Source organism: Excalfactoria chinensis, chromosome 21 (genome assembly GCF_039878825.1).
Source record: "Excalfactoria chinensis isolate bCotChi1 chromosome 21, bCotChi1.hap2, whole genome shotgun sequence".
Lineage (NCBI taxonomy): Eukaryota > Metazoa > Chordata > Aves > Galliformes > Phasianidae > Excalfactoria > Excalfactoria chinensis.
The window spans coordinates 782,793-903,947 of NC_092845.1; the positions used below are offsets into that span (position 1 = coordinate 782,793).

The 121,155-nt window shown below is 55.3% G+C and overlaps 7 protein-coding genes across 24 annotated transcripts; 5 read left to right on the plus strand and 2 right to left on the minus strand.

The window, feature by feature from the left end:
• The first annotated feature begins 13,408 nt into the window (after nt 1-13,408).
• On the plus strand, nt 13,409-36,138 carry PHLDB1 (pleckstrin homology like domain family B member 1). Of its 13 annotated transcripts, none has more exons than XM_072354923.1 (26): nt 13,409-13,541; nt 15,387-15,485; nt 16,237-16,360; nt 16,517-16,687; nt 19,387-19,512; nt 21,183-22,426; nt 24,070-24,303; nt 24,372-24,509; nt 24,594-24,731; nt 27,019-27,147; nt 28,463-28,618; nt 28,749-28,859; nt 29,121-29,210; nt 29,753-29,875; nt 30,601-30,738; nt 31,325-31,480; nt 31,902-32,066; nt 32,403-32,519; nt 32,626-32,728; nt 33,038-33,082; nt 34,121-34,412; nt 34,951-35,041; nt 35,146-35,292; nt 35,427-35,646; nt 35,738-35,823; nt 35,904-36,138. In XM_072354923.1, the coding sequence occupies exons 2-26, from the start codon at nt 15,426-15,428 to the stop codon at nt 36,042-36,044; spliced, it is 4,545 nt and encodes a 1,514-aa protein (XP_072211024.1). In that variant the 5' UTR covers nt 13,409-13,541; nt 15,387-15,425; the 3' UTR covers nt 36,045-36,138. The 13 variants fall into 13 exon arrangements, with proteins under 13 accessions (XP_072211024.1, XP_072211019.1, XP_072211021.1 ...); XM_072354918.1 differs by lacking the exon at nt 13,409-13,541 and adding an exon at nt 13,904-14,060; XM_072354920.1 differs by lacking the exons at nt 13,409-13,541; nt 33,038-33,082 and adding an exon at nt 13,904-14,060.
• A 374-nt stretch (nt 36,139-36,512) lies between these two features.
• On the plus strand, nt 36,513-50,174 carry HYOU1 (hypoxia up-regulated 1). The gene is made up of 24 exons (XM_072354894.1): nt 36,513-36,632; nt 36,813-36,906; nt 38,116-38,194; nt 38,330-38,484; nt 38,580-38,656; nt 38,780-38,961; nt 39,557-39,672; nt 40,447-40,630; nt 40,850-40,984; nt 41,888-41,970; nt 42,070-42,202; nt 42,531-42,718; nt 42,919-43,057; nt 43,152-43,212; nt 43,950-44,032; nt 44,658-44,852; nt 45,258-45,454; nt 46,042-46,129; nt 46,690-46,812; nt 47,138-47,271; nt 47,636-47,720; nt 48,131-48,383; nt 49,042-49,125; nt 49,571-50,174. The coding sequence occupies exons 1-24, from the start codon at nt 36,533-36,535 to the stop codon at nt 49,630-49,632; spliced, it is 3,030 nt and encodes a 1,009-aa protein (XP_072210995.1). The 5' UTR covers nt 36,513-36,532; the 3' UTR covers nt 49,633-50,174.
• A 477-nt stretch (nt 50,175-50,651) lies between these two features.
• SLC37A4 (solute carrier family 37 member 4) lies at nt 50,652-58,174 on the plus strand. Of its 2 annotated transcripts, XM_072354801.1 has the most exons (9): nt 50,652-50,922; nt 50,999-51,231; nt 52,082-52,325; nt 53,297-53,455; nt 53,790-53,875; nt 54,596-54,709; nt 55,255-55,320; nt 56,316-56,454; nt 56,719-58,174. In XM_072354801.1, the coding sequence occupies exons 1-9, from the start codon at nt 50,781-50,783 to the stop codon at nt 56,883-56,885; spliced, it is 1,350 nt and encodes a 449-aa protein (XP_072210902.1). In that variant the 5' UTR covers nt 50,652-50,780; the 3' UTR covers nt 56,886-58,174. The 2 variants fall into 2 exon arrangements, with proteins under 2 accessions (XP_072210902.1, XP_072210903.1); XM_072354802.1 differs by lacking the exon at nt 55,255-55,320.
• A 113-nt stretch (nt 58,175-58,287) lies between these two features.
• Nucleotides 58,288-60,036, minus strand: TRAPPC4 (trafficking protein particle complex subunit 4). Of its 2 annotated transcripts, XM_072354804.1 has the most exons (5): nt 59,844-60,036; nt 59,602-59,776; nt 59,421-59,524; nt 59,219-59,345; nt 58,288-58,747 (listed from the first exon to the last, which is right to left on the minus strand). In XM_072354804.1, the coding sequence occupies exons 1-5, from the start codon at nt 60,016-60,018 to the stop codon at nt 58,669-58,671; spliced, it is 660 nt and encodes a 219-aa protein (XP_072210905.1). In that variant the 5' UTR covers nt 60,019-60,036; the 3' UTR covers nt 58,288-58,668. The 2 variants fall into 2 exon arrangements, with proteins under 2 accessions (XP_072210905.1, XP_072210904.1); XM_072354803.1 differs by having other exon boundaries at nt 58,528-58,747; nt 59,219-59,524.
• A 32-nt stretch (nt 60,037-60,068) lies between these two features.
• On the plus strand, nt 60,069-61,707 carry RPS25 (ribosomal protein S25). Of its 2 annotated transcripts, none has more exons than XM_072354807.1 (5): nt 60,069-60,156; nt 60,245-60,340; nt 60,547-60,730; nt 61,166-61,264; nt 61,424-61,707. In XM_072354807.1, exons 1-4 carry the CDS (start codon nt 60,154-60,156, stop codon nt 61,258-61,260), a joined length of 378 nt encoding a protein of 125 aa, XP_072210908.1. In that variant the 5' UTR covers nt 60,069-60,153; the 3' UTR covers nt 61,261-61,264; nt 61,424-61,707. The 2 variants fall into 2 exon arrangements, with proteins under 2 accessions (XP_072210908.1, XP_072210907.1); XM_072354806.1 differs by having other exon boundaries at nt 61,642-61,707.
• Nucleotides 61,708-61,828: 121 nt separating this feature from the next.
• Nucleotides 61,829-65,668, minus strand: CENATAC (centrosomal AT-AC splicing factor). Its single transcript, XM_072354805.1, has 9 exons — nt 65,354-65,668; nt 65,106-65,271; nt 64,959-65,021; nt 64,762-64,826; nt 64,082-64,187; nt 63,843-63,873; nt 63,357-63,446; nt 63,126-63,258; nt 61,829-62,511 (listed from the first exon to the last, which is right to left on the minus strand). Exons 1-9 carry the CDS (start codon nt 65,635-65,637, stop codon nt 62,466-62,468), a joined length of 984 nt encoding a protein of 327 aa, XP_072210906.1. The 5' UTR covers nt 65,638-65,668; the 3' UTR covers nt 61,829-62,465.
• A 7,680-nt stretch (nt 65,669-73,348) lies between these two features.
• BCL9L (BCL9 like) lies at nt 73,349-116,877 on the plus strand. 3 transcript variants are annotated; one of them, XM_072354825.1, is made up of 8 exons: nt 73,349-73,458; nt 104,793-105,156; nt 107,126-107,248; nt 108,522-108,732; nt 109,233-109,317; nt 109,722-112,110; nt 112,933-113,199; nt 114,244-116,877. In XM_072354825.1, exons 2-8 carry the CDS (start codon nt 104,856-104,858, stop codon nt 115,401-115,403), a joined length of 4,536 nt encoding a protein of 1,511 aa, XP_072210926.1. In that variant the 5' UTR covers nt 73,349-73,458; nt 104,793-104,855; the 3' UTR covers nt 115,404-116,877. The 3 variants fall into 3 exon arrangements, with proteins under 3 accessions (XP_072210926.1, XP_072210924.1, XP_072210925.1); XM_072354823.1 differs by lacking the exon at nt 73,349-73,458 and adding an exon at nt 77,471-77,567; XM_072354824.1 differs by lacking the exon at nt 73,349-73,458 and adding an exon at nt 77,576-78,335.
• Nucleotides 116,878-121,155: the final 4,278 nt, after the last annotated feature.

Here is a 121,155-nt window from a genome sequence, read left to right on the forward strand (position 1 = left end):
GCATGTATTGGTGCTGCAATCAGAATGCTTACATCAAGAAAGAAGAGAGAGATTTAGCTGCTAATTGGACAGAAAAGCTCATTACCAAGAATGGTGTTTCTGATTAGAGAACAGATCTGATCCAGTCTGAAAGCTGGCTCTGGTGCTTCACTTCCCATGCATTCTCAGGAAAGTCAGTTCCTCCATAGGTTCCCCTTTGCATCCCACAGTGCTCAGGTATGTTTTCTCTGTCAGGAGGGCTGTGTGGGAACAGAGTGCTATGGGAACAGCTGGGAAAGCATTGAGGATTGATGCAAATCACTTCAGCACTGCCACTATTTGTTAGGAGATGGGATGTGCTGGTGCCATTTTCCAGGTGTCCCTTGCATTAGGTTTTGCCCATACGTTATGAATCCCAGTAACATTAAGCAGTACATGTACCAAACTATGTGCATTTGCCACTACCCATAATTAGGAAGGTGCCTTCCTCCCACATTAGGACTCTAAACTGGGGACTTCCATTAACCCCAGGGCAGCCCATTTCTGCTCAGCCATCAGCGAAAAAAAAATATCCGCTCGTTAAACCCACAATGGAACAGTTCTAATTATAACTGTTGAAGTGTGAAGCCATCCTGCAGCACCGCACACGTTGTTAGGATGATTTAAGGTTATTACTGAGTGCTTGGGGCACTTTTTCTGCAGATGTGAGCTAAAGGATGGGGAAAGCAAGGAGTCAGCCTTGGAAGTGCTGCTTAGCAGGTGGAAGCGCTCTCAGCCGCTGAGCACAGCACTGTGGATTGCTGCAGGCTGACACTCAGCTCGCTGGCCTGGCCAGCTGACACTTGTGACAATAAAGCAGGGAAGTTGTCAGATTTCCCCATGAAAAAATAACAATGTTGAATGTAATTATGTGGAAATCTTCCTACAGGTCCAGTTGTTTGAGGAAGGCACACAGTCCTCTGCCATGACAGTGTTACTTAAGCAGGGAAAGTTTATCCTTGACCTTGTGGAAGACTGACGTGTGCTGAAGCAGAGAGGCTGTTAACCCTTCTGAAGCAAACAGTTGTTGAACCTGTGTTCAGAGTAAGAAATCAGAGAATCACTAAGGTTGGAAAAGGCCACTGAATAGCCTAGCTCGACCATCAACCCATCACCACCTCACCTTCCAAGCCATGTAAAGCACCAGCAAAAAACTCTGACTTTCTTGGGTGTATTTGGTATATGGAGCCCATCTGTACATCCCAGAGCTTTGGCAGTCCCAGCCCTCCACTTGCTCTACTCATCCTAGACCTGTGTTTGCTCATAACAGTCACTGGCTGGTTCTTTTTCTACAGTTGGTTTTTGGCACGAGGGGAAAACAAAAACCTACAGCAGGATGGAAAGCAAACCATTCACTAACAAGATCTAATGATCAGGAGATTCTCACGGAGAGAACCTCTCTGGGTAATTGCCACTTGTTTTTCAGCTGTGAATAGAAGAAAAAAAAAAAATAGATTTAAGAAGCTTAATCAAGTCCTCTCAAAATCCTGCCAGCATCCAGTAGCTGAACCCTACTTGACCAGGGCTTGAGTGGGAAGAGTGAGAAGAAGCCATTGAGAAAGCATTCTTGAAAATCTCACTGAGCAGCTAATTAATCAGAATTCATAGAATCATAGAATGGTTCAAGTTGGAAAGGGCCCCTATGGGCTGCACAGGGACACCCACAGCCCCAGCAATGCCCAGAGCCCCATCCAGCCTGACCTTGGCTGTCAATGAGGATGGGGCATCCACTGCCTTTCTGCACAACAATTTCCAATGGCAGCTCTTCCAAGACCTACTTTCTTGTCCTTCTGTGAACATTCAAACCCCAACTGAGCACTTCCAAGTGGTTGTGCTTTGTTTGGGGTGATTGGGGAGGACCCCTCCGGGCATGGATTGCCCTTGCAAGAAGCTTCAGGGCTGCACTCGAGGTGCAGAGCAGCCCCCAGCCCCAGCCCACTGAGCTCAGTGCTGGGAGCAGAGCGCTCGGCTGCGTCACAATAAATGTATGCATTGCTCCTCCAGCAGAAGGGCTGTACAGCTGTGCACACAGCTCGGAGCTGGCTGCTGTCCGCTCTGACCCCAGGTCTCGAGGATCCGATCGAGTTGGTTTGCCTCTTGCACAGAGGCTATTTTTTGAGATGCCAAGTAAGAGCTACTGCAGGATTTGCTTCCAGCACCTTCTGCCCTCTGTTCTCATCGTGCAGGTGCCGGACTCTGCTGCCCATCAGTGTCCTGGTTCTGCAGCACAGATGCATTTTCTTTTAAAATGCCATAATTGGATTTGAATTAGTACCAGGGATGCTCCTGTGCTAGCAAGGACAGCCCTCAAACTGCCAGATGATGGAGCTTTCAGTGTCTGGCACAACAGAGCCACTGCCAGTATCCAAGCCATCCATGTCTGACGGCTGAGATAACAAGATACCCCAACCCAAACCCTAACCTTAACCCAAACACCAACCCTAAGCCTAACCCACCTAGGGTCTTTCCATTTGCTCCCTGCAGAGCAAACCCAGCAGTGTTAGAGCTGCAAAAGGCATGTGCTCCTGCAGCTCATGACTCTCACCCTGCGAGCAGCTTGTTCTGCTGGCACGATAAACACATGCTGCAGAGGAACGGCACTAATTATGACCCTGTCACCTTCATCAGCTCCCCACTAATTGTTTTGGCTTTTTTTAATCTCACTGCTCAGAGATGAAACATGATGTTTGGTTCTGAAAAGGAGCTGAAAAGAAAAGAGAAGAAAGAATCACATTTTAAAATAGCAGCATCAGGTCGATCTTTCAGTTGGATTTGAAATTCAAATGACAGAAATTATAACTATTTGATGTGTTACTGGAATCAGGCATGGCAAGTTCTTGGAGGACTTTCTAGAGCTGCCCATCCCAACCTGCTGTGTGTTGGGTTCTCTCAGTGCTCCCAGCCCATAAGAAGGGCTCTCTGTGTCACGCCGTAATGAAATTTCCCTAACATCTCCAGGCATTATTAGCTCAGAGACCTCATAAGTAGTAACTTTCTTCCTAGGTTTTGAGGATGAAGAGTGAGATCTCTGACTTTTTACACAGTTTGATAGTGATAGAACAGCGGGGAATGGTTTTAAACTACAAAAGGGAAGATGTGAGTTAGATGTGAGGAAGCAATCCTTTCCTCAGAGGGCAAAAAGGCGCTGGCACTGCTGCCCAGAGAGCTGTGGGTGCCCCATCCCTGCAGGCACTCAAGGCCAGGTGGGATGGGGTCCTGGGCAGCCTGAGCTGGTGGGGGCAGCCCTGCCCATGGCCGGGGGTGGCACTGGGTGGGCTCTGAGGTCCGGTCCAACCTCCAGGTCCCTGTGGAAGGAACAGGGTGGAACATCACCTCTACTCCACAGAGCCCTGTGCTCTGAAGGTACCTTTCAGGGCTCTTTGCTGACAGCTTCGTGTCCTTGCAGCATGTAGACAGTGAGCAGTGCTCCCATGGGTGGTGTGCGTCCAGTGAGTGGGTTTTTATGTGCAAAATCAGCAAAGCAGATATATCAGAGGAAGGCAGAGCTTTCTCCACGCTCATGAGATTTGCTGTGGCAAATGACTTAATGGCTTAATCAGCATGTTCATGGCCTTGCTACAAGCACTTACATGGAAAAAGTGCTACAATAGCCACAAAGGAATGAAGCCAGCTATATTGATAATAATGAAAGGCATAAGTGTAATCCTCCCACATCCAATCATTCTGGTGCCTGATTTCCCTTGGCTGCCTCAAATAATTTCCATGAGCTTTTGCTTCAGCAGCCTATGAAATAAAATTATCTTGGTAAGCACACCCAGTGTTCCTCAACTACACGAGTTTCCATTTTTCCCCACCTTTCTAACCAAGAGGAAACAGTTGGGCTTACTGAATGTTGCTTTGGATGTGTGCGGGTCCATCCCAGAAAGCAGTAGAATCATGGAATCATAGAATAGCTTGGGTTGGAAGGGACCTCAAGAACCATCAAGCCCCAACACCCCTGCTGCATGCAGGGCCACCAGCCTCCACACTTAATACTAGACCAGGCTGCCCAGGGCCCCATCCAACCTGGCCTTGAACGCCTCCAGGGATGGACAGGGCATCCACAGCCTCTCTGGGCAGCTGTTCCAGCGCCTCACCGCTCTCAGAGTAAAGAACTTCTGCCTGATATCCAAGCTAAATCTTCCCTCCTTCAACTTAAAACTATTTCCCCTTGTCCTGTTGAGGATCAGCTTCATGTGATGGGATGGTTTACAGGCAGCCATGCAGATCCACGATGTGCTCTTCCACTGACACGCAGCAATCAAGAACAAACTCATTAATATTTTAAAATGCAGACTTTAATTGCAAGCCCACATTTCTCTGCGTGTGTGGGCAGAAGGGAGAACTCTTCACCCAGCTGCATTGGGATGTTGGCTGTTTGGGGGGATGAAATGTTGCAAGCTGGCTCCATCCAGTGCCAGAGCTCTCTTTGCACAGGGCTCTGTGCACAGCAGTGCTGGCCTGGTGTTGCTGCTGTGCCTCACACCTGGCTCCTGTCAGGCCGTGTTCTCAGCAGAGCTGAGCAGTAATTGAGAGCAATCGGCCGGCTGCTGCAGTGCAGTTCTGTGCTCTGCACTGGAGGGTTCAGCCTCTTGTTAAAAAGCACCACAGCAAAGCTGTTGCTGATGGCTTCTGTTCATTTCCCATTCTAAATAGGTAAGTAACAGACACAGGGTTGGGAAGAGGAAGGAGCTGGTCACATTTCAGCATCACAAGCAAAGCCCCGGTGAGAGGTCGTGTTCCCGTGCAGTGGGACTGGCTGCACACACCTCCAGCCATTGAGAACAAGGGCTTCTGCTGCGCATCGCCATTGGTGGCATCGATCCTCCTCCTCCATCAGAGCAATCGAACTGGGATGGGAGATGCTCTGAGTCTCTTTTGCTCAGATTAATTCCACTCACCTGCCTCCCTATGGAACCTGGCGGCATAATTTTATTCATATGGAAAACAATGCCTGGTAAAGCCATACATGGTTACGTAACACCACGAGCTTGTGCAGTGGAAGCTAATTTCATACTTCCTATAACATCCTTTTCATTGCCTTTGGCGGCCAAACAGCAAAACAAACTGTCCCAGATTGATTTTCTAAGAATAAAACCATGGCTGTGCCTCTGACAGAGCCCCGCTCAGCACCAGCAGCAGCCCATGAGAGGGAGGTTCCTGCACACAACTGACCACCCCACTGTGCACTGTGGGTGTGCACCCACCAGAGCCCCATTGCTGCAAGCAGCCCCTAGCCAGGCCACTTGTTTAGTGTGGGGTCATCCCATCTGGGCTTTGCTGGTTGCACACTCACCGTGACCCCACAGCCAGCACCTGCAGCAGAGCAAAGCACAACCACAGCAAACGGATGCGAATCCACTCAGTGCCACGGACAAGACATAGGGAAGATTAATTGAAGACTTCATTTCTTCTATTTTAATTTGTTTGGTTAAGTGAAAGAGGCACGAGTCCCTGCGCTCATGGAGGCTCGGTGTCGGCCATGAATCACAGCTCCCAGCTGCCGTCCTCCGGCTGCACGTCAGGTTAATTATGATGCTGTAGTAAATATTCTCACTGGCAGAGCCCATCCATTAGAGCCCTCTACACGGGAGCTGCACAGCTCTGCTTTCCATCACTCGCCCCAGACAGGACAAGGATGACGAAAAGCAGCTCATGGTGGAGGGGGACAGACAGCTCAGAATTTCTCTTTGCCAGTGCTGCTCACAGGTTTGTTGAGCTGCTGTTGGCTTAAGCCTGACACATCCTATGGACTGACCCCTGTCCCACACCATCACAGTATCAGCTCTGCTCCACTGAGAAGCCTGGTCCAGCCCCAGGCAAGTATACATCGTTCACAGCATGTACACATCAGTGTCAGATGGGCACTGTGTGGACTGAGACCAGGGCATGAGGTTTGGGCAGCACAGATATTTGTGAACAACCATGTCCAAGGATGAAGAGAAACATTGCATCCAACATCTCTGACCAACACCATGAGACCTCACTGAGAGCTGCAGCCACTGCCACCGAACCACAGTGATGTGTTATTCACAACCACAGGGTCACAGACCCCAATAGATCTACAGTTTTGCTGCTGTTTTTTTGTTGTTTTAATTTTTAAAAATATTTTGAAATAAAGTAACTTTGGTTACTTCCGCATGTGAACTTTATCTATTTTTTAATGGCTGCTCCAAAAGTAATGCCTCCTGTTTTACGGTGTCAGCCCACTGCATTGGAGGCGGGTGGTGGTGGCACAGCAGTAGAGGTGGAACCTCCCCACCAATATCCCATTCCATGTTGTTGCTGTGTGACAGATGGCAGCAGAGGGGAAGTCTGACACAGCGCTGTCTGACATGGAAGTGCAGAGGAAGCAAAGGGGTGGAACTGAATTCCTCCATGCAGAAAAAATGTCACCCACTGACAGTCATTGATGTTTGGTGAACGTTTTTGGACTGAGCACAGTGAGGGGTGGGGGGTGCATTTCAGCAGTGGCAGCAGTGACAGTGGGTCACCTCCATTGGTGCACATTTTGACAAGTGCATCATGCACCTCTTGCTCATTCCTGGCAAAAATGCACAGCTAGTGGTGGTGACTACACTGAAAAATCGTGTTTTCTACCTAAGAGTGTTCTCTATTCAGTAGCGTTATTGTGCTCATTGTATGTGCTGTAGTTTCCATGGAAGGAAATAGAAGCCATGACTTTTGGAGCAACCTACATAAATGCAGCCCAAGACAATTCCCCTTCACTCAAGGCAGCAGGGCAAGCCAAAAGGTTGGACACCCATGACCTAAATGTTACTCACATGGAACATTTGCTAGAGCAGTGTACAGCAGAAGGCTTCAGAACATGGCAGCATGAACCCACCAGCCCTTACACACCCCACCATGCCACAGGACAGCCCTTCTCTCTGTTAGCGAGGCTATGTTGATTTCTTTCTGGCTTTCATTCTTCTTATCTTAGCCTTAGAGTCCAAAACATCACACAAAGTACTCACTGGTATTTGCTTTGAGACAGATGGAGGGGTAAAGAGAAGATGCAATGAGAAGATACCATCCGCTTCCCTTTCATTATTAATCTTGCAATGAAATCAATTAGTCATCAGCACTTTGCTAGCATTTGAACATGAACACATCCTGCGAAACAGCTTTATTTCAGTTTGCATATCAAGAGCCCCATCCTGAGCCATTTTGCCTTGGGAACTCCCCACTGCCTTCTCACTCCCACCTTGTTCACTTTGCCCCTCTCTTCCCAGCACTGCAGAGCTCTGCAACCCATGAGGGCAGAATAGGATTCAGGATGGGAGTGAGATGAGAACTGGGATGAGAAATGGGATGGGAGATGGGCTGGGAGCTTAGATGGGAGCTGGGAGCCTTAACTCTGATGACGAGGCAGAGACTCCAGCTGGCAGAGAAATCCAGGCTGAGAACTGCCTAAGGCTTTCCTGGAGATTTGGAGTAATTACAGGGAGCACAAAAATCATACTTTAAAATGTCAAGCAGTGTTTATCTGAAACTCTTCCCAGCTAAGAGGAAATGAAAGAAGACACCGCAATAAAGGAAAGGAACACCAAATCCGCTGGCCTGCCTGCCAGCCTGACCCTGGGGGCCCAGATCCATGGGGCCCTACAAACCTGTCCCACTCTGGGTGCAGGGAGCCCCTGTTCATCCACAAATGGCTGTCAGCAAAGGAACAGAGTGTTCAGCTTCACCTCGGGCCGGTGCACTGGAGGCATCCCACTTCTATTTCCTTTTGTATGAGTAATCGGAGTACCTATTGATTACATTTGCATACACAGGCGGGTTGTGCTTTCAGCAGTATATTTGCATATGCAGTTGAACTAATGTGCTGCTGTAAGTGCAGCGATTACCACACGAACCTGGCAGCTCTTGGGTTCTGACTACAGGAATTTCAGGCTCCCCGTCTTGCTGAACAGTGGCTGCTGCGGTTCGTATGGAAGCTGTAACCAGATAGTAATGATTTCCCTCAAAGTCTGATTAAATATTGATACACATAATTGGCACTCATAAATCTTCATGTCTTTGACCTTTCTCGAGTCAGAGTGATACAAAAGCAGATCTGTTTAAATAAAATATCAGCAGATAGACTGGGAGAAACGGCATTGCATTTACAACAACCTGTCATTACTGATGCTATTGACTAGCAAGCTTAGAGCAGAACATTAATGACCCCAATAACAAACAAATCAGCCTATAAAGCCATTCACCACACTTGCTGTTTGCAGGTTTTATTAGCAGCTGTGCTCCTGGCTCTGAGCTGGGTGACACATGGAGCCTCCAGGTAAATCCAGGGCCATGTGGATTGGGGTGGGCTCTTTGCCGCCTCCTCTGCCCACCCTGGGATTCCCTACAGGGTCTCCTCTCTTCCACTTCCAAACCTTCACACAAGAATGGATGTGGTGTCTCTGCCTGCTTTGCCTGTTGCCAAGTGAGAAAAAATAAACACATTGAAAACAGATCGCCAAGAGGAGCCCAGTGGAGGTGCTAAGTTTCATAAAGACAAACCTAATGAGCTGGAAGCCAGCAGAAAGGCGAGGCTTCACCAAATTGCAGCCAAAATCATTTCTAATAAACAAGTTGTCTGTGTACAGAGATAGAAGTCCCATGCAGAGAGAGGAGCTGCATCATTCTGTTTCACAGCGGGAACTTGAGAAGGAATCACAGAACCATAGGATAGCTTATGTTGGAGAGGAACTTAAAGATCACCCCCTCCCTCTCCTCTCCCTGCTGCCACCCCTCTGTTGCTGCAGCCCAGGGCACTGTCGGCCTTCCGGGCTGCAAGCGCACACTGCTGCCTCATGTCCCGCTTCTGCCCATCAGGACCCCCAAGTCCTTCTCCGCAGGGCTGCTCTCCACCAGTTCTTCTCCACTCTGTGCTCATGACTGGGACTGCCCCGACCCAAGTGCAGCACCTTGCACCTGGCCTTGCTGAACCTCATCACCCTCCCACCTCATCCCTCTTGCCACTGACCCCAGCAGAGCAGGGAACTCCCAGCATTGCTTCACACCACTCTGGGAGGGCCGTTTGTCCTTGAGTGCTCATAATTCCTCCTGTGCAGCAGCAGCATCAGTCATTATTAGCAGCAACTTCAGGCTCTAAGCATAAAGCTGTTATTTATGTTTAATCCAAACCACACTAAATATCAATCTGAAGCTTAGTCTCCCCAGTAGCCGGCAATATTGCTCTATTATTATCGTACGTTGTTATTATTTACGTGCCATGGTGAAAAATGGAGCAGTGAAGTAATCCAACCCCCCGTTATTTACACTTGTGTGCATCTCTTGCCACCCTGGACCAGGCAGTGCAGTGCACTGGGAGCATCCCACACCCCCAGAGCAGTGCAGGTCCTGGGTATGAGCAAAGCCTTTGGGAAGGTCCTAGCAGGAGGGCTAGCAGCACTGCAGGGTGCAGCTCTGGCTCCCACATCCCCGCTATGCTTTTCTCTCTCTCTTTCTGAATCCAACAGCTTGAGCTGAACTGTGATTTAATGCCTGTGATCATGGTTTGCATGTAAACATCACTGCAGAACAAAAGGGCCCAAAGCGAACCTGTGAGGCTTTCAAACAAGAAGCAGCAGTTCATCAAACACTGCAGATTTCCCCAGCAGAGTGTCAGAAACACCTCACGGAACGGCATTATTAACAGGCAATTATCTGCTGGGATCAATGGAGCGATTTTACAAATGAGACTTAAGAACCCCTTACTAACAGGTGAGGGAGCTGCTTTCAACCCCGTGGGCTATGTGAAATGCTGTGATTTGCCCATAAATGAGAGAGTGAAACCTCTTTGTGAAGTGATGAAGCTCTGGAGATGGGGGTTGGTTTTCTGCCCCTCTTTCAGAAGTGAAAACACACCAAAGGCTGCTGCAGGACAGACCTACTTTAGGCTGAGTGCATTTGCAGCTATATTCACTATAGGCAGACACCAGAGCAATACCTGCACCATGGAAAGCGTTTGCTCCTCCTGCAGCCAGGAATGAGAACGCAGCATTTCCTACCTCATTTCATTCGCTGTGCAGAAAAACAGGAATTCTGTGAGCCTCAGGCTGTGTTGTATGCAATGCATGGATTGCTCTTCTGTGGCTTCATAGGGAATTTCTTAACCTGGGAAGAAGAAAATCATCCCCATTCCCAGCAACGTCTCAAATTTGAGTGTGAAACTTTGAATGCTTAACCTCCTTCCTCCCGCAGTGCCTTTCTGTTTGTGTACACTTGGTTTATTGTTGCTTTTTTTTGCATTCCCTCATTTCACTGTCAATTTAAGCTTAATGTTATTAAAATTGCTCTGGTTTGCTCTACTTAAAATTCTCCAATTAGAAGGCATTTTTTTTTTCCTTTGGCAGGAACTGCTAAGTCAATTACTTTCTCCTATTTTGTATTTCTCTCTAATGACTCATTAGATAAGCACCTTTGCAATTGCCTGCAGGAAGCAATCAGTTCGCTATCAGCAAACGCCTCGCTGAAATCAGTGGCAGAAAGCTTTGCAGGGTGAGGGCTGAGCATCAGACCAGGGCCAAGACAGCAATCTCTTCCCAAGGCCTAAGCACCCCCCAGGGATTTACACAGAGCATCGCTGCTCTCCCAGCACAGCGCTGTGGATGCAGGAGCAGCAGGTTGGGGCTTGGTGGAAACTTCCTCAGCAGTCTGAAGTCACCTCCGGTAACATCTCCATGTGCTTCATCTCTCTACCTTCCACGGCCCTCCTCCATGCACTGTGCTGAGCAGCAGGGGAGCCTCACCATTTGCTGTTCAGCTATTAAATGCTTGAAATCTAATTAATGGCATCGCTCTACCTTTAGTCTGCTCACAAAGCTTTGTTATCAAACTATGCCTAGTGAAACAAATGTGCTAATTAGCCACATTGGAAATAGGATGGAAGTAACAGCCCATTATTCTAAAACTGTGCTATTTATGCCCAACAATAACCATCCTTTGCAGGGAGAAACGCTGAGTGAGTTTTACTGTCTAGATGGGGGCTTAATGTTGTGGGGATGGGAAGAGACGTTCATGGCACAAACAGGGATTCACAGTGATGCAGAATGACAGGGCAGGGAGGTTTCCTTCCCTCAGGGGTGTCTGTTAGCAGGGAGGGGAAGACAGCTCAGTGCTTATCCAGGGCTGTGGTTCATTGCTAATATCGACCATTAGCAACCTGACTGTTAGATGTAGCAGTTAACAGCACGTGTTCCAAGAGCAAGGTCTGCACCTGGGTCATGGCAGCAGCCACTGTCAGGACAAGCTGGGGGACGTAAGGACAGAGCACAGCCCTGCCGAAAAGGGCCGGGGGTACTGGTGGGTGGCAGCTGGACATGAGGCAGCAGTGTGCCCTCGCAGCACAGAAAGCCAAGCGGAGCCCGGGCTGCACCCAGAGCAGTGCGGGCAGCAGGGCAGGGAGGTGCTCCTGCCCCTCTGCTGTGCTGTGACAGCTCACCTGGAGCACTGCGTCCACAGGGGGATCCTCAGGGCAGGAGAGACGTGGAGCTGTTGGAGGGACACAGAAATGGGGCCAGGGATGGAAGCCCTTCCTGTGAGGACAGGCTGAGAGCTGGGGCTGTGCAGCATGGAGAGGAGGGGGCTGCAGGGAGAGCTGAGAGAGGCCTGTGAGTATCTAAAGGGGCTGTGAAAAGGAAAGGGACCGACTGTAATGGGGTCTGTGTGATGGGAGAAGGGGAAATGGCTTCAGACTACAAGAGGGAAAGTTGAGACTGGAGATAAGGAAGAAGGTTTGGCACTGAGGGCGGTGAGGCACTGGCACAGGTTGCCCAGAGAGGCGGTGGTGCCCCATCCCTGCACACAGCCAAGGTCAGGCTGGACGGGGCTGTGAGCACTGCTGGAGCTGTGGGTGTCCCTGTGCACTGCAGGGATGGCACCGGGCGGCCTTTCAGGGTCCCTTCCAGCTCAAACCATCCGATGATTCTACAATGGGACAGACGGGCGAAGGCTGCAGGACTCTCCGCTGTGCTGCAGAGCCCGAGCTGCCCACGAGGAGGCAGAGGTGCTGTTCCCCACCGGGCTGAGCCGAGCTCACGTCTCTCAGCCCCTCGTTTGCTGCGGAGCTCCTTCGGGGCAGCGTTCTCCCCTCGCATTGCCGTACCGAGGCGCTGAGCTCCGCCCGCCCTCCCTGCAGCGGTGACGGAGGGGCTCGGTGAGGAGCTCGGGCCGACCCTCCCGGCGCTGCAAACCTTCGGCCAACGCGCAGCGGCGGTGCAGGAGCGCTCCCTGCAGCGCTGAGCTCAGCGGGCGCGGCCGGGATTCCTCGGCTCCCGCAGGAGATGTCTTTGCGGCTGATTTATGTCGATGTTATTGCCGGGTGCGTTGCGTTACCCCAGCAACCGCGATGCGGCCTCCGCCGCCCCCTCGGGGTGGGACGGGAGGCGGGGGAGGGGGCTGCCCCACGCAGGGTCCGTCGGGGCACCTCGCTGCCCGGAGCTGGCGGCTTTCCCCTCTCGCACCTCCGCCAGATGAGCCCGCCCTGAACCCCGGCGTCGAGGGGCAGCTCCGGGCTGAAAGCGGCCCCCTCCCCGCCCCTGCGGCCCCGAATGCCCCCTACCCCCCTCCCGCCCCGCTTCCGCCCTCTCCAGCTGCGGAAGGCCGCCGGTTGCGTGTTTGCAGGGGCAGAGGGTGTGGGAAGGGGTGAGAGCTCTCTGAGCGCGTTAGCAGCTGCGTTGGGAGCAGGCAGCCAAGTTGGACGGAGGCTGTGGATGCTGCGCGGTTTCCGCCCTTGACTCATCCGAGCGGCCGGGCGGAACGTCGAGCACCGGGCCCAGCTGCTGGAGGGGCTGCTCCGGGCTCCCCCAGGGTGGGGCAGAGCTGCCAGGTGCCCGTCCCCACGCGCAGAGCCCTCGGGCACCGCAGGACGGACCCGTGGGGTCGGTGCTGCGTGCACGGGGAGAGCGCGGTGTCCCCCTCTGTGTCCCACCCCGCAGCGCTCCGCTGCTCCGCACGCGGCCGTCGGACCCCCGACGGCTGGCACCCCTCTGTGGCCGAACCCTGGGTGCTCCCGGCCCCGTTTTCATGCAGGCAGGGCTCGGCTCTGCTGTGTCTCCCCCCGCGCAGCCGTGGGCCGAGCTCCCCTGTAAGCAGCTGCGGTAGTGGGGTCGCCCCGCAGCCCGCTGGGTGGGGACGGGTTGGAGGGGCCTCGGCGTCCTCCCAGGTGAGGCCTCGGCCCTGCACGGGGAAGAAAGGGACTTTTGTCTTCGTGCCGGGAGCCGGCGGCCCGAGGGCAGCCCCTGCACGCAGGGGGCACGGGGACTGCTTGCTATTTGACGGTAACTGAGCCCGACCCTTTGGCATTTGCTGCCTCTGCCTCTTCCCACGGCGGGAACAAGCGGCGTGTTTAGCAGGCTGCGGCGGGAGAAGAAAGGCCGCCTTGTCCGCGCCAGAGGTGGGGCGCCGGTCGGGGCGGCCGCACTCCCGCCCCGCATTCCTCCGCCTGAGGCTGCGTGTGCGGGGCTGCGCGGGACGGGGGGCTGCGCTGCAGGCGGAGGGTCGGGGGCCGGCGGGCATCTCCTCTACGGGAACTGGTGAGGAGCGGGCAGGGCGCTTCTGGGGGGATGGAGCCGTCCTAAGCAGGGTGGGCTGCGGGGAGAGCTGGAGCCCGTGCTGGGGTCCGACAGGGGTGACGGAGTGGAGGGCAGCAGGTCGAGTAGGGTCGTGCAGCAGGTGGTGGGCGGGAGTGGGGGCATATCCCAACAGGGGCGGCGAGGCCGGGGCTGCCCCGGTCCGTCTCCCCCCCGCGGAGCCGCACGCCGGTGCGGCGGAGCTCTCCGTGCTGGGAAGGGGTTAACACCCGCACAGGATCCCACCCTGGCTCCGCTCCCTTCCTATGCCGGAGCCCAGCCCCTCGCTGGCTTTTCCTCCGGACATCGTACCGAGGCCTCGGCGCTGGCGAAGGTGCTGGCGGGCTGTGGGATCTCACGATGTTGGGGAGCGTGGCTCCCCTGCGCACTGGCAGCTGCAGGCAGCCCCGGCAGCATGTCGGGGCCGTGGGGACTTTGCCGCAGAGGCTCCCGCTCAGCGCCCGCACCAGGACCGGGTGGCAGGTAAGGGAAAGCTGAGGCCCATTGTCTGCATTCGATGGGGACCGTGGAGCTGCTCCCGGGTACCCAGGGGCTGTGCCCGTGCTCTGCCCGTCAGCTGGAACAGCCCTCCTGCACGGTGCTGTTGCAGCCCCGCTGAGCCCTCGCGTCGAGTAGAGCATTCTGGGCTCCGTCCCAGCCCTGAATCTGACGCCTGCTGTTTTCCAACATTTCATTTTTTCCGTGGTGTGTAATAGCTGCCCGCTCGCCCCCGCAGCTGCGCTCAGGGCCAGCCGGGTTGGGAGTGCTGTCCCTCTCCTCGTGGGACACTGTGAGCGATGCTGGTGTGGGGCTGCTGCGGGGAGCTGAGCCCAGGGCTCACACTGCACCCCACGTGCCCCAGCTGCTCTGCACAGGCTGTGGGGCTGGGAGGGAGAGGACCCCTGTCACCATGAGCAGCAGCTGGCCCAGGGTCCCTAGCAGGGTGAGCCCACTCCCGTGGCAGGACCAGCCTGCCCAGGAAGGGTTAAGCTGCACGCAGCCAGGCTTGGGCGGAAGGGAGGGATGCGAGGAGCAGACGGTAAATTTAGTAACCCCAGAGCGTCCCGGCACAACAAGCGGCGAGAGCACCAGGAGAGGGAAATCACCGCTCATGGGCCGGGTTCCTCCCCGAGCAGAGGAAGGCTGTGGGTGGCTGCTGGCCTCGTGCCGTGTCTGTGCGTCATGTGGGCCAGTCCTGCTGCTGGGGGCTGCTCTTGAGGGTTAGGAATAGGGTGGGAAGCAGAGTGCACAGCTGGAGAGCCCTGGGCTGCACGAAGGGGTGAACAGTGGCAGCCGTGGCTCTGCTGCCCCACTGGCTCTGGGTACTGACAGTGGGAGGGGATGCAGCACTGAGCTTGTGCACCCCAAATCTGGATGCTGCCAGTCTGTGCAGAGATGGGGACGAAGGCACATCTGGGTGCTGGAGTCAGGTGTGTGTGGGTGTGCTGGGCTGCACTGCGAGCTGCTGCGCACAAGGCAGATGTTGCTGCAAACAGCTGGATGCTGCTCTGCTGTGTCTGTCTGTGGCCATAAGGACCCAGCTGCCAACCACTCCCAGTGTGTAGTGGGGTCTGTTTTCTTCAGCATATGTGGAGTTGTGCCAATGTGGTGGCTGCTACCTATGATTAACATGCATACGAGTGTTCCAAGGTGCTGGAGCCTGTGCTTGCTGGGCAGGGACAGACATCAGCTTTGGGCAGCTGCTGCAGGGCTGGAGACAGGAGCTGAGTGTGTGTTCTGCAGCACAGCCAGAGCTCTGTGTGCTTGTGCCCACACGGGCACTCATATCAACACCTCTGTCTCTCCCAGCCCGTGCCCAACATCGCCAGGCGCCTCCGTGCAAACACAATGGAGGCTCCCAGCAGGACGACGACCAGCCCGACCCGCAGGGTGCAGACCATCATCCAGGTGAGGCACAGGGCTGTGGCAGGCAGGGCTCACCAGCTCTGCCCCAGCATGTGGCAGGGTCCTGCCTCAGTGGCACAGGGTGCAGGGAGGGGAAGAGAGTCCTGGCTGTGACGGCAGTACTGAAGCCCTGCTGGAGCATAGGAATGCAGCAAGGAGCCCTTCCCCTCTGCACCAGCCCTGCTGCGATGCTCTCCTCACCCACTCCTCACCCCAATCCTATTACAGGATCGGCAGTAAAGCCAATTGAGCTAAGTGGCTGCTGCCTCGGATCCTCTTAGAAGCAGCCCAAGCCTCAGGGATCTTCCCTGTGGGACCTGACCTGGGCACACTCCTGGTGCAGATCTCCGGGGTTGGCAGCATGGGAGGGGAGGGAAGGAGCCCTGGGCTGTCTGCATCCTCCTGTCTGTCCTGCCTGTCCTCCACCCCTCTGTCTGCATGGCCATACATACACAGGTGTGTTAGGGGGCACATGGGTGCTGGCAGGAGAGGTGCTGCAGAGAGCGGCAGAGCAGGCAGCACAGAGGAGCAGGCTGTTGCCACAGGTTCTATGTGCACCCCTCCCTTCTCATCCTGTGCCGTGGAAAGATAAGGAGCCCGTAAATATTTATGACCTGTTACTGTGGTGCACAGCAGGAACAGAGGCGGCTTCTGTCTCTACTTGCTTCACGAGGGGCCGAGCAGGACACGTGTGAGGGCTGCCCCTTCTCACTGCGCCGCACAGCTCTGACCCATCCTGCTCTGACCCTTGCAGAACAGCCCCCTGGACCTGATAGACACAGGCAAAGGGCTGAAGGTGCAGACAGAAAAGCCGCACTTGGTGAGCCTGGGCAGCGGCCGCCTCAGCACGGCTATCACACTGCTGCCGCTGGAGGAAGGTGAGTGCTGACTGCTGGAGCATCCCCACTTTGGGTGCACCCCAACCCAGGTAGCTGCTTGCTGCCTGCGGCGGCTCCTCAGGGACCCCATGGACATGGCTGGGAGCTCATCTCACCGCGGGACAGCGGGGATGCTCAGCTTCCCTCTCTCTTTAGGGAGGACTATGATTGGCACGGCTGCGAAGGACATCGTCCTGCAGGGCCCGGGGCTGGCGCCTGAGCACTGCTACATCGAGAACGTGCGAGGGACGCTCACCCTGCACCCCTGCGGCAACGCCTGCACCATCGACGGTGTGACGATCCAGCGGCCCACGCGCCTCACCCAAGGTAGGGCTGTGGATAATCGCTGTTAGCAGCTCCTGGGCAGGATCCGGCCGTTCTGGGCACGGCTGTGCCATCGGATAGCACACACATCTCCGGAGCCGTCCTGCCACCGCCTGTGCAGCACCCGCAGCTCCTGGCTGGAGATGAGGCACATTTTAGGGGTTGTCTTCGCTCCAGAAGAAAACCGCCTCAAGACCTGTTGCTGATGTGTGCGAGGAGCAGAGGGCCCGGGTACTCAGACGGCCCTGTGTGGCTGGAGGGGCTGAACACGCAGGCTCGCCACAGCCCCTCTGTGAGCGCGGGGGAAGCTCAGGGCGGTCCCCGGGAGAGGATCGGGGACCCCAAGCGGCCACGACCGCGGGCAGCGCCGAGTGGCGGAGCTCGGCGGGTGGCTTCCTCACGGCCGCTCTCACATTTTCCGTGCCTGCCCATTCTGCCCGTGAATCACTCTTTCTGCTCCCGGGGTCCCCACGCTGCCGCGCCGGGAGCGCCGTCCGTGCCCAGCGGAGCCGCCCCGCCCGCGCGGCCCCTCCCCGGGGCGGTCCGGTGTGCGGCTCCCGCTGCCCGGGCGGCGGCGGCGGCGGCGGCGGCGGCCAGCGGGCGGCTCGGGCTCGGTGAGTGCGGCGCGGCGGTGGGGGGGATGGTCACGCGTGTCCGTGCCCGGAGGCTCGGGGAGTGCAACGGGGAGGGCGCTGGGAGGGGCTGGAGGGCACCGCGCCGGTTCTGGGCTTTGTTTGGCGGCCCCCGGCTGCCGGCGCCCCGCGGAGCTGCCGCCTGTCGCCTCGCCGCCAGCGCCGTCTCGCTCGTTTATCGTCCTCCGTCGGTATCCGTCTGTCGGGAGCGGGCCGTGGGGCGATGCCGAGCTGTCGCCGGGTCGGGCTTCGGGCACCGCGCCTCCGTGGGCAGCCGGGGCGGGGGGCTCCGGGCGGGGGGTCGGCTCCGGGCAGCCCGGCCCTTCCGACAGCGGTGGCTGCTTTGAGCCTTTCTCCATCCGCCATTTCATTCATCGCCCGCGGTGTCGGGTTGCGCCGGAGTTAGAAATCCGGATCCTGCGCTCCTTTGACAGCCTCTCATTAGCGACGGTGATTTATCCGAGGCGCTCCCGGGGCGGGGAAGCCGCACAAAGGGCCGGGAGCCGCGGGCCGGGGGGCTCCCGCACCGCCGGGCGGGGAGGGGCTGCTGGCCGCGGAGCTCGGCCGATGCGCAGCCCCCCCAGAGCCGGGCCGGGGGCCGTTCGGTCCCTCTGCTGCTGCAGAGAGGTGTTCCTCGCACCTTCCGTCGCTCCCCCCGCAGGAGGCGGCTGGGTGCTTCGGGAGGGCAGGGTCTTGCAGCGGGTCGCCCCCCCCGGCGGATAATGGAAGCCACACGGGCGGAGGAGAAAAGGACCCGATGAGCGATGGGTGCAGGCACTGTTGACATCCCCGTGTCCGCAATGTCTGGGCGTCACACACGGCTCCTTCGGGATGGCCATGGGAGGGCGTGGGGAAGGAGGTTGGTGACCACCGCTCTGGAGAGAGCAGCTTCTGGGAAAGCATGGCAGAGTCGGGCCCATCTGCACGGGGACACATCGGAGTGCTGCGTAGCTCTGCCGGCTGAACCCAACACGTGCAGGGCTTCTCTTAACCTGGTGCAATCTGTGTTGCCTGGAGCTGATCCGCGTGTTGGTGTCACAGAGGGCACCGGGCTGCCCTCTGCCAGTTCCCTGGTGGGACCTGGGGTCGGCGTGTGCTCTCCTGTTATTTCTGCTCCCCCATACCTGGCATAGGGTGATCCTTGGATGTGTTCCGCACTCCCCTTCCCACCTCCTGCCTGGGGATTTCCCGGCCCAGCTCCTTCCATCTGGACCCACCTGCTCTGTTGGGGCTGAGGCTGGGGCTGCACTTTGGCTGCGCGCTGCCAGTTCAGCTGCTCCAAAAAATGCATCCCCTCCAGCAAGGGATTTTCAGCTGCGGCTGACAGCGAGGAGCGAGCCTCTCCCTGAGGCCCTGGAGGAGCTTCAAAGTGGGGTGTGTCAGCAGCACGGCTGCCAGACAGGAGCCTCACACCACCAGCATGGTGCTGGCTGGCGGCTGTGCCATGGGGAAGGCTGTGTGCCGCCCGCTCCCAGCACCCTGCGCTTGGTGCACGTGTGGGACTTTGGCACCGTGGCTTCCGGATGCTTTTGTCTTCACACACCGGTGCGTGCCTCTGAGTCGCCTTTTACAGCCCTTGCAGGGTGGGTGTGGGCAGCACTTCCCGCTGCTGCACGTTGAGCAGCATGCAGGTGGTGGCAGAGCAGTGAATGCAGCTCTCGATGGGGCTCCTGCCCTCCCTGTGCCACCCTGCCCTACTGCCCTGCCTGTCCCCCCGGCGATGCGCAGTGTCTGAGCTCCTGCACTCAGCAGGGACCATCTGCAGCCTCTGCTGCTGTTCCCTGGGGCTGGCGCAGCCTGGCTCCCATCCCTGCATTCCTCCCCGATGGCGAATCGGCAGCCTTCCCTGCGAAGGCTCCGGGTTTGGGCCAAGAAGCAGCATTCTCCTACAGCGGACAGGAGCTGTCTTGTCTGCAGCTGGCGGCGGCACTGGAGTGCTGCCAGCCCTGCTCTGTGCGTGGCCCCAGCTGTGCCTGTATGCGGGATGCACCCGGCTGTGGGGATGGTGGGCAGTGACCTGGATTCCAGCCGTGCCCCCCCAGCCTGGAGCTGAACCCCCTCTCTCCCCAGGGTGCACCATCTGCCTGGGCCAGGCGACCTTCCTCCGCTTCAACCACCCCGCTGAGGCCAAGTGGATGAAGAGCATGATCCCAGCAGGAGGCAGGAGCCCTGCGGCTCTATATGGACTACCAGCAAGTAGGTGGCCCTTCTACATCCTGGTGGGGCTGTGGGGATGTTAGGACTCTCCAGAGTCCTACTGCAAGCTGCCTGCAGCAAACATCCTCCTGACCTTGTGCTGGGTACGGGCGGGAGTACAGGGCTGTGCAAGGTCACACGGCATCACATTGGGATCTGGACTCCTGTGATGCCCATTCATGGATGCTCTGTGGCGCCTTCATTAGCTGATGACTCAGCCTGGTGGTTATGCTGATGTCTGTTAATTATTAATGGTGCCTGGGAAGAGTGTAACAGGTTTCTGCCCAACCTGAGCCCCCTACTGTGTGTGGGTCTGGGGGCTGTGCTGCTGCTGGGGCAGAGCTCTCAGTCCTCGCTCAGCCCAGGTTCATAGGGCAGTTAGCTGCATGCAGGCCCCCTTGCTGCCTGAGAGCTGCTGTTTACATGCAGGGCTGGCTACAAGGAGGCTGCGAAGGCCGTTTCCCTGGTTGCAGCACTTAATTGAAGCAGCTGCTTATCTCACTGTGTCTGTCTGTGAGGCGCGAGGTCCCTGCCTCCAGCCTGGCTCCAGGGAGGGGGATCTGACAGGCCCTATGCTGATCCAGGCTGGCAGCTCCCACGTGCCATCCCCACACCGTCCCCGTGGCTGTGCTGAGCAGGGCACAGCTGGAGCTTTCAGCAGTGATGTTTGCTGCTGGCTGGCTCCCAATGTGGTCCCTCCCCACTGAGGAGGTGGCAGGGACCTGCTTGGTGCTGGGACAGCCCCCAGCCCTTCCCCAGTGGCAGCTGGTACCAGGCACAGGATGCTGTGGGTGCTGGAAGTCACCAGGCACTCGGGTCTGTGCAGCTGTGCCCTGCTTAGCAACAGGGCAGGATGCTGTGAGCTTGTGTTATGATTTGTGCCATGTGCACAGTGCTGAGGGATAGGAAGATATCAGGCCCTACAGCTGGGAACAGGGGGTGAGGACATGAGGAGGAGCTGTGTCCCCTGAGCATCCTGCCCACAGCTGCTGCCCTCCTGGTCCCTGATTGTATCTCTCTCCTCTGTGACACCAGGCAGAACTGCATGTGCAGAGATGATGCCTGCTGCTCTGGGTCCCACCAGCCCCGTGGGGCTGATGTTGCCCCTCTCAGCAGGGATGCACTCTTGGTGCACATGGAGCAGGGGTCAGGTCGGTGTCAGGTCTCATGCTGGTGTTTGCCTGCTGCCTGTCTCTTGTGGCAGCTCAAGATCTACCAATGTGGTGCTGCTCCGTGCCAGCATAGTGACACTGTCCTGTCCAGGAGCAGCCACTGCTGTTATTAGCGTGTCCTTTGAGTGACAGGCACATCGGTGGCACGCAGAGCTGTGTCCAGACACACCACGGCCTCGAGCCGGGCTCAGGCAGGGAGGCTGCATGCCAGCATGCCTGTGCCCTCCTGGCTGGCTGTGCACTATATGATTTTGCAGGCAGGAGCCTTGCACCGTGGGGAGACAGTGTTTAATGGAAGTGAACTGGGTCTGCCAGCTGGGTGCCAGCCTCCATCTCCTGCCCTATCAGTGTGCCCTCTGCAAGCACTGCAAGGCAGCGTGAAGCGGAGCTGGGCTGGGTGAGGGGCTGTCCGCAGAGCTGTGCCGCTCAGGGGCTGCAGGAGCAGGGCTGCATGGTGCCCCTATCCGCTCTGACGCCCACTCCCACGTCTGCCCGCAGAGCCCGAGGCCATGGTGAATGGCAGCCGCCAACTGCCCGCGCGGGAGCCCAGCCACAGCTCCCTGGTGAGCTCCATCGAGAAGGACTTGCAGGACATCATGGACTCGCTGGTGTTGGAGGATCCTGTGTCCTCCAGCAAGAAGCCGCCCTCCCGCGGGCAGTCCCCGCACTGCCCCATGGTGAACGGGGGTGGGCGCTGCCTCCTGTCCCCCCCACTGAGCCCCGGTGCCGCCTCGGGGGGCTCCAGCTACGAGAACGCCTCGCCGCCCTTCTCCCCGCTCTCCTCGCCCGCCAGCAGCGGCGGCTACACCAGCCACTCGCCCAGCAGCCAGGAGCAAGGCCCGGCCGTGCCCCCCGTGGTGCCACTCCGCTCCTCCAGCTACAACCACGCCGTGCAGCCCCCTCCGCAGCGCCCACCGCCGCCGCCCTACGGGGGCCCCAGTGACGCTCGGCCGGCGGAGAGCCCCCGCGCCTGGCGGGGTGCCCTGGACGGCTCCGCGGTCCCGCAGCCCCTCGGGGAGCACAGGGCGGGCAGTCCCCGCGCCCAGCCGCCCGGCAGCCCCCGGGCAGCCCCCCGTACATTGGGCTCCTCGGTGCCGCGGGTGCGGGCGGCCCTGCAGGAGCGGCCGCCCAGCCCCTTCCGAGAGCCGAGGGACCCTCCCGCTCCCGGCCGGCAGCCCGCACCCAGGCTTCTACCGGACGCCGCGGGGTCGGCGCACGGCAGCCCGAGTGGCCGTGGGCTGCAGCCCCCCGAGAGCCCGCGGGCAGCTCGGAGGAACGTGGAGAGCATGCGGGAGCTGCCGCCCCTCAGCCCGTCCTTGTCACGCCGAGCCGCCAGCCCTCGGGCGGCCCCGGATGCCCCATCCCCGCAGCCCCGGCTGGGCAGGGAGGTTCCTGGAAGCCCCCGAACCAGGCGCAAGGTCCACGAGGAGCCGAGCCCCGCGGGCGGCAGGAGCAGCCGGGCCGGGAGCCCCTCGTCCCCGCTGTCGACGGAGCCGTCCACGCGCCGGCCCAGTTTCAGCTCCTGCCTGAGCCCCGCACACAGCCTGGGCTCCCTGGCCGTGCCCTCCCCCCGGCAGAGCCCCCGCGCCCAGAGGAAGCTTTCGGGGGACGTGCGGCTGCCGGCGGGCGTGCGGGAGCGTAAGAACAGCATCACCGAGATCAGCGACAACGAGGACGACCTGCTGGAATATCACCGGCGGCAGCGGGAGGAGCGGATGCGGGAGCAGGAGATGGAGCGCCTGGTGAGCCGAGGGGCGCGGGGGGCTCCGTGCTGCGGGAGGGAGACCTGACCCGGGACTGGCAGCTGGAGCCAAGGGTTGGAGGGGCCGGGGGCGGCTCCAGTGAGTGCGAGGCGGTCTCTTTGCAAACGGCTTTGAGCTTGTTTTCAAAATGTAGGCCTTTTCTCTTGGGGATTTTGCTGACGGCAGCTTATGAATGATGTGAACAGGCTCCTGGGCTCGAGTTTATCCGGAGAGATTATGGCCAGGAGTGGCAGTTGGTGCCCCCGGTGTGTGGGGAGCTGCTGCCTCGCACCAAGCCCCTCTGCCTGCAGCAGCCAGGGAAGTTATGGGCTCAGCCTGGGGCAGCGTTGTGCTGATGTGCACGGCTGCCTTTGGTTGTGGGTGTGTAATTTTTAGTGCCTCTGGGTTTGCAAAGTGAAGCAGGCGTGCCTTGCCAGGGCTGTGGCTCAGCAGGGACACGATGGCTGCCTGCGCATGGTGTGCAGATGCTGTTCCCGGCTGGTGACTGCTGGGAGGCTCTGTGGGCATTGCATCTCTATATTTAGGGATGGGGATAGAGTTTTTATAGAGCGAGCAGCTGCCTGGGTGGGGCTTGCCTTGTGCATCTGTCTCTCCCTGCTGCCCAGTGGATTGCTGGGAGCAGCCGGGGACTGTAGGGGCAGCAGGACCAGGGCAGTGCTTCTTGGGGCCAGAGCAGCACTGCCTGGCCATGGCTCACCCAGGTGGGGTGTGCAGTGCAGGAGATACATGTGTGTCCCTGCTAGCGTTGCACTCAGTGATGCCCGTGGCTGCTGTGAGGTACCACCTGCTATTCCTCAGGGAGGGCTGATGGTTTGGCACACCCACACCCTCAAGGACTTGAGGTACCCTGCAGAAGCCCCATCTGTGTTCACCTCCCCAGATGCCATCCAGAACCCTGCTCAGTGCTGCCTGCCCTCTGTCCATCCCTATGCCGTGGCACGGGCAGCAGGAGCCCTGTTTACTCAGTCCTGAGTCACAGCAGGCACAGACAGCCTGAATCACCACCTAGAAATAGCCCCTTGCAGAGGCAGCACGGTGTTCAGCCGGGGCTGCTGTCTGTAATTAGTCTGTCTCCAGCCCTGGGCATGCTGCACACACTGTGGGCTGACGCTCTGATTACTGCCCAGGGCTGGTTGAGTGGACTATGCTGGGGCATGGAGCAGCACAGCCCCCGGTGCACAGAGTTCTGGAAGTCCATCAGGGCAGCTGGGACCTTCCCAACATGGGCAATGTGCCCAGAGCTGGAGGAAGCGCTTCCTGTGTGCAGAGGTGGTGATGACCCGGGGTGCGTGGGAGTGGGACACACAGGGCAGGGTGACACACAGGGGATGCTGCTGGGAAACAGGGAAGTGCCCGAGTCCTGCTGCTGTGGTTGTGGTGAGCTGCTGGCAGCGCTCCCCAAGAAGCAGTTTCCCTTCCTCAATGTGGGGATGTTGGCCCTGGCACCATCACACTGCGGTCTGTGTGTTTGTGTCCTGCTGCCAGATGGGCACTGTGTCCCCTCCCCAGGCACAGCAGTGAGCCCTGTGCCCCGCAGCAATGCATGCAGCCATGCTGGTGAGGGACACTGTTGGGCATGGGGATGGGTGCTGCAGGTCTGCACTGAACAAACCTCCCTGCAGGAGCGGCAGCGCCTGGAGACCATCCTGAACCTCTGTGCTGAGTACACCAAGACGGATGGCTCCGAGCTGCTGCCTGGCCATGGGGATGCTGGCCGGCGGGCACCGAGGAGCGCAGCAGGGCTGGGCCGTGCTGCAGAGGAGCTGGGTGTGCTGCGGCAGAGGGAGAGCCTGGAGAGGTCAGATGAAGAGAACCTGAAGGAGGAGTGCAGCAGCACCGAGAGCACACACCACGAGGTGAGGGGATGGGGATGGCTGGGCTGTGCTGTTCTGTGCCGTGCTGTGCTGACCTGCCCCCTCTGCAGCATGAGGAGCTGGCAGGACCCCGAGCCAAGGAGGCACACCGGCTGGAAGAGGAGCGAGCCTGTGTGTTCAGCCGCCTGGATGAGCTGAAGGGCCGCGTCAAGGAGCTGGAGCAGCAGCTGCAGGAGACATCACAAGAGGTGAGGGTCTGGGCAGCACCCAAGAAGGCATTGGGTAGTGGAGAGGGCCAGAGCAGCCATGCTGACATTGCTGTGTCCCCCCAGGCAGAGATGGAGAGGGCACTGCTGCAGGGCGAGCGGGAATCAGAGGTAGCACGGCTGCAGCAGGAGCAGGAGGTGGTGCAGCAGCTGCAGGAGAAGCTCTCCAGCCTGGACGCCAGCATCCGGAAGGAGCGGGACAAGGTGAGCACCAAGGCAGGGCTGTCCCCTTGGGGCTGTGACACGCTGTCCCCTGCTCCGGTGCCCACATGCAGGGCTGATGCTGGTGGGGTTCTCCTGTGTTCCCCTGGGGAATGTTGCTGAGGTCTGTAGACGCATTCGGTGACAGCTGCTGTGTCAGCTCCATGGGGTCTTCCCAGGCGTCTTCATGTGCAATGGGAGCAACAGTGTTTGTGCATAGAGGGAGGAAGAAGAGTGGGCGAGTGAGCTGGCAGTGCCTTTCCCTCTCCTCTCTCTGAGTTCATGTTGTGCTGGACTCTGTCTGTCTGCTTGGGACCAGTGTGCTGTCCCCCAGGCCTGCTGGAGGAGGGCAGAAGAGGATGCTGGGGACATGCTGTTGGTCTTGCTGGCAGGCTCGGTGCTGCAGGGCTGCCCCAGCACTGACGATGAGGCCTTGGTGCTGCCCAGCTCACTGTCTTCCTGCAGGCTGAGGTTTGCAGCAGGCTCTGCTGCCCATCAGGATGCTTTGGTCACGCACAGCAGTGGTGACTGCTTGAGCATCCATCTTGCTGGAGGTGGCCGGGTCACTTTTCTGAGCATTTTGCAGCTTTGGCCAGGAACTCGCTGCAGGGTGCACTCCTGCCATAAGCCTTCCTGGGCCTGGATTCTTTTTGCAGTCCTGGTGGGAGGGCAGACCACGTCTCACCTCCTTGTGATGGTTTCAGGCTGTAAGACCCCAATATGCGTTGTTCAGTGCCTGTGTGTAACTGGGGCTGTGTGGGGCTGAGCTGCCACCAGCACATCCCAGCAGCACTGCTGCAGCACTGGGGATTTGTGGTTTATTTTTGATTTTCTGACCATTCGCAGGCGTTTTCTGTAGTGAAAGACTGCGTTGTGCAGTGCTAGGAGAGGAGCAAAAAGAAGCCCCATTCCCAGAGTCTCAGTTGACTTAACCACCTGCTTTCCTATTCAGTCTGCACTAACTGGCTCTAACAGTGGCTGCTCTGAGTGCTGTCGCTAACCACTGACACCTCTGCTCTCCCCACTCACAGCCAGTCCCGGTGCATGGGGCAGCAGCACGTCCCATCCTCCTCTGCATCCTCTGTCTGCTTTGCCCCCATATCTGTGCCCAGGAGGCAGGGATGCCCTCAGCTCACAGTGCTCCTGTGCTGGAGGGAGCAGGAATCACCTCCCTGAGGTGATGTGTCTGCAGTGCTGGGTAGGAGAAGGGCAGGGACAGCTGTGGGACACGCTGGTGCCACCAGAGCAATTGCCACTGAGATGTGGCTGCTGTGGTGTGCAAGGACAGTCCTCAGAAGGGAACGGTGTAGGCACATACACAGACAACACGGTGCTGTTACCTGAGTGCTGGGCAGCAGCAAATCCAGCAGAAGCCAAGCAAGCAAAGGCACTTGTGAAACAGCACCTTGAGGCAGAATACTGACGGGCAAGATTCCTTCCCAGGATTGCAGGAATTTTTGGGACTTCTAAGCAGTGTCCCAGCAGGGATGGGGCTTTCCTTGTTTGAGCAATGCACAAAAATGCAGCAGTGCACAGTCTGATGTGCCAGGGGGTTGTCCTGGCTGAGTGCCTGCAGGCTGGGACTCCCGATCCTTTTTGTGCTCTCTGCTCTCAGCTGCTCGAACCAGGGTTACATATGGTGCCATGCCAGCCAGGTGTCCCTGGCTGCACAGACTGTGGACAGAAACAAGCATTTGTTGTGCATCTGCCCTGCCACTAACGTGCTGAAGAACAGCCCAAGCAGCTCCACATGAACAGCGTGGACCTTGGTCTCCTGTCGTCCTGTAGGGCAGCCACGCTGCTGCTGAGATGCACAGCAGCCACATCACCTGCACATTGGAGCTGCTCTGGCTGACAGCACCCTGGGATCTGGGCACGTTAACAGACGGCTCTGGTGGTGGTTGTGAAGGTGGCTGTGTGATAAAGCAGGGGCCTTCAGTGGCTCCTGGAGCCCTTTGATGGCAGTGTGCAGGATTGGGATGACTTAATACATGTTGCAAAGCCAGGTCAACATTGATCTTTCCACTGCCTCTAAGTCTTTGGCATGGAAACATGAGACAGAGGTCCAGGGTTGGTCATAACCTCTGTAATGCTGCCTAGCCCAGGGTTCTCACAGCTTTTGCTCTCTCAGTCTCTCAGTAAATGCCCCTTTCTGGCTGACCCCTGTCTAATCCTGCAGCTTCTGCATGGCGTGGATTTGAGAAGTGTGTTTTCTCTCTTTTTTTTTTTTTTTGTTGTTGTTTGTTTGTTTTTTGTTGTTTTTGTTCTGTTTTGTTCTCCCCTAATTCAGGAAAGGGCAAAGGTTGATGCTGAAAGGAAGGAGCTAGAGAAACTCCGGGCGCTTTACAATGAGTCGAAGAGCCAGCTTGATAACTGCCCTGAGTCAATGCGGGAGCAGTTGCGGGAGCAGATGCGAAGGGTCAGTGTCTCACCCCCACCCCTCCCGGACCATGGCCCACCTCCCTCCGCTCCAGCTTAGGCCAGCTCTTCCCTGGCAGCTGGGGCCACACTGAGAGCATCGCAGCCGGGCCGGAGGAGGCTGGCGCCGTGTCGGTAAGCTTGCCGCTCACCCGGCCCCATGGCACGGTGCTGGCTCCAGACCGGGCAGGGCACGAGCACGGATCCCACCCCAAGCATGCCGAGGAGGAGCCTTGTGCCCCACAGCACAGCCCCATGTTGAGCGTGGTGTCCTCTCTTGGGGTCTTCCTTGACCCCATGCAATGGGATCTGCCCCACACGTGGGCTGAGAGAGCCGGGCTGCGCCCTGCCCGCCCGCCCACAAGCTGCAGTGCTCTGCACCTGGATGCTGAGCGTCTCCAGGGTGTGCAGGCGTCGCTGTGTCCGTGTGTCCAGCTGGGCACTGCCTGTGGGAGTTGGTCCCTGTCCTCCCCGGGTGCCGTCTCCAAGCTGCCTCTGGAGAGGGGAGCCCCAAGGAGCTCCATGTCCCTGTGTGTGTGTGCTTCCAGCTATTTCCTGCGAGCGTTTATTTACACAGCCCTGTCAGTTTATGTTAGCGTCGATCTGCAGCATTTTTTCCCATTATCTGGTATTTTCAGTAGCCGCTGGCTCTCCCCAGCCTGTGGCTGGAGCAGCCCTTGCTGCACAACTCTAGCTCACAGCTGCTTGCGTCCCCTTTCCAGGCTGGTAGTGGATGCTCCTGCGTTTGACATTGGTCTGGGTGACAGCAGGTGCTGCCTGCGGTGCGTGCTGGGATGCTCAGGGGTGCTCAGTGGTCCTGGTGTGTGGGAGTCCCAGCAGCTGCCCTGCATGCGCTGCACTCTGTGTGGCCACAGAGCAACGGTGGTCCCATTCCTGGGGCATGGGATGTGTGTTCTCGCTGTGAGAGCCCTACCAGGCTGGTGTTTGCAGACCCTGAGCTGAGTGCCAGCATCCCAGGGTGCCACTGTTATTTAAAGGCTGGGGGGCCGAGGGCATTCGTCTGTTGTGGTGATGGTCTGTAGTGGATCTGTCATCAGCTTGGTGATATGGGTGCTTGCGTTGCTCCCTGCGTGCTGCTTGGTAATGGTGATGCTGCTGGCACAGTGCATTTTCTGGCTCTGCAGCCTGGCAGAGCGTGGCCCTGGGCCGGATGGGGTCAGGTGGAAGCAGCTGATCTGGATGCAGCTCCCAGCCATTGCGAACAGCTCATCCCATGGGATCTGTGCCCAGTGCCTCCTCCACCACCTTTTCCCTGAGGCAAAGGAGTGAGCGGCCACTTCATTGTTTGTCTGAAGGACGCAGAGGCCCTGGAGATGGAAACCAAGCTCTTTGAGGACCTGGAGTTCCAGCAGCTGGAAAGGGAGAGCCGGCTGGAAGAGGAGCGCGAGACACGGAGCCAGCAGCTCCTGCAGAGCAGGGCCGAGTACCACCGCAGCATCGCCCGCAGGAAGGTAGGGACACGGGGCAGCCGTCCCATATGAGCTGCTTCTCAGCTCCCCATGTCCCCAGCACCCCTTGTCCCCAGCCCAGCCACGTTACTGAGCTTCCCCTGCGGTCAGCTCAACCCCTGCCCATCCCCAGGAGCGAGTGGCTGCGCTGGATGCTCAGGCTGCTCAGATCCGGCTGCAGAGCGCCCAGGAGGCCGAACGCCTGGCCCAGGAGAGGAATGACATCCTGCAGCTCCTTCAGAAGGTAATGCCCACATCTAGGGCCTGAGGGTTGTCACACAATCCCTGGCCTTGCATGCTTCCACCACGGGAGCAGGAGTGTGCAAAGTGCTCCCAGGGGGTCACAGGTCACTGCAGCATCCCAGCCTGCATGTGTTGCTGATTAGGCTGAGAGGGAATCCTGCCTCCTCTTGCAGCAGGTTGGCTGTTAGGGTGTGAGATGGGGCCTGGCCACTGTATGATGATAACCTTCCTCCTCTCTCTGTTCTTCTTGTTGTGTGCTCAGGAGAAGGAGAAGCTTGCTTCTCTGGAGAGACGGTACCAGCTTGTCACAGGTGGCAGGAGCTTCCCCAAGATGTCCTCAGCTCTCAAAGAGGTAACTGGGGAGATGGGGTACTGTCCTGAGAGCTGCTCTCCTCCATGCTGAGCTGCTCCCACCCCTAGGGACAAGCCTGGGACACTGCAGTTTGTGTCTGCAGCAGTTCCTGCCCAGTGCTATCTGTCTGAAGCTGGGCACTTGCACCACTCCAGGCTTGTCCGTGGGCCTCGGGGACTGTCATCAAGTTGGGAGGGAGGGAAATGCAACAGAGATGGGCTTGGGAGCAGCAGCATCTCCCCTGTCAGCCTGCTGAGATGCTGCAGAAGCTCGGAGTGAGACCGTGTTGTTAGCAGGTGGTGTGGCAGGGGCAGAGTGCCCTCAGGAGAAGGCATAGCACAGCTGCAGAGCACCTTCCAGTCTGGCTCTGATCAAGTTGGGGCTGCAGTGCTTCCCAGCCTGCTGCTGCAGGGAAGTGGTGCAGGATGGTGGGGTGCCCTCGTGCCTCAAGGTCCTGCTGCCTACCTGGGGATGGGGGCTGCTGCTGCTGTGAGCCTTCTGCCTCTGCGTGCCTCGCCTATGTGATCTTTGCCTTCCCACAGGAAACCCTCCATATTTCAGAGCCTTATGAGCTGCTGGAGGGAACTAAACCCCTGAGTCCCCCAGTAGGAGCAGCTGCCTCCTTAGCTTCTCCTTCTGCCCACTCCTACCCCAAGATGCAAGAGGTAATGGCACTAACTGCATGTGCTTGCGTGCTTGCCCTGTGCAGGGTGGGCTGAGCCTGTGTATGGATATCCTTGTTGGCAGTGGGGTGGGTGCCAGACCCTTAATGATGCCTTGGAGCAGCATGTCACACCCTGTAGCAGCAAGCCGAGGTGGGGCAGCCAGGTTCTTCCCCAGATTCTTCAAGTCTGGCACTTGAGCTTGGTAACACCAGCTGCCTGTCCCTGCCACACTCCTTCTGCTCTGGGCTATATCCAGCTCAGCTGGTGCTGAGCTGCTGCCATCTGCTTTATTCCTGATGCAGTCTGGATGCCCCGCTTTTCGCCTTTGCTTAGCACTGGCTAAGGAGCTGCCTTCCTACAGTGGTTCTGGGGTAGCTTGAGGCACCTCCTATTGCCATGTAGCCATCTTGCCATGGAGGGCTTGTGCCTGGGGATCCTGGGGACCCCTGGCTCAGGCTGAGAAGTCAAGGCAGTGCAGGCTGGAGTCTTCTGTCCCTATCACATGTTGGTGCTGCTGCATGTAAAGCAGCAGAAAGGCAGTGTGCTGGGACACCCAGCCCTGCTTTCAGGTAGCTTCAGAAGGGGACAGTAGCAGGCAGGGAAGGGCTTGGCTGCTGGCGGTGGTTTGTGTGTGTGCATGGGGAGGTTTGCTCCTGTTTTGAGGTCAGTGCCATGAGGCCAGCACATGGGTCTAACTCTCCTCCTTCTCCACCGTGGATTTCTAGGAGTACATGAGGCTGTCTGACGTTTTCAGGTTCTACAGCAATGCATACGGCTCCAGCCTGGACACTAAAGCTTCTGCTGCTGCTCCCGCTGCTGCTCAACGCTCTTTCTTGCTTGCTGTGCCCCCTGCAGCCAACGAGGTACCCGCCCCAGAGCATGCTCGGGTTGCCTGCCTGGGGCTGCTGTGGGCTGGCCATGTGGCCGCCTCCTGCGCCCGGTGCTCAGACCTCACCTCTTCTCTATGCTGGGCAATTCCTTTTGCTGCAGCTGAGCAGGGAAGAGCGGTGGGAGCAACCCAGCCTTGTTAGGGAGTGCTTCTTGTCTGCTCTGTGCAGGGTTTGCCCTCTGGGTGCTGGAGCAGGGCTCAGGAGCAGAGCAGGGAGCAGGTGGATCAGTGTGGCAGCCCTTTGCCTTTTGGCCCTGGGGATCTCTCAGGCTGTGGTCACCACTCCTATGCAGGGAGGATGCGGAGCAGGGAGGAGCAGAGCTTTGTCCATGCTGTGTGGTGCCTGGGCTGGGGGCATGATGAGGGAATGGAGAAGGGACGTCTGAGATCCATGCTCTGAGCTCTGCAGCATCAGCATCACCACCTGCTTCCCTTTCTCCTGGGGATGCTGAGACCTTTTCTGAGGGCTAGTCCCCATTGCAATTCCTCTGTGACTATCTCTGCCTGGTTGTCCTGGCCTGCAGCCCTTCTCCTGGCTCACTTTGCTTCTCTCTGCCCAGTACGTGACCATTGAGCAGCTCTCAGGGATCCTGGGCAGCGTCAGTGGTGCCCCTGCTGGATCCCCGCTGGGCCGTGCCCCTCCAGCTCCTTCATCCTCAGGCTGCGCTCCTCTTCCTCCTCTGCCGGCTCTCTCTCCTCCCTCCATCTCTTCAGAGGTTTGTGTCCCGTTTCCCTCCCTATGCCCCAAGCAGTCCCTGGGTAGAGAGGAGTGCTGGCAGGTTGAGGGGAACATCCAGAAAGGATGCCTGGGGGTGCTGCTGAAACAGCCCCAACAACACCATGAGCTGCAGCCCCACTGCTGCCTTTGCTGTTCTGCTACCTCTGTGGCAGCAACCTGAGCTCTGCCTGGCACATGGTGCTGGGCTGCTGAGGAGCAGGAGTGTCCTGGAGCTTCTAGGGCTCATCTAGTGGTCACCGGGGTCTCTGGGGTCTGCACCTCACCTGCCATGCCTCTGCTACCTGGGGCCAAGCACCACACAGGGCAGTGATGCTCTGGCCTCTCACTCTCTCTGTTTATGTTTGCTCCTTTCTCTGTGTTTCTGTCTGTCCTTCCCATTTCATGCGGTGTTTCTTCAGATGGAGAAGCAGCTTCCAGGGGGCCCAGTAAGGCTCCCGGCTCTTGATTTAGAGAAGTGGTACCAGGAGGTCATGGCTGGCTTTGAGACCTCTTCCCCTGTCTCTCCTCCTTCTTCCCCTCCTCCACTTCCAGCTAAAACTCACTCTTCTCAAAAACCTCTCCAGGTAATGCCCTGCTCCCCCCTGCAGCTGCATGGGGCTACGACTCAGGCCTTGGGGACTGCATGGTGCCACTGTACTGGGGGAGGCTTATGGGCCAGGGGAGCTGGCAGGTGCTCAGCTGGGTACTGGAGCCTGCAGCATTGCGGGACCACTCCCTCCAGCACCACTCTGTGCTGGTGCCTCAGCTGTCACTGTGGCAAGGCCATTGTCAGGGTGAGCAGTGTGCACAGGGCAGGAGTGGTGTGGGAGCTGGTACCGATGTTGGAGCTGAAGCTCTCAGTCCGATGTGGGAATCTGCAGCCTCACTTTCCTTTCTCACCTCTGCATCTTTGTGCCCAGGTTTATCGTGCCAAAATGGAGGGTGACAGTGGTGCCCTCACCCCTCGGATGAAGAGTGGCACCCCATCATCTTCACAGCTCAACATCTCCATGCTGGGCCGCAGCCCCTCACCCAAGGTATGGCCATGGTGGGAGCTGTACCCCATGCAGGGCAGCTGCTGCCCGACACCAGCCCCATCCTGAGTGCATGGGGTGGTGCTCAACACACATTGTATTGCCCCAGGGTCCCCTGCATGCCCCGAGCCATGCAGGCAGTCTGCCACGCAACCTGGCAGCCACACTGCAGGACATCGAGACCAAGCGCCAGCTGGCCCTGCAGCAGAAGGGTGAGTGCCAGCTCCGCACTGCCACAGCTCCATGGGACTGTGCTCCCACTGAGCATGCTTTTCTTCCCAGCCACACAGATCAGCCCAGACTGTGGTGGTGGTCCAGTTTCTCTGCACAGCTTGGCAGAGGAGGGAATCTGGCTATGTCCCTTTCCTACCTAGCCAAGGGCAGCGGGATCAGCCAGGGCCCTGTGGGCAGCATGGTTGGAGGCAGCAGCCAGGCTCCAGCAGGACACAGCACACTTGCTCACAGTCTCTCGCTTTTCCCCTCTCTCTCCCTTTCCCTCAATCCTGACGGTGCAACTCCAGCCGACCCGCTCCCAGCAGAGCCCTTGCAGACAGGCGATGTACCAGGTAGAGACGTGGAGCAGCTTGGATTGCCTAGAGTAGCCCCAAGGCAGAAGCATGGCTGTTTGCTGATACCTTCTGCGTGTATGGCGAGGGGGCATGGCTATCCAGGACCCCAGGGTGCCTGTCAGTGTCTGCTTATGGACAAACTCACCAATCCCTGAGGGCAGTCTGCATGACACAGGAGCTAAGAGAAGCCCAGGTTTTGCCTCATCCTCCTGAATGCTGTGCTGCATGGACAGACAGTGCCTCTGGGACAAGAGGCGAGAGCAGGCATGCTGCAGGGCTGCGCCATGGCCAGCACCTCTCTGCAGCATTCTTTAGGCCAGAGCTGCTGCTCCCCAAGGTGGGGCTTTGGGCTTGGCGGGCACAGTCCCAGGCTGTTCCCCTGCCAATGCTTTGCCAGCCTGCTCCTGCCAGCCTGACGCATGCGCCCCTTGGCTGCCTCCGCTGCGTGTGTCGAGCACAGGCAGGGCCCTGTGCCAACTGCTGACCTGGAGCAGTGGCTGCTGCGTGTCCCTGGGGAGGGCTGTGCTGCATGTCAGCCCTGCGCCTGGAGAGGGGCACTGGGGGAGCTGCCACAGCTCTGGCAGCTGTGAGCACAACAGGGTGTGGATGCTGGGTTGGACCTCCCAGCCCTTCCATGTACCAGGGCCAGTATCAGGGCACCATCTCTCACTGAGCCCTGGGCCCAGCTCCTCCTGACAGGTGCTACTGCTCATACACCAGAGCCACAGCTGCAGCCCACCTCCATCTCCCCCTGCCCAACCTCAACCCCTCTGTCACTCCCAGGGATGCTGAGCCAGGAGTGCAGCTCCCACTGGATACAGTCTGTGCACACCTGTTGCATGTGGTGCTCAGCAAGGCATAGTGCTGCTGCAGAGCCAGAGCCAGGCTCTTGAGGACAGCCCTGAGCCGGGCTGCAGCAAACTCTGAGCACAGCACTCCACTGCAGCAGCTCTGGGCCCTTCCATGCTCAGGCAGCAGAGCCTGCAGGCCCACAGCTGCCTGCTGACCTGTTCTCTCCTTCTTCCTGGGGCGCAGGTCAGCAGGTGATTGAGGAGCAGAAGCGGCGCCTGGCAGAGCTGAAGCAGAAAGCAGCAGCTGAGGCTCAGTCACAGTGGGAAGCCTTGCACGGGCAGTCCCCCTTTCCCCCCTCCTACCCTCCTCTCATGCATCACTCCATCCTCCATCACCACCACGCCCACGGTGCAGGCCCACGGGCCGAGGAGCTGGACCACGCATATGACACCCTCAGCCTGGAGAGCTCGGACAGCATGGAGACCAGCATCTCCACAGGCAACAACTCAGCCTGCTCGCCTGATAACATGTCCAGGTAATCCTGGGGCTGGCTCTAGCCCCTAGGCTGAGCAGTGCAGGAGTGCAGGCTACATGTCTTCTTTAGCCCAGAGTCCTTGCCATAGGCACTGCAGCTACCTGCCGAGCCAGGATTCCCTTCACACCTGAGGGGCACAGCCTGACTCTGCAGAGACAAGGGGGTACGGAGGGGCTCTTTGTCACTGCTGCACTGTGCTAGGAGGGGCTTGAGTGCTGCATGAGAGCTGCCCGCTGCAAGCTGTTGTGACACCTTCATGGCACCATCCTCCATCCCATGCTCACCTGCAGCCTCTGCCAGCACCAACTCTGCAGGGCTGACCCTTGGGGCATCTGTTGGAGGGATGGAGCCTGCCATCTTGTCCTTGCCCCCGTCAAGCATTGGGGCTTTGCTGCTGCGTCCTCAGTGCCTCCAGCAGCATCGAGTTGTGCTGAGCCAGCCCCGAGCACAGGCAGGGTAGCAGGAGTCGTGCTTTGGGGGTGTGCTGACCCAGTGGCACTCAGTCATCCGCAGGATGGCAGCTGTGCTTGTCTTGCAGCGCAAGCGGGATGGACGCAGGGAAGATAGAGGAGATGGAAAAGATGCTGAAGGAGGCACATGCTGAGAAGTCCCGGCTCATGGAGTCCCGGGTGAGCAAATGCACCCCTGGGAGCGGGCTGGGAGCAGGGCAGGGGCTGCGTCCCTGATCCGTTGGGTTCCCAAACCAGCGGCCTGAGCAGCTCTGCACTCGCAGGAGCGGGAGATGGAGCTGCGCCGACAGGCACTGGAGGACGAGCGGCGGCGCCGGGAGCAGCTGGAGCGCCGACTGCAGGACGAGACGGCCCGGCGGCAGAAGCTGGTCGAGAAGGAGGTCAAGATGCGGGAGAAGCATTTCTCGCAGGTGCAGGGCTGCGGGACAGAGCTCTCGGCTCCTCCTGGGATGCTGGGTGTCCCTCCCCGGGCAGGGACGTGCCACTGGGTGCTCAGTGCCGTCGCCCACACAGCGGGGTTTGCAGCACGGTGTTGCTTTCCCAGGCTCGGCCTCTGACGCGATACCTCCCCATCCGCAAGGAGGATTTTGACCTGCGGCTGCACATCGAGTCGTCGGGGCACAGCGTGGACACGTGCTACCACGTCATCCTGACAGAGAAGATGTGCAAGGGATACCTGGTCAAGATGGGGGGCAAGATCAAGTCTTGGAAGAAGCGCTGGTTTGTCTTTGACCGCATGAAGCGAACCGTCTCCTACTACGTGGGTGAGTCCCCGCGCGTGTCCCGGCGCCGGGCTGTGCTCCCTGGTGGCCGTGCTGCCCTTCCCCACGCCCCCACTAACATCGCTGCCCTCAGATAAACACGAGACGAAGCTGAAGGGCGTCATCTACTTCCAAGCCATCGAGGAGGTGTACTACGACCACCTCCGCAGCGCCGCCAAGGTGAGGCTGACACGGGACGCGGGTGGGACGGAGGGGTCCAGCCCACGGCCGTGAGCTGACCCTGCGCTCTCTGCTCACAGAGCCCCAACCCCGCGCTGACATTCTGCGTCAAGACCCACGACCGGCTCTACTTCATGGTGGCCCCGTCGGCCGAGGCCATGCGCATCTGGATGGACGTCATCGTCACGGGGGCCGAGGGCTACACGCAGTTCATGAACTGAGGGCCGGCCGCGCGGCGCAGAGCTCGGCGGGAGCGGGATTTTTGTGTTTTTTTATGTTAACTTTTTAAAAACAATGTACTGGAATCGCGTCAGAGCGCTGAGATGTGAGAGCGGGCGGCGCGGGGCCGGGGGGGGGGCGGGGTCCTCCGGCCGCCAGGGGGCGCTCGCGGGCGACGGACGGTCCGCGCTTCTTACCGCGGAGGTGCCGCCTCCCGCGTGCGTACGGCGCCGGCACGCACACTTCCGCCCACCCCGGCGTGCCCGGCCAATGGCGGCGCGGCTCCCGGCGTGCCGGCTTCCGGCCGTTCCCGACGTGGCCCAATGGGAGCGCGCGGGGCGGCGGGATTGGGCGCGTGGGCCCGGCGTCGCCGTCCGCGCCAATGAGCTCGCGCCGCGTCCGGGCCGGGGGTTGCGCGAGGCCGGGGGCCGCGGGCGCAGAGGCGGGCGGGAGGGGGGCGGCGCGGCGCCGCAGCGGGCCGGGAGCCGTGATGGAGAGCAGGATGGCGGGGGCGCCCCGCTGGGCGCTGGGCTGGATGCTGCGCTGGATGTTGGGCTGGATGCTGCTCGCCTGCTGCGTGCCGCACGCAGGTACGCGGGGCGGGCGGGATGGTGGGGCTGCCGGCGGGCCCCGCTCCGGAGGTGGCGGCCCTGAGGCGGCCCCGGGCCCGGACCAGCCCCGGCCGCTCTGTGGTGGCCGCGCGGTGCTTCGCGCCGAGCCGCCCCTTCCCTCACGGTGAGCGCTCACGTCTGTTTCCTGCCGTGCCGCAGAGCCGCTGGCCGTGATGTCCGTGGACATGGGCAGCGAGTCCATGAAGATCGCCATTGTGAAGCCCGGAGTGCCGATGGAAATCGTCCTGAACAAGTGAGGGCCGCTCTCCGGGCACCCCGTGCTGCTGCCGGCTGTGGGGGGGCGCTCGGAGCTGGTGGGGTCCTGATCACGTGGGGCTTTTTAGGGACTGGAACTTTGGGAGCTCAAATAATTGCGTTTCTGTATCAGAAGAGAAACGTCCCCTTCCACCCAACATAGAGTGACCTGACTGCAGAGCTTGTGCTTCCCGATGTGGCTGTGGAGTGCACTGCTCTTGTCCTTTATGCTTATCTCAGGGGTACTTAGTCCCACTTCGTGAGGGGGGAAGTGTTAAAAGCAAGCAACGAACAGTCTGAATAACATCTTGTGCCACAAACATGAGAGGATGTAGGATCGTGTTTCTGTGTATAGAGTTAAGAAGCTGGATTATCACTTCTCCATAAGGGAGCAGGAAGGCTGGTTTGTTTTCCTGCACCTGCCACAACCCACAGTCGCTTGTGAAGTGATGAAACCCTCGTCTCACTCGGGTGCTACCACAACCTCCAGGCCTCAAAACAATGAGTGGAGAAACTGCAGCTTGGAGAGGATGGACACGCAGGACCATCCTTGCTTCATAGCATTCTAGGCTCAGACAGATAATAAGTGCATTTTTCATCCTGAAACTTGGCAGGCATTGGCAGAAGCTGGCTTGCTTTGCTCACTGGTGGAAGAAAGCAAAAGTAAAGCAAGTTTTGTCCAATTATGAAGTAGCATGTTCCTGGAAATGGCTTGTGGGTCTTTGCTCTTCAGGGCAAGCTGTTTTCTTGTAGCTTTGTTAGAGGACTGCTGACATGTTACAAGGCATTCAGAAATGGGTGGCATGCAAAGGTATTCGTGAGCTTAGTGGACAACTTTGAACTGTTTAGTAGTTGTTGTAGTGAAATACTCATCCCAGAGCTTTCATGCTGGATTTGTAGCAGAAATGATACATCCATTCTTAAGTTCTCTCTTGCTGTGGGAAACACACTGATCTGCCCCCCACAGCTTCATTAATTTTAAAGACTTCTGTTCGTGTTTCAGTCAAGCTTGTAGGGAATGTTTGAAAGTATGAAAGTTTCGAAGAGTGGAGTTATTGCAGTGCTTTGAGTTAATGGAGATTATCTTCCTCTGTAGGTAGTATCTGAGCAACTTGCTGTAGTCTTCCTGAATTGAAAACACTGCCATCTGTCACAGGGATTTCTGTTTTGAGTGTTCACGTGTATCACCTTTTTCCTTCCTGTACAGGGAATCACGGAGGAAAACACCTGTAGCTGTTGCTTTGAAGGAGAATGAGCGTCTCTTTGGTGATAGTGCGGTAGGAATGGTAAGAATTCTTCTTACTTAGTCTGCCAGCTGCAATTCACATACATAGAATGCATGTTCGTGCTCTTTAGAGAGGTTTGTTTGACAATGGCAAAGCCAAAGAAATGCAGTCGGGTGATTTCCTTTCTTTCCATAGTCTATAAAGACCCCCAAGGTGGCATTCAGATACTTTCAAGATCTGCTGGGTAAGCAAATAGATAACCCTCAAGTGGCACTGTACCAGTCCCGATTCCCAGAGCATGAACTGATGAAGGACGAGAAGAGACAGACTGTTATCTTCAAGCTGTCACAGTAAGTGACTGCTTCTGGGTTCCTGATGGGTAGGACTTCTGCTGTTGGACTTACATAGCTGACTGTATTTGCAAACTTCTCTTCCTTTCTTATAGGGCATTACAGTATTCTCCGGAGGAGATGCTTGGTATGGTCCTGAACTATTCACGTGGTCTGGCTGAGGAATTTGCAGGTTGGAAGGATTTATCTGTTTTTTAAAGTATCTGCATTGTGTATTGTAGCACTTGAGTAGCCATTGTTATGTTATTGTGTATTTGCATGTGGTTGCTCTAATGGAACAACATGTCTGTTTCAGAGCAGCCCATCAAGGATGCAGTGATCACTGTTCCTGCCTACTTCAACCAGGCAGAGAGGAGAGCGGTGCTGCACGCTGCTCGCATGGCTGACTTAAAGGTTCTGCAGCTGATCAATGACAACACTGCTGTAGCTTTGAACTATGGGGTTTTCAGGAGGAAAGACATCAATGCCACTGCACAGGTAGGTGTAGCTGGGAGATGCAGAGTACCACACAAGTGTGTGCATGCAGGGAAGAGAGTGCTACAGAGTGAAAAGTCAAAATACCCTAACAGTGAGGAAATAGACCTGCTGTTCAGCTAGTTTTCTCTGTTTTCCTGTGTTCATCAATGAGATGAAGAGATTAAACTCTCTGTGAATGGGTTAGAGCCTTAGAGGCCACACAGCTTCTGTGGTGAAGGCCAAGTGGGTAGAAGTTCACATCTTGTAAGCCTGTTTGTTCCTTGCCCGTTACCTGGTGGGGAAAAACATCAGGTTTTGGAAGGCTGACTGTGAACTAGTTGATCTTGCTGAAGTTAAGAAACTTTCAAAGAAACTTTGTCTTCTGATTTACAGAATGAGTGAAAAAGCTTTCTTGTCTACTTGTATCAGATGTGATCCTGAATGTCTCCTCAGTTTGATTGAAGGACAAGTCCTGCATCTCTGTCATATGGTGTAAAGCCAGTCCAGGGAATGGATAAACTTAGTGTATATCAAGCTTGGGAAGCTGTGGGTTCTTTCCTTTTTCATGGGGGATATCTAGGTGTTTCTGCTTCACCGTCCCAGCTTCTCTTTTCAGAATATCATGTTTTACGACATGGGAGCTGGAAGCACCGTTTGTACTATTGTTACCTATCAGACAGTGAAAACTAAGGACTCGGGAACCCAGCCTCAGTTGCAGATCCAGGGCATTGGGTAAGAATTCAACATGAGTCACACAAAACCTGCAGGTCTCAGGAAAGAAATCTTTTGTTTCACGGTCTCTTCTAAAACAGAATTTCTCAGTGAGACTTCAGGGTGGTAAATTGGATAAGAAAGTGGGAAACAAGAGTGAGATGGTTAAGGTTATTAACCATTCTGATATCGCTGTCTTGTGCAGAAGGTAGCTGAGAACTTGCAGGAGCCCAGGAGGTAATATTGAAACTTGACCTATTTCAGACTGATGCGCTTTTTTCTGTTTTCTAAACAGCTTCAATCCATTTTTGTGTAATTTCATTTCATAGAATCTTACAGATGTAGAACATGTCAGTTCGGAAAAAGTGGAATATCCTTCTGGAGAGGAGTGAAAATGCACTGCAGTTAAATGTTGCCAAATAAGAAAGGGGAAATTTGCTTTACATATTCAGCTCAGCAATTTGAACTCTAGAGCACAGTACTGTTTCTGAGGAGATACCTAGGACCTGACACAGTCATCGCTTGGCTTCTCATCTGTTTGATGTGCTTAGCAACAAGGCCTTTACCATAAACATCATGATGTTTGTTGTTCGGTGGCTACTGTGGTGGTGGATCTTACTTTTCTTAATATGTAATATGTTCTTTTGGGGCTAATTGTTACCTTTTTTTTTTTGCAGTCACAGCTGATAGTACATCAGCATCTTTCACCACTTTCTGCTCTGAAATAATACTTGAGGTCTGTTTGCTTTCAACCTGCCTTAGCTTATTGTATCCTGGTTCTTTCTTTTCGCTCAGGTATGACCGTACTCTTGGAGGTTTAGAGATGGAGCTTCGTCTCCGAGATTACTTGGCAAAGCTCTTTAATGATCAGCACCCCTCAAAAGACGTCCGAAAGAATCCCCGGGCCATGGCCAAGCTGCTGAAGGAGGCCAACCGCCTGAAAACTGTCCTGAGTGCAAATGTTGACCACATGGCACAGGTGGGACAGGTTGCAGAATTCCCTTGCAGGGGTTTGAGAGAAGCAGCCTGTTATGTCTGTGTTCCATCCTTTCATAATAGCAATTATGGGGTTCAGGTGGAATGCTGTTACGTACTGGGTGCAATAATAGCACTGGAATGTTTTTGCATGTTAGGCAAATGAGGCAGAGATTCTGGTTGTAGAATACTGTGAAAGTGTAATTCTTACCTTTCTTTACAGATTGAGGGGCTGCTGGATGACATTGACTTCAAAGCCAAAGTCTCAAGGCAAGAATTTGAGGATTTGTGCTCTGACTTGTTCCAGCGAGTCCCAGGACCTGTGCAGCAGGCTTTGAGCAGCGCAGAGATGAACCTGGTATGTGTAGGAATGCATTAGGAAGTCAGAAGGTTTCTGTTGATAGAGCTGTTGTCTCATGATCAAAGCACCAATGGCTGTGGCAAGGCATTAGCGCTGCTAAGAGGTACAGATGCCTGCTGTTGTAGAAGGGGGAGTTGTGTTGGTGCTGCACAAGTTACTTTTTGCACTGTCAAGTGGGAGTCTGTCATGGCTGTCTGCACTTTCCACCTGAAACAAGGTAGCTGAAGGGTTGATTTGTTTCTGTTGCTAAATCTGTACTGTTGGGGTGTAGGTTTTAAAGGCTGCTCTTTCGCTGTTTTGTCTGGGATGATGATTCCGGTCTCTCTTCCGCAGTTTTATCTTAAAATTGCATGGAAACTGTCTTAGTGCTGTCCAATTCTCTCCTTTGGGCATTCCCTTTTGCTGACTGTAGTAGAACCAAATGTGATGCAGTCCTTTGAAGAAACTTATTGTACTATTAAATATTCACATTTCATCATGCCAGGATGCTCTTGGGCATCATTTGGCTCTGATATTCAGAGCAACACACTGATTCCCCTCTTAAGAGGCCGTGGTTTTGTCTCCTCTGGTCCATTTTGCCCTGTGAGTCATTGGTCCTCTGTATTGTATAGTCTGTTTAACTGATTCTGATCAAAGTTCCACGTTTCAGGTGTCTGAGCAGTGGCTATATCAAACCTTTTTGATAGACCTGATTCCAGATTCCTGTTGCTGGCATGGCTCTTGTCAGTCTGTCTGGGACCTCTCAGGCACTGACCTGCACTGGGACTGCAGCATGTAGCGTGATTACTCTCAAAGCACCACATCGGTGTGTGGTGACTAGGGAAGGAGCATAAGGAAACCCTGAACTTAGCTCTCCAAAATTGCTTTCTCAAAGACAAGGTGACTGTTTCCAATCCCTAGGATGGAATTGACCAGGTGATTCTAGTTGGCGGTGCCACACGGGTCCCCAAAGTGCAGGAAGTTTTGCTGAAAGCTGTGGGCAAGTGAGTATGTGAGGCCCCCTTCTAGTATGTCTCCTATTGACAAACTGCTGCACGTGGCAGTGGCTGCAAAGCTCATGTCTCTTGCTTTTCACTTCATAGGGAAGAACTAGGCAAGAATATCAATGCTGATGAGGCTGCTGCCATGGGTGCAGTCTATCAGGCAGCTGCTCTGAGCAAAGCCTTTAAGGTGAAGCCTTTCATGGTTCGAGACGCAGCCATGTTTCCTATCCAGGTAATCCTTTGTTCACCTTTGGTGCATGGTATAGGTCAATGGGCGGTGCTGGGAGGAACATCTCAGGTGACCTGTTGGATTTTTTTTAGGAGGTAAAGAAGTTAAGCAGGTTTTTCTGACAATCTTAAAACAGAAGAGAGTACTCAGTAATATGGAAAGCATTTATCCAATAAGTCAAACAAGTAGGAATATGTGTTGAAAAACATTTACATATCCCCCAGCATTTATGTGAGGTAGAACATCCTAATGCTGTTGTAAACCTCTATAATGTAAGATGCCACAAAGGAACTTTGTAGTTGTGGTATCTTATTTTGTATTTGTGATACAGGTGGAGTTTACTCGTGAAGTTGAGGAAGATGATAAATCCAAGAGTTTAAAGCATAACAAGAGGATTTTGTTCCAACGCATGGCACCTTATCCACAGCGTAAAGTGATCACTTTCAACCGCTACACAGATGACTTTGAGTTCTATGTCAACTATGGAGATCTGTCTTTCTTGAACCAGGATGACTTGCGGTGAGTTAAGGCAGCACCTGAGCAGACAACTCCATGATGGTGCAGTGTGCCCAGCCTATGGATGGGGCTGGCCATCTAAAAGCAAACCAAACAGCTGTCGTTCCTTACGCTGTGTGGTTGTCCATCACTGTGAGTGTGAGAAGTGATTGGCTGCTCTGCAACTGAAGTTCAATCATTTTCTGCTTTGTCTCTATCATCAGAATTTTTGGGTCTTTAAATCTCACCACCGTGAGGCTAAAGGGAGTTGGAGAGAGTTTTAAGAAGCACTCGGATTATGAGTCCAAAGGCATCAAAGCTCACTTCAATATGGATGAGAGCGGAGTGCTAAGTCTTGACCGGGTAAGTGCTGCCCTGTGTGTTTTCCCCAGTTCTGTCCCTGTCTATGGTGGTGAAGGTCCCTGCTTAAAACTAATCCTGTACTCGCTGCTCCAAGGTGGAATCTGTGTTTGAGACCTTGGTGGAAGACAAGCTGGAGGAGGAGTCAACACTGACAAGTAAGTGCTGCACTTTGATACTCATGCTGACCATTGTTTTACCAGCAGTGGCTGGGTTTACTATGAGCATGCTGTTTACCTGAGCACAGCAAGCACGGTGTGTGGGGGGGAGGAAGGAAGTTAAGGAGTTAACTGTAGCCTCCAATTGTGTGTACAGCTCCAGCAAACTTAAAAGCCCTTTGCAGGTGTCTTCTGGGTGCTGCAAAGAGGTCTGAGATGTCATCTGCTCCTATGGTGACTGGCATGCATTGCAACTTGAAAAATAGGTGTTCTCTCCTTATTCATCCGCAGTTGATTGTTTCAGAAAGCAAGTCCTGCATTCACAGCCCTACGTTGCTCTCCCTTCTATTTGTGATACTCTGATCTTTGCTTTGCACTGCTTAGATTTTAGCGCAAGTGCATAAACTATCACATAGAGAGAAGTTGGAAATGTGCATGTTTGGGGGTGAAGGAGAGCTGCAGGGAGGGCTGATGCAGCACAGGCTGAAACTTGGAGCTTTTTAGCTGAAGTTACAAATCCCAGGTCATTCTCCTGCAGAGGTGGAGGTCCAACTTCATTGAGCATACAAAACCACAAAATTAAGTCAGGAAAGAGTGAGCTTCTGTGGTGTATATAGCAAAGCAGTTGGGAAGCTCCTTGGTGGTGATCACAACTGGGAGGAGAATTGAGTGCTGAAGATGGCTGTCATCCTCCTTTGGAACCACTATATTCAGCAATTTTTGTCTCCTGTTGACAGAACTTGGTAACACCATCTCAAGCCTGTTTGGGGGTGGTGGCCATACACCAGAGACTGGAGAGAACCTGACAGACTCGGTGCAGGTGAGTCACCTGGGCTAAGCGCCCTGATGGTTAGGGGCTGGGGAGCCCCTAGGTCTTTCTGCAGCTGCTAAAGAGGCAGCAATTCATGTGAGCAGGATTAAGGGTAACTGGCAGAGCATCGATACATCTGTATTTTTCAGGAAGTGTAGTATTCTTCCAATTTTGGTGTGGCGTGCATTTAAAGAAACATGTGGGTTTTTTTGCTGGCAAGTCCAGAAATGGTGGACTAACTTGAAAGAATTTGTTTCTGTAAAAGTCTCTCATTTCTAAACTGTTCTGGTGGCATACAAATATGTTTCTGCCTGTGCATTGTTAGTGCAGGTCTACCAGGCTCCTTGCATCCTAATGGGCCACATGAGCACAACTGTAGTTACTCTGGCTGTACTGATCCAGTTTCCTTCCAGTGAGATGAGAGTTCTGTGCTGTGGAAGCACGTCTTACACTGCATTATCTGTTTATCTGTATTCTGGCTCTGGCCCACCTAGAGCATTCCCTCACCAATGACTGCAGTCACTGTGGATGCTTTGTTTATGCAGAGAAGTTTCTGTTCTGTGAAACATCTGCATGGAATTTCTACTTAAAAAACACTCTCTTGGTTTCCCCTTTACTTGCCCTTGCTCACCAGGAAGAAGAAGAAAGCCTAGCAGAAGCAGCTAAAGAAGAGCAGGGGGTGAAACAAGGCCAGAAGAGTAGTGCAGAAGATGCTGGTGAAGAGCAAGGAGGGGAGAAACAGCAGTCACCACCTCCAGATCAGGCAGAGGCTGTCCCTCCTAAAGAAGAGTCTCAGAAAAACAAAGAAGGCGAGAAATCAGAGGCTCAGGTGAGCATCGTTTTGAAGGAATGGGAGTGAGATTTGTGGTGTTTGTGTAGTATGTAAAATAGCAAATACAGTTCTTACAGTCTTGAAATGTTCCATGGCATTCTTCTTTCCCTGCTAATGTTCTGCCTTGCAAAAAGTTGGTTTGTCTCCAGTTGCAGTCAATGTGTTTTCTCCCTTCTACACAAGCCTCTCTTTGAACACTCAGAAAGGATAAAGGACAGTGTCTTCACTGCATACAAAATTCCACACCGTTCCAGTTTTGTCATGCAGAAATGCCCAAGTTTTATTGACCAGTCTTGAGTATCCAGGTTCTTCAGATTCAGCTGCATTAAAACGTCCTTCAGACTATTTGGAATACAATGCGAATCTGTCCCCTTGACTGAAAATTCATTCTGTCTGTTATAGGATCCCAAAGAAGAGAGAGAAACTGTGAAAGAGGAAGAGCTTTCCAAAAGTTCTGGTGCAGATGCTGCCAAAGCAGAGGAAGAGAAAAAGATCAAAGCACCCAAGAAGCAGAAAGTTGTCCATGAGATCACGATGGAACTGGATGTAAATGATGTGCCTGACCTGCTGGAGGATGAACTGAAGAGCTCAATGAAAAAGTATGTTTTAAATGGCTCTCTTTGGTTGAAGTTCTCAGTGAAGGAAGTGAGTTGCTGTGGGACCAGACAAAGGGAAGGCTTTAAAAAAAAAAAAAGATTTTCCCTGAATTCTGTTCCCTCTGCAAGAGTTGGACCTTTTCTACTCCCTTAAACTTATGTGCTTTGAGTGAAAATTGGGTTTCATAGCCTGAAGCAGCCATCTGGTTTTGGATTAGCTTTGTGTCTTTGGCAACTGCTTGAGGTGAACCAGAGGAAAATACCTTTTAAGTAGGTGTTGGTAACTTTGTTGTTGGTGTTCTGGCACTGCAGCAATCTGCCTATAGGTGGCTCTCAATCTAACAGATCTCAGAGGTAGAGGAAATTGCTGCAGCCAGAGACGCATTTCTGATTTTAAGTAGTCAGTGCTCTGAGTTTGGTAAAGAGTTGGACTTAGAGTTCTCTGCTCTTTATTATTTTTCCACTGTCACCTTCTCCTAGAAATGGGGGATTGAAGGAGTGGGAATCGCTCACATGGTGCAGCTGTGTATGATATTGTACTCAGCTAAAAGTACTTGCTGCCTTCAATTTCTGCCCTGTTCACTTGCTAGGCTCCAAGATTTGACAGTCAGAGATCTGGAGAAACAGGAAAGAGAAAAATCAGCCAACAGCTTGGAGTCGTTCATTTTTGAGACCCAGGTAAGAGGAATATGTAGGAATGGGAATTTCTGGAATATTGGTAGAAGTGGCTGATTTGGATCTTCTCTGAACTGATTAGAAGAGCTCAGCTCTCTTCCTTCAGTTGCTTTCTCTGCTAACAATAGGCCTACTGAACACACAGAGCTGAGAGGTTTCTTCAGCACAGAATGATGACTTCACTTAAGTGTTTCCAACATGTTAAATTTGGGTCTCCAGTATCTCCTGTGTGTGCTTGTATCTGTGTTTTGGATCAGTTGCACTCAGGCTGGAAAGAAGCTACAGCTTCTCAAGGACTGTTGTACAAAAGGGGCAAATAGCAACAGCCTTATCATGTATCTGACAACCCCCACTGCCTGCCCAACCCTCCTGTATGTCCATCCTGCACCTTGTAATGCTTTGAGCAGGAGCTCAGATTTGGGAGGCTTGAAGGAGAATCTCTAGTCAGTAAATGCAGCACTCTTGTAGATCAGGGTCCAGTACAATTAGAAGCAGGTGACGTGGCTGTTTTTCCTTCCATGGTCAGTTGTATTTAAAGGACATCTTTGCTTTGTTCCTTACAGGACAAGCTTTACCAAGAAGAGTTCCTGTTTGTCTCAACAGAGCAGGAGAGAGAAGAAATATCCAAAAAGCTTAGTGAAGCTTCAAACTGGATGGAGGAGGAAGGCTATGCAGCTGCAACAAAGGTATTGCAGCTAGGATACCAGTCTGCTACAACTGACATAGAAATAACCACGTGGGCTGATAGATCCAACTTGATCCTTTCTAATCTAGTTCTTGAAAACGTCTTGCTTCCTCACTGCATTATGCATGGAGATAACTTGTATTAGTTCTTCCAGTCATAGCTTCATGAATTATTCTGAGCAGCCTCATCAGTAGCCTGTTGATTTAACATATTTTTACTATATGGAAATAGTGTACTTGATAGAGAACAACACAACTGTAGTTGTAACTTCCAGAGTTGGCACTGTGCAAGCTAATTTTCTCCTTCCTGCTCTCCTCCATTTACAGGAGCTGAAAGACAAGCTTGCAGAGCTGAAGAAGCTCTGTAGGAACCTCTTCTTCCGTGTCGAGGAAAGGAGGAAGTGGCCAGAACGGCTGGCTGCCCTGGAGAGTCTGCTTAACCACTCAAACATCTTTCTCAAGTAAGACAAGCTGCTAGGAAGCAGAGCTGTGCAGCTGATACTTTAAGAGACGCACACAGAATGCGACCAGATGAAATGTTTTCTGAAAGTCACTGATGCCTGTGAGGAGATTTGGCCAAAATTCCGCTTCCCTGGGGCTTAGTTCTGCAGGCTGTATTAACAGAAGCTTGCAAACCCTGTTTGAAATGGAAAGAGAAGCGTCCAGTGCTATATGCAGCACTTCAAAGCAGGGTTTTTGTTCTTTGTCCCTATGGCCTCACCCTGTTGTGATGGCTCTGTTTGCTGGCCTTGTTTCCCATTTCTAGCGCTGTCTGTTTGTGGTCTGTTTGGCTAAAGACAATAAAACCTTCTTCTTAACTTTAAGGGGAGCCCGAATGATCCCGGAGTCTGACCAGATATTCACAGAAGTGGAACTGGGCACACTGGAAAAAGCAATCAACGAAACAATGGTAATGAGGGAGGCAGTGATGGGGCTGGTTGGGTTGTGCTGTTCGTTCTAAGTAACAGTGTGCTTTCACTCCAGGTTGGGGAACAGTCCTGTTTCAGTGGTACCAGAAACCTTCTTGTGTGTTTCAGTGTTCTCACTGAACATATTGTGGGGCATAATAGCTTTTGTCTGCATGCAGACAGTTATCTCCAGGTGTGGTGGCACAGCCCATCATCTGGCTACATGTAGTTCTCCACTGGGTTCTGAGAGTTTCTTTTTGCCTTCTGTCTGGGTAACTAAAACTAGTTGAAAGGAGCAGTGTTACCCTGAGCGATATTAGAAGGCTCAGGAGCAATGGACTTTGAGGTGGTGTGATATAGAGTGATTCCTGGAACTAAGAAATATCCAAAGATTACTTTTCCCATCCCACAGGTATGGAAAAATGAAACACTGGCAGAACAGAATAAACTGTCCCCTGCTGAGAAACCTGTCCTGCTGTCCAAAGATATAGAGCTCAAGATAGCAGGCCTGGACAGGGAAGTGCAGTATCTTCTGAACAAGGCCAAGTTTGCAAAACCAAAACCCAAAAAGGAGAAGAACGACACAAAATCTGATTCAGGCAAGAATGCTACAGCGACCTCTGAGAGTGAGAGCAATATCCCTCCCACGGAGGGGAAGCAAGAAGGTAAGGAGCAGTTGGGGACTATGGCCTAAGTATTACACAATTACCATACAGTAACACTCATTAAAGGCAGATGAAAATGAGTTAGATGAAGGATCAAATGATCCTCCTAGTTCCCATCTGAAACCCTGTATTTCCTAGGGTGTGCTGGCTATATCCTCTATAAGAAAGATAAGCTGTCAGCTGCTTTCTGGATGTCTAGAACAAGTATTCACAGTTGTGTCAAGGAATAGATAGATGGAATAGAGAGAGCTGTGTAGCTTAGGGAATGCTCATTAAAAAAATCATCATCACCATCAAGACTTGGTGTTTTCTTAAGTTTTTGAGATCCTCAAATTCTGAGCGTTCTGTTGCTCTTAGATATGGACTGCTGCTTCTCAGCACAGTTCCTCTTGCATAAGACAGTCTGCTTGTAGTCACAGCCCCTAAGGCAGCTGGTGTGTGCAGTAGGTGGGTCTCCAGGGCTTCTAGAGACTTAAAGCCTGGCAGACAGAGGCAGTGAGAAGGTGCAGTTCTCTTATCTTCTGATTGTCATAGAGATTCACTGCCAGAGTGAAGTACTGCAGTGACCTGCTGAGATACCACCGCTGGTCACCTCATCTCCTCGCCTCTAATCTCTGTAGTTTCACTTCTCTGCTGTTTCTTTCTGCTTGAAATACAGAGAAACCTGAGGATATCAGTCCAGCCAAGGAACCCCCAGCGGCTGAGAAAGTACAGATAGGTGATGAGCCTGGATCAGACTCCGGTCAGTATGTTTGAGCTGTGGTCTGGAACTGGGGGGGGCTGTGAGTGCAGGTTTTATGTGTCATGTTTTAGATGTAGGAGGTAGTGATGTGGTGGGACTCCAGGTTATGGAGTAGTTCAGATGAAAATCTTCGGTTCCTTTCTGTTCTGAGTTTTCAGTGTTCAGTGCAGAAGCTGATTTATGCCTTTGTGACAGCGGTTTATAGCAGTTTATAGCCAGCCCCTTTGCTGTAAGCTTGTCTTTGTCAAAGTTTTCAACAGGCGGGGGCAGGGGGTGGTGATGTGTTGATCTCTCTGCAGCTGAATACCAGTTGTGGAAGCATTCCCTTGGCTTATGTACCACAGATCAAAAGTTGAATGGAATGGTTAATGACTATCAGTGACTTTTGATACTGCACTGTGTGCTGCTGTTACAGCGTGTAACGACGTTTAACTTCATTACCCAGGGTCCAACAAAGAGAAGAAAGCAGAAGCTGGAGGAGAAAGCAGGAAAAATGATGAGTTGTAACACCCCCCTGCAAGTCCCTCTGCTGCCAACATCTATTTATTTCATCGTTACCTTCTTGTTTTTATAACGGACTGGGTTAGTTATGATGTAAATGGAACACGACAAACAGTCTGAAAACACAATGGGATAGAGATGTACATTTTCTTCTTTCCGGGGATTTTGCCGCTACTAACTTAGTGAATTTGGGTTTGTTTGTTTGTTTTGTTACCTGTTTGGAGGTGGCAGGAATTGTTTGAGTACCGAAGTCACCGCCGTGACTCTGCTGTAAGGAGGAAGTGAGTTAAGAAGCCTTAGGAAGTAAGTTGGGATGTGTGCAGTCAGCCTCAGCTCAGCTGCAGGAGAGCAGTGGGGTTAATGGGAAGCTGTTGCTGGGCTGGTGTCAGCGCAGCCCGGACCTTTAACTTAAAGAGTGTGGTTTGATTGGGGGGGGGGTCGTTCTTTGGGTTCATGGGGCAGGGGAACAGGAGCGGGGAGGCAGATGAGGCTGAGATGTGTCTATTTCCACAGACTGCAATTAAAACCATTTCTATCCACGCTCTGTAGCACGGTCTGAAAAGTGTTCCTTGAGCCTTTAGTTTCCTCAAGCGAAAAGTTCAGCAGCTGCAGGAACGACAGCAGAAAGGAGGACGGCAGTCAGACCGACCAACCCCTGCGTCGGACCGCGGGCCGAACCGGACCGCCCCTCTGCTCCCTCGGTGTCGGTGTGCCCGCACTGCTCGGTGCGCCCCGGGGGTCCCTTCGTGTCGCTGCGCATCCCGTGCTGTGCTCCGTTGGCCTCCGCCGCACAAATTAAAGCGACGCTTCCTGCCCGGCTCTTCAGAACAAGATCTGTTTGCTTTGGAAGTTACAGCGTGCCGGGGGGAAGGGAAGGGAATGGAGTGGAACGGAATGGAAGGGAAGGGCCGCACCGCGACCTTCGGCAGCGCCATGCCGAGCGGAACGGAACGGAGTGAGGGCGGGGGGGGAGCGGCGCCCAATGGAGGATGCGGGGGGGGCGGGACTTCCGCGCGGGGCGGGGCGGTTCGGCCGGGGTCGGCCGCGATCGCCGGTCGTTGTCGGTGCTGCGCGGTGCCGGCCGTGCTGCTGGACGCTCCTTCTCCCCGCTCCGCTCTCGGCTCGCCCCGGCGGCCCCGAAGGAGCGCGGCGCGATGGGCGGATACGGGCGGTACCGGGCGGTCATCTTCACGGCCATGTTCGTGGGGTACACGCTGTACTACTTCAACCGCAAGACCTTCTCGTTCGTGATGCCCGCCGTCATGGCCGAGGTGCCGCTGGACAAAGACGACCTGGGTGAGTGCGGCCGCGCGGGGAGCGCTGCGTGCCGGCCTGCGGGAGCCGCCGCTGACCCCGAGCCGTCCCGCCGCAGGGCTGATCACCAGCAGCCAGTCCGCCGCATACGCCATCAGCAAGTTCGTGAGCGGCGTGCTGTCCGACCGGCTGTCCGCACGCTGGCTGTTCGCCGCCGGGCTGCTGCTGGTCGGGGCCGTCAACGTGCTGTTCTCGTGGAGCGGCTCCGTGGGCGCCTTCGCCGCGCTGTGGTTCCTGAACGGGCTGGCGCAGGGGCTGGGCTGGCCGCCGTGCGGGAAGGTGCTGCGGAAGGTGAGTGCGGGTCGGCCGGGCGGGGAGCGCTGCGAAGCGTCCGATCCAGAAGCGCGGTGGGAAACGGGCTGAGCGGCCGCCGGTCCGTTCGGTGCGGCGTCCAACTCCCGGTGCCGGAGGCTGGGCAGGAGGAGAGGAGAGCTGTCGGAGCGGGCTGTGCGTGCGCTGCTCCGAGCGGCGACCGTCATCCACGTGCCGCGTTCTGAAGACGTTCCGAGCGGAGCCTGCGGCCGTTCTCGTGTCCCCGACACCCAGCCGGCTCTGAGCGCCTGATGGGGAACAGCCGGTGGTGCCCAGAACCGCTGGGGCTGGGAGGGATCAGCCAGGTGGGCTTCCACATGGGTCTTCAGTATCCCCGCCGTAGGAGGCTCCCCCAGCTCTCCGGGCAGGCTGTGCCGGGGCTCTGTCACTCTGACAGCAAAGTTCTTCCTGGTGTTAGCGCGGATCTTGCTGCAGCAGCGAGTCCTAAAGATACCCCGCAGCTCTCCCCTTACTGCTCACACTGCGGTGCCAGCAGATGTTTCCCGGAGGACGCTGCTCCAATCCAGTGAGTACACAGAGCTGCACAGATCTGCCTTTCCCATCCCATGGCTCAGTTTCATCGTCTGTAAATGGAAATAGTCCCCAGCTGGCTCGTGGTACAAACACCTGTCAGGCTCCTCTGACTGACACTCACGTAACATTTGGAGTTAACGACATGCTCAGGGTCGAGAGGAGAGGCTCCCACTTCATCTGGGCTTCTAGAGCTGTGCTCAGGTTGCCCGGAACGCTCAGGCTTGTATCGAGGCTTTTCAGGTACAACATCACCTTCTTCTTTCACAGCCCTTACGCCGTTTTTCTTGTTGCGCAGTGGTTTGAGCCTTCCCAGTTTGGGACTTGGTGGGCAATCCTGTCTACAAGCATGAACTTGGCTGGAGGTTTAGGCCCCATTGTGGCTGCTCTCGTGTCTCTGAACTACGATTGGCGCATGACTTTGTCCTTCTCTGGCTTCATCTGCGTGATTGTCTCTTTTGTTTGCCTTGTCCTGATTAAAAATGAGCCAGCGGATGTTGGGCTGCCCAACATTGACCAAGGAACCAAGAAGGCGAAGAAAGGTGAGCAATAGATCCAGCTGTAAGCGGGCAGCGTGTGAGATGCTGCGGTGCCTCCTGTGTGTTCTGGTCCATGCATGTCACTCTTGGTGGACAGAGCTCTCAGTCCTTTCTTATCCCCATAACTGCAGGATATGTTTAAAGGGATGCTTTCAGCAGCTTTATTCCGCTAGGAACCAAGCTGTTGTGTGTTACTTTAAAATCATACATCTATGCGTATATATGTGTGTGTGCTTTATTTTACAGGTAAGTATATGAAACAATAGGGCTTATAGCTGAAACACACACACATATAGAGATCATACACCAAGCTGCATGCAGATGGGGGCTGATATTTCTGAGTCTGTGGAAGCGACATGCAGCAGAGCAGAGGGAAGGCCTGGCCACCACTGCAGTTCTGTTCCTTAGTCCATGCATGTTGTTGTTGTTTCATCTCCCAGTCTGTATTAACCGCCCTTGGTTTCTATAGATTGTGACTGAGCCTCCCAGGGGGGAATGGAGAGGGAAAAGTGCAGCAGCAGGAAGTGAATCCTTAAGCTTTCCCCCCCCCCCCCCCCTCCCCTCCCTGCTGCAGAGGACAGGCAGCTCTCCCCTCACCCCTCCACGGTTCTCCTGACCCCTGCCTTGTGGTGGACTCTGCTCAGTGTTTTCTGTCCTAACTAGGACATCTGGTTAGTAAATGTTTGTTCAAACCACTGAGTGTGATGCTTCTCTGAAAGCAGAAGAGGCAGAGGAGAATTGCAACATAGGTTTGCTGTCGAATTTTAAAGGCTAATGGAAACTCATCCATCATCTGGTGTGTCTGTAAGATGCAAAGACTGAGGTACAACCTGGATGATTGCATCTCTGGATGAATATCTTCCCCTGTGAGGGTGTCCTTATACACAAATCCTCCTCTGATGGCTTTCCATTTGCTGTGGTTCTGTGGCAGTGCTCAAGCCACGATAACACTGTGCTCCTCATCTCCCTTGCAGGTTCCCCCAGTGACAACAGCACTTTGGCAGAGCTGCTCCTCTCGCCGTACCTTTGGGTGCTCTCTACAGGCTACCTGGTGGTGTTTGGTGTGAAAACCTGCTGTACTGACTGGGGACAGCTCTTCCTCATCCAGGAGAGGGGACAGTCCGTGCTTGTGGGTAAGATTCAAAGCTGGGCACAAAGATGTTGTGGCTGTAGTTTGAGAGGTGTTGCAGAGCTCAGCTGGGTGCAGCAAGAGAAGCCAGGCACACCTGCCTGCTTTGATGCACACAGGTTTTGCAGTAAGTTGCTGATACGGTTACTGCATGTGCTGAGTGGCTCAGTGCTGTCCTGTGCCCTCCCGGCAGGCGGTGGTGTTCCTGCACAGCAATGAGCTGGTGGATCCCATCCAGCAGTGCTGCTTGAAGCTCGCAGTAAGCTGGCAGCACTGAGCTCGGTCTAAAGCGCATCACCCACAGCTGATGGACTGTTGTTTGCTCAACTCTGTTCTAGGTAGTTCCTACATGAGTGCCTTGGAGATTGGGGGCCTGGTGGGAAGCATTGCTGCTGGGTACCTTTCTGACAGAGCAGTAGCAAAAGTAAGTATGCAGATGTGCTGGGCAGTTAGCATAGCTGCACCGTGAGCTGCTTCTGAATTCTGTTCTTCGCTTCTTTGGGCAGTGCTTAAAGGTATCTTTTCTCCTGTAGTACCTGCTTTGGTGCTCACAGACCTGCACTCTCCTTGTGCACACATTTATGTTGTTCTGGAGATTCAGGATACTCAGAACACAGTCAGAGCATTGCTGCTTTGTGCTAGAGAATACTCAGTATCATGTCTCCTTCTGCCTTCCCAAGCTCTTCTGGGTGCAGCTGTGTCTGAATGACCCTGCTTTGAAATGGGACTCCTAAAAACCGGACCATTCCTGGTTAGCTGCTCTCTTTCCCTTCACACAGAGGTAGTTTGGAGGCACGCAGCCCATCTCAACAGCGTAACAGAGGTGCTCAGTGGGTACAGTCAGGCTGGTGTTGCCTCTGCAGGACACAGCTGCAAGAAACAGGCCCGTTCTCAGCTCTGCTTTGTGCTTTCTAAATTGCAGTGTTGAAAGACATGTGGTAGTTGATAATCTTTTTTTTTTCCAGCCAGAAGACAATTAAAACTCACTGGGTTCTCCTTCAAAGCCAGAAGCCTTGCTAAAAGATGTGCTTTGATGCAGCGCCCATGTTTCTGACAGGGCTGCGAGGATGGCATTCATCGCTGAATTCAAACTGGAAGGAATCCTTGCAGGCTCTCACCTTCGTTTTTCCTGGCTGTGTTACAGGTCGGTCTGTCAAACTACGGGAACCCTCGGCACACGCTGCTCCTTACCATGATGGCAGGGATGTGTGTCTCCATGTTCCTTTTCCGGGTGACAGTCACAGGCGACTCTCCCAAGGTAATCCATGCTCAGACAGTTGGTTATGTGCAGCATGTAGGTGTGGGAGGGTTGCCTCTCTGTGGCTTGAGGGGGAGCCACACAAATGCAGTGGGATGGGAGGGTTGGGTGGTGTGTGTTGGAAGGCTGATCAAGTGAAAATGTTCCTATAGGTGGTGATGGATGAGAGGTGTAAACCAAGAGGAAAGATAACTTTAGGCCATTTTTGTCAGTGTAATGTCATTACATTTTGCTATCTGAAGAACTGCCCGTGCAGAGAAACATAGGGCACTTCTGCTGACAGTTGGTCTGCAAGGAGTTTAGTACAGCATTTGGTAAATGCAGCTTTGGAGCTTCAGTGTGAAAACTGATCGCAGTCTGTAGTCATCCTAGGCACGGGGTTCTGCCTAGCAGTGATGAATGTGGTTTTGCAGTAGGTGTCTGTCAGATTCAGTGATTCTCAGCATTAAAGCAGGTTTTCTAAGCATAAATCTGACCTGAATCTCACACTGTGATTGCTAAATAGCTGAAATGTTTTCTCTCCATCTTACTCTTTTCTTCTCCAGGAAAATCACTTCTGGACTGTAGCCTTCCAACCTCTTGCTGATCTTACAGGCCTAAAAGAACACGAGGTTTCTGCCTTGCATTTCTTTCTCCCTCTGCCTGTTTCTGCTTTCACTGATCTGCTTTTTTCCAATCCTGCAAGGTTGGTTAGCACTACAGACCTTAGAACCAGGGCATTGAGAAGATTACTGTAAGTCTTGTAAGAGAAACCTTTTCTTATAACCATTTGATAACACTAACTGACTGTAAAAAGTCTGAATGCAAAACTCCCAAGTTTTATATAAGAAGCTCTGAGGATATTTGCTCACTGGGTGAAATTTAGTTCCTTTAGGGGGTTTTGTGCGTGTGTTCAGAAGGAATGATCCTTTCCATGTAACTTTGGCAAGTTCTTTCCTAACTCTTTGTTTCTGTTCCCACCTGGAAGATGGCGATGGTACTTAACTCCCTCCTGAGCATGTTGGGCCAGTGTTTATTGTTCACAAAGCATGCTGCAAACTGGAGACTGGACAGTTACTTGCCCTTTGTTGCCTTCCCATAAGCAATTAGATTTACCTGGTTCTGAATTGTTCAGAGTGTTTGCTAACACCAAACTGAACACGTTGGGCTTTTGTTGTTGTTTTGATTCTGTTGTTTCTGTTTAGTGACAGAGACGTTATCAGATGGTCTTTATCACTATCTGATCCATTGCTTGCATCTGAGCTGAGAATGGCTTTTTTAGTCAGGTATCCCCAGAACCATTTTTAGAGTTGATCTGAGTTGCAGCTCTCTGTCATTTCTCAGGCCCATTGCCCATCTGTCTGCTGGTTCTTCCTTACAGAATGGGGCTCGTCGTGTGTACACAGTATAGGGCTGACCTGCAGGACAGTGGGAAGCTCACCCTTGCTAGCTGGTGTGTTGGAGACGCAGCTGGTCTCAGGCTTGAGCTCTTCTGTCTGCAGATAAAGGAATCAATGTCAGCCAGAATATGTCAAAGCCTCTTCCTCATACTGTGCACCTATGCAGCTGCTGACTTGACAGCGGCAAAACACAAAGGTCTCATTGCTCATCTCGCTTGTTTTGACAGCTGTGGATCCTGACTCTGGGAGCTGTGTTTGGGTTTTCCTCATATGGGCCCATTGCCCTCTTTGGGGTTATAGCCAACGAAAGTGCCCCTGCCAACCTCTGTGGCACCTCCCACGCTATCGTGGCTCTGATGGCCAATGGTGAGTAATGTCCCCCTTCCCAGAGTGTGGCTGCTGCTTGTGTTATTGGTGAGGGATGGCATGACCCTTCAGTGCCCACTTAGTGATCGTGGGAAGACATCTATCGAGCAGACATATTAGTTGGAAGTCCCAGAGACGTTTCCTGATGTACTGACAAGTTGTTGTCATGTGCTTTAAGCTCAAACAACAGCTATTAACAAGCAGCTAAAACCAAGCGAAAGTGAGAAGTTCAAGTGTTGCCAGCTTTGTTTGTTTTTCTTACAGTTGGGGGATTTCTGGCTGGACTGCCCTTCAGTACCATTGCCAAGTACTACAGCTGGGCCACAGCCTTCTGGGTGGCTGAAATCACCTGTGCTGTTTGCACCGTGGCTTTCTTCTTACTGCGGAACATCCGCACCAAGATGGGGAGGATTCCCAGGAAAGCTGACTGAGGATGCTGGGTGAAAAGGATGCTCCTGCACTGAGACAAATGAATGATACTTGGTTTTTATTTAACTGGCCTAAGAGTGAGTTTACCTGTTGCTGCAACCTAGATAAACATCCTCAGTTTCTCATTCATTTTCACGTTCCTGAAGACACAAGGTTCCTGCTACTGATGGCTTTTTCCCTTGAGATGTGATAATTCAGCTGGTTTACACGCGCAGTGGTTTCACTGTGCCTCCTTTCTACAGCACTGTTGGCGAAGCAAGTGGTTCTCACAGCCTGAGGTACTAAGCTAAAAGTGCTGTACAATAACTGGCTTCGGGTGCTGTCACATTTCGTTGTTCCCAGCCATTAACTGTCCTTTTAGCCTCGTTGTTAGGAGCACCGACTTGCACTTTTGCCGCGTTCATTCATCTCTTGCAGCTGCTGTAAATGCAGCTGTCTTAGTTGACTTAGGCCAGAGCTCCCTGCTGTCTCTGCCCTTGAACTGTGACAGAACAGTGAATAATGATTATTACAGCACAGCACCACAACTGATTTGAGAGCACTGTCGCTTCATTTTACCCTGGATTGGTTTTTATATAGTACTGTTATGTTCTGGACAAGTGGAACACTGATGTGTTGTGGCTGTGATGTGGCTCTCCACAGCCTCTTAGAAATAGGCAGGTTTCCAAGAAAACTCTCAGTACTTCAGGGAAAAGCATTTAGAGAAGCTCCTTCTGTTAACTGATCGTGCCCAGCGTGATTCCTGTCTATGATGTTAATGATTTGCAAGGTAGGCAGCTGCTGCCAGCTCAGCTCGCAGTGCACGCTCTGCAGATCAGCTAGGAAAACTGAGCAGGAGGTATTGCAGAAGCAGTTGCCACTGCCATCTTCTGCAGCTAGGTTTTATGAAAGCTTGTATTCCTGGCATTGGGTTGTATTCTGCCATTCAAAGTCTAGAATGTTTTCAGCCAAAACTGCATCTCTTACAGCTCTGGTCTATCTCAGAGAAAACTGGAGCAGGGCAACCGCTGACAGCGGGCAGCACTGAGCACTAACCCACCACTCTTGGCAATAAATAGACTCAGGTTTTTGGTCATTATTTTGTTGAATATCCTCACGTTTTCCCCAGAGGGATTTATTGCTTTTGGATCCTGGAAGAGGAGAGTTCAACTCATGAAGAATCCCAGGTACTTTACTGAGCAGCTTGGTTGCAAGAGTAGATGGTCAGCCTTAATTAAAGTAATGGAAGTAAATGACATTTTGTACTTAATTCTATCTTGTACTATCTGTGAAATAAAAATGGAGCAGTGTCTGTAGGGTCCTGGTTGTCTTGAGGAGAACGGTGAAAGAACTGTCCCAACCCCTCATCCTCGTGGGCTGCTATTGGTGTAAATAGACCTTTCCAACAGAAAACAAGAGGCCGTCCACCTCTCTAGAGTGTTTATTATTTCTACACAGAAACCCTTTGTAAAATTATAAATTAAAGCTATACAGGAAAAATCCATATATACAGTAGTGAAAGGAAACAATTGCAGCAGAGCTACGCTGTGTCTTTCGTTGTTCACTCACAGGTAAAGGAGCTGCAAAAGCAGAAAAAGCTTCTGTGGCCCACAAGTAAAGAGCAGTAATAAACCTGTTTAAGGTAAATTTCACATGAGAGGAGCAGAATGTGGTACCCTGCGAGATGGGAAGCAGGTTTTCAGACTGTGAGGTCTCAGCTGAAGTGAAGAGAGCTCTGGGACACAGCTTCCAGGTAAGAAAAAGGCCCTGATCTTCATGGAGAGGAGTCTGTGCTACAAGCAAGGTCTACGATCCAGGCCCAAACGGTCCAGCTTTCTCAGCCACCTCCAAGGCAAGCTTCAAGTTCTGATCGAACAATTCACATCTGAAACATTGAGATAATCAAGAGGATGGGTGGCTTTACTTATAGAAAGGCTACGGCAAACAGCATCTCTACAACACCTGGCTCTGTGTCCTTCAAGGAGAGATTCTGTAACTTAAGAGACAGCAAATCTGACTGCTGTCAACCTTGGACTGGTCGTCAGGTAAGAAGAAAGCTTCTCATGTGGGCTTCAAGACTATGTTAAGACTGCAGGGATCATACCAAGGAGAAGTAACTCCCATTTCTTTAGTAGTGCAGCACTGCCACATAGAATAGGAAATGTTATGAGTTGGAAGGAACCTTTAAAGGGCACGTGGTCCAACTCCTGCATACCTGCAGCAGTCACTGTTTTCCCTCTTCTGTCATGTCTGTATCTGCTTTGTGACTTCAGGGCTGGGCCAGCACTTGTTACTGCACAGGCACAAAGCAAAGCGGGGCTGAGGCTGCTTTATTAGCAGTAGGCATCTCCCTTACCTGATGGGCATCTCCAGGGAGTAGAAAGGATTCTTCAGAGCGAAGTCAGAGTAAATCTCATAGATCTTGCGGAGCAGCGCATCGATCCCTGCCTGCCTGGGGTCAGCGAGCACCACAAATTTGATCCCTGGAACCACGAAGAGATGCGTGAGGAGGGCCGAGCCCTGGGCAGCCCTACAGGGCAGAGCGTGCCGGGCGGTACCTGTCAGCGTCTGGAAGCAGTGCAGCTTGAAGGTGTCGGTCTCCAGCATCTCGATGCCCGAGCTGCCCACCTCCGGGGAGAGCTGCGAGCCGATAGCGAACAGCCTGCAAAGAACCGGCCCTGAGCCCCCGGCCCTGAACACCCCCCCCCCCACCTTTGGGCCCCGCCGCCCGCCGCTCACGAGTGGAACATGGAGGCCAACATCAGCTTCTCGTTGGAGGACAGGCGGTGGCGGCCGAAGCGGATGGACACGGGGTAGTTGTTGGGGTTGCCGAGGAACTCCAGCACGTCTTTGCCGTCGGCCGTCAGGCGCCCGTTCACCTCGGCGCCGTTGATGGCGAGCACGGCGTGACCCACTGCGGGGACAGCGCGGCGTCAGCGGGGCCCGGCGCGGCCCGGCTCAACCCCCCGCCCGGCGCGCACCGCGGATGCCGTCCCGCTGCCCGAAGGCCACGACGACGCGCTCGTCGCGCGGGCGCAGGACCAGATCGAGCGGGAAGCTGAACGTCTTCTCGGTGTCGCTGCGCGGCGCGTAGTGGTCCAGCTGGTAGATGAGGCCGCCCGCCTTGTTCACCACGTACACGCTGAAGATCGCCATGGCGCCGCCGAACCCGGAAGTAACGTCCGGGGGAAGTGACGTCACGAGGCCCGCCCCCTCCGCAGGGGCTTCCGGCCGCCGCGCGTGCGGAGCTTCCTTTCTCGGCCGACATCTTGGAGCAGCAGCAGCCGCAGCATGGTGAGCGCGGGGCACAAAGGGGGGGCGCAGCGAGCAGCCGGGCGCTGCCGCCTCCATTCACCGTCCCGTCCTTTCTGTCCTCTCGCAGCCGCCCAAAGACGATAAGAAGAAGAAAGACGCGGGCAAGTCCGCCAAGAAGGACAAGGATCCGGTCAACAAGTCGGGCGGCAAGGCCAAGAAAAAGGTGGGAGGCCGCGGGGGGGGAGCGGGACTGCGGGGATCCACCGCGGCGTGACGGGAACGGGGTGTGGGGATGGAGGGATGGAGGGATGGAGGGGTGTAGGGGTGTAGGGGTGTAGGGATGTGGGGCTGTAGGGCTGTGCCCAGTTCCCAAGCCCAGTCTAAAGCTCAGAAGGTGGTTTCATGGTTGGTTTCTCTCTCTTTGAGTAGAAGTGGTCCAAAGGGAAAGTGAGAGACAAGTTGAACAACCTCGTCCTGTTCGACAAGGCCACCTATGAGAAGCTGTGCAAAGAAGTGCCCAACTACAAGCTGATCACACCAGCTGTGGTCTCGGAAAGACTGAAGATTCGAGGCTCTCTGGCCAGGGCTGCTCTGCAGGAGCTGCTGGGTAAAGGTGAGCACTCCGAGCTCTGGAGGAGCACCAGGCGGCTGCAATTAGGGATTTCCAGCACTGCTTTACACGGCTTTATGCTGCACATCAAGCACACAATTTGGTGTGTTTTCCAAAAGCTGCTGCCTTCATCTGTACTCCAAAGGCTCTGCTGCATTTAGTGGTAATGCTGTGCTAAGAAAATACTGTTAAAACAAGCTGTAACGCTGCCACTCCTGGTCTTAAACAAAAGCCTACGTGTGTGTGTGCTCAGTCATCCACGTAACACTGATTCCATTCTTTCTAGTGGAAACAGACTTTAGTCTGTAGCGTTAAGTATCATTAACCCTAGTGGTATTTTAGTCGGACATCTTTTGGCTCACTGCATTACAATGGCCCAGGACAGCACAGCATCCTGGCCTCGTGCAGTACGTGTGCATCCAACTGCCTCTTTCACAGGTTTGATCAAACTGGTGTCCAAGCACCGAGCCCAAGTGATCTACACCAGAAACACAAAAGGTGGAGATGCTCCTGCTGCAGGGGAGGACGCGTAGAAAGGTGAGCCAGCAGACTGTTCACATACTGGGTTTCACCACATCCAAGGTGAGCAAATGGCTGCATGCAGCATCAAGTTTGTGAGGTGTGATTCCATGTTGCTTGGGGGTGGTCACTTCTCTAATCCATTCAGAGACTGTTACTTTGCACTCTAACTTTTAGGATGGAATTTCTGGCAACATTAACCTTCCAGGAGTAGAAGAATTTGCTGTTTTGTCTGCATTGCTCAATGGGGAGAGCAGCATGATCTCTCCCAGCACTGTGGACTGTAGATCGTACAGCCTTGCTGCCAAAGCATGCTATGACTGATTGCTCTTCTTTAAGCAGAGCCTCCCAGTACTTTGAACTGCTGGTCTGATTTGGGACTTCTTGCTTTGCAGGCTCTACAGCGACCTCTTCAGCAATGTCATATACAGACACATACAATAAAATCAGTTAAATAATTATTTTGCTTCTTTCTCTAAAATGTGTGTTTCGTTATTAATGCATTACTCGGGGTACATTCTGGTACACGTTGGGATTTATCTCGTTGTTATATTTTTGTCAGATATTTTTTGTTGCCTTTATAAAGCACCACAAATGCCTCATAAGCTTTATTTTACAGTGGGGAGACTTTTAAGATCACCAGCTGCTGCAGGTGATGTGAGACACATTCAGTGGAGTTAACAGCCTTAAAATAAAGCAGAGAACATTATTTAGAGGGATGACTGTCCATACAAAAGAAATTGAGTTCCTTTCTTCTGAAGGTTAATTCCAGTTACCCTTCATGTGAGGCACAGCTGGATTTTTCAATGAGTTTAATTTATTTCAGGAGATACTATGCTAAAATGCAATGTAGGACACTGGCAGGACACACTGTGCAAAGTAGAATGTCTACAAAGGCACTGCCTGGGCAATGGACTGTCCCAGCTGGCAGGATCTGCCTTTGTGGTGTTTATGACTTCAGAAATTAATGCCTAGATCCATGCTACGTGCCCTTTAGAGGGAGAGTGAATCTGCTGCAGCACCCCCCTTGCCACGCAGCTTTCAGTAATGGTGCTCAACGCATCACATCCATGGCAATATCACCTTTCAAGAAAGTGAATGCATCTACATGTGTACATAAATACACAAGTACCAAAAAGCCTGGCACTGACAGAAGGTACAGACATCTGTAGTCCACCTCACAGAGATCAGAGCTTGGTTTGTTGTATGCTTCTCCTGATCACCTTTTCCTCTTCTTCCCTCCTGATTCAGCTCTAAACTGATGCCTGAAATAGAGCATAGATGTCAGTATTCAACAACCTTTTTAAAGAGGTAATAATGAAAGCTGCCTCATCTCATGAGATAGTGCTACATGTGGCAATTTAAAACAGGAGCTCCCTACATTTCTTCAGTTATTTCAGTGAACTGTGCTTCCCAGCAATATCTTCAGCTACTTGACAGCCATCTTAGAATGGTTTGGTTGGAAGGGACACAGCACTGCAGGGGCAGAGCAGAGGGGCACAACCCCCTCCCTCTCCTCTCCCTGCTGCCACCCCTCTGTTGCTGCAGCCCAGGGCACTGTCGGCCTTCCGGGCTGCAAGCGCACACTGCTGCCTCATGTCCCGCTTCTGCCCATCAGGACCCCCAAGTCCTTCTCCGCAGGGCTGCTCTCCACCAGTTCTTCTCCACTCTGTGCTCATGGCTGGGACTGCCCCGACCCAAGTGCAGCACCTTGCACCTGGCCTTGCTGAACCTCATCAGGTTCTCGTGTGCCCACTCTCAGAGCCTGTCCAGGTCCCTCTGGATGCTGTCCCTTCCTGCTGTTGTGTCACTGCACCACTCAGCTCGGTGTCCTCTGCTCACCCTCAGCTCAGCATCAGTCTGCGCTATTGGGGCTCACCTGGACTGCCACCTCCTGCCGTGATTCCAAACCCGGCCGAAGGAAGGAAGCCAGCTGTCACCTGTCTGGGAGGTATGGTCAAAATTGGCACCAACACGCTCTGCTGGGAGCTTTTTGAGCTTCTGCTTCTCCTCTAAAAGGCAATTCAGGGAGACATGTTCAATCAAATTCCAGTACTGGAGCAAATTTAAAGGTAAGTGTATACAAGGTGTATGTATACAAGCTGCTTACTTTGCCTAAGAAATTCCTCATATGAAGGTCCGATTTGTTGTTTGCTTCCATCCTCCTCATCTTCATCTGTCAACCAGGGAGGTTTTGCTCCTGGAAGTCAAAGGGAAAATGCATCTAACCACAGCACTGAAATTAATGGCTCAGCCTGAGAGAGGGAATGTTGTCTCTTCCCTGTATCTGCCAAGCAAGCAGTGAAAGAAAAGTCAACTTCATGTTTTGTAAATGAGGCTGGTAAAAAAAGGCATCTGGCCTGCCTTGGTTAAAGCCATGATAGATCACACCTAAAGCCACACACTTTGCATGGCAGCAGCACCATGGGATTTCTCACAGTATGGGAGTGTTTTATGTTAGCATGTCAATACTGTAGCATGAGTGAGCACCTCTGGTTATACTGTAGCCATTCCGAAACTGCTTTAAGTTACCCCCGTTGCAACGCTCCAGTGTTCGGGGTAGGTGGAAACAGAGCTGAGAAGCAAGCAAGATTACCTGTATGAATGTTTCCTTTCCCTTCTGTTTCCTGTTAAGGGGAAGATAAAGCAGTAATTAACAACTGATGTTTCTAAGTGCCTCTGTGAACAGGGAATGGCACCGCGTGTGCTGTACACAAGGAGCCTGAGAAACTCCCTTCCAGCACTAAGCTCTGCTACAGAAAGGGCAACTATTCTCCTGTAACACGGAACTTGTAGCTATTTAAATTGCATTCATTAGCAACATTGTGCTCCCACCTGGTGGCCAATGAAGGTCAAAGCCTGGCCTGATTCCATCCAGCTTAAATCTGGTCCTGTCTGCATCACGCTTGGGCCTGGCAGCTCAGCACAGCCTGTGGTGTCCCTGGAACACAGGGACAACAAAGCAGGCTGAGAAATGAGCCTGAAACAGCGCTGAAGTATTCAGGGAGTTTTGTGGTAAGAAAAAAAGAGAATTGGTCTTGTAGTATCATAGAATGGCCTGGGTTACAAAGGCCCACAGTGCTCATCCAGCCCCAACCCCCTGCTGTGTGCAGGTCACCAACCAGCAGCCCAGGCTGCCCAGAGCTACATCCAGCCTGGCCTTGAATGCCTGCACGGATGGGGCATCCACAGCCTCCTTGGGCAACCTCTTCAGTGCGTCACCACCCTCTGGGTGAAAAACTTCCTCCTAAGATCCAACCCAAAGCTCCCCTGTCTCAGTTTAAAACCATTCCCACATAAACAGGCATTCCCCCTCCTGTTTATACGCCGCCTTCAAGTACTGGAGGCCACAATGAGTCCACACCATGCGTTTTTATGGCGATTACTGATCTCATACCACTTTGTGGAGGGGACAATAATTCACCTGCGTTACTTGCTGAACTGTAGGTAAAAGCTGGTTAAGGCTGTGAGCAAACTGAGGGTGCTGCGGCCCGGGGCTGGGAAAGGGCTCTTACCCGGGAGGTCCTGTGGTGGAGCTGCAGCCGGGGGGTCCCACACAGCACTGCGTCTCTGTTGGAGGCTGAGTTCGATTCAGGAAAAAGCAACGACATTTCTGGTACTCAGCGCTGCCCTCCGGCCCCACAACCGCCCCCCGCCCCGCCCCGCCCCCATCGCAGCAGCGCTGGATACGGCTCAGCTCGGCGGCACCAACCTCGAGGGCCGCACAGACGGTGTCCCGCTGCCTCCGCTCCGCCTCCCGGATGCGGGCCGCCATCTGCGGGGACAGAGCGGCAATGAGAGCGGTCCGTAACGGCGGACGGCGGGGCGACTGCGGGGGGTCCGGATGGGATGTCCTCACCTGGCGGATGTTCTCCTCCTCGCGCTCCTCGTGCTCTCCCACCGCCTTCTCCAAGGCGGCAGCGAACCGCTCGTATTCCTCCGCCGCCACCACGAAGCGCTCCCGCAGCGCCGCGTCCGGACGGTTCTCCCTCCAGAAGCGCGCCGTCTCCCGCCGGTGTTCGGCCCTGGGCCGGGAGCGGTGTGAGGACACGGTGTGAGGACACGGCGGTCACGCTCGGCACCCACCCGCCGCCCGCCCGCTCCTACCCGGCCAGGTGCTGCAGGAGCCCGGCGTGGGGCAGCGCCAACGCTCCGCTCCGCCCGTCCCTCGTCACGCCGCGGCCGCAGCACAGACACCACACGCGCCGCTCGTGCTCCGCCGGGTCGTACGGCCGCACCGCCGCCACGTCCATCGCCGCCCGCGCCGCCGCCACCTCCTCCTCCAGCCGGCACAGCGCCTCCTGCAGCCGCCGCCGGTGCGCGGCGCTGTACCGATGGCGGCGGCCGGTGAAGGACGTGCGGCGGCACAGCGGGCAGTAGAACACCGCCATGGCGGCACTGCGCTCCGCGGCGCCGGGAGGAGCCCCGGTCAGGCCCGGCCGAGGGCGGGGCTTTACGAAGGCTCCTCCCATCGCTGTAGGGCGCCCCCTGGCGGCACAGAGCGGGACCGCCGTGTGAGCGGGACGGGACCGAAAGGCCGCACGGTACCGTCCGTGTCAGCGCATAGGGACAGCACAGGGACAGCACAGGGACAACACAGGGATAATACAGGGACAACGCAGGGACAACACAACACCGCTCCGGCAGCGCTCACAGCCTGACCTGGGCTGTGTGCAGGGACAGGCAGCACCGCCTCTCTGGGCAACCTGCTCCTACTTTCAGCCTTCCTAACAGAACGTAGCCCTGCACGTGAACGCAGCGAGCTGCCCTTCAGCCTGCGTGCCTCTAAAGCACAGAGGGCAGCGTGTGGGGCTGTACTGTGACAGAGAGGAGGCAGCTGAGGAGGTTTGGCTGCTCGGCGTTGCTCCTGCTCACACCATGCTCTGTGCTCTGCCTGCATAGAGGTGTATTCTCCGGTATGGGCAGGGCTGGCTCGTACCCCCCACATCTCTCAGTTCTGTGAAGCTGCAGTGAAAGAGCACAGCTCGGGTCCCTGCCCCTCCTCTCACATTTCTGCACCACTTCAAAGCCGGGTTGGGGCCGATTGAAGCAGTGCCGGGCCGCGCTGCCGCTCACCTCCAGCTCCGCTCCCCCACGGAACAAAGCGCAGCACTCCGCTTTGATTTCCTCGTTTGAAAGCGATAGGGGATGGAGTCTGAAATGTGCTGTGGCTGTTTCGGTCTGTTCCAGGCCTCAGATCAGGGCGGTGGGGAGCAGGCTGGCCCTTGGGGGCACCTGGGCTGCGGGCACCATCCTCACCCTGCTGGCCATGCTCTGTGCTCTACACCCCAGGGCATCGCTGGTCCTCTTGTCACTGCTGCTCATGGCCAACCTGATGGCCACCAGGACACCTAGGTCCTTCTTTGCACTGCTGATAACAGCTCTGCCACCACACTATCCACTCATCTGTCCCACATCTTCTAAGTTTTATTGCATGGATGTTGTGGGAGACAATGTCAAAGGCCTTTCTGAAGTCACCAATGTGTACTGCAGGCAGGGACAGCTATAAGGACAGAGGAGCAGCTCCTTACCCAGCAAAGAGTGCACCTGTCCAAGCTACAGGCTGCAGCTTCTCCAGGAGAATACTATTGGAGACAGTGTCAAAGGCTTTGCTGAAGTCTGGTAGGCTCCATCTACAGCCCCACCATCATCCACCAGGTAACTCAAGCATGGAAGCAGATGAGGTTAGTCAGGCAGCATCTGCCTTTCATGAACCCATTCTGGCTGTGCCCAATCCCCTGGCTGTCCTGCACACGCCGTGTGATCTCGCTTATGATGACCCGTCACTGTGTTGTACGTTGGTGTGCTGCCTGTGGTGCCACTGGGGCTTGAGGTGTTTGGAAATCTGCAGCTGTAAGAATGTCCCTTGCAAGCAGGTAGGAATGTGGTCCCTCCCACACGGTGCATTTGTTATGCTGAATTAATGCCATTGTGTAGGTCTGCCCACATGCTACAGCATTTTGGGCTCAGGAATGACTACTTGGTGCTGAACCAACAGCTCTACCATGCCCTGCCCAGAGATCTCTTATCAGAATGCAGACTGAGATTGAATCATAGAATGGCATAGGTTGGAGGGGACCTCAAAGACCATCAAGGAGCCAACCCACCAGCTCAGGCTGCCCAGGGCCCCATCCCACCTGGCCTTGAGTGCCTGCAGGGATGGGGCACCCACAGCTCTCTGGGCAGCAGTGCCAGCGCCTCACTGCCCTATGGGGAAAGGATTGCTTCCTCACATCTAACCCACATCTCCCCTCTTGTCGTTTCAAGCCATTCTCCTTATCCTTTCACTACTGGACTGTGTAAAAAGCCACTCCTCCTCCTGCTTGTAAGCTTTCTTCAAGTGCTGGAAGGCTGCAATGAGATCTCCCCACAGAGATCTCTTTCTCCAAAGGCACAGCTCCAGGTAGATGACATCAGTTGCCCTCCCTTTGCCCACCAATGCCATCACTCCATTGCAGAAGGCCACCAGATGGGTCAGGCATGCTCTGCCCTTGGTGAAGCTGTGCAGGTTCTCAGATCACCCCCTCATCTCCGAGTGCCTTAACATCTCTTCCAGGGAAGATCCACATCCTTCCCAGGCACAACAGGAGAGATGTTTCTCCTTTTCCCATCATCAGAGACTTTGTCTGACAGCCACGACTTTCCAAATGTGATGGAGAGCAGTTTGGCAGCCAAGGTTGTCTGTGCTCAGCTGAAGCTGTGGCCATGGCATGGCACAGCAGTGAGCCATGCTGCCAACAGGTGCAGTGCTGGATTGGAAGAGATGCAGGCCATAGCCATCATGCCTGGCAGCAGCGGGATGCTGACAGTCCGTGTGTTAGGGCATAAGGCAATCCGTGTGATTCAGCCTCGCTGTTCTTGTCAGCACGGTGAGGAGGACCATGTCACTACACATTTCATCTAAAAAACCCCAAACAAATCACCATTTCCCTGCAGCTTGCAAGAGGAATGTTGTATCTTTAAGGCACCCCCTTCCCATTCCCCTAATACCTCAAGGCCTCTGAGTGCTTCTGGAGGAGAGGATCAGTGCAAGAGTTTCAGGCATCTTTCCCTGCCCTGCTGCACTGCTCACTTACTGTTCTGAAGGCTGTGCTTTGCCATTTCCATGGAAACCATTAGTTGCTAAGCAACTGGAGCATCATCTGTGCTGAGCCCTCGCATCTAATTATCCCATCACAGTGGCTGAGAGGGGCTGGGGGGGGATTAACTCTTCTACCATGGCAGATCCATTGACAACACTTTAGTAACATTTAAAGGGACATCATCTCCCTTCTCTAGCATTTACTGGCAGTGTTGCTCAGACAGTGACTTGGTTTTCTTGCGTTATTTGAGTATAAGGAGAAATAGAGTGTTCTGCAAGCAGTGGAGGCGCTGGCCATGCTTGTGGCACACTGGCTGCCTGTGGAAGGAGGTGCTGAGAGCTGCTGGGTCTTCTTCCTGGCCGAGGTGCACACACCCTGCTTAGCTGTGTGCTTGGATAGTGCACTGTGTCTCATGGACTGGGGGCCACACTTCTAGACCTCGCATCTCTTTGCATCGTGTCCTTCACAGAGATTCCTGTTGGTTTGAGGTGAAGAGACTGATGCAAAGGAAAAGCTTTGTTTGCGATTGGGAAACAGAAAAGAGGAGCAGGACCCGCAGCCTTTTGCTTTTGTTTCTTGGATGTAAGTGGGCAGAGTACCTGCTCACAAGACATAGTGCAGGCTGAAGGTCCCAATGAGAAGGTGCTGAGCCACGAGAGCACAGGGGGCAGGGAATGACTCTGCTTCTTAGCAGAAGTGAAAAGAAGGTTGTGCACGTGCAGAAATGAAAAGAACTGGTCGGAACAGCGCCTGCCATGTGTTGGGGGCTTGCAGAGATTGGGGAAAGCAAATGTGCAAGCCTGTGACTCACGCATGAGGTCCCAGAGTCAGGAAGGAGTAATGTAAAAGCTGCTTGAGCCATGTGCTGAATACTAATGAGGCAAGCAGTGCTCACAGGAGTGCTGCAACCCACCACTGTGCTTTGCCACCAGCATGGCCAATTCCCTGCAAAGAGCGAGCAGCTCGTGCTGCAGAGCATGCCGGCTAACTGGAACTTCTGTGGCTTGCACAGCAAGGCAGTCAGGGGCTGCAGAGCGGTGTGGCTCCATGTGGAACGGATGGGATGTCCTCTTCCAGTGCTTGCAGTCCACACTGATCCCACAGCAATCTCTGAGGAGGAAGCAGGCCTGCCCCTGGGCATGGGATGTTTCTGCAGAAGCAGACCCAGTGCTTGCCCTGCACTGTGGCCATGGGAGGCAGGACAGAAACGCAGGGTGGTTTTCTGTTGTTTTAAAGTAAAAAATAAACTAACTAACTTTATATGTGAGAGAAGAGCCCTTTATATTTTCAAGAACATTTGGTCTCTAGGAGCCAATCTCAACAGATGCACTGTCAGTTCCGAGCTGTACAACCTCATATGGAAGAACTGTGTATAAGGAAAAATGGATCGGTGGTACCAAACGCCTCCCACTCAGATCGACATCCTGGAAAAGTGGAGCAGCTCTGTCTCAATTGACTTCCAGAACCGTGCTCCTCAATGGAGTCCCCTTTGTAGGAATCCAGCTCCTTCCCCCTTTTGTGAGCCCTTTTGTGCAGGGGGCACCTCAAGGCAGGACTCTGCAGTGCATGCAGGCACGAAGCTGGAGAGGGAACCGTGTACCTGTCGGATACACACACAGGTGCTATTCAGCCTGGTTGGATGCACGTGGTTCATCCCTCCCTGTTCATCCCCTCTGTAATCCAATTTGCATTCCCTTTTCTTCCTCTGGATCTGGCTGTTACCATGGGAACTATGTTCACAGTTGCATTTCACCGGCTTCTGGAAAAAAACTCCTTTTTCCTCTTCCCCTTTTCCACCTTGGGCACGGAGCTGTGGCTGTCAAGGGGGTGGGGAAGCCCATAAGGATTCTGGTAACCAGCAGGAAGGCAGCGGTCAGAAGGAAGAACAGGGAATTACGGCAAGGCCTGTAGGGGCTGGAGGAAGCAATTGTGCTTAGGTGGCTTCCAGCTCGGTCAGTGGTGTGGCACCGATGTATGGGTGAGAGAAAAAAAGGGAGGAGATGCTGCTCCAGGCTCCTGTGCTGTCTGTATGCTGCCTTTTGCACTGCCCAAGGAGGAAGGACGTGCTTCGAGGGCCTTTTCAGAGTATGCACAGAAAGTTACAAGCAGCCAAGACACTGCATCTTAATGGATTAACACCTGTGGGCTTCTTTGGCTCTCTTGCTCCTCACACAGCTGTGTGATGTGCCTCAGTGCTTCCACGTGCAACATCACTCCTTAAACCGGGAGAGATAGAGAGGGAGACCAACAGGGCTGTGCCCCACTGCCTCTGACCCTGGCCCATCTAAACAGATCCTGCCTCAGTTTTTGTCCTGGCAAAGCACCTCAGCCTTCAGCGCACCTGGGTACCCACTGCCAGATGCACGGCTCTCCTGCACTGCCTTCCACCTGGGGGAGGATTTTAATGCTCACTTCTGAGTATTCACGGCTGTGAACTGCTTTAAGGTGCCTGTTAGGCAGATATGAAAGCAGGGCACGCAGGAAGGGATGATTCAGTCGTTCCAGTGCCAGCTTTCAGCCGCTGCTGCTCCTGGAAGGGGGCGTTTGCTTGGCAGGAGCGAGGACACATTGCACACCGCAGCCGTTCACTTCCTCCTTTGCACGGCTGGATGTAAAACCTCCTCTTGCCATAATCTCATCGGATCCGCACTTCCTCCTTCCCTTCCCTCCCCCCCACGCCGTTACCCCTATTGGGGAGCCACCGCCCGGTGCGCCCGCGGCCGCGAGGCGGCGCCATAACACCCGCTGCGGCCCCTCCGCCTCCCCAGCGCTCAGCGGGGCTCCCGGTGTCCCCCGTTACCCCGCACCGTGCACGGCTCCTCCTTGAGAAGCTGCCCCGGGGCGCAGGAAATGCCAGAACCCCGGGCCGGCCCGGAGAGCCGGAGTTCGGTGCGAGGCTGCCTCGAAAACCTTGTGCACAGAGCGGGTTTCTATGCGAAGAAGGGAATCTTTCTTTCTTCTTGTGTTTCTGCCAGCGGAACAGAGGGAGACGCACGTATTCCTGAGGCCGGAGGAGCCGGCCGCCCGCGTGCAGTTGTGTGCAGCCGTGTGAGCGGTTGTTAATAAGGTGAATGTTTCATAATGCTGATATTGTGGAGAGCCGCTGCCAGACGCGCTGATGCCGCCGCGCCTTTGGGCGACGAGCCCGGGCTGCCGGGGGCCTGGGGCAAAGGTCTGAGCTGCCTCTGCTCCTGCTGCGAGCTGCCTGATCCTCCAGGGGTCAGCCTGGCCGAGCTGAGTGCTGCTGGCACATCTTTCTCATCCTGCCTGGGCTGCGGGATGCCTCCCCAAACCTTACCATTGCCAAGCAGAGCTCCTATGGCAGTGAGCTCGGCTCCTATGGCGCTGCGTGCAGGGAAGACAGCGTGCATCCAGCACCGAGCTGCTGCACTGCAGAGGTGGAGCTCTGGGGTGCGGTGGTGCCCTCACGTCTGAGGGAGAGCATGGAGTGCTGAGAACGAGAGAGGGACACGCACTGAGCAGCAGCTGACAGGTGGCCGGGCAGGAGGACCTTTTCCTTTCACCGATTCCCAGAGTCCCGCTGGCAGCCAGCTGAGGCGCTCAGCACTTCTGCCAGGGAAGCACCATCGGGGATGCGTGTCTTGGGGGCTGGGATGTGGTCGAGCAAGGGCTGAGCGAGAGCCGCAGGAGCAGCGACCCCAAATACTAACAGAAACATGGAGTAAAATTGTATTTGTGTCGGGTTTGTGGCCTCTCTCAGAGCAATCCCGATCTCTGCTCCGAGGCTCGCTGACAAAGGGCTCCCGTATCCGCAGTGACAGAGCTCCCAGCGTTCCTCGGGAGATGGAGGGACTGAGTAAATAACCACAGGGAGGGATCGCTCCGTGCCTGCTCTGCTTTGCCACGAGACCGTGAGCAACGGCGACAAAACCTCTTCTAACGCCTCGCTCCCGATACAACTGTAACTTCGGGGCGGGCACCCAGCGCTGCGCGCACCGCTCCTGCGACTCGTGGCCGTGCCCGCACGCAGAACCTGCATCTGCCCGGACCCCCCCCACGCGTGCACGCGGATGGAGGTTCGCACCGTGCGGAGCGCTGTGCGCGCTGCCGAGCGCTGCGCGGCCCCGGGGAGCGGCGGGCACCTGCGGGCGGCGGAGCGGAGGAATGCGATCGCGGGCGGCCAGACAGCGCCGGAGCCGCCTCTGTTTGTACAGCCCCGAGATCCCCCGCAGCCCGCGCGGGGCCTGATGGTGCCTGCGCAGCCAGCCAGGAATGTCACACGGAAGCCTCTCCGCTGCGGGGGCAGCGCCGCATTCCTCCCTCGCCCCGCGGGGTCCCTCCCGCCGCCGTGCGGCACCCCCGGCCCGAGCGCCTCGGCCCACCCGGCTGCCGGCCTCCCTCTGCCTCGCGGGGGGAATCTGGCTGGCTTTGTGTCACTGAGGCGCTGTGATTTCAGAGCCAACCCTGCCTGCTCAGTTTTTCCAAACCCTCACTTGGAAGGAAGGAGCCGTATCAGGATAAGAGTCCTCCCCACCCACCCTGTTCCCTGCCACCTTCCCGGCTCCCCAGCCAGCCCAGGCCCTGGGTCGCAGTGGGAGGCGCCGGCTGTGCTGATTGCTGCATTTATTACACCGGTGGCCTTGCTAAATGGTTTAACCCTTTGCTCCCTGCAGATGCTGCCGGCGTTGCTTTGCTGGCGACAGGCTCGAGTCCGTCCTGCCGGCGGCTGCCCTGGCCGTGCGGGCTGCCCTGCGGGCTCCCATTTCTGCGTCCCTGCCGAGGTGAGAGGCAGCCTTGATGGCCGGCAGGAGCTCCCTCCCATCACCAGTGCCTGCAGCCCCGAGCTCTTACTGCCGTTGTCAGCAGGGACCACACTGCTGCAGTGGGAGTTAAACTCATCTCCTGTGCTAGAACTCCAGTGGCATCCAGGCTTCGTGCACACACAGCGGGCCAGGATGAATTATCCTGAGCTCCAGTGATCATCTGAGGCTGTGGGAAGATGAGCCTGGCACGGCCATGGGAGTAACAGTCAAGGGAGAAGGCTTGGAGAGCTGCGCTGTGCCGGGAGCCCTGTGAGCATTAGGAGTGCATCTGATGTAGTGAGACATCCCGAGCCTCCGTGCCTTTGTGATCCTGAATTGTGTCAGCAGTTTAAGTCCTTGCAAGAAGGTGGGTTGTCAGCAGTGTATTTTCATGAGGGGAACTGCTTAACCTGATTCAATTCTCCTCTGGTACTCCAGCACATTTTGGCTTTGTAATTGCAACGTAAAAATCACAGACTCATTTAATGGCGTTTAAATGGTGTTTAATAAGTTAGCATGAACACAACAGCCTGGAATCCACCTTTGAAAAGAGTATAGACTCCAAGCTGGATGCTCCTGATGCTCTCCAGATCCATCTGGCCGATGGCACACTGTGCCTAGGCAGCTACAGGAGCACAAGAGGGAGCACAGGCTTCTCACAGCTGCCTGCTGCTGGCTGCAGCCCTGCTCAGACTCTAATGAGCATGTAATGAGGGAGCCCATTCTTCCCTGTTGGCCACAAGGCTGGGCACAGACCTGGGGCCTTGGCTGGGTTGGCTTTTTTCCCCTTTCCTTGAGCAACAGCTTATGGTACCACTGAAACAGAAGTGGGATTGAGGGCTCGCCCTGCAGCCTGGGAGAGATGGAGGCATGGCAGGGACCTGCAGGACTGCGGGATAGGATCTGTGCCAGCGACTGAGAGAAGTGAGACACGGTGGCCAGGAGTCTGCATAGAGAAAGGTTGGAGGGCAGGACTGAGGGTAGCATCAGAACAGAGATGGTTTTAGGCTAGGCTGCCTCTGCAGCTGAATTGTCGCCTCTTCCTTCTCCTCTCCTGGGGAGCAGGGGATGAGTCCAAGCCTCCACATGCCAGGTCTGCAGATTTAGTGCTGGAGCTGCCATGATCTCCCTTTTCTCCCTCCCCAGGCTCTTCCCAAGTCATGTGTGCTCTTCCATCCCCTGGGCCTCAATGAGGGGTTGGTCTGGGACTGGAATGAGCCACCAGGGAAACCTTTCACAAAGAGCTCCAGCTAACTGTGAATCACATCGTTAATTCCGATGTAGTTAATTGGACCTAATTAATGATATTCATAAGTGTAATGAGAGCCTTGCCCACAGGGGTCTTGTGGAGGCCTGAGCTTGGGGATGGTGTTCTTGGGAGGCAATAGGAATGAACACAACCCAGAGTATTGGGACCTGGATTCCAAATGTCCTCATCAGTGAAAGTGCAACAGGACAAGGCTGTGACCCTGCAGCCCAGTGTCTCCTGTGCTCCACCTTTAGCTCCCTCTTCTCCTGGCTACTGCTTTCCACTCTGCATGGCTCAAGTGCCTTGTCTAAGCAAGTTAATGAGCAGCACCTCATGAAGGACCCGCTTAAGGGACCTCCTTAAGAAAACAACCACTTTAATGCATGGACCGATGAGCCAAACCAGGACCTCGACAGCGAGCACTCTTGGTCTTTGGCCAAGGGAACACGAGTTTGGAAAGGAGACTCTGGGGTTCCCAGGTGTGTTTTTCTTGTTGTTCTTTCCCTGTCAGTGGGGGGCCATCATCTGAGAGAGCCAAGGAGGCGATGGCTCCTGCCATTGGAAGAATGAATGTGAACAGCAGAAGGAAGGACTGGTGTACTTGTTGGAAATGCCCAGCATGGACTGTAACCTGGAGAAGCTCCTTCCCCTCCTGTCTCTGCTGGTGTGGCTGTAATGATAGAGAAGGGAAGGGGAGACTGGGATTGAAATGCTGGGAGGGCAGCTAGCCCAGCAGGTGTTAATTAAAGGCAGAGCTGAGCACGGAGCCCACAGGGCCGGGCCTCCCACTGCCCTTCCCCTGTCGGACACTTTTGTGCATGCAGAGATGTGAGGGACTGTGATGTCAGAAGCCTGGGAGCAAAGGGGAAGGGGAGAGAAGGAGCTGAACAGGTGGCTCCCCAAATCCTCTGTCCTCTCTGCATTGGGCTGAGATGGAGAGAAGGAGACCCCGGGCTTCTCAGGTCTCACCGTGCCCGCTGCCCAGCCGGGCCACCAAGGCTGGGTGCTGAGAAGCCTGGGGCGAGCAAAGGCACATCTGTACATCGTCCCTTTTGTCTGCTCGAGCCTCAGATGTTTTCCCCAGGCACCGCTTTGGATGTGCCTGGGGGAAAGAGCCTCGGAAGAAGAATTACCGATCCTTCTGCTTTTCAGTTTGGGAGCGGGGAGCTCCTCGGCCGTCACTCGGCTGCGGCAGTTTACTTTGCCGAGCTGTTGCGTTGGGCGCTCACGTCGTGTTTGCTCACAGCACCGCCCGGGCTGAGCACGGGGCGCGGCGGGGGCGGCCGGGCCGCGCGGCCTCCGCGGGGTTCCTCCGCCAGGGGGCGCTGCCGCCGCGTCCCCGACCGCCCCCCGCGCTGCGGCTCCCGCGGGGCCGCCCCGGCGCGGGCAGCGCTGTGCGGGCGGTGCGGGGCGGCGCTGCGCCCGATGCGGGAGCTCCGAGCTGGGGCTCCTCGGTGCGGCTCCTCTCTGCGCGCCGCGGCCGCGTTCTTGCTGTGTCATTCCTCGCCTCGAGCCAAGTCGGTGACCGAGGTTCTGCCTCCGGCCGCGGCCGCTGATTTGCGCGCACGCCGGGCAGGAGGGAAAGGCGTATCTTGTCAGTTAGGGCCGCCGCTTCCCGACAGCTGCGATGCATTGTTTGTCCCCGCATCCCCTTTAGCTCTGCGATGCTTTAAGATGCTGCCGAGCGCTCCGTGCCGCCAGCTCATCCCTGTGCGGTCCGGGCACTGCAGGCACGAAGGTGACGCGGCCCGCGGGGAAGCTGAGCTGCCGTGCAGCCAAGGAGGCTGCGGGGCTTCAACTGAAGAGTGCCGGGGGTGGGAGCGGGGCGATGAACCGGGCCTGAGCTCGGCGCTGTCGTGGGGAAGCCCGGGCCGTGCGGATCCACGGGTGACGCTGCCCCTCGCAGGCAGCACAAACCCGCCGGTAATCGCATTTATGCGAGATAACCGGGCGTGTAATGTTGCACAGGCGGACGTACATCTGTGCAGCCGCTTGCAGGCAGGCAGACAGCCGCTTCTGCTGCAGGGGCTGCCGGCGGCTTCAGAGCGAGCAGCGGGCGCCCGGCGCTGCCTCCTCTCCCCGTCGGGTCGGAAATCTCCCCGTGTCTCAGCGCCGGGCTCCCCGCCGCTCCGCGCTGTGTGGCCGCGCCCGGCCCAGCTCCACCGCGTGCCCAGCCGTGCCCGGCTCCGTCCGGACGCGCCCCGCGTGTTCACACCGCGCTCTGCGAGGAGGAGCCCCGACGTTCCGCGAGGTTCCCCCCCTCCGTCGCTCCGCACGCAGCAGCCGCTCCGCCCGGGGAGCTGCCGCGCCCGCCGCAGGGTGCGATGAGCGGAACCCTCCTGCCGGCTTTCGCTTTTTATTATGTGGTGCTGGAAGGTTTCCCCGTTGCGGGCTGCTCGCAGAAATGAGGCCATTTTGTCCGCATCCCTTGCGAGGCGACAGCGTCTCCTTCCTCGCAGTGCTCGCAGTGCTGGCAGTGCTCGCAGTGCTCGCGGCTCGGCAGACCCGCCCGGGGCTCCCCGGGGCCGCCGCTCCCGGTTCCTGGCGGCGCGCGTGGGGTCGGGGGGTGGGGGGCGGTCGGACCGCGCGCCCCGTCCCGGCGGCCGTGAGCCTCCAGCGCCGCCCTCGCAAGGTGCGCGTCCCCGTCAGGCCGCTGGGAGGCCGGCGGAAAGCCCGAGATTAGGAAGCAGTTAATCAGCGGCGGAGCGAGCGGGGCTTTTATTTTGACAGGGCAGCGCTTGGCTCCTTGCACGGAGGAAAGTGAATGATCCTGTTTCTCCAAATGATTATTCAGGCTCCGGCGGAGAAAGGAGCACTCGGCACGCAGCGCTTCGCCCCTCGCCACGGCGCCCCCGCCCGCCCCCGGGCTGCCGCGGCCGCCGGCACCGGAGCCGCCCGCCCGGCGGGGAGAGCGCCCGCAACTCGCGGCCGGGAGGGAAGTTGCCGCTCGCCGCGGCCGGACGCCGAGCTCCGCCGGCGGGCGCGGGCTGGAGCCGCCGGCGGCGAAAGCGAAAGGAGCGGGGCGGCGGGGCGCCGGGCTCGGAGCGCCGCCCGCCCGCGGCCCGGCCCCGCGGCGAGCGGCGGGAGCACGGCCCGCTCCGCGCCATGAGCCCGGCCTGCGGGGCCGGCCCCGCGCCGCCGGCCCGCGCTGAGCAGCCCGCGGAGCAGCGCCTGGCCGCCGCGGGGAGCTCGGCCGGCCTGCCCTGAGCCGCGCCGCCGCCGCCGAGGTGAGTGAACGAGCCGAGCGCTCCGCCGCCGGCAGCGCCCCATTGTTCCGCCGCGGGAGGGAGACGGGCCCGCGGCTGTCAGCGGCGCCGGGGCGGGACGGGACCGCGGGAACGGCGGAGCGCAGGGAGAACCGCCACCGAGAGCCGCGGGGCCGGACGGGAGGCGGGGGAAGTTGCCGCGGAAGGGCCCGGCCGGGCTGCAGCAGGTGGCGGTCCCGCTCCGCGCTCCGCTCCGTCCCTCCCGGCGCTCAGCCCCGTTCCCGCCCGGCCGTGCTTCGCTGTCAGCGCGCTCCGGGCACGTTCCGGGCATCGCCCGCTCCGCCCGGCCCTGCAGACTTGTCTGGCTTTAGGGACCGCTTTCCTCGCGTCCTCCCGGCCGTCGCGTTGTTGCTGGTCGCTGCACGAGGAGCCGCCAGTCTCGGCCGGGCTCCGGGGGTCGGGAACTTCTTAAGCGCGCTTCGCCCGGTTCTCCCCGGGCTGCTCCGCGTCTCCGGCGTCTTTAAAGGCGCGGGGAGGACCGAGATGGGCATTCCTGGGTTTGGTGTCGTTGCGTTTCACGTGGGGCTGAAAGAGGCGCTCCCGGGAGGCTGAGCCCGCCGGAGGTGTCGGGGCAGAGTCGTGCCCTCTGTCTGCTGCTGCTGCTCCCTCCGAGAAAGAAAACATGGATGCAACGAACCCGCTGCCGTGCGGTGTCAGGGACGTGTCTTCGGCAGGTGGGGAACTTGTCCCGGCCCCGCGCTGCGAGCAACCACTTGCTGGAGTAGAAATGTGAGAAGGATGCATATCTGAACACATAAGTAATGCTGCATGACGGGGCACGCTGCTGTGTTGTCGTGTGCAACGTCTGTGCTGTCAGACGGGGCGCAGGGCTGTGCTGTCACCCGGCTGCGTCCTGCAGGAGGAGAAGGGCTGCTGCCCCCCCCGGCGACATCCGCACACCTTTGGGGTTTGGCTGCAGCTCTGCGCCCCATCCGAGCGCGGCTTCGCTGCTCCTCCCGCCCTCCCGCTCCCTGCAGAGCTGCACGCACTGCTCTGCTGCTTTCGCAGAGAAAACTGAGTCACAGAGGAAGTGATTTGCACAAGGTCGTGCCGTCAGGCCGTGTCGGTGCTGAGCAGCACGCCGGTGCCCGCGATAAGGCCGGCTGTGGCACACATGGGTATGTAACACCCGGCACTAACATCACCCACGTCCGCCTTGCTCTGCGGTTCTTTCTCCACTGTTTCTTTCTCTGCAGGCCACTCACGCCCTAAACGCTGTGGAGCCTCGTTGTTGTTGTTGTTGTTGTTTTGATGTGAATTGTGTCGGTTCAGCTGTGCAGACGGTGCAGTCAGTGCCTCCCTGCCACCCCAACCCCTGGCTTTGATACCCGCTGGCTGCTGTGGTGCTGCTGTGTGATGGGACAGTGTGCAGCGCTGTGGCCGTGGTGCAGCTGGATGTGTGAGCTCCTTGTTCCGTGGCAGCTGCCTCTGGGATTAAACCAGTGCACAGCCCTGGTAGAACTCAGCTCCATAGAGCTGTGCACCTTGCCGCTGTGTGCTTGGAGCTTCTGGTCCACGTGCAGCTTGGCTCTTCAGCACGGCTTGAAGGAAATCTTGCTGGTTTGGGGGAAGAAAACTTTGCTTTTCCTTCTCTTTGCTGTTCCGTCCCGCTGAGATGCTTTGGGCGCACTCCCTCCCCATGGTGCAGAAGGGAACACCTGGGTGCACCAGCTGCATCCCAACAGGTGGCTCTTTGCTGTTGGTGTAGTCGTGCTCTTTGTGGCTTAACCTTGTCTGTGCACTTGGACAGAAAATGTCATGCTTTCGGAACGTGGATATATGGGTGGACAGAGATACTACAGAGAGGTGATGTTCAGATAGAAGGGAGCTTTGGCAGTGTTGTTCAAGCTGCAGGGGGATTGCTAGCATGAATCAAACCCTAACATAGGTCCAACCTCTGCTCTGCTGGGCTGTTTCATTCCTCCCAGCGTGAAGCTGTCTGACAAACAGGCACTCTATGGATCCCATGCGTGGTTCATTATTTTTAGGGGGTGCTGGCATGATGTGGTTTGTTGGTCTCCATGAGATTACAGCTGCCCCAAGAGGTTTGTATGGAGATGAAGTTAGGGCAAAACAGGGCTGGGAAGCATTGCAGCTCCTTCGCTTCTCAGTTCTGATTTCCATCGGTTGTGAGATTGATGGGAGGGAGTGAGGATGGCAGGAAAAGCACTCCCAGGTTTTACCTGGCTTGTGCACTCGTGAACATGCTGCAGCTGCACAGGCTGGCTCTGCCTGCACAGGGGACCGCAATGAGCTCTGCCCTTCCAGCATCCGATTCCCTTGAGGAGAACCGCCAGCCCCACTCTTTACCTTTCGAGTTGTGAGTCTGTTTTCCCAGTGCTCTGCTTGAAGCCGCTCTCCGTGTGCTTTGCACACTTTCATCCTTCAGGTCCGTAGTGCAGAAGCTGCAGACTCCACCTTCCAGTATGCGACCTGCTCTGCTCCAACCCGGGGTTGGGATTGCCCCGTCCCCATCCGCTGGGTCTCTGTTACCTCCAGGAATCCCATTGCTGCTCAGCTGCAGGCTTTGCTCCCTCCGTGAGCAGGGCTGAGGTTGGTTGGTTTGCCTTTTCTTTCCAGTTTGGCACACGAGGCCTTCAATCCCAGTCAGGTGGGAGCGAGATCTCCTCGGGACGGCTGTAAGGCTGTGTGCTGTTCCCAGAGGTGGGGCGGCACCCTGTTTGGTGAGGAGCTGCGCCGGAGCCAAGTCCTGGGCCAGGAGCCAGGTTTGCGCTCTGTGCCAGGGAGGGAGAGACTTGGAAAGCGAAGCAGAGCTCCTCCTGTGCGAGAGATGGCCTGAAATACCGAGAGAAACCACAGAGTGCTCCTTGTTCCTGCTGTGCCTACTGGTCTTCCCTCTGCCCCAGTGCGTGGGAGGCCGCGGGATGCGATCTGCTGGGAGCAGGAGGGCTGTGCTGAGCCAGGATATGGTTTGTGTGAGAGATGCTCCACCACGTTGGCTGTTTACAGACTCTGAGCCCCTTGAAACGTAAGCACAGGAAATGCCAGGCTGCGGCGGGGCGGTGCGGCTCTGCGCCCTGTGCCTCTCAGCCTCCGGCACTAGCACAGCTTTGCACCATGGCAGGCTGCAGGAGCTGCAGAAGCAAAGGACTTGGTTATTTTACCTCTAAGTGAGGAGGAAAAGTGAAGGGAAATGACTTAACTGAAGGCAGGAAGTGAATATGGGGCAGAGCTGGGGATAGGAGCCAGGAATCCCGATTCTTGCTCATCGTTCAGCTCCTCTGTAGCTGCTGTGTTGGGTCTCAGCCTCATGTTTGAGCCCAGGTGTAAGCAGGCTGCTCCAGAAGCTGGCAGGATAGTTTCTCTTGTGAAGTGTCCTCAGCACTTGCTGCATTCATGAATTTTCCAGTCCCTGAGCATCTGATATTTCAAGGATGTCCCCAGCTGTATTTCAGAATGCTGCGCTTGGTGTGGTTGGAGCTGCAGGCTGCCTGGTGCCTGGTGCCCAGTTCTGCAGGGAGAGCTGTGCTCCACGAGGGGACTGCTGTGGCACTGGTAGAATGGGCTGGGAAATGGCTGTTGTGATTGAGGGGTCAGGGTGCTCTGGTGAGGGTGGAAATGAGCAGCAGAGGAGGAGGAGTGCAGGCAGTGAGCTCACCCTGCTGCTGCCCCTGCTCTGCGCGTGGGAACCCAGGGCTCTGGCTCATCAGGTGTGTATCAGTGGCCCAGTTCTGCAGAAAGGGGCTCTATTTGAGTCACAGAATCCTTGGAGTTGGAAGGGACCTGAAAGGCCGCCCGGTGCCATCCCTGCAGTGCACAGGGACACCCACAGCTCCAGCAGTGCTCACAGCCCCATCCAGCCTGACCTGGGCTGTGTGCAGGGACGGGGCACCACCGCCTCTCTGGGCAACCTGCTCCTAATTTCAGCCTTCCTAACAGTTTTCATTGGAAGAGGAGCTGGGTAGCTGTGTATCAGTGAAGAGTTTCCATGCACCTTCAGCAGTGTCTGTCACAGCAGTGAAGGGGTGGCTGCTTCGTGTTGTATGTGTGCAGTGCTGGGCTTTGGGCATCCTCGAAGAGGCACAGTGAGGCTGCAGGCAGAGGAGGCTGCTGGCTCACAAAGCACGTTTGCAGGGGTCTTAAGTAGCCACGCTGTAGGTCTCCCACAGCCCCAGCAGCCCGTGGGCACAGGGCAGCGAGGAGTTGGCTGGGTGGCTCTGAAGGGCATTGACTAACAACAAGGGATGAGTCTCTGGGCGACTGTTCTCCACAGCAAGCTGGCCGGGGCTGTGGAAACCCCTCCAGCACTGGAGCTTTCACCACTTCCTCGGTAGGATGTGTTCCAGCACTGGGCTGCAATGGGAGATCGGGCCAGACGGGGCCTGAACGGAGCTGCTCCGGCCACAGCCGGGCCTTGAGCACAGCAGTCAGGCTGGGCTGAAAGCTGCTTGTGTCCTGTGTCTGCGCAGCCTCGATTGAACTTTTCCCTGGCAAGGAGCAAAAGGAACTGGGGAGACCTAGGGCTGGTCCAGGCAAGTTTCCTCTGCTCTCCCCGCCTCCAGATGCAAGTAGGGGAACGGCAGCAGCTCCAGACTGCAGTTCAGGAGCTGAGCAGTTTGGGTGCTCTGGTCCATACTGCTTTTAGAGCAAACAATTTTCGCCTCTGATGTTTCTCTGCCTCATGGGCTGTGATGCAGGGAGAAAGGAAAGGGGGGGTGGGGGGGGGGAAGTGAAACTGTGGTTCAGAACAAGCCCTTTGGATGGCAAGAAAATTGCTGAGTAGCTGGTTTCCAGGTTGCCGAGGTCCTAGCCAGGGCCTGGCGCGGCTGCCAGAAGCAACAGGCTTGGAATTTCCTCTGCCTGGTGCCAGCTCTGCTCGGGCTGCCGCAGCACCTCTGTGGGGCCGGGGCTCCTCGCGGGCCCTGCGGACGGGGTTACGCTCGGAGCTGAGCGCTGCCCCCTCGTCCTCGCTGCCTGGTTTCTATTTTCTTTTCCAGGGTCCAAGCTGTTTTGAATTATGCAGCCTGCGCCTCCCGCGGGGCTCCTTGAGCAGCCGCCTAATGAGCTGAGCTCCTGACAAACTTTGCTCTGGCTCTGGCTACGCTTGGAAAATTTTACAGCCTTTTCAGAAAAAGGAAATGCCAGGAAAGGCCTGTCTCTTCTTATTTTTATGAGGGGGTCCCGGTTGAGAGAGGACCGAGATGGGCTTGGAAGAGAAGATAGGAAGGATTTGGAATGCTGTGCTGGGTGCTCCCCCTCCCCGCCACGCGCTTTCTAGTGATGGGTGTGAGACTGGTGTGGTCCTTCCCCAGCACGGCTGTGCACAGCGTGGGGTGAGACCTTCAGGCTGCACTGTGAGCACGGGGAGATGGCAAAGAGGTGACATGCGTGAATAGTGATGGATGGAGGCCAGCTCTCTGCAGCACCGAGCTCTCCTCACCCTGCTGCTGGCTGCATGCTCCCAGCGCTGTCCCCATCAACAACAGAACCTGGCACCAAGCGCCAATTTCTGCCCTTCCAGCTTTGGTTAAAGGATTCTGCTGGTGGAGAGTGTGTGGGGACCAGATCTGAGGCACTGTCACCTGGGAGGGTCAGTGAATCTGAGCTGGCATGCCAGCATCTATTAGTGCCCCCATCTGCAAGGAAGTGCTGGGCTGCATCTTCCCTCCCAGCTGCTGGTGTAGCTACCGGCTGTTTAATATTTGCTAATTGTATTTTTCTGAATGTCACTGTCTGTTTCTGCTGTGGGATCAGGCGGAGGCTCCTCCTGCACAGGGATGTGCTGCACGTCAGCATGCGAGGCCTTGCAGGAAGGGCAGCAGCACGGTGACGTCTGAGCAGGACCCAGAGGAACAGGGAAGCAGGAACGGAGGTGCTGCTACCTCCTGTAATCTGCAAGGGACAGCCCTGCTGAATTCACCCCCTTAGGCTGAGGAACCGCATTACAGCAGGAGAAACTGGGGCACAACAGAAGCTGTGACTTTGCCCACCCCCATCATAACCTGTCTCTTACGATCAGCGGAACCTTGTGGCCAAAGCGTAGGGTCGGTGTGAATGCTGTGGTCTGGAATCTACCTGTGGCCCTTGGCCAAGTCGTTTTGTGTGGCTCTGTGTTGGTGGGGCAGGGGCTCACCCTCGTCTCAGCCACGGGTTAGCTTCTTAGCCTGCCTCCTCGGTGCGTGCTCTGATCTGAATGCTGCTTCCGTGTCCCTAATGGTCAAAGACATCTCTGGGGACAGAGCTGGGGGTGTTGGTTGGAATATGTAAAATTGCAGCTTGCCTGGGGAGCTGTAGAGCTTCTCCAGTGGGAGGGACCGAGATTTCTGTGTGATCCGTAGGCATCAGCTGCTGCCAGTCATAGTCAATGAGCATCAGATGTGGGCAGTGATTGCCCTGGGTAGAAGGAGCCCTGCGCCAGCCCTGCTTTGAGGGTTTGGCCTGTTCTGTCTGTCAGGAGGGTGGCTCTGGATTGCTATTTGATTTGGCAGCCTGCGCAGGCCTGGCAGCCCTAAGAGTGGGATGCGGGCACCAGAACCGCGCACTCCTCTCCCTTTTCTTTGTCACTCCTCCCATTGCCTGTTTTCTGCTGCATTGGGCAGGAGAAAGCACCTCCCTGGGGCTGCATCCCCTCCTCCACCTGGAAAATGAGTGATAAGTCCTGCTTCGTTTCTCAGGGCTCACATGCAGAAGTGGAGATTGTATGTGACAATAGAGGCCAAGCTCCTTTGCTTTGCTGCTCAGAGGTATGAATGTAGCTCTCCTGTTGATTTTATTGCAGAGTGAGGCACTGGGTCTCCTCTTAAAGTGCATCTGCTTTTGCTTTTCAGTGCAGTGTCCTTTGAGGCGCTGGAGGCTGCGGGGGGTTGTGGCCTTTGGTGCTGCGTAGGGACCTCTGAGCTTCAACTGAGAGAAATTTCCACTTCCACCACTGGGTACACAGGCAAAGGACTTCAGCTGTGTCTTAGAATCATCATGGAGCCTAAGTCCCTCAGCCTGTCTACACAGCAGAGGTGCTCCAGCCCTCTGAGCATCCTCATGCCCTCCTCTGGACCCGCTCCAGCAGCTCCACATCCCTCCTGTCCTGGGGGCCCCAGGCCTGGGCACAGCACTGCAGGTGGGGCCTTCCAGGGGCAGAGCAGAGGGGCACAACCCCCTCCCTCTCCTCTCCCTGCTGCCACCCCTCTGTTGCTGCAGCCCAGGGCACTGTCAGCCTTCCGGGCTGCAAGCGCACACTGCTGCCTCATGTCCCGCTTCTGCCCATCAGGACCCCCAAGTCCTTCTCCGCAGGGCTGCTCTCCACCAGTTCTTCTCCACTCTGTGCTCATGGCTGGGACTGCCCCGACCCAAGTGCAGCACCTTGCACCTGGCCTTGCTGAACCTCATCAGGTTCTCATGTGCCCACTCTCAGAGCCTGTCCAGGTCCCTCTGGATGCTGTCCCTTCCTGCTGTTGTGTCACTGCACCACTCAGCTCGGTGCCATCAGCAAACTGCTGAGGGTGCACTCCATCCTATCGTCTGTCACTGGCAGAGATGCTGAACAGCACCGGTCCCAAGATGGACCCCAGGGGACACCACTCATCACCGGCCTCCACCTGGACATGGAGCCACTGACTCTGGCTGTGACCATCCAGACCTTCTCCTTATCCATTGAATAGTCCAGCCTTCAAATCCATTTATCTCCAATGTGGAGGTAAGGATGTGGTGCAGGACTGTGTCAAAGGCACAGCTCCATGTACATGACAACAGTTGCCCTTCCTTTGCCCATCGATGCCATCACTCCATCACAGAAGGCCACGGGATGGGTCAGGCACGCTCTGCCATTGATGAAGCTGTGCTGCTTGTCTCGGATCACCCCATCATCTCAGTGTACTTTAACATCTCTTCCAGGAGCATCCCCTCCATGTTCTTCCCAGGCACAGAGGTGAGGTTGCCCGGCCTGCTGTTCCAGGTCTTCCTTTCTCCCTTTCTTACAAAACAGGAGTGCCATTTGCTGTATCCCCTCAGTCAGCCTGGCTCTGAAGCACCCAGGGCAGCTCTAGACATCTATTAAGCAACTTAGTGGGTGAGACTGCTGCGAGAACAAAACATCGTGCTGGATCAGCTGTTGTGCTTCCTACAAGGTGACAGACTCTGTGATAGCTTTCAGACATGCCTTGTTTGCCATGCTTCCGCCAGGCGTTTTTTCCTATCAGATCTAAACATTTTGTTGGTTATAAAGGAGTTACTTTGCCTCGATCCTGAACTTCAGCAAAGCATTCTGATTTTGCAGGTGCTTGTGTTACTTTAATGAGAAGAGCAATCTACCTGCCCAATCATTTGCATGGTCAGGACTTGAAGCAACTGTTTCCCACCCCACATAGTGATTTTGAGATATGAAGAGAGGCTCGGGAGCCAGTGGCAAATGTTTCTTGTTTAGCTTATTATGCTATTTAATTCAAATGCTTTCAGCCACCCTAGGATCCACCCGGGCTCCCTTGTGCACGTGGCATATGTTATTGGGACCCTCTGCTCTGGAGAGCTGCTGCCCAGGGCTGACACCAGGCACAGAAAGGATGCGGCAATGTTGGGATTGTGGCTTGGAATGGTGGAGAAGCTGTGCATTGCCCTCGGCCAGTAGACTAATCTAATGCCTCATCTTATTTGCATATCAATTAATTTTTATTTTAAGAGGACTCAAGTGGACCCAAGTGCCAGACTGTGCCTCAGTGTGCTGCGGGAGGGGGCCAGGAGCTGCTCGATTTTATCTGAACAAGCCCCAGGGTGGTTTTGTGTAATGAGCCAAAGGCCCCTCTGGCTGAAGTTGGTTCCTTTCCATCCGAAACGGGTGATGGCTGATGTTTCTGGGTGTCCCGGGGCCTTTTGGGGCAGGTCAGAGTATGGTGTGCATGGATCCTGCTGCACCCTCCGTGTGCTGGTGGCACAGGGCAGTCTGTGAGGTGCAGCTCCCATCACCCACCGTCCCTGCAGAGCATCCTGGATGCAGAACAAAACCTATGGGAGAAGCCTGGCTCCAGGCAGCCCACATTACTGTGTGGCTGGTGGCAGAGCTCCTCTGATCGGCCTCATTTATTGCGGGGAGGAAGCAAACCTCCACTGCCCAGAGACAGGAAACTGGAGCCACGTGGGCCGTCCGAGAGCCCAGCTGACACCTCACGCCTGCACAGAGCAGCGCTGCTGGGTCTGGGCTTGCTGGCTGCCTGCCACAGCAGCGGTGGTTATGTTCTCCATCATCCACTTTTACAATGAAGGGGAAACGCAGAGCTCAGAGCTGCACGGGGCTGTTGCAAACCTGAGCACTCCCTGCCAGCTGCTGCTGTGGGGAAGCAGCTGTGAGACGGGGCACCTGGGTGCTGGGAGAGCTGGTGCCCGAAGGGGGAGGCTGGTGGGCTGAGCCCTGTGTTCTGCTTCCTGCTCTGCGTCCTTGGATGCTTACTGCCTCTCCTTCCTGCACTCTGCTGTGCGTGCCAAGAGGAGAGGGAACTCGTGGGCTGCAGCAGGACCTTCCCAGCGGTCCTTGCATGCAGACACAGCCCCGGTGGCTGTGCTCAGCTGCAGAGGGGTGTGCAGCGTTCCCTGCAGCACCGTCCTGACCCCGGGTCATTGTCCTGGGACTCCTGCTTCCCATCTCTAAACTCGCAGTTATTAGAGGGAAAGGCAGCGTAAGCTTTCGCAGCAGCCTGTCATGTTTGTCCTGTTCAATTACAATGCAGCAGCAGTGGCACCAGCCGCCGCCTTCCTCCCCTCCCTGGGCTGGAGTGCTGCAGGCTCTCAGCAAATGCTGTCTGCGGACATCTGCTGCCTCCTCCCCCCACCGCCTCCTGGCAAGCAGCAGCAGCTTCCAGCGAACAGCCTGCTCTGTGCATCATTTCCCCCCCCCCCACGCCCAGCCAAAGCTCCCTTCTGCTCTTACAGGCTCCTTCACAGGACCTTGAAATGGTGGTTTCCCTGGTGCTGGCTCAGCTCCAAGCAGCCTTCGGTCTCACAAGACCATAGCTGGGAAAAAAAAAACCAAAACAACACAACAGCCACACAACAAAACAGGGTGCCTGGCGGAGGGAAAAGGCTTAAATGTGATGCTTACCCTGCTCTGGCTCGTGATTCAGGCAGGCAGCCCTCTGCTTGGCAGGGCTCCAGCTTGTGGCTGGGGCCAGAGATGTGCACCGAGTGTGGGCAGAGCTCGGAGCCATTTGGCTGGAGGTGCTGCAGCCAGGTCAGCTGGGAGCTGCAGCCCCGGTGCCAGGGGCGGATGCTTTGGGCTGATGTCTGCCTGGCTCTGTCCTGTGCAGCTGCAGAGGGCAAAGTTTGCTGTTCCAGGTACTGCTCCGGGCCCTGCTGGGGGAAGGGAAATGTGTTTCTTTCTGCTGTGTTCCAGCAGTGGGAGGATTTGGTCCTCCTGAGAGCGGCTCATAGACCCTGCAAAGCAGCGTTTTGGTGGCTTCGGTCTGCTGGGTTCCAGTGTAAGGAGATGTGTTTGGTACAGTAAAGGATGCAGATAGACTGCAAGGACATCCTCATCCCGCTGCCAGCTGCTCCCCTGGCTCCCACATCACAGGGTTGCCCTGTAAGGAGCTTCTGGCATCAGGTGTCCGTGGAGATGGGAGTGAAAAAATGGATGGATTGAATGAAGGGGGCACAGCAGGCTCCTTCTCCTGAAGGTGGTGAAGCAGTGGCTGGGAGCACGAAGGCAGTGCTGGGCTGTGATTGCAGGGAAAGCCCAGAAGGAGGGCTGGGGTGTGCGGGCTGGGGAGGAGTGAGTGGAGGGGGAGGATGAAAGAGGGTTCGGTAGCTCTGAGTGTAAAGGCAGGTCGGGAAGCAGGAGCTGCAGGGGCTGCAGGTGGGACGTGAGAATGGGAGCTTGGGAAGATGGGATGAACGGAGCCCGTGGGGATATATGGCCATTTTGTACCCACGCAGAAAGCTGCGAGCACAATTCAAAGGGATTTAGACAAGAAGGCACAAGTCTTTGTTTGGAGGGAGATGGATCATCTTCAGTGTGACAGTCTTTGTGGCGGAGGAGTGCAGAGGCACAGCCACACCCCCTGCCAGCTCGCAGGAAGCGATGCTGTGCTGATGGTGGGCTCTGCTCGGGGTTCTGCTGGCCCTGGCCGTGCCAGGCAGGAGGCCGAGCTGTGTGGCTCTTTGGGTGCAAACAGGGAGAGAAGAGCATCAGCAGGGCATGGCACGGCTGCGGGAGGAAAGCACTGCTGTGCCCCGGTGCCAGGGATGGGGAGGGAGAGAGGGCATCCTTCCCTTGCACATAGGGGTGCCAGCAGCTTTGCCCTGCCCGTGGAAGTGCTGCCTTCTAGAGGTGCCCCGGCATGTGGTCAGTGCTGTGCTTGTGCCTTGGTGCTGCTGCTCAGCAGTGCTTTGGTGGGGTGAGGATGGGCATCTGGGCTGAAGGAAGCGCACAGACTGTGCTTCTGGACAGTTATCCTCGCTTCCAAATCGGAGCAGGTGATTTTCTCCCATGCTAGGGCTGCATCCCAGGCACTAGGCTCTCGTTCTGCTTGCTTTCCCTCTGCTCTGTGTCTGGCTCCCTGCACCCAACCTGCAGCAGGGCTCAGACACAGCAGCTGTGCCGTGCTGGAGGCTCACTCCTGGAGGACCACCCGGGCTGCCCCTGTGTCCCCCCTCCTCCTCCTCCTCCTCCGGTGCCCACACGGCGGCCTAGCAGGGCAGGGCAGCGGATGGGTTGCCCTGCAAAGGGTTAAGCGTGCTGCAGCTCGCTGTGCTCCTCGGGCAGCCTGCTCCGTGCTGCAGGAGCGGTGTTTCGCAGCTTGCTCCAGTTGGCGTGTTTCCCAGAATGCTTTGGAAAAGCACTGACCCCTGACCCCCAGTACAAACTGAGCCCAGCACGTGGGAGGGAGAAATTACTCCCAGACCTTCAGGCTCCAGGGTTTACAAGCTGCCTGCAATAAAGCAGCCATTTTTTCCGACAGTTACTAAATCTCCCTTTTAGCTCCACGACAAACCTCTGCCGTCACTCCCCTCCCCAGCCCCCAGCCCCTTCTTTCTCTCCTCTTTCAACCAGGAATACCGCTGTAAGAGCGGATGGGTGGTCAGCGTGGGCACAGTGTGGGGCGGTGCTGGTGGTGGTGGTGGGTCCCATCCTTGGCAGCTGTCTGGTCTGCCTGCCCCGCTCCTGCTGATCCTGCGCTCTATGCCGGCCTCCTGCAGCACCTGCTGCCCTGTGGGATGCACATCTGCAGCTCTGCGGGTCTTGGAAGGCGATTCCTCGTGCAGAGCGACTCGCGGGTGATGGCATTCCGGTGTGAAGAAGTGATGTTGTCTCCGTGTTGAGGAGCCAAAGTGCAAAGGTTCTCCTCGTGGCTTCCGAGCCTCGATGTTGATACTTTGATAAGAGCCCAGGTTTGAGCTCCGTGTGCCATCGGCTCCTTAGGTAACTCGCACAGGGATTAGTCTCCAGGGAGGCCGGCCAGTTTCTAGGGGAGATGGCTGCGTGGGAGGCTCACGAGGCTTCGCCAGATCGTGCTTGTAATGCCTGCTGTGATGTGAAGTGCCAAGTGCTGCTTGTTCACACAAGGTTTCGCGGCGGTCCGGTTGTGCCGGCGCTCAGAGCCGTGTGCTGCACTGCAAAGGGAGTGGGGGGTGTGCAAGTGTTTGCACAGCACTCTGGGAACAGCGAGTGGCTGCTGTGCCACGGGCACCGTGGGATCCAGATAAATAACATGGCAGTTAGTGTTTCAAAACAAGCTCTTCCCCGCTCCTCCCAGCCCTGCACACATTCCTCCAGCAGGGAGCAGGCGGGGAAGTGCCTGCAGACAGCAGGGAGGGCAGCGAGCAGCTGCCCGGAGCTGGGGATGGTGCTAGTGACGGCTGGCACCTGCTGCAGGCATGGCCAGCAGAATTCCTGAGCTACACCTGGCTCTGTGCTGAGCTGCTGGTCATAGTGACAGAGGAGCCATTTTCTTAAAGCTGCTGTAGGATCACGCATCGGAAGAACGCGTTCGTCTGAATCCCCTTCTCTCCCCTCTCAGAGAGCTCGGTTTTGTTTTTACATCCCTGTGGCAGGCAACCAAGCTGGCTGAGTCAGTCAGCTGGCTGGCCACCAGGAGCAGAGATGTGGTTTTGTCCCCTCCCTCAACCCCCCGCCCCGTATTTTTTTCCTGCACCTACTGACAGTTTCATGTATTGAAAACAAACCTCTCATTCTGTCTCAGGGCTGGGCCGAGTGGAAGCTGGGTTTTATTTTCTGCCCTATGTGTGGGGCTGGGTTCAAGCCCGTATGTCGGTGCTGGGGACAGGAGCACCTTGTGTGCCCGGGGGAGAGCTGAGCAGGGTGCAGGAAGTAGTCAGTGCTGAGGGTTGATGGGGGTCCCTGCAGCAGGGGACGTTGCATTGCTGTGCTGAGCGCGTGGGTGAAGTGGAGACTTTGTACGTTGATTTTTCTTCTTTCCAAATGCATAAATCCCAGTAAATGCTCCGGCTCCGCTCTGGCTCCTGTGTGCTTCAGCAAGAATGCTGCATGAGGGCGAGCAGCTGCTTGGCTGCTGTGAGGCATGCGGTTATCTGAGGATACCTGCACTGCTCTGAACTGGTTTGTTTCTTCCTCGGTTATCTAGCAGCACTCAGCTGCAAGCCAGGCTTCCAAGGCAGTGAAGGCAAGGATGGGGTGCAGCTGCTTCACTGAGAAGGGCCAAGAGATGTAAAAGGCAAAACCAATCCTCCTGATGGGTGGCTCCAGTTTACTGGGCTCCATTTCTTCACTCCTGTCCCAGTCCCTTAAGAGCTTTGTGCCTGTGGGCATGAGGAGGTGTGGGCAGAGGAGCGCTCTGTAGCAATAAGTGAGTGCCTCTGTGATGGAACCATGGAGCACGATGTAGCCACACTTCTTTCTGACCAAAAGCAGAGCCCACTGAGCACCTGAGCTGCTGGAGCAGATAGTCTTGGAAGCATTAGGGAGCAGTTAGTCTTGGAAGCATTAGCAGATACCTGTTAGATCAGAATCCATGCAAACCCTGAACTCCTCAGTCCTAGGCTGAAAGTGCGTTTGCAGATTGATCATAACTGATGCTGGCAGGAAACCTGGGGATTCTAAAACCCCGTTTTGGCCCCAGCTGCTCACCTGTTTGCTTCTGTTTTTATTGGAGAGTAGGAAACAGGACTTGTCAGTTCCACACTGTCCTGGTTAGCACTGTTGGCACAGTTTCTTTCTAACCTAATCACCAGGAAAGCTGCTTGTAACAAGGTCTGACCTGTGGGCAAACTTTTAAACAAGCACCAACTCCTGCATCAAATCAATACCCAGATCAATTCTCCCCCCTCCTCTGTCAGAAATACAGTATAGCTGAGTTGGCTCTGCCTGCTGAGGCTGTTTCCCAGCATCTCCCCATGCAAAAAGCCTGAAACTGCAGAATCATGGAACAGCTTAACATGGAGGGGACCTCAAAGCCCACCCAGTGCCACCCCCAGCTGTGGGCAGGGCTGCCCCCCACCAGCTCAGTCTGCCTGGGGCCCCATCCCACCTGACCTCAATGGGGATGGGGAGCTCCATGAGGAGCATGCCTGAAGAACTGCAATTAAAGCTCTCTCCACAAATACTGTCACCATGGTTTGGGGGTGGCAGCCCTTAGAACCTTGCCCCAGATCTTCATGCAGCGCTTGGGGAAATCCTGCAAGCCCCAGCTGGACGGGAGCAGGGCGGCCTGGCGCAGAGATCAGGCTTTACTTGCTTGTGCAGTGAGGCTCCGGTGCCCGGAGGTGGGGTTGGCTGAATCGCCGAGCCAAGCTTTGGAGAAGAGAACCCGCACGGTCCCTGCCCTGCCGCGCTGCTGGGCGGGCTGCAGGCGGCCGCAGGTTGGTGCTGGTGTGAACACGCTCCCGTGGAGCTGCGGTTAGGCAGGCACACCCACGCCGACATGGATGCAGGCAGCTCGGTGCCGGTGCAGGCCTGCTTGCCGTCGCACACGCAGACAGACGTGTTCCTATCTGCACAGGCTTCGGGGTTCTGCTGACACAGACGGCCCCGCGCACACCGCTGTGCTCACAGACGCGGGCGACAGCGCAGCCACGGCACTGGGCTATTTTTGGGAGCGCTCCTAAGAATTTGAGCGTGGTTCAGATGTTAGAGTCTTAGATGGGGGAAAGCTAGAACAGATGGCTGGAGGGTTCGGAGCAGCAGCCCTGCTGAGAACAGATATTTATAGGCAGATTTAACCCTTGTGTGGTCTTCGGAGCCATGCTGAAAGGAACAGCAGCTGAAGGGAACACGGCCGTGACCTCGGAGCGTGCGCTGTCCTGTCTGTGAGCTGCAAGGCAGGGCAGTCTGTTAATCCTGCTGCTGCACTTTCTCAAGCCTGGGGTCACTTCTTTCCCTGGGCCATGAGATCCTGCCCCATCGCTGGCAGTGCATGAGGCTGTGGTTGCAGCCTGCAGCATCCCTGCAGCTGCTGGCCCAAGGCAGGGCTTGCAGCTGGGTGATCCTTAAGGTCCCTTCCGACCCAACCATTCTATGGTTCGATGGGTTTTTTTCCTTCTTTTTGCAGATTGCACAGACCCGTCCTTTTCCTAGCTGAAAAGAGAAGGTGTGTTTTGTTTCGTGCCTGCTGCCCTGCACAGATAAAGAGATGAGACCCTGCCCTGTGAGACCCACCTGCCCTCATCTCGGGCTCTCTTACTTGAATATCTAGAGAAGACCAAAATCTGTGGGCTGTTCTGAACAGTGCTGGCTGCAGAGTATAGAGCGTGATGTGTCTGTGCTGACAGATCTGGTTGTAGTCCTTCCTTCGGAGCAGCCAGCCTCCTGTTTGGGACCTGAAGTAGTCTTGTGTTTAACTTGCTTAGTGCAGCTCCAAGTGGGCTTGGCTGAGATGAGCAGCACTGAGGGGAGAGCGATGGGGAGGCTGGGAAGAAAATGATGCGCTCAGGTGGGAAATGGAAAGCTGCAGTGCTGGGTTGGCAGTCAGTCCTGCAGGGATCACACACAGCAGCGTGTGTGGAACGCTGTGCTCAGTCCTGTATGCGTTTGGAGCCTTCGCTGAGCTGCATCTTCCTCCATCAAGGCTTAGAGTAATGCAGGAGCTGAAGTTTGCAGCATCACTCACTGATCCCAGATCCAGACTGTTTCTGTTGCCCTTCACCCATTCAGCCCCTCCCTGGATGTGATTCTGTTCTTATGTGTGAGTTGAGTTGAAGAGCTCTCAGATTTCCCAGAGGTTTTGATGGCCAAAAGTTCTCCCATCAGCTGGAGCTGGAAAGAACAGAGGAAAAATACATTTAATCTGTTCTCTGCCCCAAGAAATGCAACCCTGCCCACGGCAGGGTGGTTGAAACTAGATGATCTTTAAGGTCTCGTCCAATCTGAGCCATCCTGTGTTCTTACAACATGCACTGTAGTTGTTGGTAGCGTATATTACGATGGGTGTCTTCCCTTCCAACCTCACTTTGTCCTTAACAGCTCTCTCAGCTGCAGATCCAATGTGTGACTGCGTTTTGCACCCAGGTAGATCGGTGGGAGCCAGGTTGCACTGCACGCGTGTGTCTGGGCTGGCTGTTTTCATCCAAGGCTTGCAGGAAAGACCAGCAGCCAGCTCTCCCCTTCTACCTGCCATGGAGGAGAGCATGCCGTGCACCAGGCGGGTTGGTAACTGCCAGTCCCAGGGAGCTGCCCACACTTGCCTGGCCTCCACAACAGCCCCATTGTTCTGAGCAGGCAAGGAGGAGGCTTCCTGCAGCTCCCTGGGCAGCTTTAACCCTCTGTCTGCCAGCATCAGCCCATGGGGCACGCGTGGAGCAGGAGGGACAGTGGGCGGGTTGGCACCTGTGAGCATGTGTAGGGGCAGCGGCTGGGAGAACAGAGCCTCTGATCTCAGAAAGGTGTGAATGGAGAGCCAGAGCCGTGCTGAGCCTCCATGACATAGAGTGATCGGATGGTTTGAGTTGGAAGGGACCCTGAAAGGCCGCCCGGTGCCATCCCTGCAGTGCACAGGGACACCCACAGCTCCAGCAGTGCTCACAGCCCCAACAGCCTGACCTTGGCTGTGTGCAGGGACGGGGCACCACCGCCTCTCTGGGCAACCTGTGCCACTGCCTCACTGCCCTCAGTGCCAAACCTTCTTCCTTATCTCCAGTCTCAACCTTCCCTCTTGTCGTCTGAAGCCATTTCCCCTTCTCCTGTCAAAACAGACATCACTGAAGAGTCTGTTCCCATCTTCCTTACAGCCCCTTACAACCCTTCCATGCCTCTAGGCACTGTGACCTTGGTTTGGAAGCATCCTGCATCCACCCTGGCACAGCCACCAGCAGCTGCGCAGCTCCGGCCCTAACACACACTGGGGCAGGAAGTGTCTTTAGGAATGGGATGTTTGGGGTGTTGGGGTGCTAATTCCAGTAGCTGAGATATTGGCGTGGAAGCTGTGTAAAGCGATTCCAGCCTGATCAAAGTGCCTTCTTCCTTCCTGTCCTGTAACGTGATCACGGGCCAGAGAGCTTCTCCCGATCCTGCTTCTAATTCCTGTTGTAAATGCACAGCCTTGGAAGGAGCACTCATGCCTTACCAGTGTGATCATACAACCATAGAAGGGCTTAGGTTGGAGGGGACCTTAAAGATCGCTCAGTCCCAACCCCCGGCTGTGGGCAGGGCTGCCCCCCAGCAAATGGCACTGCTGGCACGCAGGCTTATGTGCAGGGGTCACAGACAGAGCCAGAGATGCACCGTCTGTGGTTGGGAGAGCGTGAATAACTCATGGCTGGAAAAGGACCGGACATCTCTGTGCTGCTTTCTGATGGCTGGGTCGGCTGAAGGAGCTGCTCTGCAGCACGGGCTGTACTGAACCACCGTCTCCATCCCTGCTGTCTGTGATGCTGGTCAGATCCCTGTAAGCTGATTCTGAGGCATTTTAGAGCTGCCTCATACACCCCTGCCTTGTCCCAGATCCCCTCTCCTGAATCTTGGCTGGAATGCCAAGGCTGTGCATGGGGTTCTTCTGGCTGCCAGTCTTCAGACGATGACCATGGCCTGTGCTTGCTCAGAGACTGCTGCATCGGCTTACCAGTCAGTGTTACTGGAAACCCTGTATCCCATTTGCCTATATGAAAATGTAAATGGCCATCCCGGTTCCAAGAGGGATGTTTGCAGTTCTCCCACTAGATAGCCTCCATGCTCTTTCTCCCTAACTGTACCCAACTCTTTGTCAACCCCATCACTCTTCTTGTTTGTGCATTCTGGGTTTTGTAATTGATGGTGTAACTGGAGCTGAGGATATGGGCTGAGCTGGGGGTGCTTAGTGCCCTCAGTTACTGTACCGAGTGCAAGTGAAACGGCTCCGGAGCATTATCTGTCTGCAGAGAACGGGGCTCTGGCCACAGAGAGCATTCTAAACCTCAGAACTTGGGCCTCCTATGAGCCTCAGACGTGAGGGCTGGAGGAGTTTTGGAAGCCCTTGCCAACTCTGTGCACCATAAATCAACGAGGCATCTCTCTCCTGTTGGAGAAGAGGGCTGACTGGGGGCAGCCCCGAGGAAAGGTTGCTGCTTGGCCCCTCCTTGCGGTGTCTGTGTTTGGCTGCTGTTAAACATTCATCCTGCAGCCCTTCCAGAGAGCTGCAATTAGCGAGATGGGCTGATTTCTGGCGCTTTCTGCCTGTTTCTGCTGTAAGTTGGCAGCATGGGTCAGGGTTAGATAATTATGTCTCTGCAAGAGCTCGGCGAACTGTGGGAGGGTTTGTACAAGGGCAGAGCAACCCCTGGGACCTTGGGCTGCTTCTGCGGGACAGGCCATGCCTTTCTGCAACCCCGGCGTGGGAGAAGCTGGGAAATTTCAACTTAGGATGTGGAGGAGGCTTCTGAGACGTGGTGAGGAGGTGGAGCAGCTGCCCTTGCAGGGCACTTGGAGGGGAAATCCCTGTGCCGTGCCCCCAGCAGCACTGTGCCGGTAAAGCCCCGTGCCACTCAGCAGCAGATCCTCACTGCCCACCCCAACAGTGCTGGGGAAGGCAAAGGGTTTCCCAGGGTGGAATTTCCTGCAGGGCAGATGAACGGCTGCTTCCCCTTTGACCTTAAACCCCAATGTGCCTGAGTCATGATGGCATGCAAATAAGAGCGAGCGGGGAGTGGGGGTTGAGGGAGCTGCTGGGAAAAGGAAGTGACCTCAGCCAAGGTTTAAATATAGAGCCAAAGCTCTGCTGTGTGCTGGGGCTGTTATTTATAATCGCAGAGGAGTGCTTGCTGACTTCTTGCATCCCTTCTGCAGTCCGATCTCCCAGAAGGCAGTGCAGATGGATAATGATTTCTGTGCAAGGTGCTGGGGCAGCCAGCCTTGCTCTTCCATCCCTTTGCTGCCTTTCTGTCCCAGGTGAGGCGGCGCACGTGTGTTTGCTTGGAGGTGTGCACACAGATGCAGTGATTTGGGCTGTTTGGTAGCCAGCACGGCGCTCCAGCCTCTGCTTCTGTCAGCTCACAAAGTCCCCATGTTCGTTGTGCTTAGTGCAGGGACAGGTCACAGGAGAGGAGCCCAGTTTTGCCCAAAAATGGGGCTGTTTCCAAAGCAGGCTGTGAACTGTAGGACACCAGAAGGTAGAAACGATACAAATCAGCTCCTTCCCAAACCTTCCTACCAGTTTCTTCATTACGGAGCATCCTTGAAGGCAAACCTGCTTGTTGCACGCTGTTGCAGCACAGGTCCCGCTGTGCAGTGCAGGGGGGTGCAAGGCATTGAGGGGTGGTGGGGTGCCCTTGTTCAGGCTGGGATTTGCAGCATGGATCTCAGAGGGTCGTCACCTGGCCAAGGGCAGTTGTTTTGGAAGAGCTTTTCTGTAAGGTGTGATAGGGTACCAGCCCTTGCTTGCAGTGTGCAGCAGACACCTCCGTGCTGAGTTTTCTGTGAGGAAGGAGAACAAACATCTGCCAGGACTGCATGGCTGGGGCCTTCAGGACAGCTGTCTGCATCCTGGTTTGAGGGCTGGGATGCAGAAGGAGGGATTGGTGTGGACATGGGGACCAGTTGGGCGGCGTTGGGCTGAGGATGCCCTGGGTGAGGGTGACACCTAGTGGCTCCACCCCACAGTCCGTGGGGCAGCAGTGGGTAGGGGTGCTCAGTCTGCAACACAGTGGCTGGGAACTATGCTGGGTTCTCCTGGGTTGAAGGTGGAGTTAACTGCCCTCCTGTCCTGTGCATGAAGCATAGCAGAAACCCTTTGGCGATGTGTGGGAAGGGACCAAGTATGATTTTTAAGAAAAGTAGAATGGAAGATCTGGGGATTTACAGGTCAGTGAGCCTCACCTCTGTGCCTGGGAAGAACATGGAGGGGATGCTCCTGGAAGAGATGTTAAAGTACAATGAGATGATGGGGTGATCTGAGACAACAAGCACAGCCTCATCAAGGGCAGAGCGTGCCTGACCCATCCCGTGGCCTTCTGTGATGGAATGATGGCATCGATGGGCAAAAGGAGGGCAACTGTTGTCACCTACCTGGAGCTGTGCCTTTGACACAGTCCTGCACCACATCCTTACCTCCAAATTGGAGATAAACAGATTTGAAGGCTGGACTATTCAATGGATAAGGAGAAGGTTTGGATGGTCACAGCCAGAGTCAGTGGCTCCATGTCCAGGTGGAGGCCGGTGATGAGTGGTGTCCCCTGGGGTCCATCTTGGGACCGGTGCTGTTCAGCATCTCTGCCAGTGACAGATGATAGGATGGAGTGCACCCTCAGCAGTTTGCTGATGGCACCGAGCTGAGTGGTGCAGTGACACAACAGCAGGAAGGGACAGCATCCAGAGGGACCTGGACAGGCTCTGAGAGTGGGCACATGAGAACGTGATGAGGTTCAGCAAGGCCAGGTGCAAGGTGCTGCACTTGGGTCGGGGCAGTCCCAGCCATGAGCACAGAGTGGAGAAGAACTGGTGGAGAGCAGCCCTGCGGAGAAGGACTTGGGGGTCCTGATGGGCAGAAGCGGGACATGAGGCAGCAGTGTGCGCTTGCAGCCCGGAAGGCCGACAGTGCCCTGGGCTGCAGCAACAGAGGGGTGGCAGCAGGGAGAGGAGAGGGAGGGGGTTGTGCCCCTCTGCTCTGCCCCTGGAAGGCCCCACCTGCAGTGCTGTGCCCAGATCCCCTCCATCTGAGGACATTCTCTGATGCTTTTGTTGGAATACAGACTAATTTACCCACCGATGTCCCAGGGCTACTTTGCAGATTACTTGCTACTTAAGGATAGTCCTGCAGGGCAGGGTTCCAAGTACTCCTTGTATCTTAGCACTGCTTTTGGCATCAGAAGTGAAGTATGGGTGGAGGTATATGAATCTGCATTTCTAAGAGCTCAGAATGGCATGGGTGTTGGCTCTAAAAACATGAATTGTCCTAGAGAAAGTGGTGAAAACCAGGGCCATCTGTGAAAGGGCTGAAGAATAGTAGGAGACTTTTTTTTACAGGTCAGGGATAGAGAAAGGACTCGAAACATCAGGATGATGCATTTGGGGATGGTCAGCTGGGCAGGGCACTGGATAATCTCATTTAGGCACCATTTTCCATGCAAGTTTGGATTAGATGATCTTGTAAAGTCCTTTCCAATCAAGAGTGCTTTATGATTCAGTGGTTTTATGGCAATACAATCAGGCCTTACCTGACTTGCATGACTTCTAGGCAAGACTTGATTCACTTGTGAGACTTGTGGGCAAGTGGGGTGTTCAATATCTTACCTCCAAACCTGCTGCTCACGAGTGTCGATGTATTAGAGGGCAGCATGAGGCACAGCTCATCGAGTGCATTTCGAGCATTATTCACATGGGAATGTCTCTCTATAGACGGAAGGGAAAGTGATGCTGAGATTTTACCCTCCATTGAGACCTTTGAGACCTGTGGCCAAGCAGCCCTGCTGAAATGCACCATTCCCATTCCAAATGACAGGAGAGCAGAAGGATCTACCAAATGACTCTGAGAACCGCTAGGATTTGACTTCATTAGGTTTTCTCTGCAGGTCTTTTACCATCCTCCTACAGAGGCTGTGAGGCTTCTTCTGCCATTGAAAAAGGCATGTAAAGGGTAGGAAAGGGGAATGGGCTTCTCCAGGTTATCCATCTGACACTTAAAGAGCAAGATAATTTCCTGATGCTTGATAACGATGAGGCACTCATCATGAGCTGCACAGTTGCAGCATGGCATGCTGATGCTGAGCTGTGCTTTTTGGGCTCGGGTGGCTTTCAGGGCTCCTCTGGCTGCTGGTGCTCATCATGGACTCTTGGCTGGAGATGGCAGAATGACAGTTATACAGTTCTGCTGTTTTGGGGGGGGTTTGTTTCTCACTGGAACAGGATCTGAGTCCGCTGAATGGACTCACAAAACAGTTTGTTTTGGAACGATCATTTTTGCATTGAAAAAAAGGCAAATGTCTGAATTTGGTCTATTTCTCAAATCAGAAATGATTCAGGAGTCTCAGACATCAGCAGTCTTGCTTCTGGAAAGCTTGTCATAGCCCCTGCCTTGGTGAAATGCTTTGACTTTAATGAAGCAGTCTGTTATCTCTGTGAAAGTGTGCTGTCCCTTTTTGCTGCTAACCCTGGGACAGCTGCTGCTCTCAGGGCTGTGTTAGGCAGCGTGCCATGATCTCATGGGGGTAAGAGGGACTTTTAGGAGATGGCAGCAGCTCTTTGGGTTGTCACTTGCTGACCCATGAACACTTAATTCAGGAAGCCTCTGAGCTTGCCAAGGATCTCTCATTGCCGAGGATCTCATCATGGCTTTGTGTCCAGGAGGGATGTGGAGCTGCTGGAGCGGGTCCAGAGGAGGGCATGAGGATGCTCAGAGGGATGGAGCACCTCTGCTGTGAAGACAGGCTGAGGGAGTTGGGCGTGTTCAGCTTGGAGAAGAGAAGGCTGTGGCTGCACTGGACAGTCTTTAAGGTCCCCTCCAACCTATGGACATAACTCCAACATATGGTCTATGATTGTGTAACTTCAGAACCCACTTGAGTTTGTGGTGGTATCCGTGGGGCATTTTGAATCAGGGCTGTCACAAGATCGGTGCTCAGGTGCTGTGCTGCCAGCATACACGATGTGCTCAGCTCTGTCTGCAGCAGCAGCCTGCCCTCGTTACTCCCTGCGCTGGCTGGCAGAGCAGGGCTCGGTTGCTGTCTGCTTGTTGCATCACTTCATCACAACGCATCTCGTCTTGTCTGCTGTTGGTGGGGCATGTTGGTACAGCTCGGGAGGCTGATATCCACCCTGTGCAAGTCCAGAGCTATCCAGGTTTCATTGCTGGGCTGGCAGAGTGCTGCTGGAGCTCTCCTGCCCAGCGCTGTGCAGCGCACTCTGCATACTTGTGGTGTTGGGAATCTGTGTTGCTGTTCCTTGCAGAGTGGGAGCATGATTCACCAGAAAGTCCTCTGGGAAGGCGTTGGGGTTTCAGGTTTCCTGAACTATCAGCTATCAATTCCGGGACTGGGAGTTTGTCAACCCAGTCTCTCCTCGCCCAGTTTTTCCTCCTCCCCTTCTGCTGTTGTTGAGAGCTTTGCTGAAAGCAGTTTTTTGTTGGTTTTGTGCGAGGTTTATCTTCTGCCCAAGTCTTTGATTTAAAGCTTCTCAGACGTATAAGACATATATATTCTCCCTCTGCATTTAGATACAGCACTTCTTTCAGCAGAGCTATCGATTGAGCTTTGCGTGCTCCTTCCCCTCATCGGGTAGGTTGGCTCCCTGTTTCCTGATGGGGAAATCAAGGCAACCAGACAAAACCCATCAAGCTCAGGATCACTCATGGATCTGGTGGCAGCAGGGCTAGGACCCAGGAGTCTTGGCTCCTCAGTGCAGCCACTGGGAATTAGATTTCCTATTGTCTTTAAAACTGCTGGGCTGGAGCGTGTGTGTTGCTAAATTGCAGAGGGAGCCACATTTCTATGCAATCTCCTTTTTCTTTTCGAGACGTTTTGGATCATTTGTCTGCCCGTGTCAGTGTATCTTCTTGCTAATTAATTCTCTTCTGCGGCCCAGATGCGTGGCATGCCTGCTGGAATCTGCTTGGAAGGGGTGTGTGCAAGGAGCTCGCAGCAATCAAGATGTCTATCAGCGTGCTGCAGCCAGACAGATGGGAGGCTGGGGTGGAGTCCCGCCATGCCTCTTCAACAAGATCCAACTGTTGCTGCTTCTGAGAGCACAGTAGAATCTGCAGGCAGTTGCTTCTGGCCTTTCTCCCGTTAGGGTTTGTGAGTGTGGTGTGGCTGGGCTCGCTTCAGAACAGAACAGAATTTCCCTGGGTCACAGTCAGCTCCGAGTGGCTTTCTGTGCTATCATCAGCTGAGGCAAGGTATGGGATGTCCTCCCTGGAGCACCCAAAATGAAAGGAGGAGGAACGCTAATTAGATGCCCTTGGAACACAGTGTTCTGTAGGGAACCTCACAGCGGGTGAGGCTGCTCTGCACCTGATGGGTTCATTGGGATGGCTGCTGGGTCCTGTAGGGCTGACAGCCGTCCTCCCTCATGGCATTCTGAGGGATGTCTGTCTTCCTGAATGGAATGCTTGGTTGAGGTCATCCAGGCTGCACCAGGCGGCTGGCCGCCTGCATGGTATCTGTGAGTGAAGCACCTTCCATGATCAGCTGCAGTGAGAGGTTACATGATGGGGATGTAGTGTGGTAGGAGTGTCTGCTTTTATATGACAGGACAAGGAGGAATGGCTTTAAGCTGCAAGAGGGGGACGTGGGTTAGATGTGAGGAAGCAATCCTTTCCCCATAGGGCGGTGCTGTGGGTGCCCCATCCCTGCAGGCACTCAAGGCCAGGTGGGATGGGGCCCTGGGCAGCCTGAGCTGGTGGGGGCGGCCCTGCCCATGGCCGGGGGTGGCACTGGGTGGGCTTTGAGGTCCCCTCCAACCTGAGCCGTTTTGCGGCTCCTTGGCTGCTGAAAAGGCTGTGGTTACTACTGGGCCTTTTGGGAGGGACCTTCCAGCTTCTGACTCATTGATGAATGAGTTTGACCTGAGAACCAGAGGGACAGTGGGTGCATCTTGACCATCACTCTGCAGTCTGCGGGCAAGGTCTTAGCAGGGATCTGGCTTTCTCTCTCCTTCCTCAGCACGCTCACATCTGTGCTGTGCTCAGCTACAGCTCGGGTTGTGCTGCAGTGCTGCTGAGTGTGTTTGGTGGAGCACTTTGGGATCTGTTTTGAATGAAATACTGTGCTCATGCAGATGTGCCGCAGGCGGACTCGCGTCTCCTCGCTGATAGCAGCAGTGGTGGTAGCTCCTCTCTGCTAATCTAACGGCATCTGGGCGTGCATCAGATTGTGACCCTCAGGACAGAGCTGCAATGTGTTGCACAAATTGCACGGTGTGGAGCTGGTGCAGCAGCAGGCAGGGCTGGGGGCCATCGGCGGCACAGGCTGCTGCAGGGCTCGCTCTCTGGAATGCTGTCTGGCAGCAGCCTCTTCCAGCAGGGTGAAGGCTCCCCAAGGCTGGCCAGCCTGTGATTGCAGGCAGCATGTGTGCTTAATGCCGCAGTCTGTGCCATATGGACCTTCTCCTCCTCCCCGCTTGCCCTCTCTGTGTCTCCCTTCCCACTCCGCTCCCCTCCCCCTGCAAGCGCTTTGACAGAGCAATTGGGCAGGCACTGGGACCGCGGCTCTGACATAAATCTCTCCTGGTGTGGAATGAGGGGTATAAATATCCAGAGAGTGATGTGATCTTTCCAGCTGCTATTAATAGGTCCCCAGAGAACGAGAGCGCGCGAGCAAGGCTGGCTGACGCTTAAAGGGCTAGCAACTCCCTTATGTGCTGTGAAAATTAATCAGCACTGTGGCTCACCATCTTCCTCCGGGCTAAAGCGGAGCCCTCAGAGAGGTGTGCGGGGAGGAGGAGGGAGCAGATAACGAGTCGCTAGTTAGGGAGCAGTGATAGGGCAAGCTGTGCGCAAATGATGCTGCTAACTAGGCAGGAATGCCTGGGCGGGCTGTGCAGTATGGCTGTGTGCAATGGGGATGTGCAGTATGGCTGTGTGCAATGGGGATGTGCAGTATGGCTGTGTGCAATGGGGATGTGCAGTATGGCTGTGTGCAGTGGGGATGTGCAGTATGGCTGTGTGCAATGGGGATGTGCAGTATGGCTGTGTGCAGTGGGGATGTGCAGTATGGCTGTGTGCAATGGGGATGTGCAGTATGGCTGTGTGCAGTGGAGATGTGCAGTATGGCTGTGTGCAATGGGGTTGTGCAGTATGGCTGTGTGCAATGGGGATGTGCAGTATGGCTGTGTGCAGTGGAGATGTGCAGTATGGCTGTGTGCAGTGGGGATGTGCAGTATGGCTGTGTGCAATGGGGATGTGCAGTATGGCTGTGTGCAGTGGAGATGTGCAGTATGGCTGTGTGCAATGGGGTTGTGCAGTATGGCTGTGTGCAATGGGGATGTGCAGTATGGCTGTGTGCAGTGGAGATGTGCAGTAGGGCTGCTGTTCTGACAGACTCTGCTGCACACTGCTGCACACCAGTCAGCCCTGGTGCAGGGGGCAGGTGTGGAGAAGTCCATTTGATAGGCAGGGAACTCCCTGGCAGTCGGTTGCAAGATGCAGCCAGTGCCTCGCAGCCATCACCAGCAAGTTGGAGGTGGTGTGCACGGTGTTGCTGGGCACTGCGTTCTATTTAGAGCTGCAGGGTTTGGTGCTGCTTGTCCCAGGGTGGCAGAAAAAAATCTGTGCCCAGCATCTGGGCTGCTCAGTCCAGATGGGAGGAGCGTGGTCTCAGTAACCCCTGCGTGCTGGGAAATGCATCTGCCTATACAAGGGAAAGGTTCTTGCCTGTGTGGAAGGGGTGTCATGCCAACAACATAGAAGTATGCAAGCAGACAGGGATACCTCAGCTTCCCCAAACACGTGGCTTGCTTTCCTTCCCCAAACTTGCCTGTGGCAGGGAGAAGAGTAATGACAGGGCTGTAGCAGGGCAGAGTGAGGCCCTGATGCAGGAGAGCTGAGGAGCGGTTCTCACTGGGATGCTCTTCATTCCGCACGAGCACTGTCAGAGGCTTTAGCAATGAATACACTACAGGTCTTTGTTCGAGAGCTGCATCCCTAAAGTTGGAGATGGGCATCCCAAGCAGACCATTTCTGGTGCTCCCGAGACGAGGTTGGCTGAGGTCCTGCAGTGCCTGTCCCATGTGGGAAGTCAGAGGTAGTCGTAAGCCATGAGGGATGCACACACAGCACCCAGGGCTGGCTGCTGAGCTGCAGGTTGAGCAGCTCCGGGTTCTGCCTTGCTGTGTGGGGCACCGTGCTCACCCTCTGCCCTCTTCTCTTGCAGGTTTGTGACAGAAAGGCCTGGGAGCTCCCTCCACTGGTGCTGTGGGACGCTTCAGCCAATCCAATGCACCCTGACAACAAACTGCCCAGCCATGGCAAGGCAGGCAGCAGCGGTGCCCCGGCCCAGCACCACAACGTGAGCCAAGCACCCACCTGCAACCTGGGCTCGAAGGGTGTGGGTGCGGGCAGCCATGGCGGCAAGGCCACCCAGATCTCCCCTGGCAACTCTGGACTGAAAAACAGCCAGAACACTGTCCCAAACTTCAGCTCCTTGAAAGGCAAGGTGAAACGGGAACGTAGCATCTCAGTGGACTCCGGAGAGCAGAGAGAAGCCGGCACGCCGTCGCTGGACACAGAATCGAAAGGTAACGTGCTCCTAAACTGTGGTTCAGAAGTCCTTCTCTCCGTTGCTCCGAGCATCCTGGCAGGAGTGCGGATGGGAGCAGCTGTGAGCAGCTTGTGTTTCTGTGCTGCCCTTCTCTTTGGACCTACCTGGGCAGCCTGTGCATCACCATTTGTCTCATCTGCAGTTCCAGGAGCAGAGTGGCTGAGCACTGTCATTTCTTAAACTGCTGGTTACATCGCTGTGGGTTGAATGGCCGTCTGAGGGATGCTAAACAAGAGCCTGCTTCACTTACGCTGTTCTGAGCAGCTTAGCCTTGCTTTCAAGACTTTCAGCTCAGGACAGAGTTTAGTTGTTTTCTGTCTCCTCAGTGCTGGCAAAGAGCTGCTGTGGTGTGTTCCTGCAGCTGCCCACCTTGCCTGGTTGGTGAGGAGGTGCTCTGAGGGTCGCTATCTGAACAGCTCTGTGGTTTGATCAGCTGTGGATGACTCGTACATAGAAACACTCAGCTTCTAAAAAGGGCTGAGTCGGTGCTTCCAAACCCTTTGACTCCCCGGTCCCAACCAGCCTTCCCCGTGCTGTCCTGCATCTCGCACAGCATGGCACCCAGTGGCTCCATGTGACGCAGGAAAGCTACTGAAATAACATTATCAGGAATGCCTGAATCCTCCTGCAGTTCACTGACAACATCGCCTTAATATGGCCCATAAACCTCTAGATGGTATACAAAATAGTGATCAGACACTGTTACATTGGAGTTAACACAGAGCTGGAAGTTACCCATCATAGAATCATAGAATCCTTACAGCTGGAAGGGACCTTTGAAGGTCATCTGGTCTCTGTTCCCAGCCCTAACCCCAAGTTCCTGGGTGCCTTCAGTCAAGCTGCTTCCTTTTCAGGCTGCCCCAACCTGAGCTGTGAAATCAAGGGAGCATCTGAGTTCAGAGAGGGTGTACAGACCCCTGCCTGATGAATGGCTTCAAACAGCAGAGTCCATGTCTCTTGTTCCTACCAAGGGTGTGAACATCTTCAGGTTTTACTTGTCCTTTAATGACCTTTCTCACCACTGATTGCCTTTGGAGGCTCTTGGCCAGGCAAAAAAAAAACAACCACCAAAAACACATAAAAAAGAGCCTTGCTCAGTACTTCATCAGGAGAGCCGTGCAGCCCTGTGTCTGGCTGGGAGGATGGATGGTGTGCATGTGGGAATGCAGACCTGCAGAGGAGCAGAGCCAGTGCACGTGTGGAGAAAGGGAGGAGGACAGGGATGAGGCAGTGACCCGAGTGCTGACTGCCCTGGTGGGGAGCTGCAGGGTTTAGTGCTCTGCTGGTGCCAGGCAAGGCAAGTACCTGGGAGGTCTTCTCAGAGAATGTCTTGTGGGAGCTGGCGAGGGAAGGGGGAGGAACCTAGCAGGCCTCTACCAAGATCCGTGTCTGTCTCTTGTGCCAGACTGAGCTTTTCTGAATGGCAGACATCTAATACTGACTGTGCTTTCCTGTTAGCCAGTGCTGTGCCTCTCTCAGTCAGTGAGCATCTGGGCTGTGCCCACAGGATAATCCTTGGGTCCAGCAAGCTGCCAGCATCCTCAGCCAACGGGTAACAGCTTGGGCTTGGTGTGGGCTGCAGAGATGTTCTGTGAGAGGTATCTGAGGCCAGGCAGTGCTGCTGATGGAAGGCTTTCATCCCAGGCCTCTCACAAGCCTGGATGGAAGGGATTGAGTTGCAGCTCTGGCACAGTGCTCAGAGTACATGTGTCCATGTCTGACAGCACAGCCAAGCCCTGCGTGGGTCCCTTGACCACCACTCGGGATGATATCTCAGTGCCAGCCCAGATACCTGCAGGATGTGGTCGGTGAGCCTGGGCTGTGGTGAGCTCCAGGCTTGGCCTTGCACACTGTGCTTCCCCAACCTCTTTTACCGCAGCCAGGCAGAGCCTTCTCAGCCCCCTGCCAGCTCTCCTCAGCAATTCTGACTCTTGTGTCCTTTGCAGGTGAGGTGGCTCCTCGCAGCAAGAGGCGGTGTGTGCTGGAAAGGAAGCAGCCGTACAGTGGGGACGAATGGTGCTCTGGGCCAGACAGCGAGGAAGACGACAAGCCCATCAGCAGTGCACACAGTGAGTGCTTATCTCCTCACCAGCCCAGGATCTTGAGTAAAGCCACATCTCTCCTGAAAGTGAGGCAGGTCACTGAGCTCTGAGAGAATCTGCAGCCACACAGTGAGGTGTGGGATTTGGTCTGTGGAAATGCCACTGAGATGCTGGAGGGGGAAGGTGATGAGGTTGGATGTCCGTGCTGCCCAGATACCTTCAGCTGTGCAAATGAGGCTAAAGGTGCTCTTGGTGTCTTGACAGTGGTTCAAGGAAAGCTGAGCTGCCCAACATGAGCAGGGAGCTCTTCCAGCCACAGCCATTAGTTGAGCCCAGCCAGCTATTCTTAAAGTTCAGTCTGATGTTTATAGAAATTATGTAGGTGTGAAGATTTTGTGAACTTTCAGATCTGGTTGCTTTAATTTCCATCTCTTCCTGTACACCGGAGTGCCAGATGTTGGAAATAGCACGGCCGTTCCTTTTGCTTTGGAAGAAGTACTCTCCCTTGTGTGGCAGTTCAGTATCACTGTGAGTCAGCACACATGCACATAAAGCTATGTGACGTATGGCCTTAATGCCTGCCAGTGAACAACAGCCGACTTCCCCGAGATGTTTATCTCCACATCTCTGTGTGGTTCACAAGGACCAGGATGGAAGGCAAGGCTGCGAGACTTTCCTGCCAGCTGGTTAGAATCGTACAATCACTGAGGTTGGAAAAGACCTCCAAGGTCATCCAGCCCAGCTGTCCACTTACCACCGATGTTGCCCACTGACCACATCCCTCAGTGCCTTTGCTTTGCCCCAGGCTGACTGCTAGTCCAGGCGTTCACTGTTGGTAAGAGCGAGCCTGGCTCAGTGGCTGTAGTACGTGTATGGAGCTGAGCAAGAGGAAAGCAATGAATGCTGCTGTTAATTACAATGCTTATTAATATTAATTAGGAATATTACTCAATAATTAATGATGATTAATAATTATCGCTGGTGAAAAGCATCTCCTCTTTCCCCTGCTACCCGGGTGCCTGTTGTTACCACCATGGGAAGGGAGATGAGATGAGCCTGGGGCCACCCTGAGATGAAGGAGAGACCAAAGGAGGAGTTGGGCCACTTGGGTGCCTGGGGACATCGGCCACCAAGATTGCAGGGACTGCTGGTCGGCTGCTGCCATCTGGTGGTGCCGGGAGCCTTCCTGCTTCCCTTCATCGCTGTTCTTTCTGGTCCAGACAGCAGTGCCATTTAGCAAAGGCTGCTCTGCTTCTCTTGCAGCGCTGGCTTTAGTAACTCCTTTCCTGTGCTCCCACAGATTGTAATGTAGCAGATCCTGCAATGTCCACGGCCTCGCAGCTTGGCCCAGGGTCCAACCCGCTGCCAAACCTGAATGAGACCAGTTCTTCCAGCACACCTCATGGTACTGCCCCAGGCTTACGGTCGGATGGTGCTGGAGGTGGAGGTGGTGGAACAGGAAAGCAGCCTTCGCAGTTCGTCTACGTCTTTACAACACACCTCGCTAACACGTAAGCAGTGGATCTTGTCCATTCACCCAAAGCAATGTGGATTGCTGGTCTGGAGGCATCTGTGGGGTTGGGCTGTCACAGGGAATGCCATGTAACGCTTGGTGTTCTCCACTCAGTTCCTCACTTCTGTTCTGCACTGTCTCAGCCATAGCATCTAGCAAGACTGAGTTTTAGGGATCTTTGCTAGATCGTATGTCACGTGTGGTAGAGCATCTTAGAAACAGACACCTATAGGGCAGCATGGAGCAGCAGGCACAAAGCAGAGCAGAAGGCCCAGCACAGGACATGGGAAGAGGGAAATTCCAAGGCAGGTGATCTTCAGTTGGAAAACCTCACTGTGAGCTGTGCGGGACAAGTGGGAGGACGCTGAGAATATCCCCCCATTCCTACTGACCTCCTAAGAATTCCCTGTTCCCATAGGACTGAAGAGAGGAGGTGGTGCCTGGGGCCCGGGATGGGGCACAATGTCTGATCTTGAGTGGTTGATTCTCTCTCCCCAGAGCTGCGGAAGCTGTCTTGCAGGGCCGAGCTGACTCCATTCTGGCCTATCATCAGCAAAACGTCCCACGGGCAAAGCTAGACCAGGTATACTGGCCATGGACCGAATGCTCCTGTTGGCGAGTGCTGCTGACCATTCCGTTCTGACATGGCTATTTCCCCCAGCTCCTGGTTCAGCTGTGGAGGAGCAGGGGATCAGAATTCCCTTTCAGCAGTGCGAGAAGTGCTTTTCTCTGAAGCCACTTCAGAATGAGTCTTGGTTGCTGTAAACTGGGAAGAATTTGGGCTGGGGCACGATATGTGGCCCCACAGATGTGTGGGCAGAATACATGACTCTGTATTTCCAGGCCATGTGATGGGGCCTGCTTCTTCCCCACGAGGAATGAAGGCAGAGCTGCCATGTGGCGCGTTTCAGATTGTTTTCCTGTAGGGTACGGGAAGAATAGCTGGAGTGTTTTCATCCTCACTTTGTCTTCCTTTTTCTCTACCAGGTGCCAGCTCCTAAAGTGCTGGGAGTTGCTGAGCAGGTTCCAATTAACCCTCCTTCTGCCAACACTCCCCAGTCGCAGCCACCAGCACCTCAAGCAAGTCAGCCACAGCCGCAGCCTCCCCCACCGCAGCCTCCTCCTCCACCTCAGGCCATCAGTCAGACAGCTCTACCTGCACCCAACAACCTGCCCCAGGAGGGGACGAGCGAAGATGTCCGAAGAGAACTGACTCCCAACTCCATAGGAAACAACAGCGGCAGCAACCAGCCTGGAAGTAACCATCCCAATACACCCACTGCATCTACCACCACCATGCAGCCTGGGCAAGTGGACTCTGCCACGTCCAGCTCCAACCTCCTTGGGGAGGGCCCGGGCTCGGGGATGCAGGGGAATGGGCAGACAGGTCTGGGCTCCAGGAACTCTATGAACTCAGAAGGGCTCTCGAAGGAGCAGCTGGAGCACCGAGAGCGCTCTCTGCAGACCCTGAGGGACATTGAACGTCTGCTGCTGCGCAGTGGGGAGGCTGAGCCGTTCATGAAGTCCACCCAAAGCATGGGAGAGGCTGGGACTGCCCCTCAGCCACAGGCTGCTCCTGCCCAGCCCCCTGCGCCCCCTGCCAGCATGAAGAAGTACGAAGAGCCTCTGCAGTCCATGATTTCCCAGACCCAGAGCCTTGGTGGTCCCAGCCTGGAACACGAGGTGCCCCACCACCCCGGCACTGACATGGGGCAGCAGATGAATATGATGATGCAGCGGCTGAACCAGGACAGCCTGACGCCAGAGCAGGTGGCCTGGAGGAAGTTGCAGGAAGAGTACTATGAGGAGAAGCGCCGGAAGGAGGAGCAGATCAGCATCCATGGCCGACCCATGCAGGAAATCATGATTCCACAATCTATGGGCAGCATGATGATGCGTGGGCCCCCCCCACCCTACCACAGTAAGCCCGGGGAGCAGTGGCCACCAGGCATGGGCAGCCAGCTGCGGGGACCCATGGACGTGCAGGACCCTATGCAGCTAAGGGGAGGGCCACCCTTCCCAGGGCCACGATTCCCTGGAAACCAAATACAGAGAGTCTCTGGCTTTGGAGGGATGCAGAACATGCCCTTGGATGCTCTTGGTCCCATGAATGCCATGCAGAGGCCGGTCAGGCCTGGCATGGGGTGGAGTGATGATCTGCCTCCGATGGGAGGTCCCGGGAACTTCCCACAGGGCTCCCTGCCCTACCCATCAGGGCAAGGGGACCCTGAAAGGTTCATGAATCCACGTGCCAGGGAGGAGATTCTGCGGCACCAGCTGATGGAGAAACGCCCGGTGGCAATGCAGAGGCCCATGGGGATGTCCAGCAACTCCATGAGCCAGGGTATGGAAATGGAGAGGATGATACAGGCTCACAGACAGATGGATCCATCCATGTTTGCTGGGCAGATAGCAGGGGACAATCTGAGCAGCAACCCGATGGGAATGGATTTTGCAGGAACTCGAGGGATACTGAGTCCCCCTATGAGCCAGTCAGGCCTTCGGGACATGGATGCACCCATGGGCCCTGGCAACCTCAACATGAACATGAATGTCAACATGAACATGAACATGAACCTCAATGTCCAGATGACCCCCCAGCAGCAGATGATGATGTCGCAGAAGATGAGGGGCCCTGACATGATGGCCCATCAGGGTATGAGCCCTGAGGAGCTGGCCAGGGCAAGGGCTCAGAATGGCAACGGCAGTGCAATGTTGGGGGGACCGCAGAAAATGATGATTCCCTCCCAGTTCCCCAGCCAAGGACAACAAGGTTTCTCGAGTGGGCAGGGACCTTACCCCAACATGCCTCAGGAGATGGGCAATGCCTCAGACATGTTCAGCCCCGAGCAGGGCACCATGCCTGTCGGAAGCATCAGTGGTACCACTAGACTCAGCCACATCCCTCTGCCCCCAGCCTCCAATCCCGCTCCTGCACAAGGGGGAAACCTGGCCAATATGCACCCAGCACCTTCCCGGGGGTTGGGCCGCCGACCCTCCGACCTCACCATCAACATCAGCCAGATGAACTCCCCCAGCATGGGTCACCTCAAATCCCCCACCCTCAGCCAGGTGCACTCCCCGCTGGTCACTTCACCCTCTGCCAACCTCAAGTCCCCGCAGACGCCATCGCAGATGGTCAGCATGCCACCTTCTAACCAGTCTGGACCCCTAAAGTCTCCCCAGGTGATGAGCTCCTCACTCAACGTCCGCTCTCCGACTGGCTCCCCAAGCCGCCTGAAGTCCCCTTCTATGGCTGTTCCTTCCCCGGGTTGGGTGCCATCTCCCAAACCCACAATGCCCAGCCCAGGAGTCAACCAGAGCAAGCAGACACTCAGCATGAACTCCTCCACATCCATGGCAGGACTGGATCAGGGTATGTCGGTACTTTGTGTGCTGGTGTGTCTGCGTGTGTGTTTTGGTGAGTGTGTGAGCATCCAGAATCCTGGAACAAGCACCGTATGGTCAGAGCTCCATAGGATCAGCACTTGTCACCCATCTCCCAAATCCAGTCTGCTTGGATTGGCTGTGGTCTCATTCTTCCTGTACCCTGTGAAGCAGATCTTGCTCTCCTTCCTGCTCTGCTCACGTGGCTGCTTGTTGCAGGCAGCCCAGAGTGCATTTGCAGCCTTTGCCTACTGCAAACTGCACAGCAGAGCGGTTTCTACCCTGACAGTCAGCAGAGATGTCAGGCACAAGCCTGGATAAGTGCTACCTGCAGGACTTGGGTTGGATGCTGAGGAAGTGATGTACTAAAATGATACGAGTTATATTTGTTGTGGTCTGTGTTTGCATTCTGCCACCCCTTTGCTAGGCCATTTTTCCCTATGTCTGCATGCTCTCGCAGGAGTGGGGAGACGCTCATGCCTAATTATTCTGGAGTACTTTTTTTTCCCCAGGGGTCCCAAAAGGACCCTTTGGAATAACCCTAAAGGCAAATGCTGCAGCCTGTAGTTTAGCTCATGCTCTGTGATACGGGTAGAAAAAGATGCGTCTGAGTTGGGAAGTCACGGGCAGTTTGAAGTGGAAGTCCATCACACTTCTGGAGCATGAGCCTCCTCAGAGTCCTGAGGACTTGCCAGCTGTTTGGCAGCATCCTCTGATGGCTGCCCCTGTAAGGAGGGAACAGGGCTGCTGTCTGATGGGAACAAGCTGCCATGTGTATGCAGTGCTAAACTGTGCTCTCTCTTGCTTGCAGGTTCTCTCCCTTCTGGGCCCAGGAGTAGCTCTTCTGCACCAGCCAGCAACCAACCAGCCTCTAGCACCATGAACCCCAACATGCCTTTTACTTCCTCTCCAGATCCATCTCCCTCCCAGAACCCCCTTTCTCTGATGATGTCTCAGATGTCCAAGTACGCCATGCCCAGCTCCACACCACTCTACCACAATGCCATCAAAACCATTGCCACCTCTGATGACGAGCTGCTTCCAGACAGGCCTATGCTTCCACCTGGAAGTATGGCAGGTATGTGCTTGTAGGGCTGTGCCATTGTGTTGGTGTGTTTCCTCGTCAGCTTCCTTCTCAAACAGCTGAAATTTGCCCTTGTTTGTAAGAGTTGGCTCACTTCTCTACCCTGTGTCCATCGGCTTTTGTCTTAGCTGTGCTGCCTGGCTGGATACCACCCAGTCTGGCACGCTTCTCCCATGAGCTCTGGGAGCTTTCAAAGCATCTTTGACCCAGCGTGGACACGTTGGCTCTGGGTTTTCACTGCAGGTGGAGATATCTCAGGTCCAGGATGAGGCTGAAGGCTTCTGCTTGGAACCTGCAGCAGGAGAGGGATGCTCAGAGCAGGGCTTGGGAGCCTGGTGGCTTTCAGTGTAGCCCAGGTGCCTGCACGAGCAAGGCTGGATCTTAGCACAGTTGTGATTTCAGTAAGCGACAGCCAGATACGCTTCGCTAGCTGGTGGCACTGATGAGGACAGCTAGGCAAATGATTGCCTTTCGTCACTCAGTGCTCGGTATGAAGGGGAAGGGGAATTCCAGCAAGCTGTTCCACTTGACGCTGGGGTTTAAAGCTATTTGATAAATAATTTCGGTGGTTTTCAAAGCGAAAAATCAACTTGTTGACTCTTTGACTGAAAAGAAGTCATTTGGTTTGGCCACGAGCATGAAAATACACCCGCTGCCTCTCAAACGGAGCCTCTTTGTGAACGGTTTGCTCTGTGGTGCTGATGAGCCAGTTTGTCCCTCCTGGATAGCACTTGGTTTGGGCTGCTGGCACTTCTGTCTTGTTCCTCCTTGCCACTCAGCAGTGTGTGATCACAGAAGGAGCTGGAAGGCTGTGCTGAAGGGTCACTCCTCTGTGGGGCACCGCAGTGAGCAAACCTGGAATAGTTCTGTGCCGTTTGTGGGCTTGGGGAGCTGCAGTTTGGATGTTGATGCTTTGCAAGTCCTTCTTGCGTCCCCTTGCTTGGAGCTCAGGGCTTTCTGAGCAGTAGGTCCCAGCAGGCTCCACAGGATGGAGGTCTGTGGGCAGAGTTAACCCTCCTGTCCTTTTCCTCTCTTTAGGTGTGACAGGGAATCAAACGAATCAGCTGCACTTAAACTCCGTGGGACCTGGATCCTCCCAGAGCCCCATGGGAATTAACCTGCCTGGTCAGCAGCCTCTTTCCCACGAACCACCCCCTACTTCTATGATGTCCTCCCCAAACCCGCTAGGCTCCAACATTCCTATGCACCCGAGTGCGCCGGGGCCGGGTGTGCCCCCCCAGAACCCCATGATGCTGCCCCCAGGGCCCCAGGACTCACTGAACCAGCAGTGCGGCCCCGTGCCCAACAGTTCCCAGATGATTCCTTCCAACCAGCTCGTGTTCCCCCGCATGCAGCAGCCCCACAACGCCATGCAGTCTCCTGCAGGAAGCATGCCCATGGCCCCTGGTGGGGCAGGTGGCCCTGGCATGCAGCAGCATTTCCCACCAGGAATGTCATTGCCACCCGAGGACCTTCCTTCCCAGCAGCCCGGCCAGATGCCTCCTCAGCAGCACATGATGGGCAAGAACATCCCTCCTCGGATCGGTGAGCCCTACCCAGCCGTGCTTCCCGGGGTGGCGTCGGTACTGAACGATCCTGAGCTCAGTGAGGTCATCCGGCCCACACCCACGGGCATCCCCGAGTTTGACCTCTCCAGGATCATCCCGTCGGAGAAGCCAAGCAGCACCTTGCAGTATTTCCCCAAGAGTGACAGCCAAGCACCCAAATCACAGCCTTCCAACCTCCACCTCATGAACCTGCAGAACATGATGGCCGATCAGCCCCCCGTCAGGCCAGGTATGAATGCCCCCAGCCTTCCGGGGCAGCAGGGTGTGCAGAGGGGACTCGGCATGCCCATGTGCCATCCTGGACAAGTGCCCATGCTGGGCAGGACAGGCATACCGCCCCAGCAAGGCATGATGGGCAACAGCATGCATCAGGGCATGATGTCTCCACAGCAGAGCCTGATGGCCCAGCAGAATTTCATGCTGATGCAGGCCAAGCAGAGGAGCATGTCTGTGTCGGGGGAGATGTATGCCCAGACAGGACACATCATGTCACCTCAGGGTTCTCTTATGGGGCCCCCACCGCAGCAGAACCTAATGGTCACGCACCAGATGAGGCAGAGGAGCGTCTCCCTGGACAGCCAAATGAGTTACATCCCCGGGCCGGGGAACATGGCTAACCTGCCTTTCTAAAGCATGGGCCTGATTTGTACAGATGTTTTTAAACCTTTCGTTGGGGGCGGGTTGGAGGCCGACGCCAGTGGAGGACACCAAGTGGGATGCTTTTCATATCGGATTTGCCTCTATACAGAAAACCAGATGTGCAGTAAACTTGATGTGATTTATTTTTATTTTCTTTATTCCTTTCTTTTGACGGGGGGAAAAAAGAGGGATGGAGGGACTGGGAGTGGGGCAGGGAGTTATGAACCCCGTGTGGTGACCAGGGGCTTCCAGACCCTGTGGCAATTTATTGTTTTCCTCCTTCAGATGTTTTTCTTTCCTTGTTTTCGTTCTGTTCTTCGTTTGTTTTGTCCTTTTTGTTTCCTTCTCTCTCCCTTTTTTCTTTTTTTGTGCGTTCCTTTTAAGCAACCAAACTGTGTAAGAGGGTTTTGGGAACTAGCTGTAAATAGGTCGCTGAGAAAGGCAAAAAACTTGTGCTGGTTTTTAATTGTTCTGTATTTCTGTGTTTTAATAGAAGCCTCAAAACATGTTTAAGGAAAAAAAAAAAAAAGAAAAAGAAAAAGAAAAAAAAAAGAAGAAGAAAAAAAAACTGCTAAAGGCAACAGTGGACAAGGATGGAAAGCTTTCCTTGGGGAGGGGGCAGGAGGATCCTGCGGGGTGTGCAGGGCATTGGGAGATCCCACTGTGGGGCAACTCTGTGTTGGAATGGTTTGCTCGTGCGGGGTGTGCGGCTCCGTGCAGATCTCAGGCCCCTGCGGAGGCTGTGCTGGGCACGAGGACATGACCGGTGGCTGAGGAGCAATGGGCAGGTCAGGGCTGTGACCACTGGAACAGCTCATTTGGGCAGGCAGGGCTGCAGCTCCTTAGGATACAGCTGTCACTGCTGCTTTGGCTGTGAAAGGGAGGATGCCAGCCAGCCGGCACAGAGGCAGCAATGATCCAGGCTCTGCTGGTAATCGCACAGTTGGGCCTGAAGGCCTCCATCAGCCGTGTCGTCTCTGGGCCTTTTCCTTCCTTTCATGCAGGGTGGTGTGTAGGGATGGAGGGACTCTGAGCTCAGCTGGATCTTTCATTCTTGTGCTTCCAGGAGAGGCTAGCTGGGAACCCTGCTCTTTTGCAGCCTTCCTACACCAGTCCTTAACCAGCCATCGTCCTCCATGACCACGCCACATCCCCTCTCCCTCTGCTGTCGATTGGTCTCCCAGGTCTTCCTTCCTTACACTGCCCTTCGGGCTTTCACTGGTGTTTTCTGCTCCTCGCCCTGAGCTGCCTGCAGCAGCCCTGTCCTACTGCACTGGGAGGCACTGCTGTTGAAGATCATAGCACGGCTCAGGTTGGAGGGGACCTCAAAGCCCACCCGGTGCCACCCCCGGCCACGGGCAGGGCTACCCCCAGCAGCTCAGGCTGCCCAGGGCCCCATCCCACCTGGCCTTGAGTGCCTGCAGCAGTACCACATTTCTGAATCAGAGTTGTGTTGTGTGATGTCAGCTGTCCACAGCCTGCCCTACGTTTCTGATAGAAGAGGTTCTTATTCCTAAGCTGCTGGAAGCTGTTTGAACAACTCAGGCTTTTTTGGCTGTGCTTCACCCTTCCCATCCTCCATTCCGTAAGGTCTTCCCGCACGCAGCGCTGCTGTGCTCTCCTGTGTCGGTTCACTGAAGGGGCTGTAGGATTAAGCGTGTGCCCTTCTGCACACACAGGGTCTCTGGATCTCTGCAGGACCCCATTCCAGCACGGTGTACCCCATGGGTATCCCACTGTGAACTCAGGGCATTTGACTGCCACATGAACACCAGTTGGAGGATTATCTCTGCAAAGCCAGACTTTGCTTACTACCTCTCTTGTAGCAGCACTTACTTTTCCCCATTAGATACCACAGAAGGAAAGGGAGATTGTCAAGTAGGGAGGGAATGGCAGAGCTTTTGTCATCTTGCAGGCTGCTAGAAAAAGCTGTCGGGTGCCGAAATGTCGACCCAGTGGCTGTGTTGATCTGTAATGAGGTATAGCCACATCTAATGAGGAGCACCTTGAGCCAATGGGATGTTTTGTAGAGAGCAGTGTAAGGTTGAAGTGCAGCTCTGGATTTGGGAAGGGACTTCACTCTGCTCTCGTGCTTTGTGGTGGCTGCAATCTGAGCATTCAAAGGAGCAATCCCGGAAAGTGCTCGTCCCTGCCTTGGCTGTTAGAACAAAGAGGAATAGTCTTCAACCCAGGGCTAAGTCAGCGTGCTTCGGACCTGATGTTGTAGCTGTTTGAGTTCTCCATCCTTTCAGAGTGTGCGTTTCACGTGGGAGGATGTGGCTTGAACGTATGCAGCTTTTTCTCATCCTGAGTGGCCTGAATGGCTGTGGCTTCTCTTGGCTGCACCCCGGGGTGTTGGCTGCCGTTATTTGCTTGTAGACATCCAAATGCCACTGGCAGCCCCCTGCCCTGCTCATCACCCACCAGCTAGTCTCAGTTAATTTTAAGCCATACTATTTTCTATAGTAGTGAAGTTTTTTTGTTTGTCTGTTCTATTGGCCCCATTGAGATCTCTGCCTGCCGGTACGTTCCCTGCAGACCCCAGGCAGCCTGACAGCAGGAGGTAGACCTGTCCTCCAGAGTTAGATAACTAAGAAGTAAAGCCTTTCAACTCAGCAGGCCTGTATACAAAAGGGAAATCCTGGCATTATTTCAGAGCTGCGGACTTCCAGAGCAGCAATCGGGGCTCATCTGCAAAACTGTGCTGCCCTGAAGCCAGCCAGCCCTACCCCAACTGCTCTGATGGGTGAACCGTGGGGAGAGGAGGTGCTGCAGAGCATCTCTGCCTGGATGCTGCTCCCAGCTGTGCCCAGGAGCAGCACTAACCCTATCAGACCGGGGCGGATCGCCGCCAGCTGGTTGCCCGCTGCTGTGAGCTGTGTCTGGTCTCATGTCTCGTAGTTTTATTGCTCAGCATCTCAGCTTGAGTTCTGTGTACTGACTCCACCTAATCACAGCAAAAGGTTTGCCCATGTTTTAACCATGACGTTGCAAATGTTTTTTCAGCTCCAAAAAAGTAATCATTGGGAAACAGTCGAACAATCAAGCACCTGGAATTAGCTTTCACATTGAGGTAATGGTGACTGACCTGTTCTCTATCATCCCATGGAGAAACTTCCCCAGTCATTTTGTACCATTATATAAATATATATATAAATATAAATATATAAATACAATATGTGAAGACATCTTATTGGTTTTTATTTGAAACAATTTTTAGGCTTGTTTTTGGGTATCTGTGCTGCCTGTAATGTATTGACCTGTTTTATAGGTGCCTTTTTATTAAAAAGACAAAGTTCAAAACCTGACCTCGTGCCTCTCGTCCCTGGTCTGTGTGATGTCCTGCAGGGTCCTTCACCGCAGTTGGAACTTCCTTGCTCTCAATTCTGCCCTCAGCAAAGACAGCTGGTTGCTGCTTCCCATAGTCTGCATGCAGTGGATGGCCTGGCCGTGCAGCTCCTTGACCTATGGTGGATTTTGCTGCCTAAGTCCAGACTGTGTTGCTCTGTTCCATCCTCTTGCCCTGGGCATCCAACCTTTTGGCTTCCCTGGGCTGCGTGTCCATAGGTTGCTGTGGTGGGTTGACATCATAGTACAGGAGGCGTTACTTTTGGAGCAACCCTCATTAAATATAGGATGCAATCAATGTATGTAAGGAACAAAACTTATTTTAATCTTTAATATTTTTATTAAAATGGTAAAAAGAGCAACAAAGCCGTCAAACTAGTGGGATGTGTGACCTTGTTGTTGTGAAGCTAACGCATCAGCGTGGTTGGGCGGCAGTGGTCTCGCAGTGTTGGTCAGAGATGTTCAATTAAATATTACTCTTCTGTGCCCCATCCCTGTGCACAGCTGCTCACAAAGGTCTGTGCTGCCAAAGCCCCGTGCCCTGGTCTCAGCCCAGAGTGCCCATGGTGCAGCGTGGAGCAGGGCTGCCACCATGGTGTGGGGCTGTGGGTTGGACATGGCTGCTCACCTCTGCGGCATGAAGCAGCTCTTCTTCAACTGCTCTCAGTGAGAAACAGCCTCATTTTCCTCTGTTCCTGCTGCTGCAGATCCCGTCCCAGCGCTGTTTGAGCACACCTGCTCCCAGCCACCCCTCCTGGGCAGCGGTGGGTGACAGAGCGGGGCCCAGCTGCAAGCACTGGGGGATCAGGGTGAGGACGCAGGTCCTCTTCTTGATAAGGAAAATGAAACCCTGTGTGAGTCACAGCGAGATGCACGAGGGTGTGCGGGGAGCCCCAGTTCTGCAGCACTCCCAGGCACACGTTCATTCATGCATTCACTGGCTCGCGTTTTGTGCACGCTCTGCTGCCTGTCACGGCCCCACGGCCGCTGTGTAGGGCAGGGTGCTCTGCTAAAACACCCCAGTGACGTCCCCTGGGTGGCTCGGCTGCCTCTTGGGGAATAGGAAGCAGCGTGCTGCTGTAGGAGATGCTCTGCAGGGCTGGGCTGGGCCCCGGGGGGCTGTTCATTCTGTGAATGCTTTCCATTTCAGGAGTTTCCTTGTCATGTCAAAATGTGTAAGCAGCTCATTCACCTCTGCCCGAGCTGGGATAGTCTGACATGACCCACTCCGTGCTGACTGCTGTCTGCAGTGTGACTCTGCATATGGTGAGGTTAGGCTGTGACTGCGCTTCTTGCTAATGGGTTGAACTTCAGGATGGATTTAGACACAAAAATCCCTCCTGCAGTGGCCAAACTGGTATTGTGCCAACTAAGCATAAGCAGTGAGGTGAGGAGAACAGCAGATTTTAATGTGTTCCAGTGGTTGGGGTCATTCCCGTATGACAGCGTGTGTGTGCCTGCCATTAAGAGGAGGCCAAAGCAATGCTCGGCTAATGAGAAAATGCAAGCAAGCAACACTGTGTATGTGCTGATGCTTTACTTTGACAAGACTTAGCAGGAAGCAGCAAGCTGCACAAGCCTGTTGGGGCTGCCCTGTGTGCCAGCCTGCAGTGCCATCACTAATGATGGTATAAAGCTGCCCCTCTTGTTTTGGACCAGCAGGTGAAGGGTGAGATCAGCACTCAGGATATGCTATGTGAAGCTGGACATTGGATGCACCCCCCTCTCAGGGCCCTGTGTGTGCAGGTGGAGCAAGGATATCTGAAAGCATCATCTGAAAGCAAAATGCAGCGCTGCCTCTCAGCCCTCTGAAAACAAACAGAAATGATGCAAATGAGGTTTTCTTCTATGTTGTACCGCACCGTGGGGCAGAATGCACAAAGCGATGTACAGTGAGCTGCAAAAGGAAAAGGGGAGGAAAAAAACAGATTACACCTTCAGCCTCACAAAGACGTGTGGTTCATTTTCTCCGTGCTCAGTCACAAGGCTGAGCCATCTGCTCAGGCACCTTCCTTAAAAGACAGCTTTTGCACACTCAGGCATTTCAAGTGAGCGGGGAAGGATGTGGCTGATGTCAGGAGAGGAATCAGTCAGCAGTCAAACCCGAGTCCAAGGCCTCCTGGGGTGAGCTGTGCTGGGAAAAGTGATGTGCAGTGCCTGGATGGCAGGACGTTGTGCAGTAGGAGGAGCCGTCCAGAGAGCGTGTGGCCTTCGTCACTGGGATGGGCTCTGGGTACCCTGATGTCTTACCCGCGTTTCTTGCTCTGGCTGCCGTGATAACTGTCCCCCATTGCTTCCTTTCAGCATCTCTTCAGTGACGTGAGCAGGTGAGATGGGAACTGTGCTGTCCTTTCCTCAGCCCTCACTCACTGATGCGGCTCCACTCTCACCTGGC

Coding starts and splice junctions, on each gene's coding strand:
- RPS25 (XM_072354807.1), top strand. Junction 60,341..60,546: donor GCGGCAAGGCCAAGAAAAAG/GTGGGAGGCCGC, acceptor CTCTTTGAGTAG/AAGTGGTCCAAAGGGAAAGT. Junction 60,731..61,165: donor GCAGGAGCTGCTGGGTAAAG/GTGAGCACTCCG, acceptor CCTCTTTCACAG/GTTTGATCAAACTGGTGTCC.
- CENATAC (XM_072354805.1), bottom strand. CDS start 65,637: ATGGCGGTGTTCTACTGCCCGCTGTGCCGCCGCACGTCCTTCACCGGC. Junction 65,272..65,353: donor CTCCTGCAGCACCTGGCCGG/GTAGGAGCGGGC, acceptor CTCCCGGCCCAG/GGCCGAACACCGGCGGGAGA. Junction 63,874..64,081: donor TGACCTTCATTGGCCACCAG/GTGGGAGCACAA, acceptor TCCCCTTAACAG/GAAACAGAAGGGAAAGGAAA.
- BCL9L (XM_072354825.1), top strand. CDS start 104,856: ATGCACCCTGACAACAAACTGCCCAGCCATGGCAAGGCAGGCAGCAGC. Junction 105,157..107,125: donor GCTGGACACAGAATCGAAAG/GTAACGTGCTCC, acceptor TGTCCTTTGCAG/GTGAGGTGGCTCCTCGCAGC. Junction 109,318..109,721: donor CACGGGCAAAGCTAGACCAG/GTATACTGGCCA, acceptor TTTCTCTACCAG/GTGCCAGCTCCTAAAGTGCT.
- HYOU1 (XM_072354894.1), top strand. CDS start 36,533: ATGGAGAGCAGGATGGCGGGGGCGCCCCGCTGGGCGCTGGGCTGGATG. Junction 38,962..39,556: donor ACATCAATGCCACTGCACAG/GTAGGTGTAGCT, acceptor TTCTCTTTTCAG/AATATCATGTTTTACGACAT. Junction 45,455..46,041: donor CTGAAGAGCTCAATGAAAAA/GTATGTTTTAAA, acceptor TTCACTTGCTAG/GCTCCAAGATTTGACAGTCA.
- TRAPPC4 (XM_072354803.1), bottom strand. CDS start 60,018: ATGGCGATCTTCAGCGTGTACGTGGTGAACAAGGCGGGCGGCCTCATC. Junction 59,777..59,843: donor GCAGCGGGACGGCATCCGCG/GTGCGCGCCGGG, acceptor CTGTCCCCGCAG/TGGGTCACGCCGTGCTCGCC. Junction 59,525..59,601: donor TTGGCCTCCATGTTCCACTC/GTGAGCGGCGGG, acceptor GGTTCTTTGCAG/GCTGTTCGCTATCGGCTCGC.
- PHLDB1 (XM_072354918.1), top strand. CDS start 13,938: ATGTTGGGGAGCGTGGCTCCCCTGCGCACTGGCAGCTGCAGGCAGCCC. Junction 16,688..19,386: donor GCCCACGCGCCTCACCCAAG/GTAGGGCTGTGG, acceptor CTCTCTCCCCAG/GGTGCACCATCTGCCTGGGC. Junction 27,148..28,462: donor TGCGGGAGCAGATGCGAAGG/GTCAGTGTCTCA, acceptor GTTTGTCTGAAG/GACGCAGAGGCCCTGGAGAT.
- SLC37A4 (XM_072354801.1), top strand. CDS start 50,781: ATGGGCGGATACGGGCGGTACCGGGCGGTCATCTTCACGGCCATGTTC. Junction 54,710..55,254: donor TCACAGGCGACTCTCCCAAG/GTAATCCATGCT, acceptor TTTCTTCTCCAG/GAAAATCACTTCTGGACTGT. Junction 56,455..56,718: donor CGTGGCTCTGATGGCCAATG/GTGAGTAATGTC, acceptor TTTTTCTTACAG/TTGGGGGATTTCTGGCTGGA.